Below are 132,684 nucleotides of genomic sequence, written 5' to 3'. Positions count from 1 at the left end.
GCCCACATACGTACCTAGGGGCCCGCTGGCGGTGACGGTCGGCGGTGCGCTTGGTGTGATGCCGGGACCGGACTAGCGCTTCCCTGGCCCTTTTCCAGGTGCGTCGACAGCGATGGATGAAGGCTTGGACAGAGGGGACCAACACAGAGGGTGGACGCACCAATCTGTCGACAGAATTCCCTCCAAAATTGGGAGACAAATTGGGGACCCCTGTCCGAAACCACCTCCTCTGGAAGACCGTGGATACGGAGGACCTGGTCCACCAAAACCTGGGCCGTCTCTTTGGCCGAAGGGAGTTTGGGGAGGCCGATGAAATAGGCCGCTTTAGAGAAGCGGTCCACCACGGTTGAGACCACCGTATTGCCACCGGACGGCAGGAGACCGACCACGAAGTCCAGGGCAATATGAGTCCAAGGGCGGGAGGGGACAGGTAGCGGACGTAACAAACCAACGGGAGGCGCATTGGAAGACGTATTTTGCGCGCAGACCGGACACGCCCCCACGAACCGGTGAATGTCTTCCTTCATGGCTGGCCACCAAAACCGCTGGCGGATGGCAGCCAGCGATCTCCCGACACCTGGATGGCAGGTAAGCATGGAAGAGTGGCCCCACCGAAGGACCGCTGTGCAGGCCGACCCAGGAACGAAGAGCAGACCCGAGGGACATTCTCGGGGCGTCTCGACCAAAGCTCGCTTAACGCGCTGCTCGATTCCCCAAGTAATCGCCCCCACCACCCGATCCTCAGGGAGGATAGTGTCAGGAGGAGCGGGCGGATCACCTGCTGGGGTGAAGCATCGAGACAGCGTGTCGGGTTTACCATTTTTGGAGCCTGGCCGGTAAGACAAGCTAAAGTCGAAATGCCCAAAGAATAGTGCCCAACGAGCCTGCCTGGCATTCAGTCGTTTCGCAGACCGAATGTATTCCAGGTTCCTATGGTCGGTCCACACAATGAAGGGAACGGTAGCGCCCTCCAGCCAGTGACGCCACTCTCCCAGAGCCAACCGCACTGCCAACAACTCCCGATTGCCGACATCGTAGTTTCACTCTGCAGGGGACAAACGGTGAGAGAAGTACGCACAGGGATGTAATTTCAGATCGTGCGAACTAACCTGGGAGAGGACTGCTCCAACCCCAACCTCCGAGGCATCAACCTCCACCACGAACTGACGAGTGGGATCAGGGGTGACCAGAATCGGTGCGGTGACAAACCTGTTCTTAAGTTCGTCAAACGCAGCCTGAGCCGCCGCTGACCACTCAAATCTGTTCCTAGTGGAGGTCAATGCCGCCACCTGCCCAAAGTTCCTGATGAATCGCCGATAAAAATTGGTGAAACCCAGGAACTGTTGGACCACTTTCCGGGAGACAGGTGTCGGCCAGTCGGAAACGGCCCTGACCTTCGCAGGATCCATGCGAACTCCTCTCTCCGAGAAGAAGTGACCCAAGAACGAAACCGACCGGGCATGGAACTCGCACTTCTCCACCTTGATGTACAGCTGGTTCTCAAACAACGTTGGAGCACTTGTTTGACAAGACGGACGTGCATCTGGAGGGAAGAAGAGAATATGAGGATATCATCCAGATACACAAAGACGAATCTGTCAATCATGTCACGAAGAACATCGTTAACAAGTGCCTGGAAAACAGCCGGAGCATTAGATAGCCCAAAGGGAAGGACTAAATACTCAAAATGCCTGGTGGGGGTGTTAAAGGCTGTTTTCCATTCATCCCCCTCTCTAATCCGGACCAGGTGGTAAGCATTGCGAAGATACAACTTTGTGAAGAACTTCGCTTCCGGCAAGAGTTCAAAGGCTGAAGCCATAAGGGGTAACGGATAGCGATTCTTAACCGTTATGGCATTCAGACCTCTGTAATCAATGCAAGGATGAAGCGAACCATCCTTCTTCACAAAGAAGAACCCCGCCCCAGCCGGAGATGAGGAGGGACGAATGATACCGGCTGCGAGAGACTCGTTCAAATATTTCTCCATGGCCGCTCGTTCAGGAGCAGCCAAGGAGAACAGCCGTCCTCGAGGTGGAGAAGAGCCGGGGAGAAGGTCGATGGCACAATCATAGGGCCGGTGGGGAGGAAGGGACGAGGCTCGAGACTTGCTGAAGACCACTCTCAACTCATGATACTCCACAGGAACCCGGGACAGATCGACCCTTTCCTCCTGAAACACAGAAGAGGGAGAGAGAGGGGAACAAGCAGAGACAAGACGGTGAGCATGACAAAATAAACTCCATCCCGATAAGGTACCCTGAGCCCAGTTGATGGACGGGTTATGGCGAATGACCCAGGGATGGCCAAGAACTATGGGAGCCATAGGAGACTTAAAAACAAAAAACTCTAATTCCTCCTTGTGGTTGCCAGACGTGACCATGTTCAAAGGAGCGGTAATAACGGACACAGTTTGCAGAACCCTACCATCAAGGGCCCGGACGGTGATGGGTGGATGGACCGGCCGCATGGGGAGTCCTCTTGCGCGAGCCCAGGTCTTGTCCACCATATTGCCCTCCGCACCGGAGTCCAGAAGCGCCAACTCGTTGAATGAGGAGGTGTCAAAACTGAGAGTTACGGGCAGGAGAGTGCGAGTACGATGGTTGGGGAAGACTGAAGTAGCGCTCGCCAGGATCCCCCTGACTACCGGCGAGCGTTGGCTTTTAACGGACACTTGGAAGCCTGGTGACCTTGACCGCCACAGTAGAGGCATAATCCCTCGTTCAGACAATGAAGCTTCTCTTTCGCTGGAAGACGTAGTCTACCCAGCTGCATGGGTTCGGCGTCCTCAGCGGAAGCAACCCCGGTGCCCTCGGAAGATGGCTCGAGCGGTGACCGCCACTCTGGAGATTTGACTGGGGTCTTAACCCGGCAACGTAACTCCATCCTGGCGTCTAGCCGAATAGCCAAGGCTATGAGGTCGTCCAGAAGTTCCGGAGGGTCACGAGCATATCTCATCCTTAACATCCCCGGCCAACCCCTCGAGGAAACGTGCAAACAACGCCTCAGGATTCCATTGGCTGGTCGTCGCGGGCGTGCGAAATTCGATCGAGTAGTCTGTCACTGAGCGACGCCCCTGCCGGAGAGCCGCTAGTTGTCTCGATGCCTCCTTACCAAATGGTCAAACACCTTTATGATCTCGTTCTTGAAATCTTCATAATTAACTGGAGAACTGGAGTGTACCGCCCACCATGCCGCACCCCAATCCCGTGCACGACCTGCCAACAGCGAGATGACAAACACCACTCTTGCTCGCGGTGAAGCGTATGTGACTGGCTGTAGAGAAAACACAACCTCGCATTGAATGAGGAAGGCACGGCAAAGTGTGGGCTCACCGTCATATGGGAGAGGATTGTTGACACGGGGCTTGTGCACACGCTCCGGGCTGGCATCATGGGGCTCAGACAACTGGAGTTGTCCCAACCAGGCCGAGAGACCCGCAACTTGGGCAGTTAATGTTTCAACCGCCTTTTGGGTAGCAATCAGGCCCTCTTGATGTAATCCCAGGCAGAGGTGAGGGTAGAAAGGCGGGTCGGGTCCAGAATAGTAAATCCGTCTCAGGAACCAACTTCAGCCACAAGACACGCACGAAAACTAGACTAGAGAAAAAAGTCAGTAAATCCAACTGTAGAAAAGCTGGAAGGCCAGCGCGGGGATAACCAAACAACGCAACAGCAATGAAACAGAGAAAAGAGAGAAATATAAAGGGACAGAGTGACGAGGGAGAATGAGTAACAGGTGTGTGCTGCTGAGCCGCTCGGCTGATTGCCAAGCCGCATCAGCTGCGCAACCTAGAAGGGTAGAGTGGAGGAAAACAAGCCAGTGAATAGGAAGATCAAACCCGGGACCTGACAAAAACGTATACGTAGGAGTCTTAGCTTAAAAGCGATTCTGAGAGCAACTTTGAATAAGGAAAAGACAAAAACTTTTATCTTAGTGAGGAGGCCCGTTGCTATGTATGACAGTCTTTTAAAGACTGTGATTGGTTGGTTGGCCAAAAAGAGGAAAAAGGGCGCTTTTAAGCGTAGGGTTGTTAGTTTGAATAAAATTACACATAATTTTTTCTGTTTTACCGTATTCACGCACACATGTACTATATATATATTTTTTATTATATATGTATATATACATACATACGTTAATGTCAACGTATTCGATAGAAAATGCACAGTGCCACAATAAGTTTCTTTAAGTGCTGTAATTGTTTGTGTGATCAGATTGTGACAGTTGTGACAGAACCAAATCATCTCTGCTGCATCGTTGCATTTCTTCAGTTGCCAGATATGTTAATGTAGTGATTACTTCTATTTCTGCCGTTTTCCATGGTATTTCTACGCTGTCTTGGAGATGTTATCGTGTCTCTAATAGGATCGGTCACAAATATGAACCCTGCACGATCTAATGTATTGTGTCTTGTTAACTCACTGTCATTCAATTTAATTTAATTTTATAGCGCTTTTACAATTTGCATAGCATCAAAGCAGCTGTACAAGAAAACCAAAACCAAGAAAAACTAAAGTTGAACATACAAAAAACAATAAATATAAAAAATCATTTAAACCTTAAAAGTAATATGGAAATTGTCATGCATTGCAACACAATTCTTCTTACTTTTCATGCTCTTAAAAGTCCTCCTCGCAACTCCTAACAATTTTGGACCTTAAGAGCTCTTATAAGGATTAAGATGCTTTATGAATTACTTTTTTCTTTACTAGGATCTCTTCTGTTATTTTAAGGGGAAACGCCCACATTTCTAAGAATTTTCGTAGAATTTTGTTACTGAGCAACTCTTTGCGCTAAGATTTTTCATGAATACACAGATCAACAGTTTTGAGGAGTTTTTTATGTACTCTTAATTCTACAGTAGGCATGTGCATTGCAACAATCATCTTTAGTAAGCTTTGCTGCAATATATTAATATTAGACATTTAATATAACATTAGATGGACCTCTGGAATTGCTTCCGCTGACAAAAAGTTAATTACTTCATCAGACATTCCAATCAGTGGCTGCAAGCAGTGCAACTGAATATAGGAATATTACAATGGACTTCCCAGAAGCAGCTTTCCTTTCATTATGGGGTGCTGTGGAGGAACCATCAGTACCTAACTGCTGTTTGTTTTGGGAGTGCTGCTCACCTTTAAGCTTGGTCATGAACTCTCTTCCCACCCCTCCCTATGTCTCTTTCTCCACTACAACCATTGAACACACAAACACACACACATTTAGTATTTTGGAAAAAGATTCTGAGATTCATATCAGAGCCCCTGGCACATATACTGTATATACATGCCACTACACTAAACAGGAACAAACAAAGTACCTTGTTGAAAAGCATGACATAACATAACACAACCAAATACACACGCACACACGCACGCACACACAAACACACACCCTTAGTATAAAAAGACAGTCATTCACCTCTGTGGCACCACTTATGTTGAACAATGGAGGTGTGTATTCAAGCAAACAGGACATCCTTATTTATCATTAAAAAAATCACACACACACGCACACACACACACGCACACACACACACACACACACACACACACTCATACACACATTGTTTTTTGCATTTGCATCCACATATGTCAGTTTACAAATAATACAGAAGAATCAAATAAATAATGTATTGGGTAAAGTAAAACTATGTACAGGGATTAAACTCAAAATTAATTAACTGTAATATACTTTATACTGACAGTTTGCAATTTACAGCATATTGTTTCCTTAATAGTATAAAGACATTTAAAAGTTCTTTGGGAAAACAATAATAAGTAAATAAGGAATAGGCTATGAATTTTACAAATAATTGATTCGTCTTTTGTTTCTGATGTTGTAAGAATGTTTAAATTTGTGCTTCCTGTGCTTTGAATGCTCTTGAGCATAAGTTACATCCCTTCACATTCTGATGTATTTTTGAAAGACAGGAATATCACTGACTAATAGCAACAAATCAGATAAGAACATAAATACTGATGATGATGTCAGAGTCTCCATAAACAGACAGTGAGGTGGCTGATGTGCCTTTTCCTTTTAATAAACAGTTGTGACATTTGAATAACCACGGGACTACAGCACACAAATGGTTTATGTCCCTGTGTGCGCACGAAGTGCTTTATTTATGACAACACATCCCCTCCTCAAGCCAATCTGGCGGGCAAAACACTTTTTATACACAAAGGATGTAAAGGCTGCACAATCATGGGTAAAATGACAATCACGATTATTTTACTCAACATCTTAATCACGATTAATAAACTTTGGTAAATTTTGGTAGAACTTTGATTCTTAATTTCACTTCAGCATGTTATGCCTGTACTAATCTGCTGCCATTGAACTTCTTCAACATCGTATTTCAAAGCACGCAATCAATCATCTAAACACTCCACCACAAAAATGCACATTTTGTGACCTTCAGAATGAAACCTTGCTACTCCATCTTTTATTTCTTTTATATATATATATATATATACTGTAAATCATTACTATTGGTCAACCTTAATGTTTGTCTGTGGGTTTTGCAAAAAAGTATTAAAATAGTACAAATGCAGCGAAAAAAATGTTTAATCTTTTTTAATTCCTGTAAAGTGACAGTTTAAAATATACAAGCTTTGCGACGATTTTCTGACCTTATCAGGAGTTTTGTGCTTGCTTTTAAAATTGTATTATCACAACGATTATGCTGAGATAATTGTGGGAAGCATAAATCGTTATCACGATTAAAATACGATTAATCGTGCAGCCCTATCTAAAGTATGCTGTGTGCTTTCTATTTTAGAACGTTATGCAACAGTCTATAATCACTGTTTTTGAATTACTGAGTCTCAATGGTGAGGGTGTGCAAGGATAGCTCACCCAGAAATTAAAATTATTTTATCATTTACAGTCACCCTCATGTCATTCCAAACTAACTTTCTTCTGTAGAACACAAAAGAAGATATTTTGAAGAATGTTGATAACCGAACAACACTGGTCCCCATTTACTTCCATTGTATGGACACAAAATGTTCTTTTTTAACAGTACTATTAGAAGTACTATTACATAAAAGAGCAATAGATCACCTCAAATGCATAGCCCTTAAGTCAGTTTCACATTAGTTTAACGTCAACAGGAAATCATTTAGGCCTATTCAGTGAGGTCAGAACTGCACTCTTGAAACTCCCTCACACAGCGGTACAACTTCCCTTGTTCTCTTAGTCTCTAAGACAAAATACACTTGACTTTTCTCCTTTTTCCTTTCTGTGCTTTGACCTTTGCCCTTTTACACCTGTGGTCAGGCTTGTGTGTGGTTTTTGTCCCAGGGTGTCAATCTAGAGGAAGAAGACTGACTGCGTCATCAGCACATCTCAGAAACACAGAAACACCCAACTGACAAACCCAGTGCTCCCGAGAGACAATCAGCTCACGATATGTTTGACAAATACAGACCATGATACTACATTTCCAGCACAACACCTGCTGTTATGTATTTATTGTTATGCAATGATAGCCTTGTTTCATAAATAAGTTATTTTTTCATGTTATTTAATATGCAACACTGATTCAAGATCTTTATTGTTGTCTGTTTCGCTACAATTAAATTCTTATTTGCCCATTAGGGCAAAGGGCACGATAAACAATAATTTACAAACACAATAAAATATTATGAATATTTGATATTGGATAAAACAGTAAAAATACTAAGAATTTACAATACACAATACAAAAGCTAATTTGATTATTTTTTTTGTCATTTGAAATATAAAGTCTACTATTTGTTTTGTCTATCAAAATCAAATATGACTAAAATGTCAAAACGATCTTTACAAATCAGCCATTCTTTATAAATATTAAATGTTTAAGTGATATGTGAATTTATGTGAATACATGGCATCCTTCCTGTCAACACTGAGGTTTTTATGGTTTAAAGGTTGGATAAACATCAGGATTTAACCTTAGGTGATAAATGCTGAGTGAGTTGTTAGGAAGAGACCAAAATCACTGATTTCTGTACCTTCAGTGCGTAAACACAACAGACTGAGGAAACTGATGGTATGTAGATACAAGATATAACATATGGGGTACATTTTAGATGATTTAAAAGTCCCTGGTCAATAGGAAGAGCAGGGTCAGCCTGAGGTTTGTGTTTGGGTGGTTCTTCTGTACCGTGTTTTGTACAATCTAGAGCCCATTATTTAAATGTGAAATTCCGATGATAAACTTGCAATAGCTCTTATCCTGACAGAAACCTTTTGTTCAGCTGCCTAGGTTGCATTTGAACTAACACATACACGCCATTTTCATGACCTTTGACAATTCACCTGAGAGCTGAGCACAGCCAAAAACATGTCATTAATTTATAGTGTCTCCAGGGTAGAAGGAGAAGGAAAGCCTTCCTGAAAAGAAGCGAGGGGAGAGAGGAACAGGGAGGACATGGGGGAGAAGGAGAGAGAGAAAAAGAAACAATAGCATGCTTGCTGAATTATTACATTGGGTGTTCGACCTCTGCCCCCTTCACATAGGACTTTGTGGATATTTACGCAAACAGGCCCTTGCTTCATCAGCCAACCAGTCAGGAGGACGTCCCGCAGGAAGCAGCAGCGTGGGTCTGAAACTGAAAAACGTCTCAAGACATCGCACACTCACACATTTCTACACATTAAACACGCCGAAACTTACCACAAGAGTTCAGAAAATCATGAATGCAAAGAGAAGTACAGATAACTGATTACACAAAGACACAAAAGGTCACAATTACTCGCACCAAAGTTCATTCGCTCTTCATTATCTAGTCCAACATGTGTAACCAGTAATCATGGTGTTGCCCAGATGGGCCCTCTGAGGATGTTGACATTGTGTTCCCATAAAGATGCGGGGTTTGCAGGCGAGAACTGCTGGTGCTAATGTCACTACCCTTCCTCTGTTCACTGTCATTGTGCCCCAGAGCAACGCACTTGAGCCTTAGATGTTTAGGAGGTCTTCCTGCAGGATAGCCTTGTCATTATTCATTATTCAAGTAACCCAACAAGACAAAAAGGTCAAAATATGTTTCTTCCTCTGCTGCTTTTCCATTTGCTGTGATGATCTAGACTAGAGAGACTCTGTAACCAGACATTTCTGTTATGCATGCCTATAGAGGATTGTTGTCACGGGATCCTCCGTACCTAACAACCCTTCTTCTGAATGAAAATGGGAACTTTCACCAGTAGCTGGATAGATGTAATTCTGTGTAACACTTGGACATCCTTGTATTTTTGTTTTGTGATTTTAACAAAACGTATTAAAACATTTTTAATTATTTTAAGAGGAATCAATTGGGGTTTTAAGGAACTTTTCATACAAAGACCCTAAAAAGATGAAATTTGATCCTCTGCTTTGTTATAAAAAAATCAGACATTACTGTTCATTACTGTTAAACAACAAGTACTGTTTCTTTTTTCTTTTGAAGAATAAAAAAGCAAACTGTTTGCTGTCCTACATTTTTAAAGTATCTTCTTTTGTGTTCAACAGAACAAAAAAAATCAAAAAGTAATTTTTCCTATAGGATGGTAGTCAATGGGGTCCAAGAACTTTTTGGTTATAAGCATTCTTCCAAATATATTTTTCTGTGTTCATCAGAACAAAGAAATATATACCGATTTGTAAATGATTAAAGAATTTTTATTTTTGGGTGAATTGTTCCTTTAACATGATCTTAGAACCCCATCTAGTGGTGATTTGATAGTCACACTAATTGCACACATTTCTAATTTGAAGTATACCCAGATTTTTTCCAGACTTTCCAACTTTCCAACAGTTATCTGTAGTACTTCTAATAAATTAATTTAACACAGTGTGCCCTTGGGAAAAAAACGTGACTGTTTGTGTACATTGTGCAAAAGCTGTGCAACTGAATGTCCAAGGCATAATTGTTGTGTAAAAAACATAAGGAAGCCATAAACACCACAAGAAGGCCATAAGATACTTAAAAATGAGTTTTTCATTACATGACCGAGACTTTTGTTAGTTTGGGTGGTTAAGGTCCTTAATGATTTTCTTGACTTGCACCTCTTACATTTAATGACCTTTTGGGTTAAATGATCTGTAAAATGGAGAGAATCACTGATGATATGGTCTATCAAGCATAACGCTCTTCAGGGGCTAGTCCTGTGAATCACAGGCTGTGATATCCTGTACCTAAACAGCACGTGGTGTGGGAAATTTTGTATCTGAAAGGACTTTCCTCAGAGGCTCATAGGTGCCGCAGTGGAGAATCATGTAAGATGAAGTTCAATTAATAGATTGCAGTGGTCAAGCTGGGGTATATAACTTAATGAAAGGCATAGATCACCAAAAAAAAAAATTCTATCATCATTTATGTACCCAACATCTATTATTTGTTCACAACCTGTCATACCCTGTTCATACAATGAAAGTCAATACCAACATTCTTCAAAATAAACACTCAAAAGGTGCTACAAAAAGTTTTTCAGTGCTGTCAGAAGAACCATTTTTGGTTCCCCAAAGAACCATTTATTCAAAGATTCTTATGTCTGTAAGATTGTAATTCTTTTTTATAATCTAAAGAACCTTTTACCACTACAAAGAAGCTTTGTTAAACAGCAAGACTCTTTGCATGTTGAAGGTCTTAATAAAACCATTCAACCAAAAATGTTTTTATAAGTTATACCGCTTTGCAATGACATGAGGGTAAGTAAATGATAAAATATTTTTTTGGTAGAACTGTCCCTTAAAGTCTTGAATCTATGGCAGGGGTAAGTTTCCAAAATGACAAGAGCTCTACAAAATTGCAAACTTTTATCTTGATTGACCTTACTCAATTTCAATGAGTCAGGGTGTACAGGTTTTATTCTGTTCTATAGAAAACTAATTTTAGTTAGAACAGTTCTGAAATAGTAACTGACTTTTTATCAAATATTTGAAACATTTGTATAGTTTTTTTTTTCATTTGAGGTAGCCTGCTTAGTAACAGAAAAAGGAACAATTGGACTTGAATTGTAAACTGGCACCATCATCTGACCAAAAGCTGTTAAAACACACCAGTAAGGGAAACTGGTCAGCAATGATTTTTCTTTACCATGATACATTTTATAAGAGGTCATTTATACAACAATATTTTAAATGGCGCCATAAAAGACTCACTGCTGTTTTTGACAACTTTCAATGAATCCTTCTGGACTAGGCAAACATTTTTTTTACCTTTATTTGTTAACTTTCATATGCATTTTATTACACAATTTCGTTTCATTATGATCTACCAACAATATTCTCTTTCTAGCATCAATAAATAAAGCGCTGGCAGGACGACACCAAATAAACGTTTTGACTCAATAGAGGTACGATTATTTTGAGGTAAGCTTATACAAACATTAAACAGTTCATTTTTATGCACTTCCACGCTATAACGAAGAATGTACAGAAGTTCTCTGTCAGTCTCCGGTAAATTCTCCATCAGTGGCAGTGCACGCGCTGCGCGTGTATGCTCGAGCGCGTGTGTCAGTCAGTCAGTGAGCGCTAGAGGAGGCAGCAGTGGCGCATCTCACATAACCGCCGCTGGAATATAACGGCCGCTTAGGATGTGAGCGATTTTCGGCCTCGCCACCGGCCAAAGCCTTCGTTTTTCCATGACAAACGGATGCGAACAGAGACAGCGCGCGCGTGAGGGCGTACGGTACAGAGAAGCGGACAGATAATCGGTATTATTATGAGAAAAGAGGACGGTGTAGTCGGAGCCGTATTTGTTTTGCTAGCGGAGATGAGGCGGGGGGTAGCGAGTCGCTACAAAATCGTTGGGCTCCGGCCAAGCATTGCTCTGTTTTTGCACGTATAAACCGCCGAGCTCGCGTTTCCATCGAACATAGACGCTTTTGAACGTTACGGCTTGCATCACATCAAAATAATGCAGCTGTCTCGAGGACATCTGTGAGATTTGCGGGACTGCTGTTGCCGCTGCCATGACAGACGCAGGCTTTACGGCTCAACCGGCTACCGTGCAGGCGGTGTGAGAGAAGCGCGGCCCCAGCTGCAGCAGCACGGCCGATGTGGGCTGCCTTTACCGGGGGAGCTTAAATTTGTAAATATTTATTCACGCTATTCGTCGCTAATCGTTTGCAATCTCAGGGAAAATGTCCTCTCGGTCTGCTTTACCGTCTGCGAACGACCGGAGCACAGATCATGTAAGTGCCTTCATTTACGATCAATTATTTTAACAGCCGTTCTTAAATATTCCACATAAATAAGCATTACTTGTTGGGCTATTTCATTATTAGATGCATGGTTTATTTTGCAGCCTTGGTTGAATTCAGGCCTTCAATGATAGATATTGTTCATGGGAGGATGGAGAGGCAGGATACAGTGGCTTGTGTACGCGTAGCAGGTTCTTTGGCAAAATGGGCCGCATCCTTGAATGTGCAAAACAGCAAACGCGCCGCTGCGAAACGCGCAGGCAGCACAGCGCAGGCCATCCGCATAGTGTAGACATCAGCGCATCGTCTGCACACTAGCGCCACACGCTCACAGCGCAGCTCCGTGCACGGAATCATAGCGCACTTCTCTCACACGGGCAGTTGTGCTTCATTTGCAAAATTTGCTGGTGAAAATTAAGAAAACCACTACATATTTATAATGAAAATATGTATTTTGCAGCATGGCATTCTCGAGACATTCTTCTTTTAGGATGGAGTGTGAGAATGCTATTTAAGCGTTTGCTGCGGTCTGCTATCTCCATTTCCTTACATGCCTATAAACGGACGTACTGGTTGGCGTAGTGGCCTAGCATTTCGGTGCCTGGTTTATGAAAGTGTCAGATAACTTATTTCTGGAAACTGCATGTGGTTTTATTTGAACTTTAAGCAAGTGTCAATTTAATGTCAACATGCACATCAGTAAAGATGAATTTTTTGATGTAAAAAATACCTTTCTTTCTGTATGTTTATGATTTACTTATAGACAGTGTTACTTGCCAAATGTTATTTTTGCCAAATGAGTATTTGCATGTAACATTTTCACTCCAAGGATTATGGTTGTTGACATTTCAGTGTGGAATTTAGAGCTCAGCTGTTTCTTCGGAGAACAATTATCTGCCGGTTATTGTTTGTAACCCTGTAGCACTCAAAATTTTATTAACCATCATGTTATTCAAAACCTGTGTATGACTTTCTGTCTGAGGAACACAAAAGAAGATATGTTGAGAAATGTCTCAGGTGTTTTGAGTCCATACGATGGAAGTCAATAAAGCTCAAATGTTGCTGGAGCACCAACTTTCTTCAAAATATCTTCTTTTGTGTTCTGCAGAAGAAAGAAAGTCATACATTATTGGAATGACATGAGGGTGAGTAAATGATCAAATAATTTTCATTTTTGAGTGCACTATCCCTATTAATGCTTTGTTTTTGTGACCGATGGATATCGTTCAATTCATTTTTATCTAATTAAAAAACGAATTGACCACAGTATAGCCTACCATACAGATACAAAAGAATAGGGCCATTTAAAGAAAGCCAGATCTATGTGTAGGATAAACCAGTAAGGTCTTAATGTTCTGCAGATGTGAACAACTGGACAGATTTATTTTACACCCACCCATTCTTGCTCAAGGCTATGATTCCTTGAAAAAAACATTTCCTTGAGATACAGTATGCTGCTAAAATTTTTCTCCATTTTCATGTGTCAACGTGGCATTACCCTATAGTTACAGCACTTTTAGATAGTAAGTGAAAGTGAGAAAGGGTGTATACTGTGAATTTGGAGTAGGGCACAGCGTGTGTGGGGTATAGAGCACAGTAAGAGTAGGGAGGGCACAGTAAGTAATTTATTCAGTCCCTGAGCTGTAATCCTGTGGTCAGCGCTGCGGACGGGGTCCTGGGCATGTTTTACTTTTTGTGTTTACTCTGGCCTCTAAAGGAGGCAGTAGGATCTGTTTGTAAGCTCTACCAGACTTATGCCTAAATTTTAAATTGGCTGGTCTGGCAAAGTAAGTTAATCCTGTATTATAGGGCAGAATTACACACAAACACCGACCTCTGTTTGCCCGCATTACACCAGTGTGTATTATTCAAATGTGCAGTCATGTCAGTCATCATATTTGACTTTGTTTCTTTTCTTCCTTTATATTTTTATTTATTTAAGAAACAGACTGTTTAATGTAATAACTTTGTAAAGAGCTTATCCAAGAGCTTTTTAATTCTGTGCACTGCTAACACTTGTTATTTATGTTGTGTGTAAAATCGGTTCCTTAAATTAATTATTTCCTATGTAGGAGAGCCGCTGAAAAACAGAGTTGCGACACACTTGATCTCACCGCCCTGTGGTCACTTGGTTCATGGAGCTCTCAATAGTTCCAAACTGTCAATCTGTTTGAATGGGTTTAAGCGGGAGAGACAGTGGATGCAGCTGTATTTACAAAAATGTCACTAAATACCAACACAATATATGAACTGATTACTATGTTGATTAAAGGTATAATAACATTTTGTCTGATGAGTGTTAGAGAGACAGTATTAACCAGTTTTGTGTGTTTAATTTGACTAGGAAGAATGCATAATGTGCAATACATTAACAGTATGCATGCATTCATCTGTTTCTTATGCTTCTGTGATCATCAGTTCAGTACACACCAATGTTAAATTATGTTAAAGGGGTCATATGGCGTAAATACGTGTTTTTCTGTGTCTTTGGTGTGTCATAAGTTGCCCATGCATGTATTAGAATCAGAATCAGAAAGAGCTTTATTTTCAAGTGTGCTTGGACACACAAGGAATTTGTCTTAGTGACAGAAGCTTCCGGTGCACATACAGGTTAAAAAAGTGACAAGGCACAGGTAACAAAACGTAAAAAATAAATATGTAAGAGACAATACACAATAGAGACAATAGAATGTAAAATTGCAAAAATTAAAGCATCGGAACAAAAGATGCATTCTATCTAAAAGCGAATGCTCACCCAGACCTGCCTGAAACGCCTCGTGTAACCACACCCCCAACGTCAGTTTGTGGTATGATTTGACTAAGACCGCCCAAATGTATACGCAAGTAAGGTGGGCGTATCTGTACAATTGCTTTGGAACCTGATGTTCTAAATATGGTAAGAGCCATTACATTTCCGTCACACGCTTGCAGTATTCGACCAATCACTACACACTGGTTAACTGGCCAATCATAGCACACCTCGCTTTTCAGAGCAATGAGCTTTGTAAAAAATCTGCGTTTCAGAGAGGCGGGGCAAAAAGGAGATACAAACATGCACGGTATGTGGAAAATACAGCATTTTTAAACCTTAAATCGTGTATACACGTTGCATTACATCTAAAACAAACCATAATATTCGTTTTAGCCGTGTCATTTGACCCCTTTAAGACATTCACATATAAATGTACAAGTAATGTATCGATAAATAATCCATGATTGCAAGTAAATGCACCACAAAGAACGCTGAAAATTTAACAAGACAAACAATTTCAGTCAGTAAGAGATGTTATTATCTAATTTATACAGGGAGAGGGTAGATAACATTTAATGAGCAGTCTTTATAGAAAATCATTCAACCACACATACAGACACACAGAAAAGCCATTTTTATTTAGGAATAAAAACATCCTTATAATTAAACACCAGTTTCACAGAGACTTACCTGCGAATGTGTTTGGGAAACAGTGAAATGAATGGGCTTCAATGCAATATTTGGAACTATAGAGCCCTCCATGACATGAGTTACTTCCGCATTCCATTCTTCCAACGAACGTCTATGCGAGTGTCGCAGCTCTGTTTTTAAACGGCTCTGCAATGTACTGTATACACCTTACATTGTTGTCTTTTGAAATAAATGTATTTTTTGCCACAATAAAGCGAGCAAGACATTACAGTGAAAGTGTTGTAGTGGCCAAACAGAAGTAAAAATGAAATACTAATAACTAGTTTCTAGTTACTGATGTTGATTTATTTGCATACATTTACATGCAGACTGATTGTGTGTGTGTGTGTGTGTTAAGAGGCTTAATCAGTGTTTAAAGTTTTAATTCAGAAATCTGCTGCGGTCAGTCATTTTCCAGTTTCACTACAATCTCCCAGAAGTGTCCTATTGTAAAACTAAAATTCTTTCCATTTCAATGTGAAACTTCCAAAATCTGAGTTAATTACTTGTCAGTCTCCTGGGCTGGCTAAAGCCACCGTTAGACGGCCTGCCAGATTCTTTTCATATCCTTTTTTTCTTTGCTTCACCACCAAACTGTACTACCCTGTTCAACCCAATACAATTACAAATGTTACACTAATCATATTAATGCTTTTTTCCCTCTGTCCAGCATGCGTCCCTGGTGGCGAGTCGCTCTGAAAAGGGGACGAATGTGTCAAGTCGTTCACTGGGTGCAAGGTGTCGTAACTCCATGGCCTCTTGCTCAGACGAGCTGCCGCATATTGGAAACTATCGGCTCCTTAAAACCATCGGCAAGGGAAACTTTGCTAAAGTCAAATTAGCCCGCCACATCCTCACAGGCAAAGAGGTGAGAGAGAGAGGTGTTTTTTAAAAATAGGTATAATCACAACTCTTATATTCTGGTACATTTATTTGGATTTATTTTCATGAGATCACTTATGCAATGTACTTCTTTGTGTACATTTTTAAAGTGGTCCCACTCAAGTGTGAACATTTCCACACCCACGGCTTCTTTTTATATACCAAACCAGATATAGTGAAATTTTAAACCTCCTAGTAGGAAGGAGAAAGCTTTAATAATCTTGAACAATAATAAAATGTAATACATGCCTGGAATATTACAAATTAGAGAAAATATAAGAAAATATACCTACAATCTCTTGCACAATTAAAAGTGAATTTATGAATAGTCAGTCAAATCAAATCTAATCCCTTTATTGTCACTCAACCAGTGCAACAGTAGGTGAAAAACTTGGGTGCAGTTCCATCCAACATGGCAGTATGACAGATATGAGACAGAATTGTAGATTATAAGTAACAAAAAAATACAATACTTTACAATATACATTTTCCTGTACACATTTACACAATAAACATTTCTGTACAAGTGTTTAACCATAGTATAACGAATGACACAAAATTTACATATAACTACACAGCAGCAAATGTACGCACAATGTGCGTAGTGTACAGTGATTGGTATGTGGTATTACAGTAAGACGGTATATAAATTGTGTTAGAGTTCTTATTGGTTGTGCATGCTAGTGGGGGATAAAGTGCAGTGCTGATGAGTAGATTGTGGGAGTCAAGAGTCGTTTATGTACTGTACATTCCAGACCCTAATGAGAAAACAACTTAAACCAACAAGATGTTGAGCTGGTCAGCCAGCTGCTGTAGTGTCCTAGCCTGACAAGTTGAAAAGTGGCCAAAATCTCTTTGAAAACTGTAAAAACAGACCTTATCAATTTGACCTAGCTGGGTAACCAGTTAACCACCCTAGTTTAACATAGAATGACAGTTGCATTTAGATGTGGGAGTGCTTCCCCTAAATTTTGGTACTTTGTGTACGAATACAGGAGTTACATCCAAATTATGATAAATATTAACATAAAGGTATTTTGGTAACACTTTAAGGTTCCCTTCATAAAGCATTTATAAATGTGTTCATTAATGATAATGAAGTCATTTACAAATGCATTATAAAGCAGTTATAACTGCATAAATAGAAAGGGGGATTTTAACGAAATACCTGCCAAATAGTAAACCATTTTTAACTCACATGTTATAAATGCTTAATAAGTGTATTTATTCATTATTTATTTGACTCGAAAGCAGATTCATTATTATCTTGATGTTGTTTGCAAAATAGGCTGTCAGACGGGAGACTGTAGGGTGTTATGTTGGTTTTTCTTATTATTGTATATTTCATATCTTATGTGTCACTTTTCAAACCATGTTGCTTACCTGATCCGATTCCGAATGTCTTACGGTGCCCTCCAGAATGCCTTCAGATCATGATGCTTATCCAAAGCAGTTTTTTTTCTTGCTTACCAAGATAAATTCATCAAACTTTTGATCACTTTTTAATACTAAATGCAGAAAGGTTGTTGTAAACTTGTTTGTTTACGATGTTTCATTAATGATTCAATTACTTCCGATAGTTAATCAAAACCAGAAAACATTTATTTATTATTTATTGTAGAATCAGAATGCTTGCTCACAAGGCTACATCTCTGATGTGAATCATACATTTAGAAGTATTGACAGCCCATGAAAGTGCACTTTAAAGAAAAGTGGATGCCTGTGAAGTATTCACATTTATTAAGCATTTATAACATGCGAGTTAAAAATGGCTCACTATTTGGCAGGTATTTCGTTAGAATCCCTTTTTATTTACGCAGTTATAACTGCTTTATAATGCATTTGTTAATGACTTATTAGTCATTAATGAACACATTTACAAATGCTTTATAAAGGGAACCTTAATGTAAAGTGTTAAAGGTATTTTCTTCATACTCTTTTGATATTACCATACCATCTTACCATTTGTTGCTGAATACAGAATATCAGAGACATAAGCTGCATGGATAGTGACCACAAAAATCATCATTATCATTAATTCTGTATTACTTTCGTTGTTTGGTGAATGATTGGTGAAATCAGACAAAAAAACTTCTGAATGAAGTAAAAGAAAAGTAAAATAATCTAATGAATAACTTAATAATAAATATTCATGCACAGACATGTATTAGTAAATTGTCATGAAGAAGAGTTTAAAGTGGTTTCCAGTCCCTTTAGTTTTTTTTAAATAAAAGAATATGCTAATAAATAAATGTAGGGTCTGTATCTGATGTATGGACATTACATATGTTTTGGATTCCTGATGTTGTCAAATGACTAACTGTGTATTGTATATTTAGGTTGCAATAAAGATTATTGACAAAACTCAGTTGAACCCAACCAGCCTACAAAAGGTAAGACTTTCATGTACATACATATAAATTTGTAAAGATTTTACATATAAACAATCAATGTAAAAATATCCATGTGAAAAAGAAGCACCACATATTAAACAGCTCATTATGTTGTTTTATGGGGCTTCTTTAGCACTAGAGTTATTTTAAAGTATTGCAGTGTTTTTTCAGTGCGATTATTTAACGTCTGTGTTGAGTCTGCGCTCTGCTGTTCACCAGTGACTCATCTGTCTTGCAATAGATTATTGCTTGCCTTCGTTCTTCTCACCACTCTAATGCTGTTTAATTCAGTTCTATGTGATGATGCATTAGATTATCATTATTGATATACTTTACACTTCTGGATTTGAACAGAGTTGTGAAATCAGTGATTTTTTTATATTCTCTATGCCTCACGTGGGACTGTTAATCGGTTAATCGTTTATAATTGTATTTCCCTAAATATCTACTATGTATTTCTACAGTATACAGTAGATATTTATTTATTTGTATGTTTACATGAGTACATTTTCAAGCACTAAACTTTATTTATTAAATTATTTAATCAATTGTATTCCTGATTCTCTTCACTTACACTGTTATCTCTTTAAATCTGGTCGTAGGGTAGCCTTGTTTCCAAAATGCATCATTTGTTTGTGTGGTTAGTGTACAGTATATGTTGGAGAAGACAGGTCGACAGCTGCAGTTCTCCACAGGTCCAGAGTTCCCTACTGTGATTCAATCTCAGTCTTGTAACACACACACAATTGACTTTACACAAACTGAAACCACCCTTATTGAGCATAAGTCACGTTTGGCTTTTTGATCAGTCATATGGAACCGTGTTGTTGTAGTAATGGTAGAATCACAGTTCAGTGGACCATTTGCTAAACAAAACAAGTGTTTGTCCTAACCCCTCTTTCTTGGTCAGATGTTTAAAGATGTTTTTCTAAATATGTAGTTGTTTTGTATAAAAATATATGTATGTTTTACAGTACATAGAAAATAACCCCTTTGTGTTTCACAAAGTTGCAAAAAAGTTTTATCCTGTGCCCTGCAGTTTAAGGTATTTGATGATAGTTCTTTTACTGCTAAATACAACCATGAAGTTATAGCTGACAACATAGTAATGCTTTTACAGGTTAAATACAATTGTGAATGTTGTTTGGACAATTTCTTTTATACACATTCTATGTACTGTTACCGAGCCCTGCACATGACATGCAATTTCTTTTTAATTATATCATTACCACGGTTTATAATACGTTCCCTCGTATTAAGGAATTAAGGAATTAATAAAAACGTACTCACATATTAATAAATATTGGGAATAAATTCTTACTCATCGCCACGATATAGTAATTTTTTTTGCATGTCATGTGTAAAGCTCAGTATGCAGTTAACAAGAATAATACATTTATAATACAACAATTACTGTTCATTTAGCCATTTTCTGATGCAACAGGTTTGTGTGATGAAACACGAGACACAGGAAGACTTGATGGCTGTATTACCCAGAATCTCTGTAAATTCTACTAGTTTGGTCCTTCCTAATTTGCCCTCAACATTTCTCTGATGTCTAAAAGCTAACTTGAACATCAAACTTTTAAAAGGACACTCAAATGTATTTTTTTTAAAAGCTTCATTGTGTTTTCATTGGCTTTGGTATGTTTTAAGCGCCATTAGAGAACAAGGCAATCTTTCAGTTAGATTCAGTAAACCTCATCTTTTCCTGTTATAGTAAAATTAACATAACATTGACACTTTAAGACATGAGAAGTGAAGAGGCAGAAATGCATCCATGTATAGTGGGGCATGTAGCCAAGGATGAAATTGAAACACAGATGTTTGTTTAGAAATCAGATTAGACTGCATGTCATGGCTGGTCAATCAGAAGTTAGATTGATGGAAATCTGTGCCTCTTGATGTGTATGTGTGTGTTGTGTTTATGTGTGCATTCATGTGGATGTGCATGTACACGTGTATGTGTCATCTGAGAATGTCAATCAGAGAAATGTAGGTTGTGACCTTTTCAAATCCATTACCTTGGAACACGTGCCTGTTGGATGTATTATGGGACAGATGCAGATTATCCCTCTGGAACAGGTGCAGGACTCCATACTGGGGTTTCCATAGCAACAGGAATTGTATATTGGTTACTCCTTCTGGGTTGAGAAAGAGAAACTAAATATTGAAGAAACAAGTATAAAAAATGTCTGTTTCTATATCTGGATATATGTTTATATTGAGTAAGGTTCAGTTTTCATATGTTCAGAAGCTAAAAACCACTGAATTTTTTTATTACTTTTCTCGCACTGGTGTGTTTCTCTTGCAGCTGTTCAGAGAGGTGCGGATTATGAAGACCCTCCACCACCCCAACATAGGTAAGGTGCAATGAAGTGCAACAAAGGTTTTTTTTATATGAATTTACTGTAGATAGGTGTCAACTTTCCAAAACCATTTCAAAACTACACTTATCTTTTAGACTGTAAATCGTATTATATTGTATTGTCATTGTGTTGAATGTCTGTACTAGAAGCTTCCAACACCAAAGAAAATTCCTTGTGTGTGCAAGCACACTTGGCAATAAAGCTCTTCTGATTCTGATTCTTATGTGTTACAGTGCAACTCTTCGAGGTTATTGAAACTGAGAAGACGCTTTATCTTGTGATGGAATATGCAAGTGGAGGTAAATCGTGCAGTTTGTACTTTTTCCGCAGAAGACACCTTTATGTAATAATCTGTGCGTTTACTGTAAGGTTCCTTATCCTTGCTTCTGAAAACTGCTGGGATGCTCAATGGTTAGGCAAAATGATACCTTAACCTAATACTTCCGGGTGCAACTGTGATCTCTTAGATACTTTTCACCTGTGCTTTTCCAGGTGAGGTGTTTGATTACCTGGTGTCTCATGGGAGAATGAAGGAGATTGAGGCTAGAGCCAAATTCAGACAGGTGATATGTTTACACCACAGCGCAGGACCAGTGATCAAGAAGTTTCGCTGTTATATCACATTAATGCTGCAGTTTTACAGTTTCATTCGTTTATTATTTGTTTCAGATTGTGTCAGCTGTTCATTACTGTCACCAGAAGAATATAGTTCACAGAGATCTGAAGGTATAAACTGAAATCTTTATGATGACTGAGGAGAGTATGTACGGGTTTAAAGGAGTATTTGTGTCATGGTCCTGTCCTCCTTGTCTTGAAATTTCTAGTTTTGTGGACAGGGTCATGACAGAACCATGTCTTGTGTGTGTTATGTCTTGTGTGGAGACACGTGGCGGTTTGTTATGACATTGCGCCACGTGTCTTGTCTCTTGCTTTGGCCCCGCCCCCTTGTTTCCCCATTGTCCCATTAGTGTTTCATTCCCCTCACCTGCCCCGTGTAATCTTCCCGTTAGTGTTTGATTCTCCTCACCTGCCCCTTGTTAACTTCCCTCGTTAGTGTTCCCTATTTGTAGCCCTTGTGGGTTCATTCTTCGTACCCTGTTCGTGTTAGTCCCTGTTTAGAATATCTTGTCCCTGCCTTGCCCCGCCTTGCCCCTTATTGTGAGTTTGTTTTGCCACCTAGAGGGAAGTTTTTGTTTGCCTTTTTGAGAAGTCTTTTTTGTTATCGTATTTGTTCCCCATCATGGGTTTTTGTTTTACATTTTAATAAATATTTCTGTTAACCCCTTCACTGCTGTCCGCGTCTGGGTTCTGTCCACAAATCGTGACAATTTGTGGTTCTTGCAGCAATGTCAAAAGTACTGTTACTTCTATAAAAAAATGAAAGACTAAAGTTGGACAGATACTGTCTTTATGACCGAGTTTTAAAGCGGCCCTAACACACGAGGTTTCTGCCAATCTCATATTAATCTTGAGTACCTATAGAGTAGTATTGCATACTTCGTATCTTCGAAGAGTATTTAGTTTGATCACATTTATAAAAGATAGATACAGCTGTACGATTTTTTCCGAAAGCATGCGTTTCATGTCCGGCATCTTTTAGCGCTGGGACGGCTCCATATATCAGTTTAAAACGATATTAAGTGTTATATCCACCATTTATATAACATTCATCACCCAAGTGCAGTGAACAAACAAACACCTGAACTTCGAGAACGTATGCTCTCTCTCTCTCCTGCACACAAGTGAAAGTGACATCTGCGCATGCTCCTTCTCCTGCTCTCCTTGCTGCCGCGTGCTTTTCCGGGAGGACTGTCCAATAAGGGACTAAGAAAAATTGTTACGAAACAGTTTTATATGTTCAAAAAAAACTTTCTGAAACCTGTACGATCGCTGGGGGAGTGTAATCGAGCACAGAAATACTACGCAATACGCCCAACTCATTTTTTGACAAATTGACCATGTTAAGCATGAGAAGCCAGCACGTTTAACATTGTAAAGAAGTCAGAATGCATGACACACTCTTGCACCACCCCTTTAATTCCTTGTTACATCTGTAACCTTGTTACAAATGTTGGTGAGGTATTAATGCAGATAGCTGCATATGTGTTTTAAATATAAGTGAGTAGGGACATAAAAAGTTAACAGATTGTATTAAAATAGTGGATTTAGATTTAGTTCAATGTACCTGTCCCTGTCATTCACCAAGCAAAATATAGAGCCACTTAGAGAGACATACATATGTGAGATTTCTTTTTTAGCTTTTTGCTGTATTAATAAAAATAGGTATTGACTACAGAATTGTTGGCACGTTGTTGTAATGTGTTTCAGCATCTGTTATGTTTGTTTCTCTGGTTTTGTCCTTCACACAGTTGCCATCTTAATTGTTTGTTCGCTCTCCTTTATTCATTCATGTCTTTGTTTTTATAGGCTGAAAATTTGCTGCTGGATGCAGATTCTAATATAAAGATTGCAGACTTTGGCTTTAGTAATGAGTTTACACTGGGGAATAAGTTGGACACGTTCTGCGGTTCCCCGCCTTACGCAGCTCCAGAGCTCTTTCAAGGCAAGAAGTATGATGGGCCAGAGGTGGACATCTGGAGTCTGGGGGTCATCCTCTACACACTGGTCAGCGGTTCTCTTCCTTTTGATGGACAGAACCTCAAGGTACAGTTAGTCCAGTCTTCATCAATTCTAACCTATTTACAAATCCAGCGTGGCAGAATCGTTACAGCATCATATTGTTGTACTGATTTGTTGTGAAATAGAAATAGTAATGACACCAACAATTCTATGCATGTCATTCACATTAACATGGTTTGCTATTTGGGTTCTAACATTTGTAACAAATTCCTTTGTCTTTAATTCCTTTTGACCCATTCACATTTGCTTTGAGCAATTCTTTAACCAATTTATCAATTTTTTAACACTTTCTATTCTACCATTTTTGCAGGAGCTGCGTGAGCGCGTGTTGAGGGGAAAGTATCGTGTGCCCTTCTACATGTCCACAGACTGTGAGGGGATCCTGCGCAGATTTCTTGTGCTAAATCCCTCCAAACGTTGCACTCTAGAGGTACAGATCGAGACACACACAGACGCATTATACTGTACAAATCCATTCTGTGCCATATTTCAATCAGCGATAATCTTATCAGAGAAATTACTGAAGAAAATTCTCTTTGAGTTCATCTGTGATCATACAAGGCCGCGTGAAAGAGATGACTAGCAGTGTTAAATAGAAAAATGAGATAGTTTCTGAGCTTTCCTGTGGCTCAGTGGTTAGCGCATGGCGCTAGTAATGCCAAGGCCATGGATTGCACATAGTCAGAAACAAATGTATAATACAATGCGATGTAAGTCGCTTGGGATAAAAGCGTCTGCCGAATGCATAAATTTAAATATTAACTATTTGAACTGAGATAATTCAACCAAAAAAATTTGTCATCATTTAGTCACCCAGCTGTCGTTCAAAACCTGAATATGAGAAATGTCAAGAAGTGGTTTTGTGTTCATAAAATCAATGGGGGCAATGTTGTTTGTTTACAAACAAACTTCAAAATATCTTTTTTTGTGTTGTGCTCAAGAAAGTCATAGGTTTGACATGACAAGAGGGTAAATAATGATGACAGAAGTTTATTTTTTGGTTGAATTATGCCTCAAAGGAAAATATGAAAATTAGGGCTGTCACGATTATTAAATAATCGTCTCATCGCGATTGTTTTACCTCATCGCGATGATTTCGGATCATCGCAATTATCGCACATCTCTATAGAAGACACTAGGGGGAGCTGTAGTGCATCTGCATATTGCATATTTTAGTGTATATATTGTTAATAAAGCATGGTAATACTTGTAAAATGTACCACCACAACACAATCACCTAAAAAAATAAATAAAACATATACAAATTACCTGCAGTACAATTATATTATTTAAGCAAATCTCAGTGTGAAAATCAGTCTACCAAAATTTCATTAACACACAAGTCAAATTTTATTGTAGTCTTGCAAGTGAGAAAAAAACAGACTAGAAGCTTTTCTATGACTGATAGTATTTTAATGGTGGCTTCAATTCACACCTGATAAATTTACTTCATTTACAAGTATTTGGTGGTTGTATTATTGACAAGTAAAAGCCTAAACCGTAAATATATGATGACCCAATTTTTTCCGATGTATTTCCAAGAAAAAAACATAGTCTTGTATTCAGAACAATATGGTCATTTCAATAGCTGAATCAAAAATGAATGAGAATTAAATGTCAAAGCTCAAAAACAGACAATTAATCGTCATAATCGCCAAAGCCCTAAAACAAATAATTAATCGCCATAATCGCAATGATTTATTAGACAATTAATCGTCAATCAAATTTCAGAATCGTGACAGCCCTAATGAAAATACTGTATGTCTATGGAATCTCTGACGTCAAATGACAAGCTGTGATGTTTCTGCGTATTTAGTATCCTGTATTCTTCCCACAGCAAGTGATGAAGGACAAGTGGATGAATACAGGGTATGAGGGTGAGGACCTAAAGCCCCACATTGAGCCAGTGGAGGACTACAGTGACGCCAACCGCATTGGTGAGGATCTGTTTTAGTCACAGTTTGCTTATAAGGATTTCTGTAAAAGGAAAAAAGTTTCTGAAAATATTTCTTTCTTCTCTCTTTCTATAGAGATTATGGTCGGCATGGGTTTTACCACAGAAGAGATTAAAGATTCTTTACTCAATCAGAAATATAATGAAGTCACGGCTACATATCTGTTGTTGGGCCTAAAGACAGAGGTAACACACATACCTCTACGTTGTATTTATTTCCAGGAATGGATGAAAATCAAACAAGATCATCCATCTATCCATCACCCTAAATTCTTGCTTGTTACAACTTGAGAATGTGACATTGTTGCTATGGTTACAGGATGCCCCTGAGTCCCGAGTTAGTGGCAGTATGACGTTGCCACGGGCGCGTCCGAGCCCAATTACCAACGGAACCAACAAACACTCCTCTTCTTCATCATCTTCCTCATCCTCACACAGCAAGACTCAGCGCAGTGCCTCTACCTACCATCGCCAGAGACGGCACAGTGACTTCTGTATGAGACACTCATTGAAGCTTGAACTTTAAACAGAAATGTATGAAGTACTCTAGTGATACTATTTCTTTACTGTAATAATCTTTACATGTACAGGTGGTCCCAGCATGCCTGTGATGCACCCTAAGCGCAGCCCGACCAGCGGCGGAGATCGTGAGCTACGCGAGAGCCGCATGCCACCGCGGAAGGCCAGCTGCAGCGTAATGGGCAGTCGGACCCTCCCTCCATCCAGCCCGATGGTCAGCACCGCTAACAACCCCAACAAGGCGGAGATACCTGACCGGCGCAAAGAGATGACAGCCACCACCGTAAGAGAGAGGGAATGAGGGAGGCTGGGAGGGTTTGGATAAGACTTTGGAAAGAGGGAAAACATCAAAAAATGTGTATTAATATGATATTTTGTAATGTTGATTTAAAGAAATGTTGTTTGTTGCAGAATAATATCCCAGGAAGTACTATGACCCGCAGGAACACTTACGTATGTACAGATCGTTCCAGCACTGACCGCCACTCTCTGCTGCAGAACGGCAAAGACAACAGGTGACAAAAACACTCAAATATAGGCGCACAATAAAATTTGTACACCCCAGGGGCCCGTTTCAGAAAGGAGGTTTAGTGAAAACTCTGAGTATATTAACCCTGAAATGAGGTAAACTCTGGGTTTTCTGTTTCAGAATGTGAGGTATGTCAAACCCGAGAAAGCTAGGTAACTCAAGCCCGTTTCTAAAAGAGAGGTACTTAAACACAGTGTCAGTAACCATAGTAACTTACCCTGTGAACCTAACCTGGTCGGGAGCAGGTTTTTTTTGGTAAACCCAGAGTTTCTTTCCATCTCCTCCCCCTTTTAAAAGCGCAAGTGGTGTACCTCATTCATTCATTCATTAATACAGTCATTCATGGCACACATTTTGATCACACAGAGACCATCTCAGTGACTTAAATGTCATATGTGCTTTTATAGAGGATCCAGGCTGCAATAATACAGAGAAATTTAGCACCCGAGTGGAATTTTGTCATTTCCCTGTGCATTTTTATTAAAACTGATTTCTTTACAGTGAATTAGATATAGCAAAACACATTATCCATCCTTAGATCAATAACATCAGCCATCGTGGCTGTGTATTACATCAGAGCATAATCTTTCTCTTGCTCTTTCTCACAAATGATCCTTCTATGGAGGATGAGAAATGACTTAATAAAGTGCATAAATAAAGATTATTATTATTTCTGATTTTATTTTCTGTTGTTTCATTCATTTATTCATTCATTTACTGATTCATTTATTTGTTGGTACATTTATCTATTTATGAATTTAAACTTAGGTCATTTTCAGCACATTAGTAAATCCACTGTATGCAGTACGGAAAGTGTGCTTCGCTCTCAAGCGCTTTCTGCCACCATGTTGCTTTTTTTTTGGTGCCGTTTCCATGCTGAATCGTAATATCAGAGCTCCATTGATCATGGCTTGTCGTAGTTGTGGTGCACGCGCTTAACTCAAGGTAAATCTACCCGGAGTTGATAGAACTAACTCAAATCAGCTGTTCTGAAACCAAAAACTCAAAGTTTTGCATCTCAGTGTAAATCAACTCAGAGTTCACATTTTAACTCTGTGTTGGCTGAACCTCCTTATTGAAACGGGCCCCAGGTCACTGTCTGCCTCTTATTCACTCTGTTTCTGTCTCCCCTCAGCTCTCTGTCTCATCGCCTCCCCCCCACCTCTCCCTCCACCCTCAGTATTGTCGGAGCAGGCGCTTCCTCCTCTTCCTCAGGCGAGCGCTGTCGACTGACACGTGGATCCACCATCCGGAGCACCTTCCATGGGGGTCAGCTCCGTGACCGCGTGCCGCCCACCTATGGACCTCCACCCACATCGCCCACCCTCAGCCATGACGCTGGAGCCTTGCCGCCCAACACCCGCAGCCGTGCCACTTCTAACCTGTTCACCAAGCTCACCTCCAAACTCACACGCCGGTAAGGAGGGAACTGTAAACACACACACCCATTATAGAAAGAAATACGAAAATACCGAATAAGTCCAGCAGTGTAATTAAACAAAGATTTACACGTCACATGAGAGGAAGTGATGTAATGTGTCACTGCAATCCAGGGCAGTCGTGGCCAAATGGTTAGAGAGTCACCAGAAGATTGCCGGTTCAATTCCCAGGGCCGGCGGGTAACGACTAAGGTGCCCTTGAGCAAGGCACCTTACCCCTACTTGCTCCCCGGGCGCTGCAGTGATAGCTGCCCACTGCTCCGGGTGTTCCGTGTGTTCACGGCTTGCTGTGCGTGTGTTCACTACTCTCTGGATGGGTTAAATGCTGAGGTCACATTTTGGGTATGGGTCACCATATCTGACTAATAGGTCACTTTCACTTCACTTAAATGGCTAAATCTTGAGTTCTATCGTTCCAATGACAAGGGAATTTATAACTTACGGGGAAACAAAATGTTGTTTAGGTTTATTTATATAATATGTAATAAGTATATAATATGTATTTTGTCCTGTTGACATTGGAATGAAGTTGTACATTCGAGACAGCCAGCTCAGGTTATTGAGTCACTTGCAGCATCATGATTCAGTCTCCCTTGAAACTGTACCTGGACAAACAAAAATGAGGTCTTAATGACTGCACTGTAAAAAATGATCAGTGTCGTAGTAGATTTCATGAAATGAATTCAGTAAACTTTACTAAATTCAGTTGTGTTCTTGTTTTTTTAACCAAAATTTTAGTTACAATTATAGAAACAATCTCGGAATTCGGAATAATACATGGTAAACTGAAGTTAAAAATGATCAAGAAGTTAAAGGCGTGGTGTCCGATTTCTCTTAGCCGTTGTTGATGTTCAAATCACCAAAACAAACACACCCCTACCCCCATCTTTCGCTTTAATCAGCGATGTCCGACCTGTGCACTGTGCACCTTACTGCTGATTGGCTACAAGGTTGTTTTGGTACTCGGCCGACTCAGTTGTCTAAAGCTTAATTCGGAAATCGGTTACCCCGCCTTTAACTCCAGTGCTCAAATTAGTATTTCTTTATCATGTGACATGTGCTTAAATAATTTAGGTAATTTTACTTGATTTATTCATGGAATATTGCGTTAAAAATAAGCTTTAAAGTACTTAAAAATATTTTGTGTTACATTGTTACCATAAGTTTTTAAGTAAATATCCGTGTCATTTTTACAGTGTGCAAAAAATACATTTCTTACTTGGATTGACTACAGATATTAAAAAAATCTTAAATCAAGACATATTTGTTTGAGAAGCAAAGAGATCGAGGATATTAACTCATTTTCTGAAAGAAATTATTAGCATAAAACAAGCAAAAATATCTGCCAATGGGGTAAGAAAAATAAGCTATACATTTACAAATGTAAAACATATATTTTTGCCTGTCTTGGACACGACCTAATACAGTATATTGGGTCATTTTGCTTCTGAAGAAAATGATTTAAGATTTTTTTGTGGTAGTTGATAAATAAAACCGTAAATGTGTCTCATGTGTGACAGCAAAAACTAACAATGCAGATAAATCTCTCTTATGCTATTTTATATTATAAATCTAAATATTAATACTATAAAATAATGTGAGGAGTAAGGAAGGAATTCATTTTCGTGAGGATTATTTTACATGTGTGATGGAAAATCACATTGAGGAAAAAACTTCAGGTAGCCTAGATGAATTTATTTTGATAGAATATGATATTTTGTTTCTCCTTGATTTTAATTCAGTTTATTTCAGTTGAAGTCAGATCATCATTCTTACTATTTGACTTCAGCCATGAATTATGTCACAGTTTCTTAGAAAGATGCTGGCCAACTGTTGATGTCACAGTCATAACATCAATTTTATCCACAATTGGTCCTAAATGAGTGGTAATTTTGGACCTTGGATGCCAGGCTTACTGGTCATGACCTCTAAATAAAAAAATCTGGATGACTTTTACCTGTGGACAATATACAGTAATAGTAGTAGGAAGCAGCTGGAAATGTTTTTCTTAAAAGTTTGTTTTATACTCGTCACGCTTCGAAAATCTCTCTGTTGTTTATTCCACCTCTGTTTCAAGCTGCCCATGCTTACAGATTTATACTCTCTTCCTCTTTGTTCTTATTTCTCTGTCTTTTCTCTTTCTCACTATTTCTTGGACTGCCACTCATTCACTGACCCTATTTGATTTTCTTCCTCCTCTCTCTCTCTCTCTCTCGCTCTCTCTCTCTCTCTCTCTTCCTTGCTCTTCCTCTTGTGTCTCTCTCTTCTAGGGTCAACCTTGACCCCTCTAAACGCCAGGGCTCTAATAAATCAGTGTCGGGTTGCACTCTTCCACAGGGATCCAAAACAGTTAGTAAGTTCCCCTACCTGCTGCTGTATGCCTGTCTGTTGCCCGTCTCGCTGCACGTCTGTCTGTCTTGGCACCTGGCATGCCCGTATGCGTGTCAGTCCCCTTTGAGATCCTGGATGTAAGAGTGAGGAAAGTCTGGATAGTGGTGCATGGAGGCTTTGTCTCTTATTGGTTTGCATGGACCCTTCACTGCATCCAGTGACATAGGAAATACACAGAAAACAGGTTTTGAAACCAGTTATGTTGACTTGCTGATTAGATTGTTGGATCATCTTCACACAGGATTGAGGATGTACTGTATGCATGTATGCTTGTCGTTTATGGTGAAGTAAGTTTCTGTTGCATGGATCTGACCTTGTTTGGGTAAAGCAGATCCCCTCAAAAATGTGTCTTTCTTTGCAGGGTCGCAAATGAATCTGAGGGAGTCTGCAGATCTTCGGTCACAAGGTGAGACTTGATATACATAATCGTCACCTAAAAAACCCTTAAGAGTTAAATACAGACAGGACGAATCTTTTGATGCATTTTATTTTATTTTAATTTCAACTTGAAAACCCCAAAATGAAAATTTTGTCATCATTTACTCACCCTATTGTCATTTTAAACCCGTATGACTTGTATTCATTGTATGGCTACAAAATCAATGCAAGTCAATGGGTACCACCATTGTACAGTTATCGGCATTCTTCAAAATATCTTCTTTTTTGTTTTTCAAAAGAAAGAAAGTCATGCAGGTTTGAAATGACAAGAGGGAGAGTAAATGATGACAGAAGTTTCATTTTTGGGTGAACTCTACACAGACATGCATGTGATTTCCTTCTAAAGGGTTTGCAGCTCAAATATTTGCGCCCACACCCCCTCCCCAAATAACACATTCGATCCTCTCTCCGAGTATTGATGCCTCTCATACTTTGTTTTTGTCTACCAGTGGCAATTTATCTGGGGATCAGAAAGCGTCCGAGCCCTGGGGCGGGGGAGGGGGGTGGGATGTAAAGAGTCATCTCTCCCGTCCCCCCCGGGCCCCCGCAGAAGTGATACTGGCCTTGCGTGAGGCAGCAAGGGGGTGTGGCTGCCAGGTCCGGCACGCTGGCCCGTTTCTGCTGTGCTGCAGTCATGGGGCAGCAGGGTCGAAGGTCGCCTTCCAAGCTGAGGTGTGCCAACTGAGTATGGGTCCCGCAGAGGCTAACGGAGTACGCTACACACGCTTGTGGGGGGCCCCCCTCGCCTTCAGGCACATCGCATCGCAGATCTCTAAAGAGGTGGAACTCTGAGGGGATGGGGGAGGAAATTTGTCTCGGATACGACCCCTCACTACCGAAGTGACTTTGACCTGACCACCTATGTGTTATAGACTTAAAACAACATTTGCTCCCTCGTCCAGTCAACATACTGCATACACCGAAACTTTAAACACACACACATTTACATGAGCAAACGCAGTCACTTTAAAGACACGGGACACTGACGTCTAAAAAACAAAAACAAGCACACCCCGTTTCATGCGCAACATGAAACACGAGCGCTTCTGAACACACACACACACTCCGAGCAGCCTCATTCACTGGATCTGGATTGAATCCAGTTTAGTATTTTTATTCTCATTGTAGTCATGAAATTCTTACTTCAATAATTGATGTCATTCTTTTTTTAAACACTTTTGTATGTTTTCAACAAGTCTCGTCATTTTAAACGGGTCATCGTTTTTTATGTTTTTGTGATTAACGTGTCGTACATTTGTTAATACACAGTTCATAAACTTACTGAATCATTGAAAACGTAGAACTGTAGCTGCCAATGAACTATATGCACAAATATGAAGTTGGCAAACACATCATAACGTCATCATAGCTCACGGTGCCCACCCAAATCAAAATCAGACTCGCTGGTGTCCACAAATCTGATGAGGCTATAAGCCAATCCATCACAGACTCGTAGTGGAACACGCTACACTTTGTTCATGAGATCGCAAAATTTTCTTCCCTAGGAAACGTGTTTTCTGAAGTATAGTGCCAGTTTACTTATCACCTTCAAATGATTTATTATCCAGATATAGAAGAGACATTGATGCCAACTGACTTGACTCTGACCCTTCTTACACTGGCTTTGTGATTGGTTGATAGCTCTTTACTTGTTGGATTTTAATTTTTGTTTTGACACTTTTTGGATTACGAATATTCCATGATCCTGTACCATATTAGAGTTGCCCGATCAGAGTTGAGGTTACAGCATGTGTGATTGTGTAAAGTCAGATCGATTCGGCTCTAAGGAATCACTGTTCGTGAAGACACAAGCATTGTGGATATCTGAATAGAACTTTCCCAAACATGATTTAATTACCAAATCTAAATTAGAATTTCTATTGTGTGTATACATAACACCTACAGAAATAATAGAAGCAAATATATTTTCAAAGTACATGAAATATTACAAATGCACCAGATATCTACAATGCAGGAGACTTTCATGCAGGAGTGCAGGGAAAGGTTTAGTGCTCTTACTGCTGAATAGGTTTTGTAGGGGCAAATGCACCAACAGGGCTTGTAAAAGAGCTGTATTGTATGTGGCAAGACAGTGTTTCTTTAGTTTGGCATCCACGTAGAAGCATTTCAGTAGCCATGCCAAGTCCTAACAATGCTGTGTAACACCCTACAGGTGCCCATAAGTCTATAAGCAGTTTTTCTGGTCTAAAAAAATATCCGTGGACTGGCCATCGTAGCCATCTGTGAATCTGTTTCTCTTATAGATTTGTAGTGATTGAACAGAAGGTATATGCTGCTATGGACCAATCCCTTATAAACTTAAAAAAGCCTCTGCCTTTGTTTTTGAGCAAAACTAGTTATTAGTGCTTTGCATTAGTAAAAGATTTTACTATTGAGTGGATCAAAAATGTGATTATTAGTGATGGTAATGGTGCAATAGCAATAAATGTTATACGTTATATGATGTTATATGTTGAAAGTTGTTTTTATATTATGCCGTGCTTAGGCCCTGTTGGTGCTGCCAGAGATATTTAATATAAGGGGGTATGTGAGACGCAGATTTTCAATCAGGGTGTGGACAGCAATGTCATACAGATTTCAGGTTGAATACATTCAGGTTGTGGTGTGTTAGAGACGCTTTGGTTGAGGTATTATGACATTTTACATAAATACAGAAGGATTCATTTCTATTTCCTCCATGCTCATAAAAGGGTTTCGATTTGGCCCGATATGCTAGTTTGTGTTGCAGAGTTGGTTGTTGATTTTGTGGTTGTCGTTTGCATCCAGTACATCAAAGGCCGATCTACAATTTCACACTTGAAAGTTACTTGACTTTAAACTTTTGACTTATGCCACTTAGCAACTCAAATGCCATTGAATTCTCTTACAGATCCACTTTTTATGTTGTCTCATTCACTTATTCTCTGCCTTTGTGCTGCACATTTGGAAAGACCCCGGTTCCTCCTCGTCCAGTTGTTGAATCAATGGAACCCCTTGTGTCATTGTTCTGTCCGCTCTGGACTCCTGTCACGGAGAGACTTCTGTTTCGAACTGAGCAGTGTAATAAGTCCTGGACCAATCTGACTCGGTCTGGTTTAGACTGGACTGCTGAGATCTGTATCTGTTAGATGTCCGTTAAGACCCTCTGTGCACTCATGTTGACTTGAATCAGCTGCATCCTACAGCTTTGTGGGTAGTACCCATATTTGGCCACCGGAAGGCGCCAATGTCTTAAATGTGAACACTTGGATTTGTGTATATTTGCACAGGTACTTAATTTATTTTCTAGAGTAATTATCTTGGGAGAAAAAAAAGTGGTTTATATCAGTCAGACTCTGACTGTATATAAAGATTATGATACTGATGATCATATTGTGAGTATAGTATAAACAGTATCTTAGAACTCCAGGTTAACTCATAGCTAGAGCAGAGACTCTCTGCTAGCTCTTCAGACGTTTCTATGTGTACTGAAGTGAAACACTAACCTGCAATCCTGCATGATTCAGAGAAAGGATGGAAGATGGAGAAAAGATACACATGAAATAACGCAAGGTGCAGAAGAATTACGGGGAGGGAGGGAGGGAGGGAGAGAGAGAGAGAGAGCGAGCAAGCGTGTTTGCTAGTATGTGTACGTGTGTGCATGTATGTGTGAATATTATAACCCTGTTCTGTCCCTCCCCTTCTCTCTCTCGTTTGTGTGTGAGAATTAAGGCAGACCTTTGCTTTGGCAGCCATACTTGACCTGGAGTGAAAGCGTGTTGGTATGAATGAGCTTTATATGTTAAAGGGAATATTATGGATAGTGAAAGAGTTTTGAATCGGTGTGTTGAGCGTGTTCTGTCTGAATGGTAAAATCTCTCCAGTTCAGTGTTGTGCTATCTGTCATGTGAATTGTCTGCTATGATGTTGGATTTCTCATGATGCATTTAGCTAAAATGCAATATGACAGAAAGAAATCAGGTGGACAAACCGTGTACATGAGAGAGAGATTCAATACTGTTGTTTGCAGAAAGTGATTTTTTCGCCAGAGGTATTTGAACTTCTGGACAAATATTAAAATGGAAACAAAAGATCTTGAGAGAAATAAACTTCACTGATGTTGGCCTCTGCTTGTGTTCAGTTATTACATGAGTTTAATGGTTTGGGATGTAGGCTACATGTGGCTATATGGGAAGTGATCTGAATAGAGATGGATTTAATGATTTTCATTCTGGATCTGATATTTATTCGTAATGATTACTACAATTATAATGTCATTTTTTAGTACTTTTTGATCCAAACAACAAATGTAACAAATATAGACTGTTTAATCGGACGCACACTCCTGGCCTGATATTAATTTATTATTTATTTTTATTTACTTATAATAAAAAATAAAGGTATAATTTATTTAATATTCATTTGTATTAATATTTTATTGTATATGGATTAAATTCACTTAAAACTACCCAACAGTTATTGATTCTTTGCGGAGGTATACCAGAAGTTAAGTTTGGGCCACATAACACATAATTATGTTGTTGCCTCTGAAACCATCTATACTAAACTTAAACAATGCTTTTTGCTAACTAGATGTTTTTAACACAGTTCATTGCAATAATTCTAAATGTAAAAATAAATGCAACCGTTTTCAGACAAACGTGAAAAAACATTAGAAGACATTGGTGTGTTTTATGGGGTACTTTATTGAAATACAACTTGATTGATTCACTTTTTACAACCAAGGCTACGATTAAGGTGAAGCCTCGACATCAGGTACTCGCACACCTGTGCCGAGAATCTGATCCCAAGAGGTTACCGACTGAACGGGAAACAAAGTGGAAAACATGAAGATGAAATGGCATTGAAAATAAAGAAGGGAAAAAGGAAAGTTAAGACAGATGCAAAGTCAAGACTGTCTTTTTGAGCAGCAGTTTCCTCTGCATTGCTGTCACGATGGACTGTAAAAATACAACACAAGACGAGGAAAAAATAAAGCAAGGCCTCTCGCTTTACTTCTGGGCGGGGATCATGCTGTCGATAGATTCGCCCTTCTCCAGCTTCTTCTCCATCTCAACCATCAGTTTGACACCATCGACCACGCACTGCACCTGCTCCACCTCTGAGGAGCCCAGACGGTCAGCATTGGAAATGTCAAACACACCGCCAACGGAAGCAGTGTCGACACCACCTGAGAGAGAGAGAGAGAGAGAGAGAGAGAGAGAAAGAGTTGTAATAAATGACATTGTGTGAGCAAACAGAATGAAGAACATAAAACTAAAGAGAATGTGAATCTACACACACTAGATCGTAATGCGGTGAGGATCCAGTTTTGCATAAAATGAATGTGCATGTGTGTGTTGTATACCTGTGCCACGCTTCTGCAGGCGCAGTCTGGTCAGGATCTCCTCGAACTTGGCATGTGTGCTCAGCTTGGGCAGCTTGACATGGACCCCACCACGCAGGCCTGTGCCCAAGTTGGAGGGGCAGGTCAGAACGAAACCAAGATGCTCATTCCACATGAATCCGTGATTGTGTTTCTTGAAAGTTTCCTCAATCTGTCAACGAAGAGCACGATCGTGTGTTGTAGCTGACAATGGAGGCGTGTGTGTCTGTGTACTGTATGTGTTCATGTGTGTTCTTGGTACCTTTTGAAGACCAACGCAGAAGCGCCTGAACACTTCCTTCATGTTTCCACCCTTCTGCATGGAAATGACTCTCAGGTGATCCTCCTCGTTCACCCAGACCAGGAAGGTCTTGTTCTCATTGTGCCTGTGTAAGACAATTCATAGAAACATATAGGCATACATTTTTCATACATTTGTGTTTGTGTAATGTTATATTATTATTAATATATGCATTACATAATATAGTATGTCTCTGTTCTGTCCTTTCACTCACCAGATGCCTCTGGCATCGGGCCAGTCACGGGCCATTCCAGCAGCCAGCAGCAGGGGGGAGATGGGTTTGTCAAACAGGAAGTGGTCAGCGATCAGCTGCTCCTGTTCGGCATCAGTCATGGACTTCAGGGGGTAGTACTTACCCTTGAACTCTCCGTCCAAGATGTTCAGAGCTGGAGAAAGAGAGAACTTATGCTTATAAACCCTTGTTTAACAGATTTAATTTTATTGAATTTTTCTGCGATGTTGGCATTTGTAATGTGATTGATTTCAGTTGGGTCAATCGTATATTTGTTTAAAGGGATAGTTCACCCAAAGGTTAAAATTCTGTCATCATTTAGTCACCCTCAAGTTGTTCTGCTGAAGACAAAGAAAGATATTTGGAAGAATGTTTGTAACCAAACAGATCTGGGGCACTATAGACATCCATAGGGAAACCAACTACTATGGTAGTTAATGGTGCCCCAACTGTTCCCACATTCTCTAAAATATCTTTTGTGTTCGACAGAACAAAGATTTTATACAGTTTTGAGGGAGAGTAAATGATGACAGAATTTTCATTTTTGGGTGAACTATCCCCTAAATGTCACTGTGTGTAATACTTTATGTATTTGTGATGTGCGCACATATATAAGAACAAATGTGTCTACACACCCTCAACTGACAGCTTCTCCACAGCTCTGCGCTCTCCACGGCTGTTGTGGGGGGGCAGGGCGTATCCCTTAATGCTGCGGCCAGTACGCACACGGCTGCTAAGAACATAGTTGGGGTCCAGATCATCACCACCCTAAAACAGAAATATTCCAAACTGTAGGTAAATAGTGCTAAACAATGTAAAGATAGATTGGGTTATTTTGTATGATCTGCATAAAGGTCAAATATTGCAAAAACAATGTTTTCAAAAAGGTTTTCTAAACACTGCCACTGTTTGCCGTTGGTCTGACAAATTTATAGCTCCTCCCTAAATGTATATTGTTCAGGCCTCAACTCAAATGTTGTAGTTTCCAGTTTTTACAATGTTGGTTGAGCTAATGTTGTAATAGGTCTGTATGTTTTGACAGAGCTACAGAGTAACAGTTTTATAAAAGCAATAAGCAACACAGTTTTTATCACAGGTAAGAGGTAAGGTTTCATACCTTCAGGTTCTCGAAGTTAAGGTCAGTCTTGTGCTTGTCAGTTGCCTTGTATCCACCGTGGCGGTCAGAAATGATTGGGTCAAGGAGATCCTTGAACACTTCATAGGACTCCTCATCACCAGCAACACAGCCAACGGTCATGATGTAGGGGTGACCTGGTGAAAAACACAGGGTAAGAATTGATTTAGTCTAATCAGTAGATTTGTGGAAGGAATCTTGTATGTAAAACAGACGTGGAGCTCACCTGGGTTGTCGACACCAGTCTGGATGACATCATCGACAGTGAAACCAGTTGGTGTCTGCTTGTCCCTAAGCTTGGTGTAGATTTCCTTAGTCAGCACCTTGGCCATGTGGTTGTTGTGTTTGGAAAGGTCCGGAAACTCCTCCTCAACTTTGTAGTTGAGTTTGAAGTTGTTGTGGGTGTTTCCAAAAGGCATGATTGCGGTTACGACACTGAGGTTTGGAAATGAGAAAGATGGGAAAGGAGAAGAGTTTTAGAATGATTCCATTTATTTTCATATTAAAATAAGGGACTTTCATTAGGCAATTCACTTAAGTAGACAAATACCTGAATAAAATTGGTGAGGTCTATGACCTCAAACTGTTAAACTATTAATTTAACGAATTTTATCAGTTAGCACCACAGAATGTGAAGGCCCCGATGCAGCGCGACTACATGCATGACACCAGTCCAATCCAGTTTATATTATGCACATTCATAAATGGCTTGACAGTCAAATGGTTTGATTTATTTCATTCAATGCCATTTTTGCACGTGTTTGTGCATGAATCACCTCATAATATTTCGATAGAATGACCTTCTTTAAACCTTGTTACAGCACTTATTACAACATTGGATGTCTAAGCTTCCTCTGTTGAATTCAAGCGCCATCATATTGTGATGAATGATGCACCTGTGAAACCGTTTCAAACCGTCTGTCAGGTGTCCTAGCAACCTGCACTTGAGGTCAACATTTGTTAAACGATATGTCTGACTGGAAAACGAGACACTCTCAGGTCTATATGTAGACTGATCTATTTTTACTATGGTATCCACTCCCTCCCATATGCTTTCACATTATCTTGAATCGTTTTCAGAGAGCCACATATATTCCACCTACAATCACAAAGCTCTGCAATGTTTGAAGGAGAATAAAAGACAATGCTCCGAGCATTCGCATTACATAAGTGAGTTGACCAAAGTCTTGTCAAATCAAAGCTACACATCCTGGATATGCGATGTTGCAGAGAACTACGATGTAAATCATTTTTAGTTCATATCATTAGAGTTGACTTGTAGTGTTCTTTGCTCTGGGTTAAACTCTACTAATGAAATATAACTGAACACCTGTGAGATATAATAGTCCGGAGCGTCTCACATGGATGTCACATGATCGCCTTTTAAAAATAGCCATAAGAGGAAACCTGTCCCGAATGCTAAAGTAGGAGAAACAGTAGCATGTTCTAGAGTTTTTATAGCTGTATCAGAGCTCTCAGAGCAGCTGCATGTCCTACGTGAGACTTTGTAAGGTTTCATTTGACATCTGATTGCACAAAATATTAAAAACCCCACTAAATAAATACTGAACATGCATTTTCATAGTTCTAGTACATTCAAATGCATTTCACAAATACTACAAATTTTTCATTGAAAATGAACAATGATCAATACTTTACCATGTAATATTAGGTGCATCATAACTGTAAGCATGTTTACAAAATCCATATTTATAAATCCGAATTTATAACTTCATGCATCTCTATAAAGGACGTCCAATTTGCACGTCTAGTTTTTTAGGGGGTATTTTACCAGAAAACATTTGCCATTATTTTATCAGATTATTTTAACTAAGTTTTCCCTCCTCCCTGTGAATGATGGCTGTTTTAGTATATTAATATCTTTACCTGTACACAAGGCAACAAAAGCGGTAACAGTCCTTGGGATCAGATCCTGTTCACCAAAGTCGAAATAGGGGTCACCCAAGCAAACAGAGTCCAGTTTGGTTTTATATACCACTAACCCCTGCAGGCATTGGCTGGCTCATTTTAGAGATAACTGAATTCTGATTGGCTGGGCCCTGTCTCCTATGCCCTGTTTAGTTTATGAAAAGGCCTTGATTTATATCACAGGCATCTTAGATGAGATGGCAGCTGCGGGTTGTTTTCCCCCGCCCCTCCGATATCCATTTACACCTCCCGCCCATACATAGCTTTCCAGTGGGTTGAAAGTTAGAGTTGGGGGTGATGGGGCTTGGAGAGTCCAGCCTTGCTAAAAAGGCTGAGCAGCACTTTTGTCAAACATACCATAGATATCAGAAGTGCTCACGTCAGGCAGATAGCTGTGGAAAAAGTCACCCAGTAGGCTGGTCCACAAGTCCATCACATGAATCTTAGTGCAAATTCACTGCTAAATGATAAATCTCGCCATCTTTCATTTATATATAAACAGTCATGTTGAAGGAATTATTTATGCAGTTGGGGTTAAAGGTCACCAGCTGTCACCTTATTTTAACGACGACACAGTTGTTGTGAAAGTTCACTTCATAAAATTTCATTTATCACCAACAGTTCTCTCCAAATATATAAGTGTAACCTACCGTATTAATTTCACATTGGTATAACTGTGTAATTCTAAATGGTTATTGATTAGTGACTAAGCACACTCGACCTTACAAAAGACCTTGAATGTTCATAGGATTTAGGAATTCTTATGTCTTCTCTTGAGTAACTCTCCAGTACGTAAGATATTTTTGTCTTCCAAGTTTCTCTCATGCACACACATACACCCATGTTCTCACTGAGGAAGTACCCCATTAGTGTCCTCAGTACTAGAATCTCACACTGTATGAGTATGCCCATCCCCCCAAGTTGTCATGTTATGTTTCCATACTTCTGGCTTGAATATTAATTGTTTGACATAATTTATGCACTCTGCATTGTACTTAGTTGGAACCCTTGTGAAACAAAAATATACATTTATGTATATAATACATGTGTGTATATACATATTTATACCACGGGGCTGTTGAATGCTTCATTCTGATTGGCTGACGAACGTTCGACGGGTGTGCATTATTTTTCAGTTAAACGCACACCTATGAAGGTGTTCCAGGTCTGCTGACCGCATTACAGTTCCATATCACTTCGCCAAGTTTAGCCTACTGTCCGCCAGTGAATATGTATCTAACAACAGACAAAGTGACTGGCAAATTCCATTGTCTGAGAAGAAATAACTATTAATATTTATGGACAGCATGAACATTTGAACAACAATGGCGAGAGCACTGTACAGGACTGTTCAGATGAAAAACTAAAGCATATATCAAAGGTAACGGCAAACTACATGACACAATCAGCGGGTTAAAGATAAAACACGAAGCACAAAAATAACAACAACAACATGTTAAATTCGTCTGTGGAATGGGTAAACGGGACTTAAAACACACAGCAGGAAGCTTTCTATGCCACTGCGAGAACCGCAGCTGGCGCAGAAACCTCCATGTCACTTTTTTCTCTTAATACTTTTCTTATACGACAGGGGTGTTAAATACGACGAAAACAAATCAAATATAGATACTTGTCTTTTCACTCTCAGTGAAGCAAACGCGTGTGCACGTGCACTGTCTGTCTTCCTCTCGCTCTCGGAAAACTGCATATGCAGCTCAAGCAACGCCTTCAGATGAGATGCGTAAGAAATTAGTCCTACCAGCAAGTGCATTCCGGGACAAATACCATACAAATGTCTTGAGATAAAACATCGTAACAACGTCTTGTGGTATCGGAACAACGTCTTGTGGTGTTGTGACCGTGGTATAAGCGGAATAATTGACTCCGGTCCGTTCAATTATCGAAAGTTAATGCACACCCGAGGTGTAACGGCCACTCCGCTTCGCGTCGTGGCCGCATTACCACCTCGGGGTGTGCATTAACTTTCGATAATTGAACGGCCCGTCGTCAATTATTCCTTACATATATATATATATATATATATATATTGGAACCACATGCTAATATTAGTCAATGTATCAAAAGTGGATTTTTTCTATTATTTAATGTAGTGTCATTTGTAATACATTAATTGTATTATTCTATATATTGTACAAAATATTTTCAATGATTTAATACATTGTCATATAAAAATATATTTTCGTTGCATGAGGAAATGCAGCATTAGACAAAAGCAAACTGCAAAAAGCAAAATAATAATAATTAAATAATAAATAATTCAAACAATAACAGAGAAATTACCAAGAAATGCATTTAAACAACAGAGAAGTTACCAAGCTAAATAAAAAAGCATTTAGCATTTTTAAAAACTTTGGTAACCAAAAACTGCTGCTCCCCATTGACTTCTATTGAATGGACACAAAACCAATTACGACCAAGTTTTCTGTTACCAACATTTTTCAAAATATCTTCTTTTGTGTTCTGCAGAAGAACGAAAGAAATGACAAATAATGACAGAATTTTCATTTTGAAGGTGAACTATACCTTTAACTTGTCTGTCTTCATAAGGTGACCCAGTCCATGTAAATTAAACTTTATGTTAATGGTGTGCCTAAAAAATACATTCTTTAAACATATTTTGCTTTTCTTTGTTTATGTGTAAAGCCTTTAGGAGTACAAAACGATTGAATGCACATTATAAGTAGTGCATTGTTAAATTGTCCCTCATAGCTTCGGGTTTCACAGGACTCAATGAGAGACTCTAATTCTAGTAGTATAGTCTCCAACATGGCACATGGCAAGTGTGAATAACATGCCTTTCATGGATCACATCTTCACCCAGCACCTGTCAAACACATACACACAAACACATCCACAGCCTTTCAGTTTTTTCCTTGTGTCAAATGTTTGCTCATTTCATTACTTCAACTCTTTGATTCAATGTGGCTTCAGATGTAGGCTTTAAACACAGAATTAAGGGGAGTAGTAAAACTGTAGTTGAAAACTGGCTGGTTAGGGAGTGTGTAGTATTTGTGTCCAGTATTAGATACATGAGGGGGTTGTGTCCTTGCCCTGTGGTGACAATGCATGTCCCGTCTCTGCTCCCACTCACAGCTGTCTTCTGTTTGTCCTGTGCAAATTGTGTGGTGACCAAATTTGTCCCCTTTTTAAGTTTGGCATGTTGGTATAAAGCAGGTATTTTGTTAAAAGGTTACAACAGATCAATTCAAATAACGTGTGTCGTTCAATTATTATTTAGATTATGATTTAGAAAGCTTGACAGCTTGACTCTTAGCATTATAACATGGATTTCTATTTTAAGTTTATCTGAAACTTTTCTATGGAGAAGTAAAAGCATACATTTAAATCGTGCAAGACTATTTCTTTCATTTGGGTGTTTGAGTGGCATGTAGTATCTTTCTAGGTCTGGAAGGTGGTGTCAGAATGGGAGGAGCAGTAGGTTACATAACACCCGTATAGGATGAAAGAACAGATCCTGGTTACAACTGCATCTGCTTACACAGAACAGATATACAACCCACTAAAGAAAAGAGAGAAAGTAGTTTTTAAAACACAGTACAAAACCATAATGTTCAAAGTCGATTGTTGTAATAAAATGCTAATGGCTCACTAGAATTCATGAGGTCTTAGCACTCATACACCTAGCAGTGTAAAAGACGTGTTTAGTGGAACCCCCTATCAAGTGGAATGTTCCTGGAATGTACCCTGCTGTGTAAGATGCATGGGTAAGTAACTAGAAATCATCTATAGAATAAGATTTGCCAGGCACCAAAGGCTGATTCATACTGATCCAATAAACGCCAACAAACTCATTCACTATAAATCAGAATATCATTCTTGGATCAGTGTGAATTAGCCTTAAGAAGCAAACATATTTCACATACAGAACGAGGAAGTCGAAATCAAACTTGGAACTGAATGTCTTCATATGTAACATGTTCTGTTGGTATGTGTTCAGGGGAAGTCATGTCATCATCATCGCTCTGTAGTTTGGGTTAGAGTAGCAGGTTAACAGCAGTGGCAGTAGCTAATAATACACTTGACTTTTGGAAGAGCTGCAGCAGGTAACCTGAGTCTATTACATATGACCTTCAGCCAAGACTACTTTTAAAGGGGGGTTTGTAAAGTGTCTGTTCTTGTACTTTTCTGCACAATGTAATTTCTTCATAGCAAAGAGCGCAGCCAATAAGTGTACAGCATTTAGATGAACTTATGCTGTAAAAATAAGACGCCCAGCATGCACTTAAAGGGATAGTTCACCCAACAATGAAAATTCTGTCATCATTTACTCACTTTCGAGTTGTTCCAAATCTGTATGAATTTCTTTGTTCTGATGAACACAGAGAAAGATATTTGAAAGAATGCTTATAACCAGACCGATTTTGCCCCCCATTGACTCCCATAGAAGGAAAAAACACAATGGTAGTCAAAAGTGTCCCATATCTGTTTGCTGTCCTACATTCTTCAAAATGTCTTCTTTTATGATCAACAGAACAAAAAAATGGGTAACACCAGTATAGGGGGCAATTCTCACTATTAACTAGTTGTTATAAGCATGCCTGTTATTGGCATATTGGCTGTTTATTAGTACTCATAAAGCACATATTCTGCATGACCATACTCTACATCCCTAATCCTACCCAATACCTTAACCTAACAACTACCTTTACTAACTATTAATAAGCAACAAATTAAGAGTTTATTGGGGAAAAAGTCTTAGTTAATGGTTTGTTAGCAGGAATTGCCCCCTATTCTGAAGTGTGACCAAAAGATGATAAAGTAATTTTTCCTACTATGGGAGTCATTCTCTGTGTTCATCAGAACAAAGAAATTTATAAAGATTTAAAACAACGGGAAGGTGAGTAAATGATGACAGAATTTTCATTTTTGGTTGAATTATTCCTTTAATGTTGGTTGAGGTAATGCCCAGAGTGTAAGTGTGTGCACATTTTTTAGTGTATAGAAGTTGGTGAAGATGATAAATATCACCTACGTATATTCTCCCACTTCTTATGTCTCTGATCTTTAAACCCCACTTCACCCAGCCCATCCCCTCCCTCTCTCTCTCTCTCTCTCTCTCTCTCTCTCTCTCTCTCTCTCTGCTCTAGGGTTGTATTGCATTGACTCAGCAAAGGACTCAAAGAGTGAAGTTAATATAAATCAATTTTATATGATTTATGACAGAACTTGTTCTCGTCAATACACAATCTAAATCCAAATTACACTAACAGACAAAGATTCTAAATAAAGCTCCATTTCCATTTTTGTCAATTTTTCTTTAAATCCTAGCACTCTCAGTCCAATTGTCTGATACATATTGCGCAAAACTGGAATACAATCAGCCTGATTTATGCAACATCCATGATGACTTTTAATGTACTGATCCTAAACTCTACATGTTTTTATCGTAACTGCACCGCTAATAATATTCTAGTTACTCCCCTGCATGTCTCTGACCATTTCTTTATAAAGTTCACTGTAACACTCCTCCCTAATCCACAGTAATCTCACCTCCCACCCCTAACCCTGTTTCTTTCAGTCGTAATCTTCGTTCCCTCTCTCCCACCTGCTTTTCATCCATGGTGAAACTGGGCATCTCTAGAACTGCACTCAACTGGTTTGACTCTTATCTCACAGGCAGATCCTTTAAGGTATCCATGGAGAGGCGAGACATCCAGATCTCACCAGCTGACAATTGGAGTTCCCCGGGGATCAGTTCTTGCTCCTCTCCTCTTTTCTATCCCTGGGTCCAATTATTAAGGCACATGGGTTCTCATACCATTTTTATGCAGATGATACGCAGCTTTATTTCTCTTTTCAGCCAGATGACCCCACCATCTCTGCCCGTGTCTCTGCCTGCTTTCTGGACATCTCTTCTTGGATGAATGAGCATCACCTAAAACTCAACCGCTCCAAGACAGAACTCCTTGTTATACCGGCCCACCCATCAATCGAACACCACCTTACCATTCAGCTCGGATCCTCAACTACAACACCCACCAAGTCTGCGAGGAACCTGGGGGTGATGTATGACGACCAGCTGAAATTCACCTCTCACATCGCAGCAACCACTCGAACTTGCAGGTCTGTCTTGTGTCTAAAAATATTTTTGCTCATTCTCTCCCTTGCTTACTCCAGCTTTAATCCTCCTAGTAGCATGGCCTTGTAAACTAACGGTACTGTTTATTAGCGTGTTGACAAAATGTTTATATGTTCTACTTATAAGTCGCTTTGGATAAAAGCGTCTGCCAAATGAATAAATGTAAATGTATTGATTTTTATGCAGGACAATTACTTGGCAATAATTATCTAACTCTGATAACCCCACCCTGAAACAACCCATTTAAACACAACAAAACATTGCTTTCCAGCTTTAGCTAAACTGGATGACTAATCAATTATGGCACTCACAAAGACAAGTTTGAACCCTGTGTACATATGAATATAATGTATACAGAAAATATACTGTAAAGCACTGTAGAAAGAGAAGAATCTGAAGAAGGCAAATGTAATTTAGAATATGATTGCTTTGTGTCAGTCAGACAGCTCTTCTTGTGTAAAAGAGTCAGTAAGTTCTTATGTTTTTCTATGCAGCAAGGGTACATCCATCAGTACTGTCAATGGGTCATGTAGACATAATAGACTTGTCACGGTACGGGGACAGAACCCAAGCGCAGACAGGTGAAGGATTAAATAATAAACTTTTAACAAATAGGAACAAAAAACCCACGATGGGGAAAACGGTCACAAACAAAACAAGTAAATAAACTAAAATACTTCCCGCAAGGGGGATGAAACAAACACGATGAATAAATCCAAAATAAGTCCAACACGAAAAAGGAAAGTCCACAGCAAACAGGAATGAGGGATCTGGCACACGAGGGCAATGTAAGGTGAGGTAAACAAATACTGGGGAACATGGAACAATGCAATGGAAGGCCGGCTGGAAGGCCGGCTGGACAGGGCTCGACGCCGGCTGGATAACCGGCTGCATCGCCGGCTGGATAACCGGCTGGGACGCCGGCTGGATCACCGGCTGGGACGCCGGCTGCATCACCGGCTGGGTTGGGTTCCGTGCCTCCCTCCGTTGCCTCTTCTTTTTCAGCCGAGCCACCCGTCTGGTAGTCGGCTGGAGGAAGGAGGTGAAGGGCACGGCTGGCTCAGGGTTGGAGGCCTCTGATGAGGACCCCCATGACTCTCGCCTCCCCCTCTTGCCACCGAGGCTGGCTGGGGGTGGAGAGGCGGCGGAAGGTGAGGCGGATGGTGTGGCGATGCCCATAACCCCGATTTGCAGGGTGCGGCCCTCAGGGATCGCGGCCAGCGGAGATGGATTGTTCCGATGGACTGAGACCCTGGGCTCTGGACGGTTCATGGCGAATGTGAACATGCCATCGAAGCCCAGCGGTCTCAGCATCCTCATCTTCGCCAGCGATAGAGGATCCCTGAGGCAATGCCGTCACCTCCTCCTCCCCAAAGACCCCCTTCCCTGCAGCCACCAGGAACCTGTCCGCAAACTCCATGATATCGGAGCTTCCTTGCCGAAGACTGCAGAGGCGGGGAGACTGACGAGAAAGCTTGGAGCGGCCCCCGCTGCCTGCTGGGTTCTTTTTTGGTCTATGCATTCTGTCACGGTACGGGGACAGATCCCAAGCGCAGACAGGTGAAGGGTTAAATAATAAACTTTTAATAACAAATAGGAACAAAAAACCCACGATGGGGAAAACGGTCACAAACAAAACAAGTAAATAAACTAAAATACTTCCCGCAAGAGGGATAAAACAAACACGATGAATAAATCCAAAATAATAAGTCCAACACGAAAAAGGAAAGTCCACAGCAAACAGGAATGAGGGATCTGGAACACGAGGGCAAGGTAAGGTGAAGTAACCAAATACTGGGGAACAAGGAACATGGAGCAATGTAAACACAAGGGACAAAGGGAACTGAGACATTAAATAAGGAAACATTAACGAGGGATAATTACACAGGGACGGTGAAGGACAGGTGATGGAGATGAAACACTAACGGAGAAACAAGGGGGCGGAGCTAAACGAAAGACAGGAGGACACGCGCCGAAATGTCAAAACAAACCGCCACGTGTCTCCACACAAGACGAAACACATACACAAGACATGGTACTGTCACGACCCTGTCCACAAGACACGAAAACTCCGAATAGGAACGACAGGACCCTGACAAGACTAGAGTTAATATAGAATAGAATAGAATAGAATAGAATAGAATAGAATAGAATGACTAATCACCTGGAGTGACACTGCAGCATCACAATGAGTGCGTTTACATGCAGTCTTTTTGTATGAGTTTTTTCATATTTGGCGCTCGTTTGTACGATGTCTCTGAATTGTCAAAACGCCTCTCAGAATGCTTGCTACGGATGCGAAAAACGCAGAAAATCGAACCCAGTCCGAATTTTTTTATGACGGACGAAAATATCAGAGGCAGTGTGTAAATGTGATTGACCAAACGTGAGGTCGTATTTATTTTTTAAAGTGCGGAAATTTCAGACGCAAATAATCTGACAGTGGTTTAATTTTTTAGTGGTCTTTCACTGTATCTTAATGTGTGTGTCTAGCCAATTACATAATAAGTGTATCATGTGTATAGCTGGCATGTGTTTTATGAAATGTGATATCGACTAGGCCTATATTCATTTACAGTTCAGTAGGTCTGGTACTCTGTGTGCCTGGAAGATGTATACATAACACAAATTACTAAGGGAGATTTCTCTTTTTAAATATAAAATACTTCTTATATTTTATAAATATTAACGTATGTATTATATTAATTCTTATTTTTATGTGTATTTATAAACTTGTATATAATAAATCATTTGACATTTTAAGACAGACATTCATTTTTTTCCCAAAGAAATATGTTATAAATTTATTTACAATTTAGTTTATATTTAAAGTTTCTTTCAGGTAGCTACTACAAAACCTAAATGTCTTAACTGCCAACAAGCGGAGAGAGAGCACCATAGACATATTTATTATGTCTATGGAGAGCATAACCAAGAAATTTGCTGACACTGCAATCAAAAAATCTCATCAAGAGATAATCTATAACAAAATAATGAATAATGGATCATTGAGTTTTGTTGCATATTTCTTTTGGGTATTTTGCCTGTCCTTTTGTCCTGTCAATAGCCCCCCCGGTGTATTTTCCAGTTTCCACTTGAGGCGCTGTTGTGTTTTGAATAGGCTGTGCACTGTCGGAGTGAGACAGGGGTATCTGCAGGTCGGAGAAATGGGCGTGCCTAAAGGTGGAGGCGTGCCAAAAGGTGGAGGCGTGCCCAAAGGTCTTTTCAATTGGACGCGAAAACTGCCTGTTCCACATCATATTAAACGCCATTTGCCTACATCTAAAGCCACTTTTTCAATGTGGTCTTTTTGTATCGAAGATTTTAAATATGAAACCAATAATCTGCAGTTGATTTATAAAGATACTAGTGCCTATTTTAAAATTGGCCTTGACGTTAATCTAATGTGTGAGTTCCCCGTGATCACAGGCTGGTAGTGCCGGTGTTGTGCCGAAATTCGACTCCCCGTGAGATTACGACTCCCCTACTTCTGATTGGTTCATTCACTTAGGATGCTGCATTGTGATTGGTCCCTATCTCTAAATCCCGCCCCCACACCAATCCTAACCTTCGTAGGGAAAACAGGGCAGTCGTAATCTCACGGGGAGTAGCATTTTGATACAACACCGGCAAGAACAGCTTGATGCCAGCAAATACATCTAAAATTGGCCTCTGCCTCTAATATCACTTAAGTGGTAATAGGATTAATAGCCTAGTTTTGGTTACATTTCATAATGGGCAATCGTGTGTCTGATGAATCTATTTAACTGAGGTCAGAGTTTCATATACAGTACACAGCCTAGCTGTATGTATTTATTAGTTAAACGTAGTCTTGGAGCACTGCCTGTGTACTTTTGACTGAATTGTTTTCCCCTATTGTGCAAAGTACTTCTTATCCTTTACAATAAAATGTGTTTTGTATCATATTTTATTTGATTAAAAATGAAAACAATCACATCGAATTACCTAAACCATATACATATATTTAAAATGAAAACGAAAACGAAAAGAAGCAGGTGTTAATATCATATTGCGTTTTATTGTAAATGTAAAATGAAGGTACGTGGGATGCACATATTGGATTTGAACTATTTAGAAATACATGATATTTAATGACCAGCTGATAAGTGTCACAATCAAAAGCGAATTACAATTATTATTTAAAGGGTGGTACAAATGTCTCTAAAATAACACTTACAACTGCACTAGCGTTTTAGTTCAAAAGTTCAAAATAATTAGCTTTCCTTGGTGTTGTGATAGAATAACAACATGTCATGCTGTAAAAGGCATTTCTACCGTTTTAGTACAACTATGATTTAGAATGATTTAGTATATGTAAGTTAAACAAAAACATGCAGAAAAATACTGAAATACTCATAAAACATAACGACAGCTGCTTCTAGATTCTGTAATTTATTATTAAACAATTAATCAAAAATACAGACTTGTCTGGTACATTTTTAGTTACTTTTTAAGGGCTTATGATCACAAATTCACAAGTTTGAAACCTTTTGCATTACACACCTTATCGCGATCTTCTTCCTGTTTAAAAGAAATGACGTATGTGTGTGGTTAACGCTGATTGGACAACCCAGCAGGCAAGAAAGAGCACCTTTGACCAATGAGAAACCTTTCGGCATCTCTCCTGCCTTTATGCACGCCCCCACCTTTCGGCACGCCCATTTCTCCGACCTGCAGAGGCCCCTACTAGGTCGGAGTGGATTTTGTTATTAGCTCTGAAAGGAACTGGACAAGCAAACCAAATACAGCCAATCTAAACTATAACATCGGTAGTACATAAAATAACTTGTTATAATAGCTGGTTAAAGGCTGAGTAGACAATCCAGTCCAGAAAAGTTTTTCGTCATGCTGGTTGGAAGTCTCTTAACATCCTGGTAGCAATCAATCAATAAGAAAAGTGATATATTGGTATTTTTATAATATATCGTCTGCGAAAGGTGTAGGACCAAAAAACGTTTGCCCAATCATTGCCCTCGGTGCGAGGGTTTCAAAGATGATGCCATGGTAACATCTGGACAGGTATGTACATGTTATGATTCGATTTTGATTATGTTGCTTATGTAGTTTGTGGACCTTTATGCATTACATCGTTACCCAGCGTCTAACGGGAACTATATGCTGCATCTAATCCCGTTTTAAAGCTGTTGTTTTTGGTAGCGGTTTTCGCTATTGTAGTAACGTTATTTACTTTGTACTGTAACATGTTCTCACTGGTGAATGAGACATGATTTAATTGGAATTGATCCAAGAGCTTCTTGTTTGTGCGCGTTCATGTGTTTTGGAGGCGTGGCTTTAGACGGCATTTCGCAAGGAGGGTGGGATCATGATTTCATTTCTAGCAGGCTAAAGTTAGCATCTTACCAAATCGTCTATTACGCATTTACGGCCCCCCTGGACCTATTCTTTATTCATTCCGTTGTATTTTATCTTTCATCTTTTATTTATCAAATTTTATTTCAAGAAGACAGTAGTGAAAGCAAAAACTATCCGAGATCTATCAGTGCTTGATGGGGTGATGGGGTTAGGGTTAAATATTTTAAGATTTAAAGACTTTTAGGGAAGTTCTTCCCCCTCTTTCCTGATGCAGATGAATGAAGTAAACATTGAACATGACCCTGAAAAAATGTCATATTTGTGTGCCTTTTTACACAACAAAGAAAATCATATCATGCTTGGAAATGTAGTTCTAAAAATGATAGTTACACCTGCATTGCTTGTGAATGCTGTAGTCAGGGTACAAAAACTGTTTCTAAACATGAAGAGAATCCTTGGGGGGAAGAAAGAGTAAAACCACATGGATTTTGGTAAAACCCTGTTTTTATATTATAGGCATAGTTCTGTAACAAAAAAGTGTATTAATCAGTTTTACAATTTCAGCATGCTAATAAGGCATCTGATGAGTGACTCAAATTCTTATCTCAAATCATTATAAATTTGTTTCTCCAAGCTACATGCATGTCTGCACAATGAACTTTAAAGCTTTGCTGATAGGCGTTGTCATGGTAATGTTTTCATTATGGGTGAAGGTGTCTGCTGATCATGAATCATTGTACTGAGAAGAAAACACCACAGTAATCCTGAAGAATTTAGTAATTCTGTAGTTTTGTGCATAAAAAATATTAAGGAATGAACAGTCAGTTCAAATTCTCCCAACGTAGTCAACATTGAAACCATAATTAAATCCATAAAAGTAAAAAAGTGACTTCGCAATGAGTCAAACTTCTTGGTCAAACGCAGGGAGGATGGGCTTGTGAAATCTTGTAATGTGTTGAAATCTCTCTCTGGGGTGGGGCACTTATAAACACTTCCTAGTCTCTGCAGTACGCGAACTGCGAGTCATTCGGTTTGACATGGCGGCTGAATGGAAACAGAAGTGCGATTCAGAGTGGGCTTTGGGGGCTCACTGTGTTCCTATTCCGGATAGCGTGGATTGGAAGTCGGTGTATGAGAAGAAGCCCTTTGAGCGTAACTTGCTCCAGAACCCTTCGCCTTACGGTAATGACGTCACACAGACAGCACGCGCTGGTTCACATTGCACCACACTTTTTTTACACTTGTGAAAAAGATGAAAATTATTGTATTTACCTCATTTTTGTTTTAGGTAAGTATCATATGCACAAATGTAAATTTTCAAAAGCAAACCGCAATGAATAATAAAATTCTAATAAATTCGAAGCAATGAATAATAATAATAAAAACATTGCACCACACTTGTAGACTGATAAATAAAAAGACACGGAGTACTCTTATTATGAAAATGATTTGCATGTTTTTCGTGAGTTTAGTAAAACTTGTCAGTCGTTTCGATGCTTTAACACTGTTTAGCTCTGCGAATTGTTATATCTTCAATGTAGTTGCTTTTATTGGGATTTTAAAGAACTGTTTTTGTTGCTCGATGGCCAGGTGTGAGTCACACCACCGCACCACCTGAACCTCTGCTCACGGGAGAACGACCCCCTGCAGGCCAACCACCCAGATTTGAGCCAGATGGTGAGTCACAAAAAAGTTGCTGTCTTTAACCGATGATCACACCCACCACATAATGAATTTTACATCCACTGCCATTCTGAACTATTTATAGAATAACTTATTAAACACTTTCATTATTGTTGCCCTAAAGTTAATAATGTTCACCCATTAAAAGTGATATATTTGAATTACAATCATAGGCGATTTCTCTGGCTGGAGCACTAGTACGGAGGTTTTGCCTTATGATACTAGTGGGATTCCCCCTGGGGCTGTGATCTGCCAGTTGCCTCAGTTCAGGTGAGTCCAGCTTGTGTGAGAAAAATGGTCATTGTTTCAACATCTGATGAAAGGCATTTAAAAGCATTGGTCATGTTCCTATGGCTTCCAGTACTAAAGTGGATATTTTAGTTATTACCTTTTATTAAATTGTAATGATTTATATGCACAGAATGTTATTTGGTCTGTTATTCTGCTGTCATTTGTCTTAAATTCATGGCCTACGTGCATCTAGGTGGTTCTCTTTAGAGCAGCGTGTGGATCTGAAGGCAAAGGGTCTGTGGGACCAGCTGCTGGATGAGTTTCAGCCAGAGATAGGCATTGAGGACTGGTGAGTTTGAACTGCATATTCTAATATATTTAAAGCTTTTGCTGTATATTTACTGTGTTGAATAGAGGTTCAAAATGACTCTTACTCACCTGTCGAAATACATTTTTCATTTAGAAACAGACATTTCTATTGAGCTTTGTTCAAACAATTCAATTATATCCCTTCTTATGTATAAGGTATGAGGAAAGTCAGCTTCATGAATCTATTTATCTGCTCGACGTAAAGCTCTTGGGTGCTGATGGTAAGACGGTCATCAAAGAGCACACCTGTAGCCCTGAAGAAGAACTGGAGTCTTATTCACACACCTGGAAAAAGGTAACGCATCTTTCATATGTATATACAATGTAGATCCATATATTTATATTCATGTATTTTAATAGTCATGTGCTTACATGATATGTCTGTGTTTGTGTGTAGGTCTCCCATGTATTCTCCAACTACGGGCCCGGGGTGAGGTACATTCACTTCCTCCACAGACTGAAGAACAAGTTCATGGTTGAATTGTTTAATACCAAGGTCACAGACAGCTCAGTTGTGATCAGAGTCACCAAATCTGTATAAATTAGCGAACTAGATGGTGCACAGATATCTTTATTGAAAATAAAAACACTGTTAACTGTTGTATTTTGTTGAAATGTTTTCATACATTCACTTAAATTTTTATGTTAAAAATATGAAAAAATGTTCATTCATAATGACAGTTGACTAGAGACCGTCTTCATATATTTTGGCCAGAAGATGGCGACATAGCTCGTGCGCAAGTCCCTGGACGCTTGCAGTTTTGCAAAAAAAACTGTTACCTGTACCAAAATTACCATAGGCATTGTTTCTAACAAAATATAATATTTACTACAGTTATATTAACCGTTATAAAATCTGTAATACATTAAAATGTAATCATATGTCAACATAATTTATTTTGTCACTGAGTTTTTCTTTAGCTGAAGTAAAAAATGTGGTTACTGTGGTAAATTTTGTAAGGGTAAGAATTTCCTTTTAGAAGGGTCTTACGTCCTTAAAACAACATATTTTTTTAATGGAACATTCACTTCTCTAATATCAATTTCAATAATCAATTTGACTTTAAAGATTTTAAAAGGACCCCGCTAACCTATTTAAACGCTTTAAATGGTTAATAGTTTAGCTTTTAGTGACGCCTTGCATTGAAAAATTCCTACGTAGTTTAACAAAGTTTTCGTTTTTCAAGGTGGTTCAACAGTTTGGCCTTTGTCCCATTTTATAGAGCGTATATATAATGGCCAGTGCTCAGGTAGTTTTGGAACGAAAGGTTATCATCCACCAATCATGCGTCAGGTTGAGCTGTTGCGCAGTCTATCGCGTGTTGCTCTCGAAGATGCTCTCATGTTAAGGATGCTTATGCAGTTCCGGAAAAAATACATGGACCACAAATACTGCGCGACCCTCATAAAGATTTGAAAATTCTTCCCCAACGCCTGCCAATCATGTCTGTTCCGGTCTGAGTTCTTCTATAGACATTAAGGTAAGTTCTCTTCCATAGACATAACAGCGCGAAATATTGCCGGTTCTTTTAAAAGTTCTGTCCACTGATTTGTTGACTTCCACTGCATTTTTTAAGAATGAACATTCACCTGACAGGTGACATAAATAAGGGTCACTTTGAACAGTCCAAACACCTTCGCTGTAAACAAGTCTCTTTCAATCGACAGCTTGGTTATCTTAAGACCTTAAAAGATTTTTAAACCTTGCTAGCAGAATGTAGCTTTGGCGTTACGCACCTATTAGCATGCGCAACAGCAGTTCGCGTTATGAATAATAATAAGTTATTGTGCTGCCTAACCTTGAGTTTACGTTGTGTGTGTGTTTTATTCTTGTATAATTTAGGAGTCGAGAAAAACTTTAAAGTCGAGGGTCCTGTTGAGTTTGTGTAATCAGATTCAGTATTATTATTGATGTGAAAAAGTTATTTATATGCTATTTGATGAAGCATTTAAGATTTACAGGCTAAACATTTTGCCTGGACATTTCGACTAGCCCCCCATTGTGAAACCAAAGGATCCCCTGAGATAAACTGCAGCCGCTCAATTTAAGCGCTCACTCTTGCATCTTGGCACTGCGCAGTTGGCATCATCTGCCACTCACTGGTTGTGTCTTTCTTTTCTAATCTTTACGTTTTTTATTTCAATCTGCGCAATTGATTCTATATCAAAAGATGACCTTTGAGCTCGAACAATAATTTGAGAGTAGCCTATATGTAGGCTGACTATAGATATTGAAATTGTTAATTTGTTAAGGCACGTCCTCAGTAGAATCGACGGTCTCGCCCTTATAAAGTGACCAATTTCTAAAGTCTTGAATTACGTAAAAGTCACGATTGTCTGGTGGACGTGTGCGGTCACAGTGAAACTGATTAAACGGTAACCCGTCTAGCTCGGTGTTGTCTTTCGAAATGGAAAATTGAAAGGGAATATTTAGTTACAATTCTGCCTGGTCAGTCACTAACGCATGGAGCCCTTTTAGGGACATGGTGGTGGGGAAAATATTTTTTTAAAGCTTTGCGTTATCTCGCAAAACTTTTGCGTTCCCCCGTGAAACATTGCGTTCCCTCGCAAAACCTTTGCATTCTCTCGCAAAGATATTTGCGTTATCTCGCAAAACATTCAAACGTCCTCTTGTCCCGCTCCGTACATTAACAATGGAGCGGTTCAGAGTAGATTCCCAGACCAATAACTCGTGAGCTAAACGTTGTTATAACACAAATAACACATAATTCCTTAGACAAGGATCTACAATTTAGTCTTCCTCAAAACGAGAATATAAACTGATCTCTCTATGAGCAGGCGACATGGACAAGTCCAAAGGGACCGTCTGCAAAGTGACTGTAAATCCGAAAAGCGTTACTACAAAAATAATCATTACTAACTTAAATGTTACACACTGTAGTCCCACCAAATTCAGTTTACACATTAATGTTCTCCTGCAGAATTTAAACTGGGTTCAGTTACGCTTCAGTATGTAGCACTGAAGTTAATGACTATTTTTAGTACCCTAATGATCTTCGGTTTTGCACTTTACAGACTATCCCTTCGGTCTTATCTCAGCCGGCTCCCGTCTGAGATCAATACAAGGTTCGATTTGTGGGAAATTAAGTTACAGTTCATTGTTTTTTGTTACATAGAATGAGGTGTCATTTGTGTTATAAGAACGTTTAGCTCACGAGTTATTGGTCCGGGAATCTGCGACTAGCTAGTCTTAAATTTTGCCAGCGGGACATTAAACATGAAGTGTTTGTCCGAACTCGCAAAATGTTTTGCGAGATAACGCAAAACACAATGTTTCTTGGGGGGACACAAAAGTTTTGCGAGATAAAAAAATATGTTTCTCTTCCCTCTCATTTTTTCCCAAAAGTGCTCCGTACTAACGTGGGTAAATGTGTCCGAATAGCTAAATGCTGCATAGCTAAGTGTAATTTCTGTGTGATGTATTGAACGACTCTAGGGCTGCAGTTGAATTTCGATTTTTTTTAGTTACGTTTGGGATCCAGAAAAGGTGAGAATATTACTATTCTTTTTTATTTTAACTTAAGCTAATATTCCTTTAGCTCAATTAGTGGATTATTGCATTTTTGTACAGGGATACATTATAATAATCACTATAGCCTACCTTAAATGCCCTTAAAGTTGCTTTGGCTACAAGCATCTTCCAAATGCGTTAATGCAAATGTAATGTTTTTTTCTGACCCCTTAAACACACCTTCATATAAATATTTTCCCTCTTTAGATTTTAATCACATTAGTATGTTAAAGGAATGGTTCACCCAAAAATAAAAATTCATCATTCACCCTCATGTCATTCAAAACCTCTATATGACTAATTCCAAAAGAAGATATTTTGAGATATATCTCTGAGGTCCATACAGTGAATGTCCAGTCCACTGTTGGTTGGATACCAGCATTCTTCAAAATATCTTGAGGGTGAGTAAATTCTGAAACAATTTTCATTTTTGGGTGAACGATTATCAACCAAATTTCTCATGAAAACATTAACTGGTCCCTACAATGTAGGAAGAACCTGACTCATACACGCAGGTTAGTGGTTTACCTCGGATGAAGGGGCAGGTCTAAACGGTAAAGTATCTAGTACAGTAAGAGATAGCAACATGAGACTCAGCGTGTGATCAGCATTGTAAACCATCCTTACACATACACATAACACAATCACAATCAAAGATGTTCTCAATTACACTTTTATATTACGTCTACTACATTTATAAAAGTGTAATTGATAACATCTCAAAACTACAGGGTGATTTTCATTTATCCATTATCAAAACAATCACCAGGAAGAGTCAGAAAATCAGTCCAGTGCATTCTCTCCATCTCTTCTTTATTTCCCATTCTCTTTCTCTCCTTAACACGCACGCATGCTTTTCCTCTCCGTCCAGGCTTGTAAGTGGGATGCATTTTGTTAAGTATCCTTTAAGACACAGCCAGACAGACATTTGTTCTGCTCTTTGGACAGGTAATGCTGTGTTTGCATTGCCTGCAGAACGTGATATGCTGGAAGTGATGTAATACTGAAATGGAGCTCTTTAAGGTTCATTTGCACTGGAGGAAATAAAGAGGAAAGGATTGTGCATAGCATTTAATTGGTGGTGCATAAGCCACTTGCATTAAAGATATTGCATTTGTCATTACACTCAAATACACAAAATGTGTTTGAAATACGCATGACAAAATACTATAAAATACTGTAATGGAATGTGTTTTTCTATACTGTGATAAATCTGTTATTGTGGAAGGACTGTATTCCCGCTATAATCTTTTGAGTTTTGATCACTTTTTAGTTATGACAATCATAGAGAGCATTTCTAATGACTAAATATATATTTGTGAGATTGGCTGTGTAAGTATAGCCTCTGCTTTGATGTGGCTGTTAAATTTGTAAGTTATATTTGTAGAAAAACATTTTACAGTGTTTATTGAGATAACAATGCATGTGCATGGCATGTATTGTGCATCACTGCAACATCCTCTTACATAAACACACTCTTGAAACCCAGTTGCTCTCTGTCTCAGAGGGTTCGGATGAAAATGAAAAGCTGTGGGTTCTGAGCTCAATCCCTGCAGCTACTGCTGAAGTCTTGCCATCACAGAGAGCTCTACCTGAATCTGCCCTCCTGAGGTTATCCGAGTCCACCCTCCTCAAGACACCATCCCATGAGACAATAGTAAGTCATTTGAGATTGTTTTGTCTTAGTGCTTCCTCAACCTCATTTGCATAGTTTTATGTCTTTACAGAACATGGAAACTTTAAAGCAAGGTTAAAGGAAATCAATCTAAACCCAGTAATGCAACTGTGAGGTTGGCATTGTCATTCACTTAAAATGGTTTTATGCAACAAAATGTCTGGTGAATTTTCACACTATCAGAAATTTATATGCGTGTTTGTCGGACTAAATGTGATTTGCCTAATCATTGTGTCTGTGCACGTGTGTGTGTGTGTGTGTGTCTGGTGTGTGTGTGTGCCTTGCTAAATATTGCATAACGGTTGTGTCGTGATGAGTGGCGGGTGAAGTTGAGACTGCGGATCCATCTAGAGTAACGCTGGCCAGGATGAGGGGCCACCGTAACACACACCACAAGACCTCAGCTCTCGGCCTCACCACTGCAGTCTGATGTGTGTTTCTCTGTTGCCTCAAACATGCCGTCTGGTTTATTTGACTCTGTGTATCTGTGTTTTTCACCTATTGTTGCTGTCTGACTAAAACCCTCATATCTTCCCTTTTTAGTCTGACAGCTACCATATGCATGTCTGCTGTTCCAAGGGACTCTATCGATGTGCCTCATCTTTGTCTCTGAGGTGACCTGGTGGTCTCAGTTCAGTACATTTCAGTTATGTAAACTTGTCCATGTATAAAGCTGACACAGGTTCCAGGTCAAATGATCAGAGTCTCTGATCAGAACACTTGATCTAAACCTGTCATTAGTTAAGCACCTGATCTTCAATCGATCTGCAACAAGTTAATTATTTAATGCATGGATGGAGACCATGAAAGCAAGAGTAGAGTTTCTCAGTCAAATGCTAATGTTAGTCTGTCAGTCACTTGCACTGTGTCAATCTGTACGTGGATACACGTGACTGTGTGTCTGTGTTTATTAAGCAGATCAGTTGTTTGTTTAGACCTACATGAAGTTGTTAAAATTTATGTAACATTATTTGAACAAATTTAACTCAGACTTTTTGCCTTTTAGCCTTTTTTATGACTGTCAGAAAAATGTACAAAATTTTATCTTTTTCAATTGCTGGTACCCTTAAGGATTTTTCTAACTGTACAGGTGAACAAAACATAAAATGTTGTACCTTTTTAGGTACAGTTACAAGTTAGGGGTACAAAGCTGTACCTTTACACAATAGGTCCTTATTATAGTCCAATTATGTACCCAAAAAGGAATAACATTTTATGTTTTGTGTACCTGTAAAGGAAAGAACCCTTAAAGGGGTCATATGGCGGAAGTACGTGTTTTTCTGTGTTTTTGGTGTGTTATAAGTTGCCCATGCATGTATTAGACACGTAAAATTGCACAAATGAAAGTGTGGGAACAAAAGATGCATTCTATGTAAAAGCGAATGCTCAACCAGACTTGCCTACGTAACTTCGTAACATGATTTGACTAAGACCGCCCAAATCTACACGTAGTTAAGGAAATCTCATTGTATCGCCTGTCAATTGCTTTGGAACCTGATGTTCCGAATATGGTAAGAGGCATTACATTTCCATGAAATACTTGCAGTATTTGACCAATCAATAGGCACTGGTGAACTGGCCAATCATAGCACACCTCGCTTTTCAGAGCGATGAGCTTTGTAAAAAATCAGCGCGTTTCAGAGAGGCGGGGCAAAGAGGAGATACAAACATGCACGGTATGTGGAAAATACAACGTTTTTTAAACTTTAAATGGTGTATACACATTGCGTTACATCTAAAACAAACGATAATATTCGTTTTAGCCGTGCAATATGACTCCTTTAAAGGTAAGATTTTGTACTTTTTTTTTCTGAGAGTGAATGTTTCAAGCTTCTGTTTTTTTTGTGTGTGTGTTTGTTTTTACAGAAATACTAAAACTGAAAGATGTATATAACTTATAGCCTAAAAGGTTTTCCACTCATTTACCTAAATATTCCATATTTTGTATTAGTCTATCCTACACCTTTGACCCAAAAGACACAGGCATTGTGAGAAAAGTCAATTCTGCCATATTGTAACTTTCTAAGTTGCTTCTAATTTTAACATGTAGTGCTGTTTTCATGTTGTGTGTGAAGATTACAGAATAACCTATATAACTGGGTGGGGTGTGTTATAGTGCAGCGGCTTTCAAACTTGTGGATCGCACAATAAGATAAGGTGGGTCGTGCAAAGTTAGCTAGCTGTTGCGGTGAATGAAGCAAAAACTGTTTAGTCCAATGAATGACTAGCAATAACAGTGGTTTTGATATATTATACCATAAAATATTCTGATATTGCAATTAAACTTCATTTCTACAATGACAAGGAAAGTAAAAACTTCTCACTTCTAGAAGAGTGTTTCCCCGTATTGTGGTGGGTCCTGAGATAGATTATACCTGTTTAAGTGGGTCACAAAATGAAATGTTTGGGAATTCTTGTTTTAGTGATGAGAGAGCGGGGCAAAAATACCGAGATTATAGTGTAATTGTACGCAGATCTTGGCATGTGTGGATATGTACCTCTTTGGCAGGTGCCATTGCAGGAGACAGCAGGAACATGTGTGCTAAGATTGTGTGTTGTTTGTGTATTATGCTTGTAGGCTCGAGTAATGTTGATTGGTGATATTGCGGTTGATTGCCAAGAATTCTATTACTAATTGAAATGATCATGCAAGTTGATACTATAGGTCTATGACATTCTCTCTGTAATTGTTTGTGTGTGGATGAATTTCACAATAACTCAATTGTTCCATTTTGTCCTCCTGCTATTATGTACACAAGTGTGTGTAATCAGTATTGGCTGGCAAGTATGATAGAGGAGAGAGAGAAAGATAGGTGTTAAATCACTTTACCTTGAACGACAGATCTTGCTCTTCCTCTGGACTTACAGTAAATGCCTCCTGTCCTATTCCACAGTGTGACTGTTAGAAAGTTGGTCATTAAATGAAATGGTAAGTGTTTTTTTCTGTTAAAGGAGTCATATGGCGCAAATATGTGTTTTTCTGTGTCTTTGGTGCATTATAATTTGCCCATGCATGTATTAGACACGTAAAATTGCAAAAATTAAAGTGTCTGAACAAAAGATGCAGTCTATCTAAAAGCGAATGCTCACCCAGACCTGCCTGAAACGCCTCGTGTAACCACACCCCCACAAATCTACGTCAGTTCGTGGAATGATTTGACTAAGACCGCCCAAATGTACAGTATACGCAAGTAAGGTGGGCGTACCTGTCAGTACAATTGCTTTGGAACCTGATGTTCCAAATATGGTAAGAGGCGTTACATTTCCATGAAATGCTTGCAGTATTTGACCAATCACTACACACTGGTTAAGGCTCTCCTGTTTTTGCCAAGTGGTTGCTGTCCTAAGAGCAACATCATGTTGACCCTGGGACAACATTTAAATCAACCAATCAGATTTCAGAAATAAGTTTAAAGTTTATTTTAAATTTAATCTTCCAACCAGGATTAGGTGCTTCTAGACCATTGTTTTTCACTTATCATTTCCCTCTGATTTTAGGGGTAAGTTATGGTTAGGGTGTGGGTTTAGGTTTTATTTATAAAAATGTTGTCCTTAGGTCAACAAAATATGTTGCCCTGAGGACATCAACCACTTGGCAAAATCAGGTCGAGCCACTGGTTAACTGGCCAATCATAGCACACCTCGCTTTTCAGAGCGATGAGCTTTGTAAAAAATCAGCGCGTTTCAGAGAGGCGGGGCAAAGAGGAGATACAAACATGCACGGTATGTGGAAAATACAGCGTTTTTTAACCGTAAATTGTGTACACATATTGCATTACATCTAAAACAAACGATAATATTCGTTTTAGCCGTGTCATATGACCAGTTTAAATGAGTAAACTGCAAAAAAAATCAACCTAAAACCACTAAATTTGAGTTTGAGAACTCTAAAAAAGAGTTTGTACTTAGAAAATGTGTTCTATTGAAAATTTGCCTTTGTATTTACTACACAAATGTACTGTTTTTGTGATTGTACTGTTTATTTTGATAGTCCACTTAGAATTTTTTTACGCATTAATTACATTTACATTACATTTATGCATTTGGCAGACGCTTTTATCCAAAGCGACTTACATTTCATTGTACTATACATTTGTTTCTGATTATATAGCTTTGCATCTTCTGGTCAACTACCAGTAGAGGATTGGTAGACTGTCTCTCTTATATTTGCTAACACTTTACTATGATAGTCCCTCAAAAATCATTGTACCAACTAGTGTTGGGTACCAAAGTTTCAGTTGTCGGTACCAATACCAGTAAAATTCCACAGTTCTCGGTACCAATTTCGGTACCAAAGCAAAACACCAGTACATGCTAATTGAAACACTATATTATTAATAAAGCTAATTGTTAATATTAATGTATAAAAAGCAATGCCATTTTGTATACATGAAACATAAGTTATTTGTTGCTGAAACTGTTGTGTGCTCACTGGGGTCTTTTAAGCTGATGAACATCCACCTCAGTTTCCTACAAGACAAATAATAAACTTCAGTAAAGCAACTGACTGAACATATATGCATATGCAATATTATAACAAACCTCAGTTTTTATACTGCATTTACACAAGATTACTTACATTAAGATATCTAAGTAAATATATTAAAGGACTCATAACATGAGCACTTTCAACAAGTTGGTATGATTTATTAGGGTCTTCATGAAATGTCTGGAACATATTTAGCTTAAAAACACTCAATGGCTGTGTAAACAAAACCCTTTATGCTCACAGCAACCCGTTTTGGTGCATGTCTCTTTAAATGATATGAAGTACAGCGCACCCTTCCATCCAGCGAGTCAACACAACACACGTATAGTACTGCCATGGCAATGGTTTAGCTAAATTATGTTTCTTGAACTCCTCTGCGGTTAGTTTAGTTTTAAAAGTCTCAAATGCGCAGATATCAGCAGAATTACGTGGATTTTAGAGCTTGTCGTTGACAAGTTATAACGTTACACACACAACGTGAGAACATAACTAATATGCTGTGACAGATTTTTCAGCCTAAGGACGAATGATTTGAGACGTTTAAAATGAAACTAACCGCAGTGTTCGCCCCTGTTTATTAAAACAAACAGCTTGCCACAGCTGAACATATTAATGCACATAATGTATTAACATACATACAGCTAAACTCCAAGTGCCCATTTGCCAACATATAAATATAGAGTAAGTTTAACTCTGGCTTTGAATGTTCTATTTAGCCCGTGACTGACTTAGCTCCGTTCGCTATCATATGCTAATGTTATCCTCCTATATATACGGTACATTTACGTCAGTTCAGACTGTTGATAAATATTACTTACATTGGCAGCTTTGTCTCGTTTAGTCGGTCTCGATCCCTCTTGAGGAACAACTTTGAAGCTAATGCTGCTTGTACTGTCCCAGGTTGATAAAGCACTCCGGCTTGAAGTGATTCGCGCAAACAAGCAGGTTTTTACTTATGGTTTCTGAGGGATTTCCACTAAAAATAAAATAAATCCACTCCTGTCTCTTCCGAGATTAGGACACTGTGCAGTGACTACATAGCATGTTGCATGTTGTCCACGAACTTTAGCCATGTACGTCACGTACACCGCTGTCACTTGTGAAAACAACAATGGCAGCAGCGCCGTGGGTGGAATTGTGTAGATTAAGGGGAGGTAATATTATAATAAGAGCCTGCGTCTACGTCACATCAGGAGAGAAATCTGAACGGCTCGATTTCTCACATGCTTCCAGGGAAAGGCTTACCAAAACAAAGTTACTTGGATCTCGTTTTTCATGTTTTCTGGGTTGCTAGATGCACTGGGGACCCGATTATAGCACTTAAACACAGAAAAATTTGACTTTTATACAATGGTTCCTTCAAAATAATAAATGCAAATTTCATGAAACTGACATGGAAGAGAACCCAGATGCAGACAGCTCTCAAATTTTTTTTTTATTTGACATAGACAGAACAAACTCAAAATCCATCGAGGGGGAAAACGAGAACAATATACTTTAACAAAATAAAACTTGACTAAAACTTAACTTAAAGACAGACCAGGGGCAACAGGACAAGACGGAGATGAAGACAAACGATCCAGCACAGGACAGCAAACACAAGGGCATTAAATAGGAGTGGAACAAAAGAGGCATTACGAGGTCAACAGATGAAGGGTGTGAACTGATAACGGGATAATGCATAAGGAAACAAGGGGGCGGGGCTAAGACTCAAGACAGGAGAGCACATGGCACAAAGACACAAACAATGACCATGTGCTTCCAAACACAGACACAAGACATGGGACTGTCATGATCCTGTCAGCCAGAACAAGAGAAACGGCTACTAGGAGGACAGGATCATGACAGCAAAAAAAAGATTTTTCTTTAGTTTAAATTTGGCTTTTTAAACCTAATAGTTATCTATCCTGACTTATACTTCTGACTTAATGATATTAACAACATGCACATTTCTAGTCATACATCTATTGTTTTCTAGCACATAGATTTCAGATATATAAAATAAGTACTGTAAACCCCATCATGTCCTCCCATTTATTTTACCCCATTACAGTTATAAAAGCATTAAATTGTTAATAAGGACACTTGGCTGGATTAGCATTGGCACTAACAAATTAACTCGCAAACAGGGATGTTTATTTTAATGTAACCTTTAACTTAACATATTAACCTGCTAACAGAATTTGAAACTTACCGCTTGAACTTGTTCAAATAAATATGGATGTTTCCTCCATTCACCACAAAACTCTGTTTGTTTTCTTCGTGATATGCCTTAAAGGTCCAATGTGTCATTTGGAGGATATATTGACAGAAATGCAATATAATATACATAACTATGTCTGCAGAGGTGTATAAAGAGCTTACACAATGAAGCATTATGTTTTTATTACCTTAGAATGAGCTATTTCTATCTACATACACTGTCCCCTTGCGGGTCAGCCGTAGTGTTTCGAACGGGAGGGGTGGAGTAAGTGGTTGGTTGCAATTCGCAACCTTGCCGCTAGATTTCACTAACTGGACCTTTAAATCGGAAGTATTTCTGTGCGGAGCTGAACGCAGCACTACACATCTCTTGTGGATCGGATCCGAGCTTATCCGCTCTTCATGTCTTATTGCGTCTTATAACCTGTCAGACAGCGCATCAAGTACCCGGTTGACCCGGTATGTCGGTGGGTTTTATTTTTAGGTTCCGACTTGGACCCGAAGTACCGGGACTTTTGACAACACTAGTACCGACTATATAAAAACTTTGCAACTGCATGTTTCTCCTAACTCTATACCCAACCCTAACAGTCTATTTATGCTCTAATGAGAATTAGTTGACATGTAGATGCAAATCATTGAGAGTTAGTTAATAGTTGCGAAGTTACTTAAAGGTCAATATGATGTCTAAAGTGGACTATCCAAGACCACATATTTCAAAACACATTTTTATAATAGAATTTCAATTTTTTTTATTTTATATTGTTTACTGTATCATTTAATTTATTGATTCAGTAAAGCATTACAATTTAATATTAAAAATGATTTACTGTTTATCGTCTTTGACTTCATCATCCTCCCATTATCTTTTTCTCAAGCATCACTCTCACGTTTCCTAGAACGTAAGCTCTCTCTTTCCCTCATTCTGTCTCCCTCTGTCACTTTCTCTCTCTGGTGGTGGTAATCTTAACCACTAAAAGGTGCTAACTTCTATTAAACTGTCAGAGCTCAGTGTGTAAACCAATCCGGCCAATCACTTATCAGTGGCACTGACAGACTGAAACAGTGTCATCGTGGTAACCAGAGACATACACACACACACACACTCATGCACCAGCACACAAATATACACATACCATGCACAAATTCCCACTCAAACACATACAGACACTTCAGAATATGATGAGGATACATGCACCAATATTTATTACGATGTGAAAGGCATTTTTATGAATGCATGCACACACGTGTGTATATTTGTGATGTAGGTATGATAGGTGGGTTATTTTTGGACAGTGGTGTAGAGTAGCACAGTAAAGCTGAAGTCCAGGTAACCATAGAAAGTGAAATATGACCACAACGTTCAGTCCAGCACATTACTCTCAATCTCTACCACACACACACACACACACAGCGAGAGAGAGAGAGAGAGAGAGAGAGAGAGAGAGAGAGAGAGAACAAATAAAAGAGAAGGAATTTAAAGAGTAAATTGATACTGTTATGTTACATTTTGTGGCTGTGCTTTTATTGTTGCGCTATATAGCAGTTTACTCCCATTTATTTCATTATTTTTGTTTCATAAGGCAGCTTGCCAATTGTGCACCCATTGTGTCTAGACTATTAACATGCTTATACGTAGTATGAAATGGATATGGATAGTTGATCATGATTTGCTTGAAGTAACCCCATTCTCTGTTTCTTTTTGTGTCTCCCGTCATCAGGAGGAGAGCCGTTCCTTTTGCCATACTCCTTCCTGGTCATGGCTCCTCCTCCACGCCTCCACTTTTTCCTCCTTCTCCTCCTCTCTACACAGGTGTATGCGGGCAGCAGTGCTCACGAGAACAGCAATAGGAGCGGAGATGGTCCCAAGAAATCCTGTGCTGAGAAGGTCACATGTCAACCAGGGATTCTACTTCCTGTCTGGTTGCCGCTTGACCCCTCACTGGGTATGCAGACATTAAGAGCAGTCATCTACTTCTCAGCTCTACTCTACATGTTCCTGGGTGTGTCCATCATTGCTGACCGCTTCATGGCCGCCATTGAGGTCATCACCTCACAGGTGCGACGGCAGCAGTCTGAGTCCACTCCCATCAACTTCTTTTAATGCGTAATAAGTATTATGCACATGGTGGTTGGGTTGAGCATGATGGTATAAGTTTGGTTCATTCATAAGGTTATTAAAATATAAAGGTAGACACGTGATTTGTATCTTACAGGAGAAAGAGGTGACTGTGACAGGTGCGAATGGAGAGAAGACAGTAATGACAGTTCGAATCTGGAATGAAACTGTCTCAAACCTCACACTTATGGCCATGGGTTCATCAGCGCCTGAGATACTGCTTTCTGTGATAGAGGTACACACGCAACATTTGCAACAATCCATTTTCATTTCTGTCATTTTTACAATTCTCTGAAATTTATCATGCGAGAAAGGAGAATCCAAATTTGCTGTTTTTTTTAGAAAATTTAAAAAGCACTGTACCTTTTATATGATTAAATTCTGTGTTGTAAAAATTGAAAGTTTTAATCCTTTTTGGTTAGATATTTGCAAAACCCAGTGACAAAGTGACAAACATAAAAAGTGACTCATAATAATGATTTATGGCAAAAAAATATGAAATATGGAGATGCAAGGTTTCAGAAGGTCAGCAGCGATATGTGTATTAATGGTTGAATATTCCATATAGTTCTCTCTTATATGTGTAACATATTCCATCTTTTAAGTTTCCTTTGTGTAAGGCATTTCTATGCTGCAATTTAAATGAGGTGATTTTATTTCTTTCTGTATAATGTTTAAAAACAGCTATTTTTTATCCTAATATGTCTCATTAACAAGTATTTAAATTGCACTGTTCTTGGCCTGTGTCTAGGTGTGTGGGCATGGTTTTCAGGCAGGAGAACTGGGTCCTGGCACTATAGTGGGCAGCGCTGCATTTAACATGTTTGTGATAATCGGCATCTGTGTGTTGATGATACCTGACGGAGAGGTGAGAAAGATTAAACATCTCAGAGTCTTCTTCATTACTGCGTTCTGGAGCATCTTCGCATACATCTGGCTCTACCTCATCCTGGCAGTCATAAGCCCAGGTGTTGTACAGGTGAGTGTGTGTATTTGCCTAGAATTTGCTAAATCTACTTTTAGCATTTTATCAACCAGATTCTTGGGGGCGGTTTCTCGGACAGGGGTTAGCTTAAGGCAGGAATGGGCCTTGGTTAAATTTGGATATTTAAGTCATTTTTAAATACATACTTTACAAAAAAACATTACTGGTGGGCATCTTGAGACAAAACAATCGCACTGATATATTTTAATATATGTCAGTGCAAGTTGTTTTCGATTAAGACACCTCTAACATTTAAGTTAGTTTGCTCAACCGCCCCTTGAGGTCTTACTGGCCGCCATTCTTTATTATTCAATAAAACGTTTTTATTAAATATAATTTTAGTTTTGTAAAGAAAGCACTATATTTGCACCATTACAATTTTGTCTACAGTATCTCAAATTTTTAGACATTTAAATATAAAACTTCAGATTTGAAATGTTGTTAGAAACATTTTACTTAAAATGTTAAACATGCTATTTCATGCATTCTGCCTGTTAAACGTGCTGGCTTCTCAGGCTTAACATGGTCGACTTGTTAAAAACCGTATGACGTAGTATTTCTGTGCTCGATACACTCCCCCAGCACTCCAACTTGCTTTGGAAAGTTTTTTTATAAATCTGGATCCCTGTTTTGTAACAGGGATCCCATTCCCTTTTATTGGCCATTCTCCCGGAAAAGCACGCCCACGCGTCATCCACCAAGCGAAAGACCACACCCACGCGTCAACCAGCTAGTGCTAGAAAGAGCAGCGTGCCCATCAATGCCGCTTCACTCGGTTGACGGAAGTTTAGCTGCACTGTAAAACTATGCTGTAATTTCGCAGCAGGTTTGCCAGTAACTTACTGTAGATTTAATGTACAATTTTGTTTTAAGCATAAACTTACCTAGTTTATATATTTTTCTTTCATAAAACAAGACTAAATATCTTGGGTCACTTTTCTCGTTATGTAAATGTATTGTAATTTAAGAAGTTTTAAATATTTTTACAGAAAACAAGAGAAAAATGCTTAGGAATAATGTCATTTTTTGCAGAGTTGCTGTGCTAATACCAGTCTCTTCTTGCTCATTTTGAATCTCAAAAGTTGGTGTGGTTTAATTTTGATTAAAGTAATTGAAAACAGTACTAATTGGAAAGTATATTAAGTAGTAATTAAATCTACAGTAAGTTACTGGCAAACCTGCTGAAAAAACTACAGCAAAGTTTTACAGTGTGTGTTTGTTTGCTCACTGCATTTCGGTGATGAATGTTATATAAACTGTGGATATAAAGCTGGATTTGGAGATCATTTGAAACGGATAGATGGGGCAGTCCCAGCGCTAAAAGATGCCGGACATGCACAGCATGCGGTAAATCAAACTAAGTCATATGTCTGTGTTTTGTTGGCAATCGACGCATATGTAAAAAATTTAAACAACACGATTGGATAATGCGATAATGTATTGTGTGCTCGGAACTACAGCCCGTTCCCCCTGCCCGCCTCCAACATCTCGTCTTTTTCCGGAAATAATCGCACAGCTGTATCTCTCTTTTATAAATTTGATCAAACTAATTACTCTTCGAAGATACGACGTATGCTCAAGATTAATATGAGATTTGCAGAAACTGTGTGTTACCCCATCTTTAAGTGACCCTATAAGCTTTTCAACAACGGTTGATTGTATTTGAAATTTTTAATTAAAATTAACGTTTTGTGTTTGTTTGTGTTGTCTGTGAGGTGTGGGAGGCTACGGTTACTCTGGCCTTCTTCCCTTTGTGTGTACTCATGGCGTGGATCGCTGACCGGCAGCTTCTCTTTTACAAATACCTAACCAAACGTTACCGTGCCGACAAACGTCATGGTATCATTGTGGAGATGGAGGGCGACCTCGCACCAAGAGGCATTGATGCCATTATGGGGGAAAAATATCAAAACAGCAGTACCAGTATTCATGTTGAGAAAAATAAAGAACCTGAACAGGACAGAGAGGAGGTGAGGGGGCAAGACACAGTGGCATTGTGAATATTATTGTAAAAGATTGTTCCGGTTTAAAATCTGTCCTATAGTAAGATAATTACAATAGAAGCACACAGGGTAAGGCCAAAATACCTTTAAGGCAAAGCAATGCAATAAAACACGCACAAGGTTGAAAGTATGGCCATAACACGTAAACATTACATATCTTTTAACCTTGATAAATAATTACTTATTAACTACTAAAGAACCTTGGCGTTAAAGCAATAGTTCACCCCAAAATGAATATTCTGTCATCATTTACCTGTATGACTTTCTTTCTTCCACAGAACACAAAAAAAGATATTTTTTAAGAACATTGGTAACATAGCGGTACCCCTTGACTTACGTTGGTTTTGTATCCATACAATAGAAGTCAATGGGTACCATTCTTCAAAATATCTTCTTTTGTGTTTTGCAGAAGAAAGAAACTCGAACAGGTTTGAAATGGCAAAAGGGTGAGTAAATGATGACAGAATTTTCATTTTTGGGTGAACTATCACTCTAAGTAATATCCAGTATTTCTAACTGCTATGATGGTAAAACAAGTAACTTCTGTATGATAGGTCCAAGAACACAAGTCAAGTCAACTTTATTTATATAGCGCTTTTCACAATTTTCATTGTTACAAAGCAGCTGTACATAAAACATAATGACTATAAGCAAAACATTTAAAGCACACATTTAAGATAAGGGAGAGAGAAACACAGTTAAAATATTAAACAGACTATAAATTCCTATATGTAATATTAATTAAGTAAAACTTTAAAATATATAAAAGAGAAGTGTTTTATTTGCTTAAACTGCAAACATTTAGAGAAACGTATGCCTAAAATGACACTTTTTAGAATGTATGTGCTTTAACAAAGAACAGAGCAAGTAGAGCGCGATTTCATTGTTCCTGTAACTTTAGAGCATTTGTCCTGGTATAAAAATACTATAAGTCTATGACTCTTGCTCCTGTGATAAAAAAGAGATTATTCCATATTGCCTGTGTTTGTAGGTGATCCGCATGCTGAAGGAACTGAGACAGAAGCATCCGGACAAAGATCTGGACCAGCTAATCGAGATGGCAAACTACAGCACCATGCAGAAACAGCACAAGAGCCGCGCCTTCTACAGGGTGCAGGCCACACGCATGATGATCGGTGCGGGAAATGTACTGAAGAAACATGCCGCAGCCGGACAGGCGAAGAAAGCAGCCGCTGGTTCAGCTGAGGATGATCTTGCCACCTGCGCTCACATCGCATTTGAGCGGGCGCAGTACAAGTGCAGTGAGAACTGTGGGAGCATCAGTCTGTGGGTCTGCCTGCAGGGGGGAACAGGCACCAGAACGTTTCATGTCGATTACAGGACGGAGAACGGGTCAGCAAGTGCTGGGGCAGATTATGATTATTGTGAGGGAATCCTGGTGTTTCTGCCTGGAGATACACGCAAAGAAATAAAGGTGAGAGAGGTGGAGACCTGTTTATTTCAGAGTCTGCTTTCTTTACAAAATTGATTCAAAGTTTAGTCACTTAATGTGTTCAACAAAACGGATTCTCAGACCAAAATGAAACCATTGAACTGATTATGGAGTGATACATCAGTTAAGTAGAATGTCATTGTGTTAGATCTGATTAAACTCGAGCTGGAAATTAGTAAAAAAATATTATTTAGATTAACCCAAGTACACAGTGTTGTGAAGGATTGTTGTCTGAAAGGCATACAATAATGTTTTTGTGTTCTCTGAAATTGTACTGATTTTTTATTTATTTTGAAATGTCTGCAAATTTATAACATTTCCTTAAATGTAGATCAACATTCATTTTTTTATTTTCTACTGTTTCAAAAGAATCTCTTCAAGCCTGGCTCTTGTTTCGAACAAATTGTGCTGGTGCTAAGTGTAACATTTTAAAGTGTTGTTCGAAGTCACACATTTTAGAAGATAATGTGGTTAAAGTCCTGGTTACTGTTTAGCTTGCTGTTAAGAGTGGTGGTATTAAGGGCTATATTGTTGTCCATGTCCTTTAACCTATATCTTATCCTGTGAATGAATAAAATAAGTCATGAAAAATAAGTGCAGAAATAAGCAAGAAATAACAAGTATAAGCCGAGTATAATTATTAAAAAAGGTTTTAAGGTGCCTGTATGTGTATTTTATAGGTGGGTATTATTGACGATGATGTGTTTGAAGAAGATGAACACTTCTTTGTGCGTCTCTCAAACCTGCGAGAGGGAGAGGAGGGTGGAACCACTGACGCTGCCCGACTGGTTGAACCCTACGTAACCACAGTAACCATCCTGGATGATGACCACGCAGGGAGCTTCTCATTCGGTCGGCGGGAGCTCTGTGTGGGTGAATGCTCAGGTGTGGTGGAGGTGCCTGTGAACCGGACCACAGGTGTGCGAGGGACTGTGGTGATTCCGTATCACACGGAGGACGGTTCGGCACGACAGGGTGTTGACTATGAACACACACAAGGAGAGCTGGAGTTTACCAATGAACAGACTAGGTAAAAGATGAACAGTTTACCCTGTTTGTGTTATATTTATTTTTACACACAAATTGACAGAGCTGCTTAACTGAAACTAAGAGTATCGTTAAATAAAAATCAACGTTTCTTCAAACAGTTGATAGGGAAAAATAAATAATATAGATATTTACCATCAATATTTAGCAGTTATTGTACATTTCATTCTTAATGGTTTTAAGCAGTTTAATTCAGCTAAATTGTTTTAACAACTTGAAAATTTGCCGAGGCCCCCAGCTTTAAAGGGATAGTTCACCCCCCAAAAATAATCATTCTGTCATCAGTTACTCACATTCGAGTTGTTTCAAATCTGTATAAACTTCTTTGTTCTGATCAACACAGAGAAAGATATTTGGAAGAATGCTTATAACCAAACAGTGGACAAACGTGGACCCCATTCACTACCGTAGTAGGAGAAATATATATATATTTTTGTTCTGTTGAATATAAAACAAAATATTTAGAAGAGTGTAGGACAGCAAACAGTTCTGGGGCACTTCTGACTACCATTGTCTTATTCATACTATGGTAGTCAATGAGGTCCATTTTGGTTAGCCTACAAGCATTTGTCCAAATATCTTTCTCTGTGTTCAACCAAACAAATGGTGACCTATCCCTTTAAAACCAACACATTCATAAAAATGTCCACTTTTTGCTTTTACAATTTTTGCTTTCTGAAAATTAAAATCTAAATACTGGGTAAATTGACTATATAAATGTATTCACATTGTTTTTGAAAAAGCACCACCAGAACTGTGTGTGCATGCATTTGTGTGATTGTTAATGTATGGGTATGTTTATGTGTTATTGATGGCATCTCAATAATCAACCAGGCACTACCATTTAAAACGCATGATTATAGGCCATTAAAAACCATTATTATACATTACCAATATATCTTTGCATTAAAAGGTATGTTATGCATCTATTATAGATTATGACCACCTTTATAAAGTAATGTAAGCTTAGTGAAAGTTTTAGAAGGTGAAATACTGTGAATTACTTACTACAGGGTTCTCATACTGCAATTACACACATCTCCTTATCAGTTAAACTGTTTAGACCTTGAAAAGAGCATTTTCTTATGTGTCCCTCCAGGCCACATAAGGTGTCAGGTGTGTGGTCTTGCGGTGTATTTTTTTTTTCAAAATGAACACTGTACCTTTGCCAGGATTGTTAGTATTACATTCATTTAGTGTGTTTATATAAAATGTGATGAGATTGAGAATGAAATCTGTGCTGTTTACTAAGCTGTAGAGAGGTAATACAGCAGCAGGGGGTTTTGGAGAGGAGAGCGAGTACACAGAGCTCCTCTCAGTTCATATGTGTCTATGTGCGTAGGTTAATAATTCATGCACTGTTTGTAAAGTATTCATGTAGACTCAACTCTGTTGTGATTTAAATGCTGAGGTCTCCTTTAATATTTCAGATGTAAAACCGAGAGGAAATGATTATTTGTCCTTTGCTCTTTGTATGTTTGTGTGTTTAGTAAGACGTTACTGGTGCGCATCATTAACATGCAGGAATTTGAGAAGCGAGAACATTTCTACATTGTCCTTGAAGAACCCAAATGGCTCAAGAGAGGCATCTCAGGTGTGTGTGCATATTTTAACCTAAGAGAAACAAAGAGATCCATTATTCTGTTTCAGAGCATTTAAAAAAAAAATTCTGTGTTTGGGAGATTTCTTTGAATGTATATTTTCATTTGTTACGGCCATTGAGATATTACAAATAGCCTTCTCACCTCTCAGACACACATTTCTATGACCAGTGTCCAGTTTCAGATCAATAACAGCACAACAGGGGACAAACTAGACATGCGTCACTCACAGTAACAAGATCCAACTCAGCTACACACACACACACACGCACACTTCAGGCACACGTTTGTGTATGTGAGCCAATATGTGTGAATGAAAGTGAATGTTAAAGAGAGAATTAACACCAGGTTCATTAGTAAACAAAGTAGTTACTTCCATTAATCTAACAATTAAACAGACACCGTTGCAAATAATACAGGCATTGCTTGCACTCTCTGACAAGAATAAACCACTATTGACTGCTTGATTTATTAAAAACAATGAATAAATGTATTTGTCTACTCGCATGCTGCAGATCTGCTGTTAAATCAGGGTAAAATGAGTTTGCCTTTTGCTGCATTTATTCTGTAGAGCATATCTCTTCACATTAGTAAAGAAATCGAACGCTTGTCCCTTTTTTATGTATTAACTTTCTCTCACTATTTTCCCAGCCACTGCTGGTCCAGAGCTGGAGGTAGCCAGACGTATAGCAGAGAAGGGAAAGCCAATTCTGGGTGAACACAGCAAGCTAGAGGTCATTATAGAGGAGAGCATGACCTTCAAGGTACACACACATCATACCCCAAACATATCTATAAATAATGTATAATAAACTTTTTACCAGGGTCTCATGTGAATTATTTGCACTACTTGAAATTATGCTTTATAAACAAAATGTGACCCTGGACCACAAAACCACTCATAAGTAGCACGGGTATATTTGTAGCAATAGTAAAAAATACATTGTATGTTTCAAATTTATCGATTTTTCTTTTAAGATAAAAATCTTTAGGATATTAAGTAAAGATCATGTTCCATGTTTTTATCCTTAAATATATAAAAACTTTATTTTTGTGAGTGGATTCATAATCTGTTCATAAATCTATTATTATACAGTAAATATCATACTGTATCTACAATGCTTTAGTTTAGATTGTAAAGCACTGGTATATGCATTAATGACCACATAAAACATTGTGCCCAAGTTAGCACATCACACACAAGCCTAAATTGCATAAACTATGATTCCTTCCCTCTAATGTAGGTCCGACAGGGAATGGCCCCTAATGGAGTCTTAGATGTGGTATAGTGGCCCCTCCCCTCTGTGTGTAGTGTGCTTTGGAGTGATCCTTAACTTAAACTTTTAATCACTCATCTGGAAAATGACTGGACAATCATTTGTTTAATCACATCTCTATGCATGAATACAATATTTTCAGATTTTCCATCTGATTCTTCCCTGACTGTGGGAACTATGATTATACCAACCAATCGAGGACTGCAGAGATTACGTATTTTTGTAGGCAAACCGGAATTTAGCACTGCACTGATTCCCATGACCGAAAGCCGCATTTTTCCCATTGACTTTTGGAAGATCACAAAAAATAAGATCTGTGATTTACAAAGGTTTATGATGTTTACACATTTTGTCTATCAAGATCATCTTTACAGATTAACACAACATTTGTTACTTATGAAGCCTAAATACAACCAGCAGAGGTAAAAAGCTATTTTGAGGCTTTAAACAGACTACACTAAGGTTGCTCGATATCAACGTCACCCACCACCATGCCTCCCACAACTTTTTCAAACTTTATTAAAAACATGTTCCCTGGTAAATAATTATTACTCTGTGAATTAATCCCCATCCACGTTTTTAGAGATTTGTGTCCATGTTGCATTATTTGTGAGATTTATGTGTGCAATTACGTCTAAAGTTCCCGCCAAAGGAAGTAGTCGTGGTCTAGAGACTTAATCTTGGTCTTGTTTAAAAGAAGAGATTCTATACTTTATTGTAAATGAAATAAAAAAGACATACTTCTAAACAAGTTTTGTTTCAAATTTCAAGCTGATATCACAAACAAATTTGGTTTCTGGGATACTTTTAATCGTTACACCAACAACTGCCACTAGGTGTCATATAGGCTCCAATGGTTTACTACATACAAATTACAAATTAATACATTTCATCATTATATATAAGGAGGACATTCTTGGAGCTTTCCAATGATATAGACGTTTTTGAGATTTATTTTTAGATTTATTTAATATATTTAATAATTTTTATGCTCACTCTTGTCATAAATGAATAAATTACTACTCCTACATAATTTATTTTGTAAAACACTGATCAAATATGTATTCTAGAGTCTTAGACCTTTCCAATGATATATAGTTTGTTATGATTGGATTAGATTTTAGTTGTGAAATATTAAAGTAAACCTAGGTGTTCCGATATTGGAACAGTGACAGTTTAGACACGATAAAGCTTAAAAAATTACAAGCCGGTTAAAACTGGCGTGTTTTATGTCATAGATTAAAACGTGAAAATATTTTTTTGTTAACCACAGATCTTATTTCAGGCAATTTACCAAAAACCCATTAAAAAAAACCCACTGACTTTGGGACGATGGGACCAGAAGTGCTAAAATGCTAACTTGCTTCAGGGGTTTGCAGAAATACATAATATCTGTGGTACTCTATAGATCAAATTGATTGTTGTTTTTATAAAAAGATCAATTTGTCTTATAAAAATCACTAAGCTCTGCTATGGTGTGTATGTGCTTTTAGAATACTGTAGATCGTCTGTTGAAGGATACTAATCTTGCAGAAGTAATTGGCACACACTCCTGGAGAGAGCAGTTCATCGAAGCAGTAACAGTCAGTGCAGGTAGAGTGAGACCGTATTTGTGTTTGTCTGCATTATGTATGTACATGTCAATGTTGTGTGGATAACCTTCAAGAAACAGGTCTTGACAATGTTTTATGGTTGCTTTTCTCTCCTCCCTCTTAGGAGAAAGTGATGAAGAAGGAGGGGAGCCTCAGCCGCCATCTTGCTTTGATTATTTCATGCACGTGTTTTCTGTGTTCTGGAAGGTTCTGTTTGCCTTTGTTCCACCCACAGAGTACTGGAACGGCTGGGCCTGCTTTATTGTATCCATTCTGGTTATCGGCATGCTAACCGCTGTCATCGGAGACTTGGCATCTCATTTTGGCTGTACGGTGGGACTTCGTGACACCGTCACGGCTGTGGTGTTTGTTGCCTTAGGAACTTCCATACCAGGTAAATGTGTGTTGTCATTTTTGTGTCATTATGTACAACCAAAAGCCTTTACCAATCAACCATCTAATTTTCGTTCTATCTAGATACGTTTGCAAGTAAGGTTGCTGCTACACAGGATCAGTATGCAGATGCTTCTGTTGGAAACGTAACCGGTAGCAACGCCGTTAATGTCTTCCTTGGGATTGGTGTGGCCTGGTCCATTTCAGCCATTTACTGGGAGGTCAAAGGTCAGGTGTTTTACGTAGACCCTGGATCACTCGCTTTCTCCGTCACACTCTTTACCATCTTTGCCTTTATCAACATTGGTGTGCTGATGCTACGGCGACGGCCATCGGTGGGCGGAGAGCTGGGAGGGCCCAAAGTGCTGAAGGTTCTGACTGGAATGTTGTTCATCGGATTGTGGCTTCTCTACATCACATTCTCCAGCCTTGAGGCCTACTGTCACATCACCGGCTTCTAAGGACATAGAAAGAAAGAAACAAAGCAAACTCAGACTTAATATGAACATAAATGGCATACAGACGATATTGTGAGAGAAATCATGGTGGTATTAACTAGGTTTTCCATGGTAATGTGTACACAGTATGCACTGTCTGTATACACCAAGACTGTAAGTTTGCAGAATTAATTGCACAAATGTGTGTGTTGGTGTCCAACAATAGTTTTAAAGACATTCAATCAATGCATAATAGAGTTATTATGAACATTTTACTGTGAGATTACATCATTTTACATTGGAGGACACACTACTTTATGTAGCACTTTTGATGAGAACTGTGATGTCATTTTAATTGTCAATCACATGGAGTCATGTGTTTGGAAATGCTGCCTCTCTCTGAGAGAGAAGGCACTCTTGACGCTGCATAGGAGTGAACAAAAGAAACAAGTGAGAAGAGAAACTAAACTTGTTCTCCTAGTTTCAATGAAGGATGTCAAGCACTGATGATTAGCCATTATGAAACCCTGGAATCTTGCTTATCAAGTTTAACAATGTAATACTGTGTATAATGTATTATTGTATAATTAACCTTATCATAATTCATATTCATAATATATTAATTTAAATACTGAGTCTATGTCTTGTGTCACTTTATGAAATGCACTAAAATAAATAGTATTTCTGTAAGTAAAACCATAAACAATTTCATATTTTTGTAGTTCTTACAGTGCTTTTGGTATTCTTTGTGGCAAATGTATCACTGAATTACAGTCTAAATAATTATGTTAAAATATTAACAGAAAACAGACAGTGATATTCCCAACTATATATAATATAAAACTAGACTGCTGGATCGTACGTCAACGCCGCCGCCATATTGGTGAGGGCAAAAGCCGACTACGAAGACATACGAGTGAATGATTGAGCTGGAGTTATCTGGATAAAAACACAACCTCGTTTTCATTTCTCAACTCATTTAAATACATTTCTATTTACGTGGAGTACAGAAACGTTTTGGCTCCAGTTAAAGATGGTTATATACAATATAAAATATATTTATTGTCATACGGAACTGTTAAAAACCAGGCTTGTCAAGCAGTCGTTTAGGCTTAATAATTGTGTACACATCGCTAATGTGAAATAATTTAAGGTAGATTAAATGCACATGATCAGAACACAGCTCATTCACTTTAAAATCATGGGAAAAAATCAAAACAATTCGTCTTTACTATATGACTACATACTGTTATTTCATACTTACAATGCACGGCAGTGTTATTTGTTTTACTATATAACATACATCATGTTTTACTGCTGTAACCGGTTTACCGGGTAAATAAAAAAACATCTTTTATCTTTTTATCGTCTAAAATTACTACAGAAAAAGCCATTTCCACAGTGAAAAACATTCGTTTTTATATAACACGTACGTAAATTAAACTATATTACCTTGGGTGTTTTGTTCGATGATTCAAATAAATCTCAGAAACAATCTCTAGGCTACATGTCTGTTTTATTCTCGACTACTGCAACGTGGTTATTTATTCTGTTGCTTGTCTTGTCTACAACATATCACTGAACATGGTGCCATCTAGTGGATTCTCACGAATAACGGGCACAAATAATGGATTTCACATCCACATTCCTTATGACAACCATTAATTTTAAAGTAGCTATAATCGAGACACGAAGCAACTAGACACATGGTAAAGTTTTACTCTATACGTATATTGTAAACCATTGAAATATGTTAAGAAATGTAAACGTGATTGTGCTTCTAATGCCGAAAAAGCGCAGCTCTCCCATTGGGTTCAGTGGGCTTTTAGTGCACTGTTGCCCTCACCAATATGGCGGCGCCATTGACGTATCGCAGCCGCAGAGAAAAGCGGCCAATGCGGAGTCTAGTTATTTATATATGTCTATGTTCCCAACGCCACTTAGCTCTACAGAAACGCGCCTTTAGTTTGACTTACAGCTGTATAAGCCAATCATATTTAGGGATCAAAACCCCGCCCCTTCTTGAGAGTGCGTGAAGAAGAAGGCCGCGCTCGCCGGTGACGCTTCCGGGACAAGAGCGTGAAGTGCATGATATAAACTGGTAAGACTTTGTTTTGGAGTAAACGATATCCACACGGGAAAGAGATTTCTAACTCTCGATAATTGGGTAGTTAAACGATACTGATTTTGAATGTAGTCATGTATAGTTTTCTCTTCACCTAAGGTTTGGTTAAAGCGTTTTAATCAACCGGAAGAAGACGACGTCCACGCGCCCTCACACGGAACCGAGGACGTCCAGTCTCACAGTAAGTCCGCGTGTGGGAGACGTTGTATATTGTTTTAACGTTTTTGATCCTCGCATGCGTTCACTAATCTTGTACATGTGGTCTAGGTTTTAACGTTTGTGCCGGCTGGGTCTTTAATTTTCGGTATGTGTAACGTTTGGTCTAATAACGTTCTAAACAAAGAGCGGCCTGCTTTTCTGGCGCACTTGTTAATGGCTAACTTAGCCTGCTAGCCCAACGTTTAGACATGTTATTTTGTTACCCAAATGTTATAATCATAACGTTTGACTTTAAGACGTTAGGATTTTAAAGCGCAAGTTTAGCCGTGATCATTTCATAATTGTCTCCTAGCTAATGACCGCGGCAGTTGCACGGGAGTTTTAACTTTTGGTGGCTAACATTATACATTACAGAGCGGCGCGAATTCAAAACCCAAGTTACAACTCACACTCGCTAGTTTCATTGCGTTAACAGTTGTCGCATCTTTAGCTTAACCGATTTTACTTAGATAGATCCACGTGAACAGCTGCTCAAGCGTTATGTTTGTTAGATCATGCTGGGCTGCACAACAAGAGCTGAAGATCCATTCACTTTTAGAATCACTGATTCATTAATGGTGGCTGATAAATGCTGAAACATTAGGGAAGCGTCTATTATTGGAAACTATCACTTTACTCATGTTTTTAAAAAATATGATGCGTTAATTTGGATGCAATTGGATTGTTGAAAGGTAATAAGTTGTTTGTAATTCAAAAGTCAAATTTGCCAAACCTTATAGCCAAGTTAAGGTCTAGTGAGAAATACATTGTAAAATGCGTTTTCTCTTCGTCCATACTACAGGTTCAAGATGTCCTACTCATCCCGAAGTTCCTCTCGTCCCTCAGACTGTAAGGTCTATGTGGGTGATCTTGGCAACGGTGCAGCCAAAGGTGAACTCGAACGAGCCTTCAGTTACTATGGACCATTGCGGAGCGTGTGGGTTGCTCGGAACCCACCAGGTTTTGCCTTTGTTGAGTATGAAGATGCCAGAGATGCAGAGGATGCCGTAAAGGGGATGGATGGAAAGTGAGTCTACTTGAGTTCTACCTGCCTACATTTCCCATGATGCTACTGCTGCACATTTAACACCCTGACCTCTTCAGGGAGCTCAGACCCGCAGGGGTGAGTGTCGGCGGTTTATCACTGTTTTTCCGCTCACAAAGGCCCCAACATTATGGCATTTTCCTGGATGCAGGTTATATGTAGTCCAGTGGTTTTCCTCTTAAGTGTAATAAAAACTGGTTTTGTGAAACAGGGCAAATATGAGTGGTCTGAGTTGCATAAATTGCTGTAACGCTGCACTTTTTTGGTTTATAGGTTGACAAAATTGAAACTATTAACCTTTTGATCTGTAATATTCTAGGGTTCTTTGTGGAGCTCGTGTTCGAGTTGAATTGTCAAACGGTATGTCCAGAAAGTCCCGTTATGGCCGCCCCAACCGCAGGCAATTTGACCCCAATGACCGGTGCTACCAGTGTGGTGAAAGTGGTCATTACGCTTATGACTGCTATCGCTTCAACAAGAGGCGCGGACGTCGCAGCAGGTACATGACAACGTGTCAACTTTTTATCTCCTTTTACTTGAACCCTGACGAATTTGGCTAACGTTGTTTTTGTAGATCTGGATCACGTTCTCGGTCTAGATCTCGTGGTCGGCGCTACCGCTCTCACAGTCGTAGCCGTAGCAATGAGAGGTAAGATCAGCACTCTTTAAACTATAAGCCTTTTTTAAAAGTATAAACCCAACAGTCTAATTTCATGTTTTTAAAACAGAAAGTATCGTTCACCCTCATACTCCAAACGCCGAAGCAGGTAAGCTGTCCGTCATCCTGTTATTTCAACACGCATACAGCTGCAATGATTTGTGATATTTCTTGACTTGTTTTGTCTTTGAACTCTGTTGGTCTCTGGGAAGGTTTTTATGTGTGTATATGTAACTTGAAACTCTAGGTCAGGTTCCCCAGCCCGCTCTAGATCCAGAACTCCTGTGCGTCGTTCTCGTTCACCTGTGCGCAGGTCCAAAAGCCCTGTCCGAAGATCTAGAACCCCTGTCCGCAGAGACAGGTGCATACTTTACCCATGCAATTTTATTAGATATCTACAACTGGACTTCATGCCATCTTTATTAAAAACCTGTTCATGTGTATTCTTTTCAAGTCGCTCCCGTTCGCGCTCTGGTTCCAGGCAGAGGGTTCGTAGTGTGTCCAGATCTCGGTCTCGTTCAGTCAGCCACAAAAAAGACAGGTACACTTCTGCAATTTTACACTGTGTTTGTGCACGTAGTTTGCAACAGAGTGTGTGGATGCTGATATTTTGTTTTGTGTTAGTCGTTCCAGGTCTCCCAGCCCAAGAAGAAGCCCAACGCCAGGTGCTGACTGACTAAAATCTCCCCCATTTTCCACCTTTGCCTCAGGGCTGAAACAAATTTTATCTCCCCTATGATTTCAGACTCGATTCTACTGTAGCTGCCAAGCTCTTGTTTGTTTCAATGATGAAGCCTCCCAAGCCTTGTAAAAAGATCACTATCATCTCAAGCAGCTCATGTATATTTTTTTTTCTTGACGTATTCTCTTGTCACTTTCAGACATTTTAAGCTCCATTGTTTTTTATTTCAGTGTTGAGCCAGCATCCTGTGGTCAGTGAATTGTGGGCAAGGTGGTGAATGAGCTATGTGATTTAGTCAGTGTAATGTATGAGCTGAAGAGTATGCTGTGATTTGTTTGGTGTAGTTTGTTTTTCTTTTGCATTGAAAATGGCAATGTTCTTTTTAATAAAGCTTTACAAATCCAACTTTGTTCATGTTTTCTGAGTTTATGCCTTTACTCTGACATTTTGCTGTCGATGATACTCCTATTTGTTCCATCTCCCCTAGGCAACATTGTTTATTGTACTTCTACCAGTTTTTATCTAGGTTTTTTTTAAGGGTTGCTGGTTATTGTTTAATGTTTTTTAAAAGAGCCTAAAGAGTGCATTCCAAAAGGCATAGTTCACATTTTTCAACTTGTCAAACGTACATTTCTTTGTTCTGTTTAATACAAGGTATTTTGAGGGATGTGGGAAACAACCAAACAGTTCTGGGGGCACAAATGATTACCATAATAGTTGGTCAATAGTGCCCAGATAAGTTTGGTTACAAATATACTTCCAAAAATGTGTACAGGTTTTGAACAATTTGAGGGTGAGTAAATATGGTTTTTCATTTTTGGGTGAAGTGAGTGAGTCCTGGATGGGTCTGTCAAGCATGTTCTCTGGTTTCTCCTTCACATGACAATGATATTCAGATTAGGTGAATTGGAGATAATTGTCCTTGGGTGTGTGAGCATTAAACTGTTGACAAATAATGTACTAGGCACTGGTTCATGCCATGAATGTCGACACCGAAGCAACAAGCAACAGCATTGTACACAGAGAGGCACATTGTGTCAATTGCAATTTACATTCATGATTTGTTAACACGGACTCTCTGCAACGTGCTTACCAAAGTATTAGCCTCAAGTAACATACAAAACTCTTAAATTGTTTTTTGTATCTGTGAGATGAGTGGCTCAACTAATGCTGATTAGCTTGCAAATATTGAAGTGCATTTAACAATAATACGTTTTTTTAAAGATATACTTTTTCATTAATTGCTTGTTTTTCATTCCGTTGTTGTTGCACTGAAGTCCATTCATTTCAGTGTCTCCCAAACGCATTTGCTGTAGTACACTTGGTGAAATAACAGCATGTTTATATTTTAAAGGGATAGTTCACCCAAAAAAATTTGTCATCACTTCCAGATCTTTCCAGAGCTGTATAAATTTCTTAATATTTGGAAGATATTTGGAAAAATGTCAGTAACCAAACAGATCTCATCCCCCATTTACTGTAGGGAAAAATAAATACTATGGGAGTCAATGGGGGATGAGACTTGTTTGGTTACTGACATTCTTCCAAATGTCTTTCTCTGTGTTCATCAGAACAAAAAAATAAACAGGTTTGGAACAATCTGAGGGTGAGTAAATGATAACAAAATTCTCATTTTGGGGTGAACTATCGCTTGAGCAGTTGAAATTAAGCTGATCTTATATTCATATTACTCCAAAGATAAAATGCTGCCATACATTTAGTGAGCGTAGTAATCAGTGTACACATATGCTAATATTGAACGAAATTTCTGCAAATACAGTTGCTGTTGTCTGTCCAGCTAAAATCCATTTAAATAGGTTGACAGCACGGATTTGTTTGGAACTATTGAACGCTCCATGAACCACGTGACCACCACACGGCGGCGAGATCGTGTGTCGTAACTCTCACGTTCAGCGGCTCTTTACGTACTCTTTAACGGTCATGAGTTGCAACTACAATTCCCCAAAATGCAGTTCGGCTAGGTAGATCACGTGGTTTTGAGTTGCATCTTTTTTTAGAGAACATTCCAGTTTCCTCTCGCGTTTGATCCCCTCCAGTTGCCGTAGCTGCAGCAGTAGCGTTTTCCATTTTAGAGCGTTTCAGTCGAGACAACATGGCTGCTGCGGCAGGCCATTATTACGGTGACGGAGGCAGAGCAACAAAAAGACAGAAAACCGAAAACGACGGAATGGCTACGGTAATATCATCTTATTAATGGCATTACAAATTTCATGCTTGAATAAAGAAATGTTGCATGGTACGTTTTGCGTGGTTGAAAAGAGAAATTCGTTTTATGCAGACACGATAGTGTCTGTTTTTTTATAAAACGTTAATCTTTAAGACTTCATAAATGTTTCATAGGGTCCGATGTAACGTACATTGTAACTGACTTTTAATACCCGTAATTTGGCTAGAAGTGCTTTAATCAATGGTCAGTCATTGTTCTAGGCCAAATCAATCACCATAACGTTACATACATACATTTTTATAAACATTTATTTGGTACAGATATAGCCTTATTTTAAAATGCATGGAAAGAAATATTTAGAAACACGATAATTAGTTAAATTTTTGCCTGTAGACCTTGTTGGGGTTATCGTAATAACTGTAAGCTGAATGAGCTTTTCATAGGACCCATTTCACCACCTGAGCCGTTTAACCATTTCCTGTTACAGTTTATTGGGTTTTTTTTCATGATGGATACAAACACAATAATATCATTATATTGTAGTGCTATTTGCCTTAACCATTCACGAGGATTCGTGTTTTATCGTTTGATCTAACCCTCTTTCTCCTATGTGTGCAGGAGGGTTACAATGACCCGCACAAAACCCTGCCCTCTCTTGTGGTGCACGTAAGGGGGCTCATTGACGGCATTACCGAGGCTGACCTGGTGGAGGCGCTACAGGAGTTTGGCACTATAAGGTAAGCCTGAGGCTGAAAATCATTAGTGAATTTAATTTTGTACTTTTGTGTATTACCACCCTCGTCTTTTGCATGACAGTCATTTTTCTAATAATCATTCGTTGGAGTTGTCTTCAGGAATTGTGCAAATATGCATCAAATGTAATCTAGTGTGCATGTTTCAAAATTAAGGATTGTGTTTTGCTGTATTTTAAGATGCATGTCTTTGAGGATGATTTGTCTGTCTGTCTGTCTTTTAGTTACGTTGTGTTGATGCCCAAAAAGCGTCAAGCGCTGGTGGAGTTTGAGGACATGGGTGGCTCCTGTAATGCAGTGACGTATGCTAACAGTAGTCAGATCTACATTGGTGGTCGGCCTTCTTACATCAATTACTCTACCAGTCAAAAAATCTCTCGGCCTAGTGACTCCGATGACACCCGGAGCGTCAACAACGTACTGCTTCTAACCATCATGAACCCAATCTACCCCGTTACTACGGTAAGTTCTTAAACGGTGATGCTGTCACAATGGTTTAGTTGAACGTGATGATCAGAAGAGCTGTGTTAAAATTAATTCATATTTTTTATGTATATCTGTGAGGCATTTGAGGTCCTATTACTAGACAAAAAGTCAATGTTGTGCATCTTGAAGGTGTCATGAACTGGCCTTTTTTATAATTTTATACTGTTGTCTGAGGTCTACTTATGACGTTCACATGGTTTTTACATTCAAAAACATCAAAATCAATAAGTAATAGGCTATTTTATACCCTGGTTTTGAGGCCGCCAGAAACGTTCGGTTTTTGTGGGTGGGCCGCATTGAAGACTTGAAAGTAAACGCCCACTGCTGTGATTGGATAACATTTTCAAAAGACAGCAGTGTGCCCTGTGATGTACATTTCTGTGTGTCTGTTTGACAAGCTACGTGCTCAGTTGGAGCCTTCTGTAAACTTGGTTAGACACATAGGTTACACATAATCAGGTCATATACAGCGATCTCTAACAAAGCAATAGTGATGCATATGTTTTTACTCGCATAAGATTCCGGTCTGATTCAATATTTAAGGCACAGCATTGCTTTTTAATCTCGGTCTCTCTGCAAATCCAGCATCGACATGTGCCATGTTCACAAAGGAATCCACGGTGAAATGAAGCGAACAAATGCTAAATGTTTTGCCCATGTGAGCTGGAACGTCTTTAAAAATAAACTTCAACCACGCATTCCTAATATCAGAATCCGAAGGAAGCAACTGTTTTCTTCCACAACCAGGTGCTGCACAATATGTTGCATGTTTGTTGCTTGGTTGCTGTAAATAAAAATAACAGAAAAAGAAGTCCTCACTTATGCACATATGACATGGGGCTAGCCGCTCTTGAGAGCCCTTCGCTAAAGTGACAGGGTTGCCAGATCTTTACAGAAAAAATAAGCAAATAAAGACAAGACAAAAATAAACCTTAATGCAAGTTGTTTAAATATTTTGTAAGACCAAAAAATCTCAAAATCTGCAACTGACCATTATTAAGACCTAAGTGCCGAGGCTTTTTGATCTAAGACCAAACAAGCATAAAATCTCTTATTAATAACACATGGCAACACTGCAAAAGAGCGTTGTGTGATGGAGCCTTCCGAGCATAAGCACAACACGGCGTGTATCAGTGGTTTATTTTAAACTGACAGACAAAACAAATCTTTAGCCGAAAAATATGTCGCTATCGTTATCAGTTTGTCAGTCATCACAAGTGCTGGAGTGTGTACTATGTGTTCATGGCTTAAGTCATTCGCGAACCAGTGGCTAGAGAAGTAGTCGTTGATATTCTTCTGTGGAGACTGTGTTCAACCTATCAATGACTTCACAAGCATAAAAGCGCTTATTAATAAAGAACATGACAACACTGACTTCATTGATGGGTACATTCCAGGACCTGGAATTCGCTGGGCCTGGTGTCAATAAAAGTTGTCATTTCAGTAACAAGGACGTCTTCAGTTCTGACACTTACAGGATGTTCATTTGAATACGATGAGCTTTTATATAACAAAAGCTCAGGTTAAAATTGATTTCTTAATTCATGACACCTTTAAGATATTTCTGTATCAATTGCTGATTGCATTTTCTTTGTTTGTAGGATGTTCTCTACACCATTTGTAATAACTGCGGCCCTGTGCAAAGGATTGTGATCTTCAGGAAAAATGGAGTTCAAGCCATGGTTGAATATCCTTAAGCAAAATGACCTTTGAGATACTATGACCTTTATAATACAGATTCATAAATTGGGCTTAAACAAGAAGATAAAATCAGATTCCATTTCCGTTTAATTCAGTACGTGTACCTAAAAAACATTTGTTGCAAAAGTTCTCCTTGACTCAGGATTACATTTGATTCAGTCCAAAGTGCACAGAGAGCCAAAGCATCTCTCAATGGAGCTGATATCTACTCGGGCTGCTGCACCCTTAAAATTGAGTATGCCAAGGTTGGTGACCCACATCATTACGTATCTCTGCATTTACTATATAAAGCCTTCTTTATACATTTTTAAAATTGATTTGTAATAAAATCTTACTCACTATTGTGTAGCCAACCCGTCTCAACGTCTTCAAAAATGATCAGGATACATGGGACTACACCAACCCAAATCTGACCGGCCAAGGTACTGTATTAATTATGTAAATGCATCTCTGTGCTGCTCCTTATGTTTTATGGGGATGGGTGTATGCACAGGCCTCCTTTAGTGACTCCTTTGGGAATGTTGACCTCACGAGCAGGTCGTTTCCCAGGGAACGTCACTTAAGTGATGCTGCTTTATTCTCACTTTCTTCTTTAAGGACATTCGCAGAATAAAAGTTACATATAGACATGTTCTAACATAAATGCACACAAAGACGCATCCGTTCATTTAAAGTAGAGACATACACCCGGGTTTAAGTAAAGTCAAATGTACAGTTTTGCATGTCACTTGTCTCATGTTAAAGCACAAGCATTTCTCATTCACGAAAACCCCAAGAAGCAGGCAGGCACTCCTTTCACTTGTACCCTCACTGAGCATGACACTGCATCTAGCATACTACATGATGGAGATTTTAACATGCAGTGTGTCATTCTCTGCCGTTGTATTTGCTCTCGAGTCTTTGAGGCAGTTTTCACTTTGAGCTCGATCTGTGGTCTGTTTGATTTGTACATTTTGTGTTCAGAACATGTTTATGTTCAAGGTTTTGGGTTTAGGGAAAGTTCACCCAACAAGAAACATCCTGTCGTCATTTATTCATCCTCATGTCATTCAGAACCTTGAATATGACTCTTCTGTGGAACACGAGAAGATATTTTGAGAAACGTCTCTGTTTCTCCATACAAAGGGACCATCATTGCATTGGGACCAAAAATGTTTGGTTTGCAACATTCTTCAAAATAACATCTTTTGGGTTCTACAGAAGAAAATCATCCAGGTTTGGAAAGACATTAATGTGAAGAATTTTATTTTTGGGTGAACTATTCCATGAATTGTGCATTAAATTCACATTAAGCCTTACTACCTGATTGTAAATTGAGTTTTGTATTCCCAGGAATCTGTCAAGGTTCATTCATGGTTCATATAGTTTTCAGCATCCTTCATGGAGGGCAGTGTCCTACAGAGTTTAGTCCTTTGTGTTTTTATTATGACTGGAGCTAAACTCGGCAGGACGTGCACCTTTAGGAATGGAACTGTATAGGCATGTCACAGTCATATGTATTAGGTTTCTCAGGGTCAAACGGCAGATAAACACATTTTACATCTATTTACATTTCCATGTACTTAAGATTCTCAATCGTCTGCAAGACACATTCCAGTTACTTCACAGCACTTCAACAGGTCACATGGAACAGTGAAACGGAACGATAGCGCAACAACTTAAATGCTTCAGAGATGACAATATTACACGTAATGAAGTTACACGGATAGACAACATCTCAATACTCAAGATATCCTTCCACTCAGCTTACATCTCCATTCTCTACAAAGGTGGCAGCCATCTCTCTGACTTAATGACATATTTTGGGGGATGGGTCTAATCTTTTTGGATAATACATTACAGCCAGTAATGAAGACCTTCACATGACCACAAACCAACCAATCAAGCAACAAACACAACATGCAAATCGACAAAGAAGGGAAGTGGTACAGATACGCAGAATGAGAGAGGAATCATACGGAATGGCGTTACATTTCTCGGGTGTTTGGGCTACTTTTGATTACGCCTCTGTCCTCTTTCCTGAATATCATAAGAACATGCCAAGCTGACATAACCATGACAAAACACTGAACCAAGATCGCTACACCACGAGTGCCACGATCAGGGATCGCCATGACAACATGCCAAGCTGACATTGCCACGACAACACACCAAACAAATCGCAATGCATTTTTAGCAGAGATTGATGGCAAGTCAATACTATCGTCGTGATACAAAGTCAAGAGTGCTCCAACACCGTGGTCTCATTGCACGCGACGAATAGAGAACCTCATGATTTCATACCAGACATATAAATGAGATCGCCACTCACCCAGCCAAGATTCCCATGACGAATCCAAGCAGACTTGTAACGAACAGTGATGTCATCGGTTTTACACTGCGAGTCCATCTGAACGCGCACATCCAAAACCACATCAACACTTTTGCCTTGCTAACAAATGCGAAACGCACCAAACGAGACACTCTGGGCGACATTATCGACAACACATCACACATGGAAAGGAGTACAACTGTAACCGTGAGGACACACGCACCGATAACACAGACAGATCCTCTTCTCTCTCTCCCCAAGCCCTATCTCTTTGTGGACTGAAGTGCTTTCTCTCATTTCTCCATCCCTCCTTCTCTTCCTCTCTGTTTTGAATTCTCTGTTTTTATTCCTTGGGCACGGCTGACCGTGTTCTGATTCCTGTGTTACGCCCCCTGTGTGACGCAGGTGTGGATTAGTCTGGCTGCTGCTGTGGCATCTCTTCTAAACTCGCCGCAGCACCTGCTGTCTGCTATCCACCCTCTGCTATGGTAAGCACCAATGTGCCTGGAACATGGCAAAAACACATGCAGTGGACTGGGAGGAAAATGCTAAAATTCAATGGAAATGGAGTCTTCTGGGAAACGGAGACTGGTAACGCATAACTTGCTTGCACCCTGGTGTCAGCTCCGTGTATTAGAAAAAATGCTTTCAAGAGCTCATTCAAACTGTTCAACCAACAAGTTGAATTTATTCATCTAGCACATTGTTGGTAGGATGTTTAAACCATTTTAGCACCGAATAACACTGCTGTGGATTTTTTTTACCCCATATGATCATATTTTGTACTTTAAAACGTGAACATAAATACCAAAGTTGACCATCTTTACTGTATAGCTTTAAGTTGCTTGGGATGCATAAATGTTCTAATTTGCATTCCTGGGCTTTTTGTACTGATCCACAGTAAAGTTTGTCTATTTTTTTTATATGCACCCTATACTGTGTGATTCAAAGGATGGTTCATCCAAAAATGTAAAATCTGTTATGTACTCGCCTATTTGGCCCAGACCTGTTTGACCTTGTTCCAGAGAACATTAAGGGCAGTATTTTAAGGACTGGAGAAGGTGGGGTTGGGGTTTCGGCTCCTACCATTCTGTCTTTCAAGTAGTATTCTGAAAAAACGCAAATGTTATAAACTACATGCTTAGTGTTTTTTTTATTGGATGAACTGTCACTTTGTTTATTGGAAAAGAAATGAACTGTAAATGTCATGTTATTCTATCCATCCTCTTTTAAGATGTAATCAGTTAAGGTCCTTTTGTGATGTAATAATTATCTTTAATTATTTCTCGTTTTCGACATGACTGCGACAACTTTGACCATGCGTTAAAAAGCATTTTGATTTACTCTTGAGTCTGAAAATTTCAACAATGTCCAAATTATTTGGTTGTGTATTTTTGATGTGTTGATAGGAACCCAAATGCCAGAAATGCTCTTTTTTTTGCTTTGTGATACTTTGAGGTTATTTGTGTACCATGCCTTTAAGTAATTCTTTTTAAATGGCATAAACAGATCTTTACCTAGAAAGGATTTATATAAAAGACGCTTCACTATTGAATGATTGTCTTTCAAAATATTGAAAGCTATTTCTGATGTACGAAGTCTGATGAGCTTAATTTTGTATTTAGTAATGGTACAATGATTGTTTTGTACTGGGTTTGACAATGTTTAATTTTATTTTTATACATTGGGACATATACAATTTGGAAATGTTGTTTTTATTGCATCTGCGTATTTTGTTTTTGTGCAGATGCTGACGCAGATGGCAATTGGAACAGCTCACAAGGTGTGTCTGGTTGTGTTGATGTAAAGTTTTGAGTGAAAGACTTCGATAGAAACACTGCTAAAAACTATATTATCTGGCATACGTTCTCTAACTTATGTCATTAAGAATCTCCATTATGTTTTTTTTTTATTGTTGTCACTGGTGGTAGCAAACCCTAATGCTAACTGCATGTTGATCACAGAGTTGCACACCCCACTTTTCTGTTTACCAGTTGGGTTGCTGTACTATTGTTCTGTTTGTTTTAGACCCCAATGCTAACCCAAACAAGCGGCAGAGGCAGCCAGCACTACTGGGAGATCATCCACCAGAATTTGGTCAGTCTTTTAACTTGACTGCATTAAATATTGCTTTTACATATATTCATTTAGCAGATGCTTTTATGCAAAGCGACTTTGATGTTAAATCGTTTCTGTATTCCTCAACTGTAAGTAGTGATCAGTAGACAGACATTGAGATGTATTTAGACAACAGATGTACTGCCACCTCGTTTTAATGTTACAAGTGCCAAGTAAATTCTTTACTTGTTAATCTTTTTCATTTTAGGTGGTCCTCAGGCAGGCTATGGTCATTATGATGAAACCTATGGACCACCACCTCCACCCCCCCATTATGAGGGCAGACGTATGGGCCCTCCGATGGGGCGTGGCCGAGGTGGACCACTTTATGGTGGGACGCAGTATGGACACGGACCACCTCCACCAGATTACAACTCTCACGCTGACTCCCCGGTGGTCATGGTTTACGGCCTTGAGCCCACCAAGATAAATGCAGACAGAGTGTTTAACATATTCTGTCTCTACGGCAATGTGGAAAGGGTGAGGTGGTGCTGTTTTGGATGACAAACAGAAATTGTTATACAGTCTTCTGGGTTACAGTCTTTTTTGTTTGTGAACCTTATTTCATGGATTATATAAACAACTCTGGGTTATTTTTAGGTGAAGTTCATGAAGAGTAAGCCAGGTGCTGCGATGGTGGAGATGGGAGACTGTTTTGCCGTGGATAGAGCCATTTCTCACCTCAACAACAACATGCTGTTTGGACAAAAACTCAACGTATGGTGTGTACAAAAACTGAATCTCCATTTAAAATTCACTTTAGTGATGAAATCTACAATGATTTTGTATGTCCATGTGTACTTCTGCTTTATGCATTGTTTGTCTGTTGGTCCGTAGTGTGTCCAAGCAACAGGCCATAATGCCAGGCCAGTCATACCAGCTGGAAGATGGCAGCTGCAGTTTTAAGGATTTCCATGGCAACCGAAACAACCGCTTCAACACAGCTGAGCAGGCAGCCAAGAACCGCATCCAGCAACCCAGCAATGTGCTACACTTCTTCAACAGTCATCCGGACAGCTCTGTTGAATCTTTCGGCCAGGTGAGAAATGATCTGCCATATCCTGTTGTTTTGCATCTTGCTCCAGAGTTTAATGGTCTCTTTTGGTTCATCTACAGATTTGTGAGGAGTTGGGAATCAAGAATCCAAGCAGTGTCAAGTTATTTACAGGCAAGAGTGAGTTGCGAATGAGTTTGTGTGTATGAACATGGGCATGTTAATTGTCTGTGTGTGTGCGTGCGTGCGTGCGTGCGTTTGTGAAGTATGTTGTATAGTGTAGAGGTTGTGCATATTTGATTCTGTATAAATACACGTGTATGTGTGCTTGCTCTCGTGTTGGCGGAACTGCAGGTGAGAGAAGTGCATCTGGCCTGTTGGAGTGGGAAAACGTAAATGACGCTATGGAGGCTCTTGCCATGATTAATCACTACCAGATGAAAAACCCGAGTAAGTAACCATACAAACGATGGATGTTTACGAGTTGCCTTTGAAAACGTGTCAGTCAAGTCACTATATGTCTGTGACTTGCTTTTTGTTTCTTCCTCAGCTGGGCCTTACCCATACACTCTCAAACTGTGTTTTTCAACTGCACAACACGCAAATTGAAGCCGAGATGACCAATAACCTTTGATGTTCTGTGACCTTTTTGAAATGCAGCATCATAGCATGTCTTAATTCCTGACCCCAGAGGGAGAAAACTAGCCAGTTAATCTCTTTCCTGAATCACATTGTACTCAACATTTTGTACCATTATTTTAATTTGTAATTGTTTTTTATTGCTATTAATACTTTTTATTTTCAGTTGTCTTGTGTAACTGTACATTTGTGGAAAACGTATTAAAGACAGTGTGAACAGGTTGTGAATGTTTGTTCATTTCCACTGCTTGGCTTCAAGGGGGGAATGCAGAACCCTTAAAATGGTATATAAAAAAGGCATGAATGATGTACTAATAAAATATTGATGGTACCTTATTTATTTAGTGTAAAGTGGTGAAAAATGTGAGAGGAGAGGAACCACCAACCACCCAGTGGCGGAGTCCAAGTGGCGTGGCGACGCGAAGATGCGCGCGTTCTGTGTTTCTGATCTGGTTTGATATTGTTAACATTATTTTAACGTTGCGCAATATTACTCCAAAAGATAAAAAGGAAAACCTTGTTGAATGATATTATTTGTATTTGATTATTATGCTTAATAATCATGCGATTTGGGTCAATGTTTGATTCCTCTGCCTTAATCTAAATTACACTCGTTCATCTGATTCTCAGTGTCTCTAACGCCGGCCGTTATACGCAGATCTCACAATCACAAACTCATCAGTCTTGGTCACTGCCAGAGGTTCTAGTAATGTCCAGATGGCCATCCCTATACAGCTCATTGCGGAAACATTATTTTATCTAGTCCCCTTAAACCAGGGGTGTCAAACTCAGTTCCTGGAGGGCTGCAACTCTGCACAGTTTAGCTCCAACTGTAATCGAACACACCTGATTCAGCTAATCAAGGTCTTCAGGATTACTAGAACTTCCAAGCGGGTGTGGGTTGGAGCTAAACTGCAGAGCAGCAGCCCTCCGGGAATTGAGTTTGACACCCCCCGCCTTAGACTATGAAAACTTAATGATTATTTCTAACCAGAGGTCATGACCACTCCATAGAGATAAATAGACCAATCTTACTTTCTCTAATGATAGCTTTATATAATCATGCCATAGTTTCCTATGTACACTTAGAATAATATTACAACAACCAGAGGTTTGAGGCTTACCGTATTTAGATTGGTCAGACAACATTTGTGTTGTTCTAAACGGAAATTCCCATTATTAGCCCTTACGGTCTAAGTACACTTAAACTAGTGCCAAGTAATTAGCCGGTGTTGTACCAAATTCCTTCGTAGGGGAAAACGGGAGTCATTATCTCACGGGAGTCAGATTTTGATATGACACCTGTTCTCTAAAATTTCAGCTGGCGTGCCCCAATGCTCCATCTAATACAGGATTTTAATCCATCACTAACCTGAACGTATTTGCGGTAACTCAGGGGTGTGATCTACTAGAGTTGATCAACTCAGAATAATGCAGAACAAATTCAAACATGACAATTTATTAGTCAGGTAAATGTTTCAATTAGAATTCAATTAAGAGAATACAAAAACAAAACATTAAATCCTTAAAGATTAGTCTACGAGTCTAAGATGCATACCTGACATAGGACACACAGCACCATGCTCTTTCCCACGATGCCTTTTTCTAAGGAGCACAGCACCATGGGGTTCATCTTAGGAAGAATCCCCCTGAACATTTTGCCAGCTTCCCTTAAATACCCAGAGCAAAATACCCTTCTCTACACAACAGCAATTTACATTGTAAAGGACTCTGTCCTGGATCTGATCAGGCCACAAATGGGCATTTGTATGAAGACACATCCTCAACTGTGAGCAGAATATCTTTAAACTCTCAAATCTATGTTATGATCTCTTCTACTGCCGTGGAAATTAGACCATTTCAAATGATACCAAACATGCATATGAAGAATCTTTGTTCATATAAGATATGGTATTTGTCAAATCCAGTTCATGGGTGATCTTTGAAGTGCTCTGATTTGAGATGGGGAGAAAGAGGAGAAGGGGAGAAGAGAACAGATGTAAAGGTGTGAGTCTGCAATCATCATTCATTGTTGTATGCTGTCTGATGGAGATGCGACCCTGTGGGGAGTTCATTGTATTGGATGAAGTTCTGTTTCTCACACCTTTTGGTGTGGACACCTTGGCACCGGCCTTACATTAGTAAGTGAAAAGTATTACTGAAAAAAAAAAAATCCAGGTATGCATTGTGATCATTTGTTATACAAGACAATCATTACTGGGGCTGTAAACCTCCATAGCAGTTTTTAAGCTCAATATATTAAAAACAGTAGCGGGGTAAAATAAAATAATTTTAGAAGCTTTCACATATGCACACGTGCAATGATCTAATTGACCTCTGTCTCTATCAGTCGCTCCTCTCTTCTTTCTCTGCTGATGTAATCAACAACTCACCTGACTCTCATACTCTCTTTTAAACCCGCCGTTCTTTTACAGCCTGCCCCCTCACCTCACCCCAACAGCTGATGATTTTGCATCTTTCTTCGTAAAGTCAGTTATCTGCACCGCCGCCTCTTGAACACGCCCAAACCCCCGACACATGCTCTCTTCCCTCTTTCTCTCCTATCTGAAGATGACGTTTCCATGATCATTTCTTCTAACCACCCGACTACCTGCCCACAAAATCCCATCCCAGGCTCTCCATCGGTTGTTCCTGCTCTGACCCACATTATCAATTAATCTCTTACCACTGGTACATTTCCCACAGTCTTCAAAGAGGCCCGTGTTACCCCCCTACTGAAGGAACCCACTCTTAATCCCGCGCTGTTAGATAACTACAGACCGGTTTCTCTCCTCCCCTTCATTGCCAAAACTCTTGAGCGTGTTGCATTTAACCAGCACTCCTTCTTTCTCACGCAGAACAACCTCCTAGACAGCAACCAGTCCTGTTTCAAGTAGGGCTGTAGTCAAGTCCACCATTGTCGAGTCCAAGACAAGTCCAAGACCAGGACTAGTCGAGACTGAGTCAAGTCCGAGTCCAAAGAGGTTCGAGTCCAAGTCAAGACCGAGTCCAATTGAGACAGTCAAGGCAGAGACAGAAAAAAATCATGACTACAAGACCACATACTTAACTATTGATAATTTCTGTGATGCAAGAGACAGCATATCTTCTATTCTAAGATAATAATTTTCATTATTGTTTGTAATGATCAAAAAGCAGATAAAATAATAATTAATAAATAATAATAAAATCATTTTATTTTTACTATATAGGTATATCACTAAAGTCACAAAGCCGAAGTGTAACTGGTTTATTACTTTTTTAAGGAACTTTTTTATCAGCCCTCCTAACAGCAAGGTTGTGCAGCAATGAACACTTTTGTGCGTGCGTGCGTGTGCGTGCGTGCGTGCGCGCGCCTGCCCGTGCACGTGCGTGTTCGATAGAGGAGCCGCTTGAAAGAGCAGAGGCTCCACGGGTCGTTTATAAGCACGTCGGTGCCCATCCTTACATAACATGTTCATCACAATGACAATAAAAATACGATCAATCTTATCTTTAAGCCCTACTTTCCAAACTTTCTAAAATACTCAAATGCAATGCTAGCAGCTAACTCTGAAACATGGCATTAACCTCTCTTTGTGATGCCTTTGCAGGTGTCTTACGAAATTGGATGTTGTCCCACATGTTTCGAGGAAAGTTTTGTTGCAAAAAGTTTCCTTTTAAGCGCACTGTCGATACATTTATTATGGTTTGTAAAACCAATCTGTATTATGCCGCTGCTCGCTGACATCGTACCTGATGAATGATTGATGCTGGTTCGCGCCGCGGACGAATCATTCATTCGAACCGGTTCTTTCTTTTTAGTGAACCGGTCGAACCAGTTCAGCTGAATCGTTCCCGTTTAGCGTCTCCCGTAAACACTTAATATTATCCACAAATTAATTCAGTTGTTCAATTTCTGGCGTGCATGACAGTCCCGCGGACTTGAACCAATATACCGGAGTTATTTAATTACAACAACAGCACACACTGAACTGAACTGCTGTGTGGAAAGAGAACTTATGAGCACGCGCAGCTCTAGTTCTAGAGTCGAGAGTCGGCAACAGTTTTCGGATCATTAGTTTTCGGATCACAAGAATATTGCTCAATCAATGTTTTGTTTTGAAGGAGAAAATAAAACATATATCGCTGGACTCGGACGAGACCGACTAGAACATTTGCGAGACCAATGACCAAGTCCGAGACAAGTCCGAGTTCAAATACCAACGAGTCCAAGACAAGTCCGAGACCATAAAAAAACGTCTCGAGTCCGAAACCAGACTCGAGTACTACAGCACTAGTTTCAAGAGCAGTCATTCCACCGAGACTGTGCTGCTCTCGGTCATTGAAGCCCTGAGACTGGCAAGAGCATCCTCTAACTCATATGTACTCATCCTACTGGATCTTTCTGCTGCCTTTGACACCACCTTTAACCACCACATCCTCCTGTCGACCCTCAAGGCTATGGGTGTCTCTGGAATGGTGCTACAATTGTTCAAGTCTTACCTCTCAGGTAGGTCATTTAAAGTATCCTGGGGAGGTGAGGTCACTGAGTCCCAACATCTCAATACAGGGGTGCCTCAGGGCTCAGTGCTAAGACCGTTGCTCTTTTCCATATACATGACATCCCTACATTCTGTCATTCGGGAACATGGGTTTTCCTATCATTGTTATGCAGGTGATACACAACTCCACCTGTCATTTCAGCCTGATGATCCGACTGTTTCTGCGTGCATTTCAGCATGCCTGAGTGACATTTCGCTCTGGATGAAGGACCATCATCTGCAGCTGAACCTTGTAAAAACAGAACTGCTTGTAATCCCGGCCAACCCGAAGATTCATCACAACCTCTCCATCCAACTGGGCTCATCAACCATCATACCTTCCAGAGCGGCCAGAAACCTGGGAGTGGTAATCAATGATCATCTTAACTTCACGGATCATGTTGCCAGCACCACCCGGTCCTGTAGATTCATCCTCTACAACATTAAGAAAATTAGACCTTTCCTGTCCGAGCATGCTACGCAGACTGGACTATTGCAATGCGCTACTGGCTGGACTTCCAGCTTGCGCAACCAAACCGCTACAGATGATCCAGAATGCAGTGGCAACAGTGATCTTCAATGAACCCGAAGAGAGCACACGTCATTCCTCTCTTCATTAAGTTACATTGGCTCGCATCAAATTCAAAGCTCTGCTCTTGGCCTACAAGACCACCACTCACCCCCATATCCTCACTCGCTAATAAAGACTTATGTACCTGCCAGATTCCTACGCTCTGCAAACCAACGATGTCTTGTAGTGCCATCCCAAAAAGGGAATAAATCAATCTTACGTACCTTCTCTGGATCTGTTCCACATTTGTGGAATGATCTGCCCGCTGTTGCAAGATCAGCAGATTCTGTAGCCATCTTTAAGTAGTGGCTGAAAACACATCACTTCCGTCAGCACCTGACCGATTAGATATGACTTCTATATCTTTCTATCCTAAAAAAAACCCTTAGCTTTGTATACTGTGGTAGGCTATATGAGACTTTTTTATGCTTTTTGTTGTCCTTATGTTGTTTCAATTGCTTCCATTGTTTACCTCATTTGTAAGTCGCTTTGGATAAAAGCGTCTGCTAATTCCGTTCTGTTTACATATATCATAATATATCAGGATTCCTTCTAGAGCCCATAGAAAGGAAACAGATGGATTTTAAGATGGAACATATTGAAGGGTTAGTTTTTGTTTAAATAAACAAGGTTAACTGGCAAAACCATGATTTCATTTTTGTTACTTCTAGTTGGAGGCGGTTGATACCTGCAAATTGTCTGCTATTGTCTGGGCAATGTTCTGCTGGCAAATCCTAGGACCTGCCATTCATGTGCATGTTACTTAGAAACATACCTCCTACCTAAAGATTGTAGCAGACCATGTACATGTACAGTGGTATTCCCTGTTGTCAATGGCTTCTGTTACCAGGATTATACACACTGTGTATATTTGGAATATATCAGAAATGACATTATGTTCTTGAAGTAAGAGTCATTAAATATAGGTCATTCATTATTATTAACTGAGCCAGTATACTGACGTTTTAAAAGAGTCAATGCATATTGTGTTTCTAATTGAATATACAGTATCTCTAATGTAACAAAGCAATACTATCAACTTCCCTTTAACACCAAAAATTAAAAAACACTTTCATCAAGACTTAATGTAATAAAATGTTTTTTTGTTTGTGCAGAAAAACAGATTTAAACGCATACTGCGATGACGCTTCCAGTTACATTTACACTTCGAAGATGCAATGAAAGAGGCACATTGCTAAATAACTTCAGTAAGACACCGTATAAGATTGAATAAGTCTGACTAAAATCTTTCAGCAGCAAAAAAGTATCTCTTTTTGAGTGCGAGACCTTTTTCTACATCACACAACATAAAATGAATAGTCTGGTTAATGGGTTTAGCATTCAATGATGTCCTCTGACTTCAAGAGAAGGTCTGCCATTATTACTAAAACGTGGCACAGGCAGGACTACTTAACCTACCACAGATCTTATTATTTGTTTACATGACCTACATAATTTTCTAGATAAATAAATAAACACCTATTATTTACAAATGTCTGTTAGGTGCCCTTAAGATTCATTACTGATTGAAATAAGTTCTTGTTCAGTTTCTTCATTTTTGATTGGCTGGTCCGTAGAAGGAAGTCTTGATACTAAACTGGCCAATCGTTGAAGAACAAGATCAGCTGTTGAGCTCAGACTGTGCTGTAGGTAAAAAAAAGAGGACAAAATTAAAAACAGACAGTTCAATTAACTAGAAACATTATTAATTATAATACATCTTAAGACTTGCACAAAGAATCAGCTCAATACTCAAAACTCAATACTTCACCTGTAATATATGCAGTCCTTTTAAGGTAAGAACAGCAAGTTCTCTTAGTCCATCACCTGTCAGGTCAAGATAAATGAGCGATAGGAGGGGACTTTTAAAACTCCGTCTCCACAGCAGCTGTAACTTATCTTCAGAGACTCCCATTGATGGGGGAAATTTGTAACAGAGCAGGTCCTACAGGTCACAAATCAAACACATTTGTGCATAGTGGTAAACAAAAATGTTTTGGTATTTTTCCTACAGCACGGTACCTGTCCGTATGTTCCCAGCAACAACTCATGTTGCCCATCAAAGTCTAGATCAACAACAAGAGCACAGAGAACTGCATCACACTGGTCACTTTCAGCCAAACACAGTTGTCTGCTCAGTCCATACTGCTCCACATCCCTGATAACACACATACATAGACAATTTACAAAGATCAACACAAAAAGCACAGACATACCTGTTCACATGGAGCAGAAAAAGTTCAATACTGACACTAACCTGTAAACCACAGCCATTTCTATTGCGCTGGTTACCAGGAGATTAAAAGTTTCCTTTTGGCTATCTGTAAAAAAAGCAGATGTTAAATCTAAAGGCTGACAAATGTGTAATGTATTTCTTTAAGCCCTCACACATATATGAGCTTCATAATTTTATGCTGTAGATAAACAGTGTTTCATGCATTCTGACTTCTTTACACTGTTAAACGTGCTGGCTTCTCATGCTTGACAGGATCAACTTTTCAAAAAACGAGTTGGACATATGACGTAGTATTTCTGTGCTCAATACACTCCCACCCAGCGTTCATAAAGGTTTTGGAAAGTTTTTTTCAAACATGAAATTCCGTTTCGTAACAACTTTTCTTAGTCCCTTATTGGACAATTCTCCCAGAAAAGCACGCCCACGCGTCAACCAACGAGAGCGAGATGAAAGAGCACGCCCACACGTCAACAATGGAGAGTGGGAGAAAGAGCATGCGCATCGATGTGCTCCTTCGTTCACGAAGTTCAGCTGTGTTTGTTTGTTCACTGCATTTCGGTGAGGAATGTTATATAAACTGTGGATATAACACTGGATTTGGAGATCGTTTGAAACTGATAGATAGGTCCCAGCGCTAAAAGATGCTGGTCATGAACGCCGTAAGTGAACCTGAGTCATATGTCTGTGTTTTGTTGGCAATCGTTATTGTGAATCAACAGTTATGCAGGGATAATGCGATGATGTATTATGAGCTCTTGCTTTAGTTCCGCCCACCCCCCCGCACACGTTCAGGAGGTTGCCTGTTTTCGGAAATAATCTACAGCTATATCTCTCTTTTATAAATGTGATCAAACTAAAGACTCTACGAAGATACAAAGTGCCACTCTATAGCTACTCAAGATTAATATGAGATTGGCAGACACTGTATTGCATAAATCGTATCTTCGAAGAGTATTTAGTTTGATCAAATTTAAAAAAGAGAGATACAGCTGTACGATTATTTCTGGAAAAAGACGAGCTACTGGAGGCAGGCAGGGGGAGGGAACTACAGCACGAGCACACAATACATCATCGCATTATCCCTTCATGTTGTTTACATTATGCACGTACACGCCGATTGCCAACAAAACACAGACATATGACTTAGTTTCACATACCGTGTGCAGTTCATGTCCGGCATGTTTTAGCACTGAGACCGTGCCATCTATCAGTTTCAAACGATCTCCAAATCCAGCGTTATATCCACTGTTAATATAACATCCATCACTGAAATGCCGTGAACAAACAAACACACCTCAACTTCTCTCACTATCACAAGAGTAACAAGATGCCCACAACACAGCCAATCTTGATAAGCGGGTCTTCCTATTGCTCATCGGTTGGCACGTGGGCGGGCTATATCTTTCACCTTGCCGTGGGCATGCTTTTCCGGGAGAATTGCCCAATAAAAGGAATAGGCTCCCTGTTATGAAACAGGGATACAGACCAGAGGTTGCACTAGACTTTTAGGCTCGTAAAGAATCCATAATAATCTATTTTCACCCGTCACTATGGTGCAAGGTGATATTACGTGCCAATTAGCATGTTTGTTACGTCATCGCGACGTACATGCATTCTTTGAACTTACTGTATTTTAATACCCAATAAAGCCGAAGTCGTTTACATATTTAATGTTTCTGTTGACAGACATAAAATACTAATTACAGACAAATGTTCATGTCCAGTCAGTGACAATGACAGGTGCTTGTACACACTGTTTTGTAATAATTCATTTATTCACTTACAAGTAACTTCACGCTGCTGTTAGGTCATGAAAGGAGAAGCCGCAGGGAGACTTTTTTCCATTCACTGAAAGTTAAGGTTTATCCAAAATGACGCTAGTCCTATTGCCCCTTGAAGGAAAAAAGTCTGTAAACACCGCACCAATGGTTTGTGCAACCTGTGTGTGTATGAAAGCACGCGACGAGAGGGTCTTATTGAATGACAGATGCACGCTTTGCAGAATCAGATCCAGAAACAACGCCACAAACAACGTTAGAGATCGCTGTGTTGTTATGAAAAGTGCAAAAAGTTTTTCAGTTCGTTTTGAAACTATGGCGAAACAAATTAGACGGTGGTGGGCCGTCATAGTCATCTTGATTATACACGCCCCTGGCTCAGCACTGCTCAGTCTCCGCTGATCCCGCGTGGGTTTTCCTGAATGGATGAGGCATTTATGAGTAATGAATGGGAAACGTACCCATCCCTATGATCACGTTCTGATGAAAGGAAATGATTGGATGCTACCAACTCGACAAAAAGTGGAATTACAAACTGCCCTCATTGTAATCTGTCAAAATGACAGACGGCCTTCAGATTTTTCCGTCACTGGTATAAAAAATCAGTCAATGACGGAGAATTTTCGGTTAACACGACCTCTGATCCAGACTTATAAAAAACTTTCCGAAACAAGTTGTAGTGCTGGGGGAGTGTATCAAACACAAAAATACTACGTCATACGTCCAACTCGTTTTTTAAAGGAGTCATATTGCACGGCTAAAACAAATATTATTGTTTGTTTTAGATGTAACGCAATGTGTATACACCATTTAAAGTTGAAAAAATGTTGTATTTTCCACATACCGTGCATGTTTGTATCTCCTCTTTGCCCCGCCTCTCTGAAACGCGCTGATTTTTTACAAAGCTCATCGCTCTGAAAAGCGAGGTGTGCTATGATTAGCCAGTTCACCAGTGCCTAGTGAATGGTCAAATACTGCAAGCATTTCACGGAAATGTAATGCCTCTTACCATATTCGGAACATCAGGTTCCAAAGCAATTGTACTGACAGACGATACAATGAGATTTACAATTACGCCCACCTTAACTACGTGTAGATTTGGGCGGTCTTAGTCAAAACATGTTACGAAGTTACGTAGATTCACCGGGGTGTGGTTACACGAGGCATTTCAGGCAAGTCTGGATGAGCATTCGCTTTTAGATAGAATGCATCTTTTGTTCCAACACTTTCATTTGTGCAATTTCACGTGTCTAATACATGCATGGGCAACTTATAACACACCAAAAACACAGAAAAATACGTACTTCCGCCATATGACCCCTTTAACAAGTTGACCATGTTAAGCATGAGAAGCCAGCACGTTCAACACTGTAAAGAAGTCAGAATGCATGACATAGCATGTTATCCCGCCTTTAATGATAACTGATAATTGGATTTTTAAAACTCACTGTTTGTGTCAGTGTTCTGGTGCTGCTGTGGCAAAGGGAATAGTAACACCGTCGAGATGGGACTGTCATGCTGAACACGCCAGTTCTGAAGAATATCTGATCAATAGGAAATATCAGGTTTGTGGAAAACCCGGATTATGTGAGAATAAAAATAAAAATACACAAGAACAGCCAAATAGTGTAAATGTAGCTCTTACCAGGTCCCTTTTGGTTGACAAGAGAAAGTCCCACAGAACCATTTTGACATCCAAACGCAGTGAGGCGATGATTTTCATCAATACTCAAGACATCTAACCATAACACACTGCAATGCACATAAAGGGCAATAATAAATAATCATCAAACATCTCATTCAAAGGATTGCATGAAAATAAACACTCACTTGCTTGGTAGCTCTTGCAGTTCAGGAAAGAGTTTTTCTACTGGTTGTTCCTCAAACTGGTGCAAAGAGGCATTCTACCGAGATACAAAATGAAAGAGAGATCAAAGCAATTAAAAAGAAAAACAAATGTTAAGAAACGTATGAGAATAAACAAATTATTTGGATTATGTCACAGATAATATGATGGCCTGACCTCTTTGTAAAGATGTATACATTGATCATGCCCACTGAGAAGAAATACTGTCTCTTTGGGTCCATCTCCACAATGAACTCTGCAAATCAAATGTCAACATCAATAACAAATACCACAACACATAAAATGACAACATATTTCAAAAGTATGTTGTTGTCAATTATGCCAGCTGTAAATATTCACACTACTTGGGTTTGCATTATAAGGTTGGGTGAACATAATCATTTCAATCTACTTAATGTAAACACAAAAGCTACATTAGAAGAATACACTCACTCTGTGTGATAAAGCTGGAAAGGCGTGAACTGGAGTTCTAAGTTCAGACAACTTTCTGTAAACAAAATAATTGAATCCCTTTTGGATACAGACCTTTATGCCACATGTAGTTCAACTTTGAACAAATCTGAAAAATGTAATTCTATAGCATGTAGCACAACATAAGCCATAGAGGTGGGCGGAATGGCCAAAAATCTATTTCACGGAATGAGTAATTTTATTTCACGGTAACGATATATTTCATGAAACAATCTCCCATTATAATTCTATATTTTATATCTCATTTTTCTTAGATTGATTTAACTAATTTATTTATTACAGTTCATTTAAATGCCCACCATAGTTAAAATGTAGGCAAGTTATGAAAATGTAGGCCTACTAAAGATATCAAATTAAGTTCTGATAATCAGATGTATTATTTATTCATATTTATCTTCTGGCTATATCATATACAGTAGGAAGATAGACAACATATATAACAATAAAGTATGAATATGCGCAAACAATGAGTGTACAGTGTAACTGGTGTTATAAACTGGTGTCCATGGGGTCTGTACTGTAGGTCTTTATCGCTCTTCACTCTCTATTAGATGAGCAATTTTAGTGTGTTGCGACTCTCTGTCTTTAGGTTTGTTTATTCTCGGGCTTGTTTGTGCACTGCGAGTCTCTGGTGACTCCACACGCGTCTCCCAAAACTGGAGGTAGAAGCGCGTCACATCAAAGCGCTCACGAGCATCATCGCGCATTTTGTGGGAATATTTTTTAGATAAAAGTATGATTTAAATATCAATATAATCAATAAGTGTTTTCTTTCATTTGTTTCATTAAGCTGTGTGTTTTGGTCATGTGCTTTCTATTTCACTCAGTAGAAAGTTACTGGGGCAAACAAAGAAAACAGAGAAAGTTGGGGGTTGGAGTCGTAAATTATCTAGATAAACACACACACATATAAAGAGTCACAAAGAAAAATAAATGTTATGAATCAATCCATTGCATATGTTCTAAGTATAATCATGAGTTGTGATGTGTTTTAATGAATCATAGGATTAAGAAACAACACTATATAATTAAAAACATTAGATGATTAAGTGTTTTCTTTTTACTAAAAGAATGTTAAGAATGTTGGTGTGTTGTCCGGCCACAATAAACTGTTTTTAGGAGACCACTCCTTGGGGAAGGGTGCCCCTGGAGAACATTCCTCAATACTAGAGACCGACCACAGGATGTATGTTTTGAGAAGGTTTTATTTTTCAGGAACTACGCAGATAAACGTGGCGTATGGTGATTGGTGGAAAGGGAGCAAAAAGCAGAGGAGGAGTCAGAAGATACGAGCGACGTCACATACTTTATAAATATGGGTGTATTTGAATATTTTGTGTTGTTGGTTTTTCGGAGGTCGTCTGACAACCCAAAGCTTTGTTATAGCTTTTCACATCTGATAATAAAACCTCATATTACTTTTGAGCAAATTGTCTCTTCAAAATTTCTGAACATGCAGGACTGCCTTTAAAGTCCAACAATTTCAACGCAAGTTTCACCTTGGCTCGCCTGAAGTTAAACTTTATAAAACTATTAACAGCTTTTCAAAACAACCTGACTTCTGAAATACGTGTTGAGAATGAGCTTTTTTAAATGCTGGCGCAGATCACTGCACGAGCACTGCGGGTGAGAGAAGCGCCGGACTGGAGCGGATCACTAAACTACAGACTGAAAGAAGGTCAAAAGAATGTTTGATACGTTCATTTGTTACGGGTGGATTGATTCATTAGTTTTTTTCAGAATAGCGCCTAATTTGCAGAGCGCCGAGTTAACCACGCCTACTTATTTACATTCCGCGGAATACACGGAATAGAAAAATCTCTTACGGTTGACATTTTATTCCGCGTTAACGGAATATTCCGTCATTCCACCCAGCCCTAATAAACCATATAATTCATGTTCATTCTTGATGTAGAGATTTTCAAGAGACAAACTCACGTGCTATAGACTCCAGGTTAAACTCTGAACCAGGTTCATAATCACAGTAAATGTTAAGAAATGGTGTTGCTTTATCTCCTGAGTCCTGAGCAGAGAGAAAAGGAAACCAATAACAAGTTAGATTACTAATGAACAGCTGTCGGAGAAAAAAGAAAGTTGCTGTTTTTAAGGTTTTTCCAGTTATGCACACCTTAATAAACGTTACTCCTACCACCAGTCCTCTTTTAGGGGCAGATTTGTTAAACGCGTCAATGGAAACAATTTCGGCATCAACTGCATTAACAGATAACATTTTTAGTTTCACCACATGTGTCTGGCAAAAAAGCCCGCAGATGCACAAACAGGTTTCAAAAGCAAAGCAAAGCAAAGCGTCACCTGGTATATATGTGAACTGAATTTCTTTGGCCACGGGTCTGATCTTCTTCTGCACATCTTGATATCTAAAGCACACTACTTTACCCTTCAGAGTCGCTGCCAGCAACTCCTGCTCGCCTGCTTGGCACAGTCCATATATGTTACTCTGCGAGGGAAAACGACTAAAACTGTCTTCAACAAATGGACACAAGTCTTTTTTAACCGGCAACATATTACAGACAAGAAACAACAAAGGATAAATGTATCTAATTTCTCTGGACTGTCACGCGGATGGCAATACAAAACATCCGGTTATGGGAGGGTTTGTGGGTAAATGGAACCAATCCTATTTTTCTTTCGAATCTCTTGACAAATTGGAGCTTTGACGAGGATGACGTCATCAGATGTCGCCGGAGATCAACTTTTTCGAATGAATTACTTAATGCGAAGTTGGGAAAGCGCAGTTTTTGATTAACTTCCTTATTATTTTTGTTTGGGGGATGTCTTTGATTATCTTCCTTATTTTTCTTGTTTTATTAAACTCTCAAACCAGCTGAAGGCTAATTATATGTATATATATATTTTTTTCACTTGTACATATTTACATACATACATAGCTTTACACTCTCTATATCTTTATCTTATGTTTATTGTATTGTATTTCTTCATTGTTCATACCCATAGGCCCTTATTTAAATCATTGTGTACTGTATTCTATAACGTGTTATGGTCTCTGTGTACTGTTGTTGCTGTTTCTGTGTTCTGGATGCTCCTGTCACCAAAACAAATTCCTTGTATGTGCAAACATACTTGGCAATAAATCTCTTTCTGATTCTGATTCTGATATTCCGTCTCCAATGGGGTAATGTAGCTTCCTACAGGGGGCGCTCGGCGGCTCCGAAAACACTTCACAACTGATCCTCAGTGAGGTCTCTGGAATGAGAATGATTTGTTTCTTACAGGAAATGTTGTTACGCCATTGAAAGTTGGAGTTATTTTTATAAATAGAATCCCGTAAATACAGGTAAGAACTGAAGTGAATGCACAATGACTAACCTTTGTGGAAGCAACCTGGATTCAGTTTAACATGGGTGATGATGCGCACCGCCACTGCATTAAAGCTAAAGTTCAACCAAAAAAATAAATTATGTCATCATGTATTCATCCTCATATTGTTCCAAAGCTGTATATGACTTCTGTGTAATACAAATAGGCCTATCGATATTTTGAGTAATGTCCTGGTTTTGTGTCCGTTTAATGATGTTTTTTGCATACCACCGTTCTTCAAAGTTTCTCCTTTTGTGTTCTGCAGAAGAAAGAAAGTCATACAGGTTTAGAATTACATCAAGGTGAGTAAACGATGAAACAAGTTTTATGTATGGGTGAAATATCCCTTTAAGTAAGCAATAATCGAAAAATGGATCACTGAGATAAGCTTATTCACAAACAAAACATATGAGCTATACCACAAATTAACAAAAATGAAAAGATATGTCTGTCTCTAAATTAAATCAATACCTCAATAAATTACAAATGAAGTTTAATAGGGTTTGGATCATTTGCTTGGGATGCCTTGCAGTATGAGAGTAAGAAATGGATGCAAACATCAGTTGACCTGATTTTTTTATTTACATCGGTGACCAACAATGATATTTTCATATCTCTTAACATTTTGCACATGCAAGACATACGTGTTATTCCACTAGGGGGCCAGTCCATCGGTTATTGGGGCCCTTTTCGGCATACATCCCCACTGACATTAAAACCCCTTTTAATCTGTGACCCAAGGTTTGCCCCACTGGTTGTCTTTAAAATCATGAAACTACACCTCTTCACAACATTTTACAACCCAATTGTAATCGTCCACAGTTGTTTTAAATTACTGGATGATAATGCATACAGAAGCACATCTTATTTAGAAGTTTTTTGAAGTTGTGGTAGTCAGTGAAAAGCCTCTATTTGTAACATATTTACCAACATATCTAAAAAGTAATTTGTTTTCTGATTTACAGAACTAATATATGCTCAGTTAACATTGTATAGTGTGTGTGCTGTGCGTGTGTGTGTGTGTGTCCAGCGTGTGTTTCTTTGGGGATTAGAATTGTGTGAGTGATTGGTGCTGACAACGGTCTGTGTATTACTGGCTGGACTGCAGATTAAGCCGCTCCTTTTTAGACTGCCTAATCTGGATTAAATGATGAAGTGTGCCTGCAATGATGCGACCCACTACCCCTCTCCCTCCCTCCCTCTTTCTCTCTCTCTCTCTCTCTCTCTCCCTCCCTCTCTCTCTCTCTCTCTCTTTTTCCTCTTCTCTCCTCTTCTTTCTCTATCTTTTACCTCACTCGCCCTCCTTTACCCCAATCTATCTTCACATGCCTTCCTCTACCTGCGTTTCTTTATTTGCATGCGTGACAACCCTTTTATTTATTTTATTAAACTCCTCTCAGATTGAATGTTTGTTTCAGTGTCGTGTATTTCTTCATAAATGTGTTCTGGAGTGTGTGTGTGTGTGTGTGTGTGTGTGTGTGTGTGGGTGCGTGCGTGCGTGTGTGTGTGTGTGTGTGTGTGTGCGTGTGTGCGTGCGTGCGTGTGTGCGTTCATGTTTGTATATCCCGGTGGGGACCTAAACCTGAATACACACCAACACATGGGGACTCGTGTCACCGTGGGGACCAAAATTGAGGTCCTCATGGGCAAAACAGCTAATAAATTGTACAGAACAATATTTTTTACAAATCTAAAAATGCAAAAAGTGTTCTGTGATCTTTAGGTTTAGGGATAGGGTTAGAGATAGGGGATAGAATATACAGTTTGTACAGTATAAAAACATTACGCCTATGGACTGTCCCCACGGAGATAGTCAACCAAAGCCTGTGCGTGTGTGTGTGTGTGTGTGTGTGTGCGGAGATAGTAAACCAGACATGTGAGTGTGTGTGTGTGTGTGTGCGTGCGTGCGTGCGTGCGTGCGTGCGTGTGTGCGTGTGTGTGTGTGTGTGTCTGTGTGTGCACGCCTGTGGATTAGAGTTTAGTCCACTTCCATAATTGCTCTTGTGCCTGCGTAGCTGGTTGTTGCCAGATGGACGGACTGGTCCCCCCCTGCATCACCCTCTACACAAACTTCCCCTTCTGCAAACACACAGATCCCAACACATAAACACACAAACAAACAAACAAACACAACCTACTCTACAAAATAACAATAACAAAAAATAATTTCATCATTGTGATGAAGAAAATATACAATAGAATACAAACAGTAGCAACGACTGAAACTGGTTTGATAATGTGAAATGTAAACAAATTACAAGGAAAAAAGTTTTCGTAGTCTTGTTTAGTTGGTTTGTCACATTGTACAGTAAATGGGGATGATAGTGACTTCCAGGCACTAAATGTGGGTGCAGAAACATGCATTTTCAAGTAAACATTTGAATTTATTTTATAATGATATTATTATGTTATGAAAATGTTTACCTTAAATATTTCGTAATCATACTCTGTTGTAGATTTTCATGGTCATAATTATTTATTAACTATTATTATTTATAGTTAAGTTCCTAATTACATTTCCTAAAAACTATTTAGAGTTCCAATAATAATACATTTTACGCAGAAATATTTGTACGGTTTAAATGGCTAAATAGTAAACTTCTTGAATCTCATGATCTAATTATGAGATAATGAGCATCAAAGTTTGATTTCAACCATTAATTTCACTCTGTGGCATTACTTGGTCAATATCAAAGTTAGCGAGGTTATATTTTCACAGAATGTTCTTTACATTATGTAAGAAAACATAAATCGCAAAAAAGACTGGGTCACATATAACAAAATAAAATAGCTTTTAACCACTGATATATTTTTCTGTATTACTTCATCAACAAGGGTATCACGACCCATTTGTCAATAAGTATGCTATCAAATAAAAACGTATGACATTAATTTGGGAAATCTGAAGGCTGTTTGTTGCCCTTTGTCCCTTGAAGTTGGCTGTAGAGTGTGCTGTACTTATACATGTATCTCAATCACAGCCAAACAACACTGTTCCTGTTTTAAGACATCCTATCACATTCAGTTCTTTTTGAGTGCCATTTAACACCTTTGTCTTTTTTCTCTCACACACACTTTCTCTCACATACACACAAACATGCAATACAACTTACTTTTTAATTCAAGACATTGGTCTCTTTCTATAGAATATATTCTATTACAAAACACCTTCTTCAATTAATGTAACAGCTTTATACAGCAAATATGGCTATTATCATCAGGTTAACCACCCTTCCATATGGTCATTCTTCTGTCTTCTTCTGTCTTCCATTAGTAAAGATAAGTTTCTGTCTTTATATAATGTTTAATTTGTCCTCTTTCCATGCAACATTTAATTTGGTCTTCCGTCTGGTTATAATTTTAATTCCTTTTCTGGTCCTGTGATGTTTTTTTTCCCCATGGGACATTTACACATTCTGTTAGTCCTACTCTACTCTTGTGGTCTGATGAGAAATCTCTCTTTCCTCTCTTTATCCAGGTTAAGAGATTTTCGCATAAAGGATATTATGATATGAGCTGTGTGTGTGAATACGTGTGTGTGAAGAGCAATTCTGAAATGTTGATGTTTACAGATTATGTGAAAAAAAAAAATTATGATGTGAAAAAAAATAATAAGAGCAAATATTTTGTAATATTGTTCAATAAAGAAAAGTTTGATTACAAAAGTATGTTATAAAATATTATAAATGAAGCAAGTTAAAAATGAAAATTAATTTCAATCATTAGAAAGGGACTAAAATATCGCATGCGTGAAAACTGAAGAAAGTTTTTTTTTATTAGAATAAAAGTTAAAACCCATCATGTTCGAAATTAATAACTAAATCAAATTATCAGATTTTGTTTCGTCTTATTTCTGAGAATCACAATTATTTATTTAATAATAGGCTTAAATTATCTTAAATAATTTGAAGCCTTTAACATTTTCAGCGCATATTCGAGTAAAGAAAAAAAGCCATTTAGCTAAACAAAAAGCGATATGCATCCGTTTCAAACATTTTGGAACATATATTAAAATTTGCAATAACTCCTAATGCACCCGTTTTTCCTTATTTCTATACGGTTTTTCTTATTTCTCTACTGCTTTTATGTATTTCATGAAACACAACTGTGAATGTTTTTTATTGAATTGAATGTAGACTGTATATTCTAATTTTTTCTAATATTCTAACTTTAAACATACATACCTGAACAAGCGTTCAAAAAATATATTTTATTTTTTTATTACACGCCAAAGTGTGGAGGGAGAGAGCGCGCGCGCGCGCGCGCGCGAGAGAGAGAGACAGAGAGAGAGAGAGAGAGAGAGAGAGAGAGAGAGAGAGAGGGAGAGAGAGAGAGAGAGAGAGAAGAGAGAGAGAGAGAGAGAGAGAGAGAGAGAGAGAGAGATGTGCTCCTTGATTAGCTGCAAGGTCTCTTATTGCTCATAGGGTCCTGCTCCAGTCCGGTCCTATCCAAGGGACAAGCTCCTTAACAAACGCAAGAAAGAAAACTTTCTTTTATATTTAGTGCGACTTTAACAACCACGTTAAACTTGACAAAGAGCGTTAGCTTGTCCCAGGCACTGAGAAGCGGTAAAGCATCTACAGGTTTCTGAGGAGCCGCGAGACTGAAGGGGTGCCGCACGCGCCAGGCGCGAGCAAAGAAAAGGGGCAGTCAGGAGCAGAGCAGACTCCCGGCCCGTATAGAGCGTCACAGATAAAAAAAAGAGAGTGAGAGCACGAGGGAGGAGAGAGAGGAAGGGAGAGCAATAGAGGGTGTGTAAGAGACGCGACCATCCCAAGAATGATGTCCTACATAAAGCAGCCACATTATGGTGTGAACGGGTTAACACTGTCCGCCTCAGGAATGGATCTGCTCCACACTGCAGTCGGCTACCCAGGTCAGTTTATTGCCATTAATAATATTATCCAATTTATTTCTTCTTTTTTTGTCAAAATGGGAAATTTAAACTACAAAATTATATTTTATTTAAAGGATAAACATTGTTTAAAATGTTTGACATTTATTACAATGTTTTTAAACATTTTTAAGAGTCAATTTTATTAAATGTATATCTTGAATTTTTCTGTTCTGTTGCTTTAACTCCGTTCTGTTACTTTGTAAGCATGTGGTATCAGAGTTTATGTTTATGTCATGAGTTGGTGATGAATGGTTTTATTTGAGGAAGAAAATAAAAAAATGATATGGCTATAGCCCGCATATAGGCTAATATAGAAATTGTGTGGCATAAATTGCCTATAACCATGCCAGATGTAGACTATTGTAAAAGTGAAAATAGACTAGTGAGCATTAATTTTAAAATAACGATTTATGTTCTGAAATGATCTTTTATCTACCGCTATCTAGCCAGCCTATCTGTTATCGATCCATCTGCAACTTTTGTTGAGCAGTCCAAATCATTCTTTTCTTTTTCATGCACATCTACCTGAAAATTGACCTTTATAAAATAACAAAACACTCTCTAAATATATAAAACGATTAATAAATAAAAAGTTTTACTGCACAAATTGAAATGGTTTGTGACAGTGTATGTTTTGATGTCTAGCCACTCCGAGGAAGCAGCGTAGGGAACGCACTACCTTCACGCGCACGCAGCTGGACATCCTCGAAGCCCTGTTTACCAAAACACGGTACCCAGACATATTCATGAGAGAAGAGGTGGCCCTGAAAATCAACCTTCCTGAGTCCAGAGTTCAGGTAAGTCCATGTGATAAAGACAAGATGGGTCTATGAATGACGTCTCTTAAAATCATGGCCAACATCTAAGAACACAAGGCCAAATATAAGATACAGCCATAACCTGAGAGGTGCTGACAGTAATCATTGCTAATCGTTGTAAGGTAGGCCTAAATCATAAACCTGAAGTCAAAAACAGTACAACAAAAACTAAAGTTTGGGGTGGTTGACCAAAACTTTTGGTTTAACATTCTGTGTGTGAGGCCCATTTTTGACACTTTGTTGAATAATAGTACCAAATTTCTATGACACATGTCTCCTTTCATCGTTAGCTGAAACATTTATTTGAATGTCTTTCCATTAGGTGTGGTTTAAGAACCGTCGTGCTAAATGCCGCCAACAGCAACAGCAATCCAGTGGTCAGCCCAAGCCCCGCCCCCCCAAAAAGAAGTCATCCCCACCCCCTGAGCTGACCTCTGACCCTGGCACCAGCACTTCTGTGGCAGCTGCCCCTATGCCAGCCATGCTCCCAAGTGTTAGTGCTGGCACCGCACCAGTGTCTGTGTGGAGTCCCACCTCTCTATCCCCCCTTCCTGATCCATTATGTGGCTCCGGCACATCTTGTGTGCAGCGTCCGGCTCCGTATCCCATGAGCTACGGTCAGCATTCCACTTATAGTCAAGGCTACGGCTCTTCTAACTACTTCAGTGGCCTGGATTGTAGTCCATACCTCTCTCCCATGACCACTCAGCTGTCAGCAAGTGGGGGCACCCTGTCACCCCTCACTGTGCCCTCCATGGGTGGGTCACTCAGCCAGTCACCCTCTCTCTCCTCCCAAGGATACAGCACCACTTCGCTGGGTTTCAGTTCCGTAGACTGCCTGGACTACAAGGACCAGCAGGCCTGGAAGCTCAACTTCAGCACTGTGGACTGCCTCGACCATAAATTCCAAGTGCTGTAGAGCTGAAGAGAAAGAAGCGAGGGAGAGAGAAAATGAGAAATTGAAGAAGAGTGCGAAGAGGAAGGAGGGTAATGGAAATAGAACTGTTGCTTTAAATGCCGGAGACATTGTGATGATGAAAAGGACTGAATCAGCAGGATTCATATGATCTCAGAGGGTGCCCATTTCAGAACAGATTAAATCCAGATCTGCCCTCTGATTGGTTGAGTGTGAAGGGACTCCTCAAGTCTACTGATCAGTCATCATCATTAACTATTTACCTCACACACACGCACACACATGTCTGGTTTACTATCTCCGTGGGGACAGTCCATAGGCGTAATGTTTTTTATACTGTACAAACTGTATATTCTATCCCCTATCCCTAACCCAACCCCTAAACCTAAAGATCATAGAAAACTTTTTGCATTTTTAGATTTAAAAAAATATTGTTCTGTACAATTTATAAGCTTTTTTGCCCGTGGGGACCTCAATTTTGGTCCCCACGGTGACATGAGTCCCCATGTGTTGGTGTGCATTCAGGTTTAGGTCCCCACCGGGATATACAAACATGAACGCGCACACACACACACACACACACACACGCACGCACGCACGCACGCACACACACACACACACACACACACGCACACACACGCGCGCGCACACACGCACACACACACACGTCTGGTTTATTATCTCTGTGGGGACAGTCCATAGGCGTAATGTTTTTTATACTGTACAAACTGTATATTCTACCCCCTATCCCTTTTTTAGATTTTAAAAAAATATTGTTCTGCTTTTTTGCCCATGGGGACCTCAATTTTGACACGAGTCCTCATGTGTTGGTGTGTATTCAGGTTTAGTCCCCACCGGGATATAAAAACATGAACACACACACACACACACACACACACACACACACACACACACGCACACACACACACACACACGCACAAATTTTCACTATAGAACACTTACATACAGTTATCACACAAGGAAACAGACATGCAAATAATTGGAGGGGAACATCTTACTTTCTCTGCAGATACAATATTCTGATTTTCTGGGACAGAGTTCTTTCTACGTTTTTCATAACTTCGTAAATTTGGTTTGTCTACTGAGAGGCAATAGGAGTACTTGTGTTGTGCTTTTAGATTGCTGTTATTTATGTATTTTTATTATGTTAACTTATTACAAATAATATTGTTTTCTGTTAGTTCGAGTTAACCGTTATTAATTAAACTTACTGACTTTATTTGCTGTTGATATTTATTATTTAATTTGGGTACCTTGTGTTAAAAGCAGTGTTTAAAGCCATAATTTTAACAATTTGACTGAATATATCTGCAAGGTTTGTGTAACTCTGTTTCTCATTTATGATGAAAGATGATTGAACTTGTCATTAATAAAAAAAATGAAATACATGGCCGAGAAGCTATGTACAGCAAGACTGATCCGCATCTCAGAATAAGGGAAATAGTAGTTTTGATTCATTTGAAATAAAGCTGTGACTACACCTTACAAGAGCAAGCATGGTATAAAGTAGGATAATTACAGTTTCATAGGATTAATGTGATTTAAACACTTATGCTTGGTTTCACAGACAAGGCTTAAATGCAAATTCTTAGTAGAAAATAATTAGCAAAGACATATGTTAAAATATGCCCATGCCATTGATTTGTCTCAAGATGCACACCAGTAACGTTTTACGTTTAGCATTTTTAAAACAAAGCACCTTAATATACAAATTTAACTACGGTTAAACGGAATCATATCTGTGAAACCGGGCTTTAAAGTGTAAAAAATATTTTTAATAGAATGAAGCATCAAAAATGCCAATACAAATACGAAAATTTAGTAATTGTAATTTTATTTATGTAATATTTTGGTATCAACAAGACAATAATAAATTATTGTAACATTTAAGTTGATTTAACCAGATTAGCTTTTTTGGGTCTATATTACAAGTAGTACAAATTTATTTGTACTTCAACCTCGGGTTGGATACACAGGTGGTCCAAGCAGAGGAGGCATCTGGGAGGCCAGAAGGTTACCATGATGTTGTCTAGTATCTATGTTGCTGTGATGGTGTGAGTGGCTCCACCCATGCAGACGGGTGTGTGGGGTTATTTTAGCCAATGACCCAGAGAGCACCTCAATCTCCTTACTGTCGCCATGAACACTACCCTAAAGCAATTAAACAAGATTACTGAACCTCTCTCTCTCTCCCTCCTCCACACCTCATTCTGTATCTCCTCCTGTTGATTCCTTTTCTCTCTCTCTCTTTCTATCTGATATAGTAACTCTGTCATTATTCTATTACTTTTTCAACGTTCTTTAATTCGATATACTGACATAAATACACTTAAAACAGTGTGAATATCTTTGCACTTTGACAATTTCAAACCATGTGGCATTTATTAGAATGAATCTTACAAGAACACAGTTTATTAGGTTTTAAATGATGAAAGAAGGAGTATATTTTTAAATGCTTTACAATACAATTTTGTAAAATAAACTAGCTGGTCAAAAGGTTTAATGTTTCTAGTTGTTAGAGAGTTGGACTCGTAACAGAAGGTCACCGGTTCGATTCTCAGGGCCAGCAGGTAGTGACTGACGTGCCCTTGAGCAAGGCACCTAACCCCCGTTTGCTCCCGGGCGCTGCAGTGATAGCTGCCCACTGCTCCGGGTGTGTGTTCACGACTTGCGTGTGTACACTACTCTCTGGATCGGTTAAATGCAGAGGTCACATTTCGGTTATGGGTCACCATAACTGACAAATAGGTCACTTTCATCAAGCTGCTTCTTGAGGTTTCACACTGAGATGCTTTTTAGGGGGAATTGAAGGAATTCCAATCTATTCTGTGTTCTTATATCCTGCTTTTTCTTCGTTATTTTTTCAAAGTCATTAATATCATAAACATTTTATGAAATAAAATTGTTGTTTAATTATGTTTGCACAATTATGTTTTTACCAAGCTAATTTCAAACATACACCTATTGATAAAAAGCTTTTGAACCAATAAGAAACATTTCACTCAAGTCTTCTAAAATTCCTGACGGTACCAGTTTTTACCGTTAATTTCACAGTCCACTTTTTGTGTTCCGTAAACCAAATAACATTTTCTCTGTATTTTTTACGGTGGATTTCTGGCTACCACAGCTGCCAGTTTTTCACCGTAAATTTTACAGAATTTTTTTACAGTGTATACACAGCAAATTTCAGAGTGTTAAATTCACACCAGCAGTGTGAAAATCAACTCTTTTTCGGGGTTTATATAGGTCCACACTAAATCGAGTTAAATTAACATTTTTAAAAGTGTTATATTTTTTACACTTGCACAGTGTTATAAAAACACTTGAAGTGTTCAGCTTTAACACCACTAGTGTGCTTTTTAATTCCTTAAAGGCTTCATTTACACCAAATAAGTGTTGAAACTACACTATAATGTGTCAATAGTTTAACACTATGTGAATTAACTGGACACTAATTTAGTGTTATACATGTCCTGATTAAGGTAATTTAATTTAATCTATAATAATGATACAGTAAATACATGTATAAATCAATTAAAGAAGAGCCAACATACTGTCTCAGTTTGATCTTTTATTTTGAACAAATAAACATGTCAAACCAACATAAATGAAGGAACAACATATTCACCGTCTGACCCATATGGACGCTGTAGATCAAAAGGCCTGTAGAACCTTAGAGCATTGGCTTTAATAATCAAAAGGTCTGTAGAACCTTAGAGTTTTGGCTTTAATGTGTACACAACCACATAGAATTTCTCGATTCTGCCCTTGAACCTTCCTAATCCAAGTAGGTATAGCTGGCAGCCCTCCCTTTCACTGAGATGGGTTTCAATACTGGTGCAAGACTGAAAAATACACAAGAGGGAAAAATCTTAATTAAAAAATTATATAAAAAAGAAACTTCACTTATTCACACACAAAAAAACATAATATAAAAAGTTCAAACCTCCTTAATTTATTGTGAAAAGAAAACCAGTTTGATCACCCAACATTTCACCCAAAAAAGGTGCTGACACACCCTCAGGCCACCCAAGATACATGTGACTTACATCATCAGAAATCAACTGAAGAATTTTTTAAGGAAATCCAAGCTCTGTAGACCAACAGAATGTCCAAAACATACATTTAAATGGTGTCCAGTATTTACAACCATAATAACTTACACATTGAGATCACACAAAGACGCTGCAACAGTATTTTAAGTTTTACCTTATGAAAATGCACAAGTCTATCAACTGCCTCTGTTGGACTGATCTTAGTCTTCTTCCTCCCTGGAGAAGGTGGCAAGAGATGCACCAGTAGCAGGATAGATGACATATCACTGTCCCAGTCTGATTTAGTGGTTGTAGGGGAGGGGATAATATAGGATAATATGTATTAGTACTCAAAAAACCAAATCAAATCAGAAACAATAACAATCATGCCAACCATTTTCCGATCCTTGGCCCTCTGCTGCACTGAGAAGACACAGGATTTCTGCTGTAGAAGTAAGAGATTTGGCTTCATTGATGACCTTATGCTTGAATGCCGTCTCCCACCTCTCAAGCAACTTGTTGGATGTTTCGGCATTGAACAGCAGAGCAAAGTCCTGATTTACCTAATGAAGAAGCATATTTCAAGATATTTGATTTACTTGAACTCTCTGTGACCACGTCTGAGAGGTGTATGTCTAAGTAAGAGTGATAAATCTATGAGTAGTCATTACTTTTGTAAAAATTACATAAAACCAGCAAATCAAAATCGAACTTAAAACTTTAATATTTGTAAAGGAGTAATGCTATATTTACCAATCCTTTCGCATCCAAAAATCTTGGAAAGATATTAAGGATGTCAGCTGATCTTCCAGAGTTGTGTACAAGTTCTTGTCTATGCTTGAAAGTTTCCTTCATCTTTTGCATAACGTCAACTTCATCAGCTGTATGGACAAGGAAGGAAATTGCTGGGTCTCTTTCCTCATGGTCAGTGGAAGAGACTGAAAGAGTATCAGTGCAAGTGCTGGGGGTTGATGATCCTGTGATTGTGATGATCATGTTTTCTGGAAAGGCATTATTTAAACAGGACTACAGACAAACCTTTTACACTCTGATCCAAAACTTTACGAGTTTAGAAAATGTTCCATCAAGCACAACAATGACAACACAGGTAAAATTAAGAATGCCCAACATATGTATCATTGTGTCTCTATTGTTTTGTGTGGTGTTGCCTCAAGATTAATCGTTTGTTATGTTCCTCATTTAAGATAATTTCAATACAAGTATCTACTATATGAACGAGAGTAAATGTGTTTGTCTTTCCCGAATACATTTTTTATCTCAAAGTTGGCTATTGCTACACTGAAGTCCTTGAAATAAAGTCTGAATTGTCACTATATTTATAAAATTATAGATTTATATTTACCCCAGGCAGGCCAGCAGAAATTTCTTCCAGACATCTTATAGTTAAGCATAAATTTGGACTGGCTTCAATCAATTCTTGGAAGATGTCGTACTCCACACTGGTGTCCGTGTCATCAAAGACTTGAAGAACTGCAGTTCTAGCAAGCCCGAATTTGCTTTTAACTGAAATATAATTTTATCAAATAAACAGACATTTTAATTTATTTTTCATATTTACTGAATAAGTAAAACATCAATGGCAGGAGCCAAATCTGGACTTCTGATGTCAGCTCATCACATCATAAAGCTGCTATATGACCGTTTATAATAAGCAGATTTCTAAACATAAGCACAAGCTACAAATAACTTACCTTCACTGAGAAAATGTTGGAATATAAAATCGTTAAGCAATTTTATAAATTTCTTCACACCTTGATACTGAACTTTAACCAACATGACGAAAGCTGTTGAAGAGAAAGCAAATCTGTTGAGGTTTCTTCACAAACTTTTACCTCATAGTTGTATATATTGTAAATAAAGTATGGTAAATACTGGTAAAATGCAACAACAATCGCTTTTAAAAACACTTAAGTTTGTAGCATACCATAAACCAATTGTACAATTTAATATTATTTAGGTTATTAACCTCAATGTGGACCCATGTAGCCTACCAACATTTTATTAACATAAGCAGATTGCAAGACTACAATAAAATTCCACTTCTAAGAGAGAAAAAATAGACGAGTTTTTTATGACTGTTAGCATTTTTAACCGGAATGGTTGCTTCAGTCCTAATCATAAGGGTAAACTCGTTTTACACGTATTTGGCGCCACCTATTGTTGCGGCTGTATTGTTGATACTTAAAATAACTCAAACGTAAGATAAACCGATTTTTAGATGCATTTCCAAGAATAAACATCATCGTCTTGAACAATACGGAACAAAAAAAGCTTTCTCCTTTTCTCTCTTTAAAGTTTTGTCAGCGCCTCACTGTGTTGATGACGATAGAGCGCCACGTACCAAAGTGGCGTAATGGCGCAGCTGCATTTCCAGATGATAATTTATTAAAGTATGTTGTTCGTTTTTCATGAAATCACCTCACAAAATTTTGTTTATAGATAATAATTCTCTATGCAGGCAAAAACCTGCTTTAACGTTAAAAAATACAGTATACTGCTAATCGATTTTTTTTACAACACGTTTTGTCTAAAGCACCGTAAAAAGGGTTAAAAGTAGCAGTTATATTGGTCACTGTCATCATCCTGGCACGATCACATAATTGTTAAGCCATGCCATTTCTCAGATTCACCGTTTAAGTGAATTGAAGAATTTGGCGCCATGGCATGTTCAGTGCGCGCTCGTCAGGCACATATGCATATCACTAGCAAACATGGAACAGTTAATATCATACCTGGCCAGGAAATATAAAATTCCACAGTGCGCTTTTTCAGAGCTGTTTCTTGTCGTTTTAGCTTTTATTATTAGCACTGTTGGTGAGGGGCAACCCCGGTGAGTTCCGTTTAAATAACGTTAACTCCGACCAACAAAAGTTCCATGCTCTGTGCACGTTTGATTTAGTACTCATGAGTCACGTGTTTACGGAGTTCGGTTATATAAATATAGATACCCGTGAAAACACTGCAAGACACTAAAATTTGAATCGTATGCGTTTCTGTGCCATTATTTGGCAACGCACATAACTTTAACAACGAGAAGTGGCGAAAATGGGTTGCGTCTCTTTTAATGCATTAAACAGTTTATAATCACAGAAATGAATGTGTTATTCTCGGACCATAAATTCTTAAATATTACAAACCCAGTTTAAATATGGAAACTGTTCATCATGATTAACTTAAGTCTTGAAAACAACGTTATTAATCTTACCTTTGAGGCTTCTCTTTGCTCCAGCTCCAGTCGGTTATTATTATCAGAAAGAAAATAACGTTAGCGAGCTGAAAATGTATAGAACAGTAAGTAATATATATAAAGAATTAAGTTATAAAAAAAATATTATACCTATTTGAGCACTGCCGTCTCCTCGTGGTTATCCACCATTAGTCAAAAAGGAAGTAATGCGCAATGACCGGAAATTGGATATACTCCGCTCAAGTGTCATCTAACATCAACTCAATGTAATTACACTGACTCTGACCATTGATTTACACTGTAAGTGCGGATGACATTCAAATCAACACCAGAATCAACACTTTTTAACTCTGGTAATTTAACACTAAAAAAAACAACTCAAAACAACACTGGACATTTTATAACAAACTACTCTTTTAGAGCCTCTGTGCGAACTAAATTAAGGGAAACTGATTTAATTATTCTGCCAAATATTAGTTGTTGAAGCTAACTGATATGGCTATGCATGTTTTGTTTTGGGATGAGTTTACAGATTAAGCATATTTTAAAATCTTCCTCCTATAATTCAACAAAGATATTAAGTCACAACATTTGCCACTACAACCACCTTGACTTAACAGACAAACTACTCACAACCAAGGAGCCATTTAATATTGAACCAATGTTTTCTAAAGTGAATTAACAATGATCAGTATAGTTTTTCAGCATTTATTAATCATTGTTAACGTTAGTTAGTTCATTGTGCATTAACTAATGTTAACAGTTACAGTGAGGGAAATCATTATTTGATCCCCTGCTGATTTTGTAAGTTTTTTTTATATTCTGTCTCTATCCGTTAAAATAAACCTACCATAAAAATTATAGACCCTTCATTTCTTTATAAGTAGGCAAACGTACAAAATCAGCAGGGGATCAAATAATTATTTCCCTCACTGTACATCATTTGATTTTAAAATGTATTAGTAAATGCTGAAATTAACATGAACTAAGATTGCTAAATGCTGTAATAGTGTTGTGTTGTGTAGTGTTTTGCTAGCTAATGCGTTAACTAATGTTAACAAATACAACCTTATTGAAAAATGATAATAAATGATCAGTGAGCATGATCTAACTTCCCTCAGTGTCTTTTTTTTGGTTCTTATTTATGTTCTTGTCCTGTGTCTCAATTGGTAGAACATGATGCTAGCAATCACAGAATCATGTGTTTGATTCAGAACACACAAACTGATCAAAGGTTTAACTTGAACATGTTGTAGTCTATATATAGCCAATGTATAAATCCAATGTCTCCCTTTCCCAGGCTATATGCATATCTCAGAAATCTCCCTATATGAAGAGAATTGTTTTGTCATTCTAAACACACTCACAGACCTCCATCTCTCTTCAGGGGCATGCCCTCTCTCACTTGTTAGAGAGGGCACACGTACTCACTTGTACGTGTGTGTGTGGGTGTGTCTGTCTTCTGTGTTTTCAACCTTTTCTTGTTTTTGCAGGTACAACTTTGATTGTTTTGCTTGTCTCATGTCTCATGTACAGCTGCTTTGTAACAATGAAAATTGTAAAAGCGCTATATAAATAAAGTTGAGTTGAGTTGAGTTGTTCCCTCCTCATCAACCCCCCCCCCCCTACCACCACCCGAATGCTTCTTAATCCCACTCTGACCTGAATACAACCACATGCAATGTTACCAGGACTAGGAGAATGTGTGTGTGTGTCCAAATATGTATGTATAAATTGCAGTGCATATATTCTGTTTAGGCAGAACTGCATATTGTAGCATCAGATTACTTTGTATATAAATGTTCATATATTTACACTTAAAAATCAGTTATTTCTGTGTTAGCAGAGCTGTGAATAGAACTACCATATCTGTCTGTCTGTCGGTCTATTTTTTCCTTCTCCATCTCCTCTTTTTTTCCTCTCGCCCATCACCAATATCTCCAGATATTAATCTCTGTGACAGATTGTCTGTAGTTTATGCAAGAACACAAAAGGAGAAGCTGCTTGAGCTCTCACATGTAACACGTCCTCTGAGACACTGAGAACACACAGCACACACAACACAAATATACAACCAACATAACAGCATGTTTTATGATACTTAAATGATACATAACCAAATGCAGTGCTGTAAACACATTTGTACGAAAGCCCAATAATGCACTCTAGTGGCCCTGTCACCGAAAACAAATTCCGTGTATGTGCAAACATACTTGGCAATTTAGATGTGTGAGTAATATTTATACCCTTATATTCTAATGATACTGTTTAAATACAAACCTGAGCGAGTTGTATAACCTAAGATGATTCCAGCTGCATGCAGCAGTTAGATTGTTCAACATCCAGCAACCAGGTTCGTTGTTATTACTTATTGTAAATGGCATAATTTCCTTGTACCATTGTAATACTTTAGAATGTTGGTTTATATTGTTTATAATAGATAACTTAATATTGTGTTCTGTTTTTTTCTGTTTATTGTAGACCACATGCAAGCAAATGCCTCACACATGCAGTAATAATCCCAATAAAGCCTTCAACTGGGAAATCTCTCTTGTTCTGGTTTCTCTAACCAGAAACCCCTCCCACCATTTCTACTAATACACCACTGAACCCCATTGTTAGAGCTCATATTTCAACAATATCCACATTTCTAATTCACCTGGAGTGTTTCCACATCTACAGTATATACCAGGAAGACCAAACCTTGTCATTCACCTTCAGATGTAGTGTCAAGTGCGAAGTCAGAGCCGCATAGCCTATTGCTCGCCTTCCTGTTGATTTGAAATAAAACATCTCCCTCTCCTGGTTGTTTACGTCTTTTTACAAATTATAACCAGTGTCCGGACGTCTGTGGCCATGTCCATGATTTAACCAAACTCCACCTGGTTATTTATGCATCTATTACTATTAAGACTGAAAAAACTGCATGACAGAGGCATGCAACAAAAATGTGCACATTTGCTTATTTATTATTAGCCCAAGTGCACTTTTACTTTCATATAAAATAAGTGGTTTATGAGAGGTTACGTATTACGTGGAAAATTCAATATGCACGTTACACTGCTGATCTTAGATCATTTTCTCGTCTGTTTAAGAGCCATTTCCATGAAAGCTAGAAAGGCATGACTGGTTAATATGACACCTGGCATCAATCATATTTGTTGACTAAAGTTCTTAGTCACAGGAAAAGTTTGTACAATTGTTTTCCTTACAATAATACAATTTTAAATAATACCGTGCATTGTATTATTTTCCAGGGCTGTCAAAAAGAATCGATTTTACAATGCATCGCGATGCAGATTTGAACGATTACTGCATCGATGCATACAAACATATAATCGATTATTAAAACATGCAATTAAACATTATAGCCTATGTGCGCGTTGTTACTGTTCTATTGTAAATATAAAGTGCTGTTGTTATGTCTTATCTTATATGAAAACGTTGCTTTTGACAAAAAGCTTATCTTTCAGAGTTTCAGACTGTATTTTCAGCGCGACCAGCGCTGCGCGTCTCTCTCTCCCCCTCTGTGTGCGCGGAGGAAGCTACGCGCACTGTGAATTAAGCGCATTATCGTTTATTTTTTAACTTGGACCGCTGTCCAAAGTCATTTAAGATGTAAAGCGCTCGATCAACATCAACATCATTTAGACGCCACACTGCGTCTAAAAGCGTCTACTCGCGTTATTAAAGAAGCGCGCGCCACTGAAGCGCCGCAAAATTTACGGCTTGTTTGCACGCGAGCGGTGCGACGTGACAAAAGACTATAGAACCTATACAGGAATTCCGTCCCCACGGGATGCGGCGCGACAAACGCCTTGTTCGGTTTCTGTTGTCTTTTGTCATGTCGCACAGCGCCGCTCGCGTGCGATGCAGACATGGTGCGCTTAGCTGAGTGCATCTCTGGGTCTGCTCTTCCCTCTCTGCACGACATCTACAACAACAGGCGATGCAAAGTCAGAGCTGTCAAAATCATTAAAGACTCCACGCACCCTGCATATTCTCTTTTCTGTCTACTGCAGTCTGGTAGACGTTTCCTCAGTCTATTGGCCAAAACAGAGAGGCTCAAGAAGAGCTTCCCCCCAGGCCATTAGACACATCCCGCACTTTAAGGACTCTAACAGTGTAATGTCATTCATAAGCTCACTGCACTTTACCATTATAACACAGTAACATATATTTGCACATTTCTAAATTCCATTGCCATCTGCTGTCTACCTCAACACTGATCTCTTATGTGAACCCCTATTAATCATAAGAGAACAATCTTTAAACTTCTTAGTATGTAAATGCATTGTTTTTGTTATTTTCCTTTGTATATAATTATATTTTCTATATTCTCCTCTATGTTGCACAGTTTTATGAGTGTTCAAGATGAACATTTCACTGCATGTTTACAAAGTGTAGGTGACACATAAAATCTTGATATTGAGTGTTAAAGTGTGAGGGAGAAAGACTTGTGCAGTGATATTTAAAATGGTTGATGCAACGCAATGCATCGGGATATCGAATCGAATATATAATAATCGTTATTATTTTCTGTATGTATTGTGTATATGCTTTTAAATATGTAGAATATTTATATGTAGAATACATTTCTATTCTATATATAGAATACATATTCTATGTGTATGTAATTCTATATATTTATGTTGTCCTGATTTCTGTTACGTTTTTCTTGTAAGCCTGCTTTGAAACGAATGCAGCATAGTAAAAAGCGCTATATAAATACATTTGAATTAAAATATTCTTAACATTAAAAAATATCCTCATGTTCTGTCTGGATTCACTCCAAAGGACAAGGCCATGTGTTCAGATGTGCGTTGATTCATGACAACGAGCAACCAATTTGTGTAACATCTATTTATTACCACCAGAATATGAGAAATTTGAAAATACAAAGATCAGCTTATTTAAATTTCTGAATAAGAAAAATGAAAGAAGCACAAACATGAAGTTACATTGTGTATCGCGAAGAGAGGGGAGGAGCAAAGTTCTACCCAAAGAAAGAGAAAGACTCTCCTAGATTACTAAACATAAAATAATTTTGCTACACTTTGTGACTGTAATGCCGATCTTTAAATGGACAAAATTTGAATCGGAAGAGCAAACATGAAAGACAGACAATGAGAAAGAAAGGAGAGCATGTTAGTGGAACAGTGAGGTTGAATGAAAGGCTGGTTTAGAGTGCCCCCCTGTGGCTGCTTGAAGTAATAACAGGAGGAGCAGGATCGGCTTTCAATATAATATGAAAAAAGGGGAAAAACAAAAACGAATTCAAAAGATTTTCAGCAGATTCATATTTTCCCTAACAGTGGTAAGAACAATTTATGAATGCATTGTAAAAAAAGGACACCATATCAACAATAATAGTAATCATCAATATTACAAGTAACAACTTTTAACCAATAGATGCTGGTTTGCAGTTGAATACAATTCTGCTTTGCTGATCACATCACTTACAGACACTCACACAGAGAACGAGGCCAACCCCACACCCACCTAAATTATGAAGGGACAGATGGGTGTTAAACAGGAAGTACATGTAAGTTCTGGATGGATCGAACAGAGAGTTAAGGGGCAGGTCATGGTATGTAAGATGGTGTTTTGAAAAAAAAAAACCATAAGAACAGATTTCTGTAAAGGTGGACTGAGGCAGTTTTAGTAGCACCCTGCTGTGGAAGTTTCCGCTCCCCTTAAGCAGACTGACCCCAGATACCACCCTGTTCTTCTATCTTGACAATGGAGTATGTGTGAGTGTGCAGGGCAAGACTCCTCATTACTCTGAATGTGTGGCCCCAAGCCAAGCATGGGTGAACCTCGTTTACACTCCCAATGTAAATGTGTATGATTATGTGTGTGTTTGTGTGATTGGAGGTGTATATATGCGTGTGTGTACGTGCTTGTGCGTGTGTGATCAGCAGCACCTGTTACATGCACATATAGGTACCCTACGCGTCATTTAGACAGCACTAGCAGACTGAGACACAGTTACTCCCCATCACTGATACTCTAAACTCTACCAAGAAGCAGGAGGAGAACAAGTGGAGAGACGGAAAGAAATTAAGAGGGCAATAGAAAGGGAGAGTTTAAGCGCGTTCTCCACGGATGCGGCGTGCCAGCTGAATGTCTTTGGGCATAATGGTGACACGCTTGGCGTGGATGGCACACAGGTTAGTGTCTTCAAACAGACCGACCAGGTATGCCTCACTAGCCTCCTGCAAAGGTAGACACAAATGCGCACCATCAGCCGGTGCATTACAAACATTTAGGAAAGAGGAAGGAAGGATGAAAATCTTTAAAAACAACTATGAAGCACACATGAGTTAAAAAAAAGATTTCAACATATAAATGAAATGTGTATTCATACACATGTGTATGTACCTGGAGTGCACCGATGGCAGCGCTCTGGAAACGCAGGTCAGTTTTGAAGTCCTGGGCAATCTCACGAACCAGACGCTGGAAGGGCAATTTACGGATCAGCAGCTCAGTGGACTTCTGATACCGACGAATCTCACGCAAGGCCACGGTTCCGGGTCTAGGGGACCACACAAATTATGCATAATACAGTAGGCATTACAATAATATTGTACAAATGCATCTATAAAAATAACAAGGTTAAGCTTCAGGGCGTCTATGTTGGAAAGTCACCTGTAGCGATGAGGTTTCTTGACTCCTCCAGTTGAGGGTGCGCTCTTGCGGGCAGCTTTGGTAGCCAGCTGCTTACGGGGAGCTTTACCTCCAGTGGACTTACGCGCAGTCTGCTTAGTACGGGCCATTGTTAATGGATATCACCTGAAAAATGTAATAACATTTTTTTTAAACAATTGCTGTTTGGGAAATCCTGGGTAAAGTTATGACATACAAGCCACTATACAACGAGAAGATCCTCCATTGTGCTTTGTGTTACCTGTTTAGGTACCAAGTCTCCTACACAGGCTTAGCTATACATGCCACTAAATCTGTACTAAAAATAGTGTCATTGGTTTTAAACTTGTTTTGCTATTTGACTTCCCTCCCCATATGTTATTTCAGGTCACTTCCTCTGGCGTCAGATTACAGCCCGTTAATAAATGTAACCAATCAGCATAGACTGAAACAACGTTTAAACCAATCACACACGACTGCAAAACAACAATAAACCGACAGCCAGTAGCATTTCAGGAGCGAAACAAACGAACCAACCATAGACTCTTCTGCCAGTTGTGGGGGCAGAACAGAGTGTTTGGGTCCCGCCCTAAACCGCAAGATTATGGCTGCGATTTGAACGACAACTGGAGAGTGTCCGCGCATTGAAGCACAGGGCAGGACGTAAACTTTGAAATAATATTCAAAATCCAACGCATGCACCGCAACAAACATACTAACATTCTATAGCAGGCATCCTTGGGTAACCAAATAGTCGCTTAGAATGAATAACTACCGCGAATTTACGCCGTTTAACCGAAGTAAATGTATACACACGAAAGTGGGACGGATTTCACTGTGTCCTCCGACAGGCAAAGGAGAGCCTATTTTCTCTCGCGTCTCGCCATCGGCTTTCTCATTTTCAGACGATGATAATTTAACATTTTAACGCTTAAAATAAGCCTTATTTTGCGAGAAAGTTTAACAAAGCTGTGGAAAAGTACATTAGAGATAGGACGGTGATGCACTGGGCCACTTACCTCAGGTGAACGTGTTTTAATTCGCGCAGAGAAATATGTGCTCGGCTTGTCTGGCAGTGTCAGTATTTACTATCTCTCACACAATGGGAGCGGGGCGGCCAGAGCCAAAATGGCCGCGACGTCACTCATTTTCTCCCAGAATGCATCTCAATAAAACAGTTAACACAAAATTGTCCAGTTTTGCAGTTCAGTGTTCGTTAATGGTATTGCTGTGGAACGTTTTTATTTTAGACATATATATATATATATTCTTAGTTTTACTTTAATTTACGTACTGTTCCATGGATAAAGAGGTCATCGGGTTTAGAAGAGACAGGATGACTGGTTCATCCAATACTACGTTAGTTATATACATAATAATTTGGTTTACACATACCGATCAGTTTTTTTCACTTTTGTTTCTTACGAAATTATTTATTTGTTTAATTCTTAATTGAGACGACTGGTTAACACAGCTCTCTTAAATCTTGCTGTATATAAATTCATTTTCATGTTCGCTTTGAGTAATGGAAAAGTACAATTATTTTTTATGGTCGTTAACGTTACATTTAAAGGATGTGTCTGTGCATTGACCATGTTCTAAATAAAACAGTTTTTGGACATTAGTGTTTATTCCTGTATGCATTCAGATTTTGTCATTTGGTTTTCATATGTTAGTGTTGGCCATATGTATTAAGTGCAGAATAACAAACACACCATGTTAATTCAGTGTTGTAGCCTACTTTTTCAGGGTGACATTCACATTCAATGCTCTGCCATTGAGGAACTAATTTTAACCAACAGCGACATTTCTTTCTGTCACTCTTGTTATCTTTAAGGCTTCACTGACATTTTAGGAAGGATGTGCCATTTTCTAGTCACCAAAACACACAGTATTTTTAGACGTGTCTTCTAACAGTTACACATGTGGAACAGGGCTCTGTATTCAATTCTGAATTTAGGTTTGTCTCTTTCCTGAAAGGTACTAGAAACAGAAAAGGAATTAAAAATAGCAAAACAGAAAAAATATATTAATTTTAATTTATAATGTGCATATTTTGTTGTACATTGTTTTAAGATCTCCACAGAGCTCATAGACTATAAGATGTTAGTAATAAAACATTTATTTATTTAAATATATTTATTAAAATGTAAATTTCAATACATTTACAAGGTATTGCAGTTTCACAGCCTTATTAAAATAATGCTTATATTGCCAAACCTACTTCAGATTACACAGTCACACCCAAACATGATAGATAAACATTGTTTTATGTTGAGGTGTCCATAATACTAACATGACTACAGTTGGTAAACCAGTCTGTAGTCGCTGTTTTTGTGAATTGTCTTTTTATTGTAGAATTAATTACAGACCAGATGAAATTCCCTAATGAGATGCCTTGTGTATACACTGACTCAGATTGAACGGTAATTCATGCAGATGGTAATATTGCTGATGCGTTCATTTTATTGCAGTATTAAACATTATACTTCCTTCTTGGGAATTTACAGTAGAGCTTGAGTAATACTTTCTCAGGCCTGCTGCAGTGACATTTTCAAACAACAGAGGGCAATATGCTCCTGAAAAATCCTACATCCCAGCTAACAATTTTTGGTTCCCAGAACGTTCCCCTAACATTAGTTTTTGGTTCCCATAACGTTATTTTATAAGGTTTGTTTTTGGTTCTCCAGCAAAGTTTTCTTTACGTTAATAGAACGTTAGTTTCTGGTTCCCGTAACGTTTTGGGAACCAAAAACTAACGTTAGGGGAACGTTACCCTAACGTTATA

At 38.9% G+C, this 132,684-nt stretch overlaps 10 protein-coding genes across 20 annotated transcripts; 6 read left to right on the top strand and 4 right to left on the bottom strand.

The window, feature by feature from the left end:
- Positions 1 to 11,465: 11,465 nt before the first annotated feature.
- mark4a (MAP/microtubule affinity-regulating kinase 4a) lies at positions 11,466 to 35,269 on the top strand. 2 transcript variants are annotated; one of them, XM_057356738.1, is made up of 18 exons: positions 11,466 to 12,162; positions 16,284 to 16,481; positions 18,835 to 18,888; positions 21,203 to 21,251; positions 21,491 to 21,556; positions 21,750 to 21,820; positions 21,927 to 21,983; positions 23,685 to 23,921; positions 24,208 to 24,327; positions 25,735 to 25,834; positions 25,928 to 26,037; positions 26,171 to 26,345; positions 26,442 to 26,653; positions 26,782 to 26,885; positions 28,035 to 28,316; positions 30,609 to 30,691; positions 31,091 to 31,135; positions 31,617 to 31,789. In XM_057356738.1, the coding sequence occupies exons 1-18, from the start codon at positions 12,112 to 12,114 to the stop codon at positions 31,679 to 31,681; spliced, it is 2,079 nt and encodes a 692-aa protein (XP_057212721.1). In that variant the 5' UTR covers positions 11,466 to 12,111; the 3' UTR covers positions 31,682 to 31,789. The 2 variants fall into 2 exon arrangements, with proteins under 2 accessions (XP_057212721.1, XP_057212712.1); XM_057356729.1 differs by lacking the exon at positions 30,609 to 30,691 and having other exon boundaries at positions 31,617 to 35,269.
- Positions 35,270 to 35,832: 563 nt separating this feature from the next.
- ckma (creatine kinase, muscle a) lies at positions 35,833 to 40,219 on the bottom strand. The gene is made up of 8 exons (XM_057326193.1): positions 40,088 to 40,219; positions 38,427 to 38,635; positions 38,183 to 38,337; positions 37,701 to 37,833; positions 37,048 to 37,219; positions 36,795 to 36,918; positions 36,515 to 36,704; positions 35,833 to 36,337 (listed from the first exon to the last, which is right to left on the bottom strand). Exons 2-8 carry the CDS (start codon positions 38,617 to 38,619, stop codon positions 36,159 to 36,161), a joined length of 1,146 nt encoding a protein of 381 aa, XP_057182176.1. The 5' UTR covers positions 38,620 to 38,635; positions 40,088 to 40,219; the 3' UTR covers positions 35,833 to 36,158.
- A 10,752-nt stretch (positions 40,220 to 50,971) lies between these two features.
- nccrp1 (P1, F-box associated domain containing) lies at positions 50,972 to 54,468 on the top strand. Of its 3 annotated transcripts, none has more exons than XM_057358484.1 (7): positions 50,972 to 51,290; positions 52,593 to 52,766; positions 53,175 to 53,261; positions 53,441 to 53,537; positions 53,752 to 53,847; positions 54,024 to 54,162; positions 54,265 to 54,468. In XM_057358484.1, the coding sequence occupies exons 2-7, from the start codon at positions 52,622 to 52,624 to the stop codon at positions 54,406 to 54,408; spliced, it is 708 nt and encodes a 235-aa protein (XP_057214467.1). In that variant the 5' UTR covers positions 50,972 to 51,290; positions 52,593 to 52,621; the 3' UTR covers positions 54,409 to 54,468. The 3 variants fall into 3 exon arrangements, with proteins under 3 accessions (XP_057214467.1, XP_057214458.1, XP_057214448.1); XM_057358475.1 differs by having other exon boundaries at positions 52,584 to 52,766; XM_057358465.1 differs by lacking the exon at positions 50,972 to 51,290 and having other exon boundaries at positions 51,459 to 52,766.
- Positions 54,469 to 55,234: 766 nt separating this feature from the next.
- slc8a2a (solute carrier family 8 member 2a) lies at positions 55,235 to 78,696 on the top strand. Its single transcript, XM_057354301.1, has 13 exons — positions 55,235 to 55,348; positions 58,905 to 59,056; positions 67,487 to 67,824; positions 67,982 to 68,119; positions 68,636 to 68,863; positions 70,585 to 70,839; positions 71,864 to 72,307; positions 73,006 to 73,355; positions 74,863 to 74,966; positions 75,625 to 75,737; positions 77,744 to 77,843; positions 77,967 to 78,236; positions 78,320 to 78,696. The coding sequence occupies exons 3-13, from the start codon at positions 67,525 to 67,527 to the stop codon at positions 78,694 to 78,696; spliced, it is 2,679 nt and encodes an 892-aa protein (XP_057210284.1). The 5' UTR covers positions 55,235 to 55,348; positions 58,905 to 59,056; positions 67,487 to 67,524.
- Positions 78,697 to 80,652: 1,956 nt separating this feature from the next.
- srsf7a (serine and arginine rich splicing factor 7a) lies at positions 80,653 to 83,785 on the top strand. 3 transcript variants are annotated; one of them, XM_057354359.1, is made up of 9 exons: positions 80,657 to 80,773; positions 80,897 to 80,978; positions 81,798 to 82,022; positions 82,360 to 82,539; positions 82,615 to 82,689; positions 82,769 to 82,807; positions 82,946 to 83,059; positions 83,153 to 83,239; positions 83,323 to 83,785. In XM_057354359.1, exons 3-9 carry the CDS (start codon positions 81,805 to 81,807, stop codon positions 83,372 to 83,374), a joined length of 765 nt encoding a protein of 254 aa, XP_057210342.1. In that variant the 5' UTR covers positions 80,657 to 80,773; positions 80,897 to 80,978; positions 81,798 to 81,804; the 3' UTR covers positions 83,375 to 83,785. The 3 variants fall into 3 exon arrangements, with proteins under 3 accessions (XP_057210327.1, XP_057210342.1, XP_057210334.1); XM_057354344.1 differs by having other exon boundaries at positions 80,653 to 80,773; positions 82,946 to 83,239; XM_057354351.1 differs by lacking the exons at positions 80,657 to 80,773; positions 80,897 to 80,978 and adding an exon at positions 80,986 to 81,687 and having other exon boundaries at positions 82,946 to 83,239.
- A 1,649-nt stretch (positions 83,786 to 85,434) lies between these two features.
- hnrnpl (heterogeneous nuclear ribonucleoprotein L) lies at positions 85,435 to 94,791 on the top strand. Of its 3 annotated transcripts, none has more exons than XM_057354321.1 (14): positions 85,435 to 85,577; positions 86,187 to 86,305; positions 86,545 to 86,782; positions 88,408 to 88,495; positions 88,658 to 88,752; positions 88,857 to 88,929; positions 92,566 to 92,601; positions 92,847 to 92,915; positions 93,145 to 93,416; positions 93,537 to 93,658; positions 93,774 to 93,975; positions 94,053 to 94,110; positions 94,285 to 94,380; positions 94,481 to 94,791. In XM_057354321.1, exons 1-14 carry the CDS (start codon positions 85,494 to 85,496, stop codon positions 94,537 to 94,539), a joined length of 1,611 nt encoding a protein of 536 aa, XP_057210304.1. In that variant the 5' UTR covers positions 85,435 to 85,493; the 3' UTR covers positions 94,540 to 94,791. The 3 variants fall into 3 exon arrangements, with proteins under 3 accessions (XP_057210304.1, XP_057210295.1, XP_057210312.1); XM_057354312.1 differs by having other exon boundaries at positions 85,436 to 85,577; positions 94,053 to 94,111; positions 94,274 to 94,380; XM_057354329.1 differs by having other exon boundaries at positions 85,437 to 85,577; positions 94,053 to 94,104.
- Positions 94,792 to 100,599: 5,808 nt separating this feature from the next.
- kptn (kaptin (actin binding protein)) lies at positions 100,600 to 108,632 on the bottom strand. The gene is made up of 12 exons (XM_057362743.1): positions 108,329 to 108,632; positions 108,144 to 108,226; positions 107,954 to 108,038; positions 105,977 to 106,031; positions 105,701 to 105,779; positions 105,508 to 105,581; positions 105,323 to 105,429; positions 105,126 to 105,221; positions 101,921 to 101,984; positions 101,686 to 101,821; positions 101,435 to 101,608; positions 100,600 to 101,307 (listed from the first exon to the last, which is right to left on the bottom strand). Exons 1-12 carry the CDS (start codon positions 108,537 to 108,539, stop codon positions 101,173 to 101,175), a joined length of 1,299 nt encoding a protein of 432 aa, XP_057218726.1. The 5' UTR covers positions 108,540 to 108,632; the 3' UTR covers positions 100,600 to 101,172.
- Positions 108,633 to 113,785: 5,153 nt separating this feature from the next.
- Positions 113,786 to 117,694, top strand: crx (cone-rod homeobox). The gene is made up of 3 exons (XM_057321182.1): positions 113,786 to 114,230; positions 114,897 to 115,048; positions 115,392 to 117,694. The coding sequence occupies exons 1-3, from the start codon at positions 114,134 to 114,136 to the stop codon at positions 115,986 to 115,988; spliced, it is 846 nt and encodes a 281-aa protein (XP_057177165.1). The 5' UTR covers positions 113,786 to 114,133; the 3' UTR covers positions 115,989 to 117,694.
- A 1,864-nt stretch (positions 117,695 to 119,558) lies between these two features.
- LOC130548166 (uncharacterized) lies at positions 119,559 to 123,365 on the bottom strand. 4 transcript variants are annotated; one of them, XM_057324740.1, is made up of 7 exons: positions 123,267 to 123,365; positions 121,753 to 121,845; positions 121,404 to 121,564; positions 120,794 to 121,041; positions 120,435 to 120,603; positions 120,216 to 120,337; positions 119,559 to 119,851 (listed from the first exon to the last, which is right to left on the bottom strand). In XM_057324740.1, exons 3-7 carry the CDS (start codon positions 121,450 to 121,452, stop codon positions 119,720 to 119,722), a joined length of 720 nt encoding a protein of 239 aa, XP_057180723.1. In that variant the 5' UTR covers positions 121,453 to 121,564; positions 121,753 to 121,845; positions 123,267 to 123,365; the 3' UTR covers positions 119,559 to 119,719. The 4 variants fall into 4 exon arrangements, with proteins under 4 accessions (XP_057180723.1, XP_057180749.1, XP_057180733.1 ...); XM_057324766.1 differs by having other exon boundaries at positions 120,794 to 120,921; XM_057324750.1 differs by lacking the exon at positions 123,267 to 123,365 and adding an exon at positions 122,028 to 122,316.
- A 4,731-nt stretch (positions 123,366 to 128,096) lies between these two features.
- h3f3c (H3 histone, family 3C) lies at positions 128,097 to 131,048 on the bottom strand. Its single transcript, XM_057324312.1, has 4 exons — positions 130,916 to 131,048; positions 129,900 to 130,043; positions 129,633 to 129,786; positions 128,097 to 129,466 (listed from the first exon to the last, which is right to left on the bottom strand). Exons 2-4 carry the CDS (start codon positions 130,025 to 130,027, stop codon positions 129,338 to 129,340), a joined length of 411 nt encoding a protein of 136 aa, XP_057180295.1. The 5' UTR covers positions 130,028 to 130,043; positions 130,916 to 131,048; the 3' UTR covers positions 128,097 to 129,337.
- Between the last annotated feature and the right edge of the window lie 1,636 nt (positions 131,049 to 132,684).

Source organism: Triplophysa rosa, linkage group LG2, assembly GCF_024868665.1.
Source record: "Triplophysa rosa linkage group LG2, Trosa_1v2, whole genome shotgun sequence".
Classification (NCBI taxonomy): domain Eukaryota; kingdom Metazoa; phylum Chordata; class Actinopteri; order Cypriniformes; family Nemacheilidae; genus Triplophysa; species Triplophysa rosa.
Note: the sequence above shows the minus strand (reverse complement) of the source record. Positions and strands in the feature narration are given on the sequence as shown.

Bases quoted from the DNA above. Each gene is read 5' to 3' on its own strand.
- mark4a (XM_057356729.1), top strand. From the start codon at position 12,112: ATGTCCTCTCGGTCTGCTTTACCGTCTGCGAACGACCGGAGCACAGAT. The intron at 16,482-18,834 runs GTGAGAGAGAGA...TTGTATATTTAG, and splicing joins ACATCCTCACAGGCAAAGAG to GTTGCAATAAAGATTATTGA. The intron at 24,328-25,734 runs GTACAGATCGAG...TTCTTCCCACAG, and splicing joins CCAAACGTTGCACTCTAGAG to CAAGTGATGAAGGACAAGTG.
- ckma (XM_057326193.1), bottom strand. From the start codon at position 38,619: ATGCCTTTTGGAAACACCCACAACAACTTCAAACTCAACTACAAAGTT. The intron at 36,705-36,794 runs GTACCAAGAACA...CTTCGTTGACAG, and splicing joins TCTGCGTTGGTCTTCAAAAG to ATTGAGGAAACTTTCAAGAA. The intron at 36,338-36,514 runs GTATACAACACA...TCTCTCTCTCAG, and splicing joins CCTGCAGAAGCGTGGCACAG to GTGGTGTCGACACTGCTTCC.
- nccrp1 (XM_057358484.1), top strand. From the start codon at position 52,622: ATGGCGGCTGAATGGAAACAGAAGTGCGATTCAGAGTGGGCTTTGGGG. The intron at 53,848-54,023 runs GTGAGTTTGAAC...CTTATGTATAAG, and splicing joins GAGATAGGCATTGAGGACTG to GTATGAGGAAAGTCAGCTTC. The intron at 54,163-54,264 runs GTAACGCATCTT...GTTTGTGTGTAG, and splicing joins ATTCACACACCTGGAAAAAG to GTCTCCCATGTATTCTCCAA.
- slc8a2a (XM_057354301.1), top strand. From the start codon at position 67,525: ATGGCTCCTCCTCCACGCCTCCACTTTTTCCTCCTTCTCCTCCTCTCT. The intron at 75,738-77,743 runs GTACACACACAT...ATGTGCTTTTAG, and splicing joins AGGAGAGCATGACCTTCAAG to AATACTGTAGATCGTCTGTT. The intron at 78,237-78,319 runs GTAAATGTGTGT...CGTTCTATCTAG, and splicing joins CTTAGGAACTTCCATACCAG to ATACGTTTGCAAGTAAGGTT.
- srsf7a (XM_057354344.1), top strand. From the start codon at position 81,805: ATGTCCTACTCATCCCGAAGTTCCTCTCGTCCCTCAGACTGTAAGGTC. The intron at 82,808-82,945 runs GTAAGCTGTCCG...TTGAAACTCTAG, and splicing joins TACTCCAAACGCCGAAGCAG to GTCAGGTTCCCCAGCCCGCT. The intron at 83,240-83,322 runs GTACACTTCTGC...GTTTTGTGTTAG, and splicing joins GTCAGCCACAAAAAAGACAG to TCGTTCCAGGTCTCCCAGCC.
- hnrnpl (XM_057354312.1), top strand. From the start codon at position 85,494: ATGGCTGCTGCGGCAGGCCATTATTACGGTGACGGAGGCAGAGCAACA. The intron at 88,496-88,657 runs ATCCTTAAGCAA...TCAGGATTACAT, and splicing joins AGTTCAAGCCATGGTTGAAT to TTGATTCAGTCCAAAGTGCA. The intron at 93,976-94,052 runs GTGAGAAATGAT...GTTCATCTACAG, and splicing joins CTGTTGAATCTTTCGGCCAG to ATTTGTGAGGAGTTGGGAAT.
- kptn (XM_057362743.1), bottom strand. From the start codon at position 108,539: ATGTTGCCGGTTAAAAAAGACTTGTGTCCATTTGTTGAAGACAGTTTT. The intron at 105,780-105,976 runs GTGAGTGTATTC...TTTGATTTGCAG, and splicing joins TTCCAGCTTTATCACACAGA to AGTTCATTGTGGAGATGGAC. The intron at 101,985-105,125 runs GTGAGTTTTAAA...CTTTTTTTACAG, and splicing joins CCAGAACACTGACACAAACA to ATAGCCAAAAGGAAACTTTT.
- crx (XM_057321182.1), top strand. From the start codon at position 114,134: ATGATGTCCTACATAAAGCAGCCACATTATGGTGTGAACGGGTTAACA. The intron at 114,231-114,896 runs GTCAGTTTATTG...TTTGATGTCTAG, and splicing joins CACTGCAGTCGGCTACCCAG to CCACTCCGAGGAAGCAGCGT. The intron at 115,049-115,391 runs GTAAGTCCATGT...TCTTTCCATTAG, and splicing joins TTCCTGAGTCCAGAGTTCAG to GTGTGGTTTAAGAACCGTCG.
- LOC130548166 (XM_057324740.1), bottom strand. From the start codon at position 121,452: ATGCTTAACTATAAGATGTCTGGAAGAAATTTCTGCTGGCCTGCCTGG. The intron at 121,042-121,403 runs GTAAATATAAAT...ATGCCTTTCCAG, and splicing joins TTTCTGCTGGCCTGCCTGGG to AAAACATGATCATCACAATC. The intron at 120,338-120,434 runs GTTGGCATGATT...CCACTAAATCAG, and splicing joins GGGCCAAGGATCGGAAAATG to ACTGGGACAGTGATATGTCA.
- h3f3c (XM_057324312.1), bottom strand. From the start codon at position 130,027: ATGGCCCGTACTAAGCAGACTGCGCGTAAGTCCACTGGAGGTAAAGCT. The intron at 129,787-129,899 runs GTGACTTTCCAA...GTGGTCCCCTAG, and splicing joins AAGAAACCTCATCGCTACAG to ACCCGGAACCGTGGCCTTGC. The intron at 129,467-129,632 runs GTACATACACAT...CTACCTTTGCAG, and splicing joins CTGCCATCGGTGCACTCCAG to GAGGCTAGTGAGGCATACCT.